Source organism: Bos taurus, chromosome 6, assembly GCF_002263795.3.
Source record: "Bos taurus isolate L1 Dominette 01449 registration number 42190680 breed Hereford chromosome 6, ARS-UCD2.0, whole genome shotgun sequence".
NCBI classification, from domain to species: Eukaryota; Metazoa; Chordata; class Mammalia; order Artiodactyla; family Bovidae; genus Bos; species Bos taurus.
In genome coordinates, this window is record NC_037333.1 from 85,514,767 (window position 1) to 85,658,945 (window position 144,179).

At 36.9% G+C, this 144,179-nt stretch overlaps 4 protein-coding genes, 1 long non-coding RNA gene and 1 other non-coding gene across 7 annotated transcripts; 5 read left to right on the forward strand and 1 right to left on the reverse strand.

The window, feature by feature from the left end:
* The first annotated feature begins 15,290 nt into the window (after nucleotides 1-15,290).
* Nucleotides 15,291-33,772, forward strand: CSN1S2 (casein alpha-S2). Of its 2 annotated transcripts, none has more exons than XM_024993017.2 (18): nucleotides 15,291-15,901; nucleotides 17,124-17,186; nucleotides 18,998-19,024; nucleotides 19,815-19,835; nucleotides 19,924-19,965; nucleotides 20,355-20,381; nucleotides 21,175-21,201; nucleotides 21,642-21,668; nucleotides 22,712-22,735; nucleotides 22,832-22,876; nucleotides 23,137-23,259; nucleotides 23,786-23,812; nucleotides 25,209-25,235; nucleotides 26,931-26,954; nucleotides 27,046-27,090; nucleotides 28,195-28,314; nucleotides 29,071-29,115; nucleotides 33,506-33,772. In XM_024993017.2, exons 2-17 carry the CDS (start codon nucleotides 17,136-17,138, stop codon nucleotides 29,080-29,082), a joined length of 669 nt encoding a protein of 222 aa, XP_024848785.1. In that variant the 5' UTR covers nucleotides 15,291-15,901; nucleotides 17,124-17,135; the 3' UTR covers nucleotides 29,083-29,115; nucleotides 33,506-33,772.
* Nucleotides 17,418-45,811, reverse strand: LOC112447094 (uncharacterized). The gene is made up of 4 exons (XR_003035170.2): nucleotides 45,724-45,811; nucleotides 44,781-44,830; nucleotides 23,525-23,577; nucleotides 17,418-18,461 (listed from the first exon to the last, which is right to left on the reverse strand). It is a non-coding gene; the product is annotated as an uncharacterized lncRNA (long non-coding RNA).
* Nucleotides 34,641-52,420, forward strand: PRR27 (proline rich 27). The gene is made up of 4 exons (XM_010806180.4): nucleotides 34,641-35,072; nucleotides 41,286-41,344; nucleotides 45,224-45,805; nucleotides 52,310-52,420. Exons 2-4 carry the CDS (start codon nucleotides 41,297-41,299, stop codon nucleotides 52,313-52,315), a joined length of 636 nt encoding a protein of 211 aa, XP_010804482.3. The 5' UTR covers nucleotides 34,641-35,072; nucleotides 41,286-41,296; the 3' UTR covers nucleotides 52,316-52,420.
* A 27,287-nt stretch (nucleotides 52,421-79,707) lies between these two features.
* ODAM (odontogenic, ameloblast associated) lies at nucleotides 79,708-88,560 on the forward strand. Its single transcript, NM_001080315.1, has 11 exons — nucleotides 79,708-79,777; nucleotides 79,866-79,907; nucleotides 80,416-80,463; nucleotides 81,002-81,235; nucleotides 81,666-81,710; nucleotides 83,636-83,740; nucleotides 84,582-84,629; nucleotides 85,443-85,514; nucleotides 86,537-86,695; nucleotides 86,936-86,994; nucleotides 88,184-88,560. The coding sequence occupies exons 1-10, from the start codon at nucleotides 79,727-79,729 to the stop codon at nucleotides 86,963-86,965; spliced, it is 834 nt and encodes a 277-aa protein (NP_001073784.1). The 5' UTR covers nucleotides 79,708-79,726; the 3' UTR covers nucleotides 86,966-86,994; nucleotides 88,184-88,560.
* Nucleotides 88,561-109,902: 21,342 nt separating this feature from the next.
* LOC104968904 (uncharacterized) lies at nucleotides 109,903-115,792 on the forward strand. The gene is made up of 5 exons (XR_009494911.1): nucleotides 109,903-110,017; nucleotides 111,347-111,416; nucleotides 111,848-111,880; nucleotides 113,275-113,479; nucleotides 115,481-115,792. It is a non-coding gene; the product is annotated as an uncharacterized protein (transcript).
* A 15,295-nt stretch (nucleotides 115,793-131,087) lies between these two features.
* CSN3 (casein kappa) lies at nucleotides 131,088-144,144 on the forward strand. The gene is given in 5 exon segments (NM_174294.2): nucleotides 131,088-131,148; nucleotides 133,574-133,635; nucleotides 139,555-139,587; nucleotides 141,591-142,107; nucleotides 143,972-144,144. Coding segments are annotated over 3 exon segments (573 nt in total). The 5' UTR covers nucleotides 131,088-131,148; nucleotides 133,574-133,578; the 3' UTR covers nucleotides 142,074-142,107; nucleotides 143,972-144,144.
* Nucleotides 144,145-144,179: the final 35 nt, after the last annotated feature.

A 144,179-nucleotide genomic window follows, 5' to 3' on the forward strand; every position in this document is an offset into this window, starting at 1 on the left:
AACCACAAAAATAAGGTCTTAGAAAAGGAGAGGGAAGAAGATGGATACTCATAGTAGTAACTGGCCACTCATAAAAGCTTTTCTAGAATTCAAAAATATTAAAAAGCATGGTTATATGATTTCCAGTCTCTTTGAAATTAGCAGTAACAACTAAGAATCAAAGGGTGGCTGCTGAATGCAATGAATTCTGTTTGCAAAATTAAGGATTTACTGAACTCCATGCCACTCCAGATATTAAGGGTAGTTGTTGGAATGACAAAGTTGGTTTAAGTCAGGTCACCTCCACTGTGGAAGAAAAATTGATTTGATGAAGTAGCTCCATAGGTGAAAATAATTTGCTGGCAACAATTAAGAACAGATAAAGTCAGACATTATTTTTTAAAATGCATGTTGTTAAAATGTGATATCATTTTGGTTATGATTTCTACTCCTCTTGTGTGAAACCTATAGGATGAAGCTATGTTAAGACATGTTCAGTTCACTTCAGTTCAGTTGCTCAGTCGTGTCCAACTCGTTGTGACCCCATGGACTGCAGCACACCTCCCTGTCCATCACCAACTCCCGGAGTTTGTTCAAACTCATATCACTGAGTTGGTAATGCCATCCAGCCATCTCATCCTCTGTCATCCCCTTCTCCTCCTTCAATCTTTCCCAGCATCAGGGTCTTTTCCAATGAGTCAGTTCTTTGCTTCAGATGGCCAAAGTATTGGAGTTTCAGCTTCACAATCAGTCCTTCTAATGAGTATTTAGAACTGATTTCCTTTAGAATTGACTGGTTGGATCTCCTTGCAGTCCAAGGGACTCTCAAGAGTCTTCTCCAACACCACAGTTCAAAATCATCAATTCTTCAGCACTCAGCTTTCTTTCTAGTCCAACTCTCACATCCATACATGACTACTGGAAAAACCATAACCTTGACCAAATGGACCTTTGTTGGCAAAGTAATGTCTCTGCTCTTCAATATGCTGTCTAGGTTGGTCATAATTTTCCTTCCTAGAAGTAAGACATGTTAGATAGTTTAAAATTGAGCCCCAGTGGCCAATGTGGACTTCCACATTAGTTGTTCTGAAATATCTGTGTAGGACTGGGAGTGTGTTGGGGTGATAAACTAAAGTCATCTCTTTAGATAGGAAGTTTGATGGCCAATGTACCACACTGGAACAGAAAGAACAACCAAAATCAAGACCTCTCCTCAGGAATAACCATTGCTCCTTAAAAAGAGCTAAGTGACTTGAGAGCTCTTCCCAGGAAAACCCAACTTTTGCTGTTGAGAGTTGTTGCAGAGACCCTGCCCTGGAAGCCCTGGGAGAACAGAGGGTGACCTCCCACTCATACTTGTTCCAAACCCATTGCCTGACCAGAGGCCACTGCTCCTGCTGAGATGCCTCTTTCTGGAATCCTCCTTGGTGTGGTTCTTACTTCATTGTCTCTACTTTGACAATTCTGTGTTGCATGCTAATAGTGTGTAATAAGCTAAGTGATTCACAAATTGAATGTTTGCTACTCTTTCATATACCTCCAATATATGATTCTTATCTGTATTACTTTGAGAAACACAAAATATCTGATTTAGGAGAAATTACTTGGTCAGTGGCTTCTAAATTCCACGTGCTCTAATCGTTCCTTATTGTTTGAAAGCAACGGTCTGTGTGCAGTAAATCTTACACAAGTGCATGTATTGAAGATAAAACTTCTCATAAACAGCTAAATAGCAAAAAAACAAAAACAAAAACAAAAACCAACAACAGCAGAAACATGAATCCAGGAAGCTGGCAATTTATTTTAAACAAGTTAAGTTTTAGAATCAGAAGGGTCTGTTCTGCCACAAACAACTTGTACTTGACTTTTCTGGGAACTGTATGCTTTTTATATAGATAAAATTCTGAGGTAATAGAGAAGCAACAGAAAAAGCAACAGTGAAAACCAAGCATTTCAGACTGTGGGTTTAAATATTAATACCTTAAAAATTATTAAATCTTGGTGGGACTATTCATTTTAATTTAAATATTTCTTTCTTTGCTTTTTAAGAGACACTTATAAGCCTTGAGTTCATATTTTCACTTGTCATTTGTTAAATTCTTTAAACTGAGAACTTAAGGAACTATTGTGTTAGATATTTAGATAAAAATGCAAAATCAGACAGTCATGTTGAAACAACTTGATATTTTTACAACTTTTAGTATGATCTGTGATTCATGGGGTCGCAAGGAGTCGGACACGACTGAGCAACTGATCTGATCTGATCTGATGAATTTGCAGTTCCAACAAGCTCTCGGTGATACTCATTCTGACAGTCTCATATACCACACTGAGTGAAAGTGGATTAGAAAATATAATTTGTTTAAATTTTATAGATGATACCATGATATTCAGATTTTAGTACACTTCATTATTCAACTACTATCAAAAAGGTACATTTTTATACAATTTCCTTAGAAACTTAGTAATACCAATTTTTTTCTACTATCCTGTATAATCATATTGTCACACAGCTTCCCTTGAGGAACACAAAACCCTAAAGATTTAAAGAAAGCAAATTCAATTCCAAAAAAAATACATCCAGTTACTATATGAAATATATAGTACTGAGCTCCATGATCATTTGACTTTGAAATAGGAATTTTTTAAGTACAATCTTAAAAGAGTACCAAATTTTCCTGAAAATTTGACTATACATTAAGACTTAAAATATTATAACATTATTTTAATAAAAGTGCAATTTAATAATTTGGATATGTTTATAATCAATGATGATTCCAAGTTACTATGCCATTTATCATCATTTATTAGACAATGGTAACATTTTTATTAGCTGTTATATTTTTGGCATAGACTTATTCCACCTTGGGCATGCATTTTATGAAGTAGGATAGATGGTATTCTACAGAAACATTTTTTACTATTCCATTTATTTTCTAACTTGGATAACTCAAGCATAGTTTTCCCTTTGTCTTATTCACACATGTCTAGGCTAATGCTGGGATTAACTTTTGATAACTCATTTGTTATTTGGTCACTCTACCAAACTATCTTCTATTGTAAAAATCATCCTGTTAAGTTCATTTATAAATCTGTTCATTTGGTTATTTCTTCTAATTATTTTTATGGAATGTTTTCACCCAAATATAACATTAATGTTCTACGGTTATTACTTTAATTATTATCTCACTGCATTTTCCCTATGTATCGCCAATCCTGTTCGTGATGCCAATTGTCTTCCTGTATCACACTGTGCATATTGTTCGCTGAACCCAGGGAAGGCAAGGTGAAAGCTAAGATGCTGGAAGAAAACGGGGAGCCATAGCAACTGCAGACACGTTTATTCTCTCCTGGCTGGCATGGCAGCCACAACACAGCCTCTGTCCTGGCTGATGCAGCAATTGTAGCAGCAGCCATAACAGAACCATAAAGGAGTCATAAGAGAGCCATAACATAACCTCATATAACATAACCATGATGTCACTCCAATGTAGTCCCAATGCAGCAGTAGCTAGGGCTTTCATGGTGAAACTCATACAGACACACACACACAGCAGCCCATGGCCAAGCGTACCTCAAGACATGCATGTGCAGTGCTGTAGGTGATCTCAGCTGTTACATAATCATTATTTACAAAACAGGGACAAAGAGTGAGAAGCCAAGGAGCAAGAGAACCTGACCATGCTATATTGGCTAATTTGCTCTTTCCCTGCTGCTGCTGCTGCTAAGTCACTTCAGTCATGTCCGACTCTGTGCGACCCCATAGACGGCAGCCTACCAGGCTCCCCCATCCCTGGGATTCTCCAGGCAAGAACACTGGAGTGTGTTGCCATTTCCTTCTCTAATGCATGAAAGTCAAAAGTGAAAGTGAAGTTGCTCAGTCGTGTCCGACTCTTAGCGACCCCATGGACTGCAGCCTACCAGGCTCCTCTGCCCATGGAATTTTCCAGGCAACAGTACTGGAGTGGGGTGTCATTGCCTTCTCCTTGCTCTTTCCCTACACCCTATTTATCTTAATTGTGTTCATTATCATCTATATACTATGATGCCCTAAGACACTCGACTATATCCCAGTAGTCATGTACAGATTGGAGAGCTTATACCATAAAGAAGGCTGAGTGCTGAAGAATTGATGCTGTCAAACTGTGGTACTGGAGAAGACTTGAGAGTCCTTTGGACAGCAAGGAGATCAACCAGTCAATTCAACCCTGAATATTCATTGGAAGCACTGATGCTAAAGCTGAAGCTCCAATACTCTGGCCACCTGATTGTGAAGAGCAGACTCGTTGGAAAAGATCCTGATGCTGGGAAAGACTGAGGGCAGGAGGAAAAGGCGGTGACAGAGGATGAGATGGTTGATTGGCATCATCAATTCAATGGACATGAGTTTGAGCAAACTCTGGGAGATAGTGAAGGACAGAGAAGCCTTGCATGCTGCATTCCATGGGATTGCAAAGAATCAGACACAACATAGAGACTGAACAACAATCTCCTGAAAGAAAGTGTTAGTCACTCAGTTGTGTCTGATTCTTTGCAACCCCATGGACTGTAGTCTGCCAGGCTCCTCTGTCCATGGAATTTTCCAGGCAAGAATACTGAAGTGGGTTGCCATTCCCTTCTCCAGGGGATCTTCCCAACCTAGAGATTGGACCCAGATCTCCTGCATTGCAGACAGATTCTTTGCCATCCAAGCCATCACAGAAGCCACATCAATTTCACAGACATCACTATATATTCATTTGTTTCCCAGATAATGTATAAGCACCTTAGTATAGCATTAATATAATTTTCTTTGAATCCTCTGAAGTCAAAACCAAATCTCCAATCTAATTGCACTAAAAGCTTTTTTCAAAATTGTCATCTCATATTACATTAAAGTGAAACTGTAACATAGCATACACCTAAATTCCTTGATGGCTTAAAAAATTTACTTCAAGAATCCTTCAGGGATTCAGCTTTGGGTTTCTCTCATTAGTATAAATTGATAGTTAAAGATCATCTTCTCTTGGAGGAGACTGAAAACAGGAAAGTGCATATTAAAGCTGGCTCTGGATTGTATCCTTATGGCACCATGCTCATGAGATAGCAATATCTCTTTGTTGTGCTATGTTGTAAAGGAAACATCTTGACATTTTCAAGAGCCTGATATTTGGCTTTGGAGAACATTCTATCATTCTTTCTTTATATAAAGATAGAAAAACAAGCTCTGGTCTATTAGTTTTATAAAGCCATCTCCCTGTCATGAAGTTTAAGATTATAGACAAAATAAGAATGCCACTCTTATGAATACAGTCAGCAGTTTTTATTTTGAATGTCACACATATTTCACAACTTTCTATCTTGTTGAGTACAATTTTAATACATCTTGTTGAATATATTAATATAACACTTTAATGTACTATTTCAACCTAAACTATAGGATATGTTAAATTTCAGTGTGGTTTATGTTTCCATTTACATTACACTCAAGTAGGATCATTTACATTTTTATTCAAAATCTCTTGTATTCACTTGAGCCATATTATTGCTTTAAATCCACTCCGTAATATCACCAATATCTATAAAGTTTCTATGTTTCAAAGAATAAGGAAAAAATAAAAGTAAGAAGAAAAGAAGGGGAGGTAGGAGGTGGGAAAAGATGGGAGGAAAGAAAAAGGGAGATACAAAAGGAAGGAAGAAAGAAAAATGCAATCAAACATGTTTGAATAAACCTTTCATGTGACTTAGCAAAGTAATTCTTAAAAGCCAGACTTATTCCAACGGTTATTTAGAAAGAGTCTCCATAGCTATGATACTTAGAAATCAAAATGCCAAAATCACTTGAATTATCTAGCTGTCTCAAACATACTTATTTCTCTATGATCCAAAGAAAAAATACAATCTTAAAAAAGAGGATGTTACTAGCTTATTGTTGGAGTACCTAGAACCTTATTTATTGTCTGAAAGTCTAATATATACTCATTAAAATTAATTGTATTTTAACCTCAAGATAAATTCAGAATTTATGTGTTATTTCTAACATGGTGGTTTTGCAAAATTACTTTGTCTTTAAGGTTGACATGAACTTTCCTATGTTATTTTATTCTCATATCTACCTTTGCCAACTCTTTACATTTTTATTTCCATCATTAAAAACTTTATTTTACATAAATAATGCTCACATTAGTTATTCATTCCTATTTATTCAATCATTTTATCTACTATCTCAATTGCTGAAAAAGGAAAATTTAATTTTCAAAAGATTTTAAATTTATTCTTTGAATTTGATTTTCCAAAGTTCAGTTCAGTTCGGTTCAGTCACCCAGTCGTGTCCAACTCTTTGCAACCCCAAGAACCGCAACACTCCAGGCCTCCCTATCCATCACCATCTCCCAGAGTCCACACAAACCCATGTCCATCAAGTCGGTGATGCCATCCAACCATCTCATCCTCTGTCATCCCCTTCTCCTCCTGCCCTCAATCTTTCCCAGCATCAGGTTCTTTTCAAATGAGTCAGCTCTTTGCATCAGGTGACCAAATATTGGAGTTTCAGCTCAGCATCAGTCCTTCCAATGAACACCCAGGACTGATCTCCTTTAGGATGGACTGGTTGGATCTCCCTGAGGGTCAAGGGACTCTCAAGAGTCTTCCCCAACACCACAGTTCAAAAGCATCAGTTCTTAGGCGTTCTTTCTTTATAGTCCAACTCTCACATCCATATATGACCACTGGAAAAACCATAGTTAGCAAATAGTATATTTTGGCAGAAAAAGATCACTTTCTCTAGATCTCTTTTCTATTCTAATTTTAACACTATACTAAAGTAAAATAAATGTGATTGCATCTTTTCCTATGTCATGACATGGTTTAAAGATCTGAACAGTGCCTGCATCTTGGAAAATTTCATTCAGTTCAGTTCAGTCACTCAGTCGTGTCCGACTCTTTGCGACCCCATGAATTGCAGCACACCAGGCCTCCCTGTCCATCACCAGCTCCCGGAGTTCACTCAGACTCACATCCATCGAGTCAGTGATGCCATCCAGCCATCTCATCCTCTGTCATCCCCTTCTCCTCCTGCCTCCAGTCCCTCCCAGCATCAGGGTCTTTTCCAGTGAGTCAACTCTTCACATGAGGTGCCCAAAGTATTGGAGTTTCAGCCTCAGCATCAGTCCTTCCAATGAACATCCAGGACTGGTCTCCTTTAGGATGCACTGGTTGGATCTCCTTGCAGTCCAAGGGACTTGCAAGAGTCTTCTCCAACACCACAATTCAAAAGCATCAATTCTTCAGTGCTCAGCTTTCTTCATAGTCCAACTCTCACATCAATACATGACCATTGGAAAAACCATAGCCTTGACTAGACGGACCTTGGTTGGCAAAGTAGTGTCTCTGCTTTTCAATATGCTATCTAGCTTGGTCATAACTTTCCTTCCAAGGAGTAAGCGTCTTTTAATTTCATGGCTGCAATCATCATCTGCAGTGATTTTGGAGCCCCCCAAAATAAAGTCTAACACTGTTTCCACTGTTTCCCCATCTATTTCCCATGAAGTGATGAGACCAGATGCAATGATCTTGGTCTTCTGAATGTTGAGCTTAAAGCCAACTTTTTCACTCTCCTCTTTCACTCTCATCAAGAGGCTTTTTAGTTCCTCTTTAATTTCTGCCATAAGGGTGATGTCATCTGCATATCTGAGGTTATTGATATTTCTTCTGGCAATCTTGATTACAGCTTGTGCTTCTTCCAGTCCAGTGTTTCTCATGATGTACTCTGCATAGAAGTTAAATAAGCAGGGTGACAATATACAGCCTTGACATACTCCTTTTTTTGTTTGGAACCAGTCTGTTGTTCCATGTCCAGTTCTATCTGTTGCTTCCTGACCTGATACAGGTTTCTCAAGAGGCAGGTCATGTGGTCTGGTATTCTCATCTCTTTCAGAATTTCCCAAAGTTTATTGTGATCCACACAGTCAAAGGCTTTGGCATAGTCAATAAAGCAGAAATGGGTGTTTTTCTGGAACTCTCTTGCTTTTTCTATGATACAGCAGATGTTGGCAATTTGATCTCTGGTTCCTCGGTCTTTTCTAAAACTAGCTTGAACATCTGGAAGTTCACAGTTCACGTATTGCTGAACCCTGGCTTGGAGAATTTTGAGCATTACTTTACTAGCGTGTGAGATGAGTGTGATTGTGTGGTAGTTTGAGCATTCTTTGGCATTGCCTTTCTTTGGGATTGGAATGAAAACTGACCTTTTCCAGTCCTATGGCCACTGCTGAGTTTTCCAAATTTGCTGGCATATTGAGTGCAGCACTTTTACAGCATCATCTTCCAGGATTTTAAATAGCTGAACTGGAATGCCATCACCTCCACTAGCTCTTCTAAATACTTCACATTCTGAATAACATCCAGTGTTCTTTATGTGAATAAATAAGAGAAACTGACAGATAAAAAGCAAGTAAAACAACATACTGTGCTTCCCTGGTGGCTCAGTGGGTCTCAAAAGAGTCGGACATGATTTAGTGACTAAATAGCAGCAAAAAACAACATAGAAGTCACTATATCACTCTTCATGTCTTTATTAAATTTTTAGCAGAGATGTACTATTTACTTTTCAGGTGCAATATGGTTCTGCAATATTGTATCATTCTTGAGAGAAAAAGTTCAAGAGAAATCTATTGTTTCTTTTACATTTTTCAATTGTTAAATATCAATTTTATAAATTCTTTAATTATTAAATATTCCTCACAATATATTTTAATTTTTATGTGTATAATTCAAATATAGTTCATATTTAACTTGCTGGCTCTGAATTCACTGGCATACAATTGAGCGAGGGGATTATAGCAAATAGAGCCAGATTAAGCTCTTATTTTCTTTTTAATAGAATTTTGGGACAATTTAATTGTTTCCTCCAATTCCATTTCTTATAGCAGACACACAAAACAGCCTGCATTTTTGATTGGTTGTTTAATAGTCTGTCGTTTATTCTTTTAAACATTTCTTCAATCTGTTCCTTAATCAACATCATCAGTGATTTCAACAAATCAGTCCTTATAATTGTACTTTCTTTCACACACCCCCATAAATGGCAATGCTGTCTGCTATTTTACTCCACTTTAAATCTTTCTCTGTAATAATTTTTCAGTAATTAATACAAAATTCAGTGCTTCCACCTCACATGCTGATGAAGAGTCTTCCATGCCACTCTCAGCCCCCAAGAGGAGACATAAAATGTTTTGCCTCCCAGAAAACTCTACCCTCAATTCTTGCCTCTTTTTCTCTTGAACTCAAAGTTTTTGCTCCTCATTTGGCTACCCTCTCATTTTCCTGTCTGTTCAGGCTTCTGACACCTTCCTTTTCCTCACCTCCTTCCTCTGTGACTCCCCTCATTTTGTAGGACATAGCACTACATTTACTCTGATCCTTTCCTAGATGTCCCTGCTTATCTGATTTGGTTGATATGAACATTTTCCATATTCTCATAACATTTTGAATATACTACCACTACAATATTTTGTTTAACTTATCTAGTATGAGTTTATTAGAAAATATGTTCCTGAAATCAGGGAATATAATCTTAATTTTCTGTATATCACTAGTATCACAATTCTTTAGCACATTGTATGATCCATACAAGTTTGACAAGGAATGAATGAATTATTACTTTATTATATCTACTTTATCAGGATTCAAATAAATTTAGGTTTTTATTCACTATCTTTATTTTTGTTCTGGTGGTTGACAAGGTGGTCCTCATATAAGTATATGACAAAATTGAAAAGATAAATTCTTATTAACTACACTGATGGGATCTAATTCTTATTAATTACAATAAAATATCTAATATATTTGTGTTCTAAGCTACTTTTTAGTAACCCCTAATGTTGTCTATTAAATTTTTTCACACAAATATTTTGCTCAAGTTAGATCACAAAATTTTCTGGTGAAAAAATATACTTTCATACACACATACTGAGATGTATTCGGCTCAAAATCAAAATCGAAAAAGATTGCTCAATAAAGAAGTGGGGTAACAGAACGGAGTACTCTTGAATATAAATATCACTGGAATAAAAGTCAATGCTTCCTGACTTGAGTCCAACTGTGTCTTTATGCCCATCACACGACTTCCTTGAATCCTCTTCCTCTTCTGGTAAAATTAGAGAACATTCCACCTTGAGTATACCATGTATCTAGTTACTAGGAAAGTCATACAAGATTAGTGGCTTTACTCCAAATGCTAACATATGCTCTATTCTGAGTTTAAAATTGCAAGTAACTGTCTGACATGCTATGAAAATATTCAATGTGCATCTACCATATGATAAGGTTATACCATTCCTCTGTCTTACCCGAGACAAAAAAAAAAAATTGTCTTCAAAGATCCTTGGACAAATAATATTATAGTATCTTTATTTATAATAGTCCCAAACTAGAAATAGCCAGGGTGTCGTTCAATAGCATTTTTATAATAGATGAATCAGCAATAATTGCAACAACATGGATAAACCTCAAAAACATTATGTCATGAGACAGAAGCTAGATGTCATACAGTATATGCTCTATGATTACATACAAATGAAAACAGAAAAAAAATGAATTATTGATCATTTCAGATTAACTGACATTTTCTGAGAGAGGTGATCAAGTGGGACAGGGCAGGAGGAAACTTCATGGGGTGATAGAAAAGTAACACACTTTGACCCTGGTAAATGATCCACCTGTACAGTTAAAACATGTACATTTCATCACACATAAATAATACTTTATTAAAATACTTTAGTTCATGAATAGAAAAAAGAAAATTATCACTGCAACTGAAGCTTCATTGTTGTTACTCAATTTCGTTCCCATCCATAGCTCCTCAGAGGTAACAGGATTTTTAAATTTGTATGTAGGCCTCCAGGCATTATATTATGCCTGTGCTATACATGCATACAGTTCTTCCAATATATAACAGACATTTAGTTTAAAAGGGATTTTTCTGCATAATAAAGTAATATTTTGACACTAAAAATAGAGATTAATATATTAAATATGATTTGAGTTTCCATAAGAGACATTACTTTGCCAACAAAGGTCTGTCTAGTCAAGGCTATGGTTTTTCCTGTGATCATGTATGGATGTGAGAGTTGGACTGTGAAGAAGGCTGAGCACCAAAGAATTGATGTTTTTTAACTGCGGTGTTGGAGAAGACTCTTGAGAGTCCCTTGGACTGCAAGGAGATCCAACCAGTCCATTCTGAAAGAGATCAGCCCTGGGATTTCTTTGGAAGGACTGATGCTAACGCTGAAACTCCAGTACTTTGGCCACCTCATGTGAAAAGTTGATTCATTGGAAAAGACTCTGATGCTGGGAGGGATTCGGGGCAGGAGGAGAAGGGGACGACAGAGGATGAGATGGCTGGATGGCATCACTGACTCGATGGACGTGAGTCTGAGTGAACTCCAGGAGTTGGTGATGGACAGGGAGGCCTGGCGTGCTGCGATTCATGGGGTCGAAAAGAGTCGGACACGACTGAGCGACTGAACTGAACTGAAGATTTCATTCATAGGTTTCTCAAAGCATATCAAAAATACATTGAATTAAAATTCTTTTTAGAAATAAAGATTAGATACATTTCTCATGTCATTCCTCATAGCTCACATTGCTAGTGTTGTTTTTTTCTGCCAGAGACCACTTTGTTTTAGACAGAAATTACTGAAATTTTCCATGTTATTTCCAATGAGCCAGTATTCACTAATCAACTAGTAACATTTATAAGATAACATATCTTAAATTATCTTTATTTCTTATTAACCTGCATTCAAGTTCTGTTTCCATCCTCAGGGTTGTTGACCTTTTTGATTACTTATGACCTAACTCTCTGTTCCTTCAACTTTGCACAAACTCCCTCTATACATTATCTTCTTTCTGGACTACCTGGTTCTTATATTTAAGGACATTTCTGTCTATAAGTGTCTTAATGAACTACTGATATAATCATTGCAATGTATTGAACATATGAAAACACATATATGCCCACTGAAATAATATAGGACTTTCAGTATTTTAGAATTTCCTTTCTTTCTTTCTGTTTATTTATATCCTACAAAACTCATCTACTCCAGGTCTTTTATTTCTAAGTGTGGTAAGAGCTTCCTTTTCTTTATGTTCTCATTTTAGCTGTACATCAGTTCAGTTCAGTCACTCAGTCGTGTCCAACTCTTTGAGACCCCATGGACTGCAGCATGCCAGGCCTCCCTGTCCATCACCAACTCCCGGAGTTTACCCAAACTCATGTCCATTGAGTCGGTGATGCCATCCAATCATCTCATCCTCTGTCGTCCCCTTCTCCTCCTGCCCTCAATCTTTCCCGGCATCAGGTTCTTTTCAAATGAGTCAGCTCCTCACATCAGGTGGCCAAAGTATTGGAGTTTCAGCTTCAACACCAGTCCTTCCAATGAACACCCAGGACTGAACTCCTTTACGATGGATTGGTTGGATCTCCTTGCAGTCCAAGGGACTCTCAAGAGTCTTCTCCAACACCACAGTTCAAAAGCATCAATTCTTCAGTGCTCAGCTTTCTTTGTAGTCCAACTCTCACATCCATACATGACTAGTGGAAAAACCATAGCCATGACTAGACAGACCTTTGTTGACAAAGTAATGTAATCAGTAGCAATAGAAAATACTGAAATCATGATAGTAAGATCTTTGTTGTCTGTTCTTTAATAATTCTTCAATGATTAAAGAAATCAATCCCACTAGATAATTTTGTATTGTTGTATACTGTTTATATTTCAACCTAAACTTCTACTTGGAACTTCAAATTTAACATTTATAAAACTAAGCTTCTAAAAGTATGCTGCTGCTAAGTCACATCAGTTGTGTCCAACTCTGTGCGACCCCATAGACAGCGGCCCACCAGGCTCCTGTCCCGGGGATTCTCCAGGCAAGAATACTGGAGTGGGTTGCCATTTTCTTCTCCAGTGCATGAAAGTGAAAAGTGAAAATGAAGTTGCTCAGTCGTGTCTGACTCTTTGCAACCCCATGAACTGTAGCCTACCAGGCTCCTCATCGTAACTCCAATATAAAGGAAAATTTTAAAAATAAAAAAAATTAATTAAGAAAAAAAAAACCACTAAGCTCCTAATGGTTTTCCCACAAACCAGATCCTCCCTCAACATCTGCCATACCAGTAAGTAGTAACTACATTATTCTAGATGATCAAGCCAAAAATCTGGAGTAATTATTGACCTTTTCCTTTCTCTCACACCTCACCTTTAATCTATTAAATTCTACATTCTCTAAGTTTCAAAGTATATCTAGAATGCTACCATTTCTCACTATTCCATCTGCTGACATAATCACATGCCTATATTATTACAGTAGGCTCCAAAGTGATCATATTTCTTCTCTTGCCCCTTCAGTCTACTTTTAGTAGATAATCCCAAATTGTCTTCTACTTGACAGCATCTTCCAATCAGTGTAACAGTTTTCTTAAAATCCTTTCAATATTGAAGAACCTTGCATTATGGGTCCCATTTTCCCCTCTGACTTTGTTTCAACTAAATTTACTATTTTTCAGCCATGTTGCTTTATTTAATATTTTTCAAATTTGCCAAGCTGACTCATAAATCAGGGCCTTTGCAGATGTGTTCTTCCTGAACTATCTACAGTAAAATGTTTACTTCCTTCAAGTTTTTGCTCTTTTGCTCATGGAGACATTCCTTGGTCACACTATCTAAGAGTGACCACCTCATCCCTATTAATACTTCCTATACTCTTTCTCCAATTTTCCCCTTACCATGCATGATGATAAAACCAATGATGTGTTATTTGTCATGGAATCATCTCTCTCAGCCAGTTGAAATACAAGCTCCTTGAAAGCAGAGATTTTTCATTTGTTTATGGCTTTCTCCTAGATGCTTAGAAAATTCCTGGCGTGTACTCAAGAATTACTCATGAAATAAAGAAAACAATCTTAACTACATTTCCAACTTCAGTATCTGTTCAACTATTTCATTTGTCACATTTATTAAAAAGTTCAAGTATGTTGAAGATTTGGGAGACCTTTTCACAGATAGTTCAAATCTCAACCAAATATTTAGGAACAGATTGTCATTTACAAGGTAGATAATGTGATAGAAAGGCATTTCCAGAATGATCATGGACATTTCATGGTGCCCTGGAAAGATTGTGGAATATGACATGTCGAGAAATGAGGGCAGAAAAAATTCCTGAAAAGATTTTGAATGACCTTGAATTCTATGTTAAATATCTTGAACATTACCCTGGACAGTATACAAAACCTCAGAAATATTTTGATTCAGGAAAAATGATTGTTACATTGATTTTAGAAAGAAAATATTTTTGAAGAAAGTTAATGGAAAATGCATTTTGGAGAGAACAGATGAGAGGTTACAAGATGTATTAGAAAGCTGTTGATAATTATCTAAGCAATAGAAGATAAACTGGCACGAAAAAATGTAGGTAGCATGTAGTTACCAATTCACTTTATATAAATTATTTCTAATTATTTTAATATTGGTTTTCCTGGTGGCCCAGCTGGTAAAGAATCTGCCTGCAATGCAGGAGACCTGGATTTGATCCCTGGATTGGGAAGAAACCCTGAAGGGAAAGGCTACCCATTCCAGTATTCTAGCCTGGAGAATTCATGGACTGTATAGTCCATGGAGACACAAAGAGTCGGACATGACTGAACGACTTTAACTTAAGACAATATTATAAATTGGATTAAATATAGATAGTATTATTTGACAGATTCTGAAACTAATGAGAAAAGTTAAAAAAGTAAATACTTATAAAATTTACTGCTAGCTAGTAGAAGAGCTGAGTTTCCCAGTGTATTACACAGACTTGCATATGGCTAATCCTATTTTTAGAGTTGGCAAATGATAAGCAGTGAATAGGAAGAATGTATTTTTCACTTATTAATGAAATTTTAATTAACATTTCCAAAATACAATTTTAGATGCTTATTTAAAGTGGTCGTGACTAGAAGAGGTTCTGTGGTACGTCTAGGCAAAAAATAAACAAAAAAAGCCTTATGCTGAGCCTCATAGCTAGTATTAAAATGTGGAAGAGCTGAGCTACACAAACATGAAATATAGATAATCATGACATATTATAAATCCCACATTACCTGATATCATGTTCTAAATCAAACTGAGTAGAAGCATTCTGAGGAATATGGGGTACAAAAATTCGATAGAAAAGCAATTCTAATCGTCATGACTTCTTAGAATTCAAATTCTGTTCAGGTATTTCAAACCACAGAATTACCATATTATGGAGGAACAAGGTATAAATAGTGTTGTGCCAATCCATCAGAGATATTCCATTGCCTGGACTACTTGTCTTCCTTTTAGGAAACGAGGTAATATTTTCATTTATCTTTTTGTTATTCTATGTACCTTGTAATATTGTAAAACCTAATAGCATTGTTCCAAAAAGTATTTTTTAAAGAAACTAATGTCAGTGTACCTTAAGATTCTTTGAGAAATTGTTTGATAGCTAACATAGCTAATGATTTATCTCCTTTTCAGTGCTTCTTAAAAAAATTAACATACAGATGCTAGAAATTGTTATACTGCTCTATCTTATGATGAAATGCCACAATCTTATTTTAAGGAAGAGCTAATCATCATGAGGTTTTTGAAAATCCAGGGTGCTGCACATTAGATGTATGACCTCCTGGATCACTTTCCTCATCTGTTAATCAGACACGTGTACCTAACAAAGTTGTTCCCCAGACTAGAGAAAGAATTTACAACATACCTAGCACAATGTCTGACAATAGCAGATGCTTCATAACTACCACTATTTCTATGGTTCTCATTTATCAACATGATATAAGCATTTCTTTAACTCTTAGTTAATATTTGTCCATGTTCCAGTTTCTTTCATCCATGGAAAATAAAATATCTTAAGTAAAATTGAGGTAAGTGGCTATATATAATGAACTTATTTCAAAAATTTAAATTATAAAATTTAATATATTTATCATCTTATTTTAAAACATTGTCATTATGAAATGCTTATAAAGTGAATGTCATGTGCATTATCCTGTAAGAGGAAACAAGAATATCTGGGATTCTTTAGTAGGAATGATAAATTAATAACAAAAGCAGGCAATGCTAATCTTAAGACAGAGAATAATTCCCATGCATACACATTCTCTAAATTTGCACAGGCAAAGATCACCAGCAAATTTAACAATTTTGAGTCAAATAAAATCTTGCTGTTTAAAAATAATTGATTTCAAATTTGTAGATCTATAGAGTAAAATACTATTATATGTCAAAAAGTCATTAGAATAACTTTATTTCACTTTTCAGTTCTTTGTTTGTGCACTGGAAAAGTTGCATTGATACGTAGTCAGCAAACCTTGGGGACTTATATGTGGTCATAGTATTAGAGATTGAGCTGGAGGGGATCTTAGAAATCAAATCTTCTTAGTTAAAAATCTCATTTGGTGGTTATTCTGTCAGGTTCAGTGATGTTCAGTGACTTGCTCAAGGTTCAGAAGCCTGTCCCAGGCTGAGCTGGGATCAGCAGGCTTCTGAGCTGGGATCAGCAGGCTTCTTGTCCCCACCACAGTGTTCTTTTCACCTGCCAATTCTTCCCCTTATGAGGGAGGCAGGCTCCAGGTTTTGGCTCACCTGAAATCTGATTTTAAAAAGATTTCTGTTGTTTTTTGCATTTCTGATATGATTCTCCATAAGATTTAAGAAGAATTGTAAAAAAAATATATGGCATTTTAGTATAAACATCATTATTTTTCATCACTGTATCTTTATGTCTGGAATAGTACCTGACATAGCAAGTAGTCATTGAATAAGTGGATAAATTAATAAATAATTTAGCTATTTATACATAGGGTCAATTATGCCACTAATTTGGTATGCCCAAATGAGCCTCCACAATTTAGAAATTAAGATTTTACATTTCCTTCTCCAGGTTTTACATTTTGTTGTGTTAATTTCTTCTTGTAAAGAACTCATCGTATTCAAATCCATGTGTTTCTCAATGAATCTACTTTTATCAGTCTTCATTGCCCTTTTCTAATTATCTGAAGATAATTTAATACATAATTAATGAGGAAATGTGTGATTATAAGGAGAGTAAAACTGTTATTAATTAGCTTCTTGTCTATCTCACAGGACAAAGTAAACATGAAGTTCTTCATCTTTACCTGCCTTTTGGCTGTTGCCCTTGCAAAGAATGTAAGTATAATAAGATACAGATGAGAATATATTATGTAAATATAAGAATATTAAATTGTTTATAAGGATAATGTCAGGGGTAGACAGCAGGGAATAGAGAGGGAGTGTATAAACTTTGAAACCTATAATCAAAGACGGCCTTGGCCCTGCCTTATGTAAGTTATGAAGATGGACAAAAATACCACTTCTAAAGTGTTCTCCTCCTAGGATTGGAAAGAGTTTTAGTTCAAAGTTAAAAAACGTACATTTTCTTCCGTAAACATTTGAATTTATTGGGGAAATATTTTCACTCCAAGAATCACTTCTTAAAAGTAAGAAACATGGAACCATAACAAGGACTTCTTTTAAAGTTCAGGAGAGTCACAGAGAAAATGTAGATTCCCAAACCGTCTCAAGCATATGTCAGAATTTCATCATTCTTGACTGCAGAAGCTCAGCAACAAGGATCCTTTGCAAATGATGTGTTGAATAGTGCTAACTTTAGGAGTTGGGCTTCCCAGGTGGCTCAGTGGTAAAGAACCCACCTGCAATGCAGGAGACTCCAGCTCCATCCCTGGGTCAGGAAGATCCCATGGAGAAGGAAATGGCAACCCACTCCAGTATTCTTGCCTGGAGAATTCCTTGAACAGAAGAGCTTGGCAGGCTACAGGCCGTGAGTTGCAAAGAGTCAAACACAACTGAGAGACTAAACAGCAACACTTTGAAAATGACTTGCCAGATAACCTAATGCAAAGTCAACCCTTCATTTCTCAAAGCAACATCTTCTAGTGAGAATGTTACAGAAATATTCATATCATACAATGATAAAGAAGGACTAGATGCTTCACATGAAGCGCTTTGAAGATACAGGCTTGTAATCTGTTAGCTCCCTCAGGAGCAACTGGGCTTCTTCCCTTACCCTGCAGTGTGTGCTGCCAACACCTCTCCCATGCCCAGTTCTCACTCAGTTCAGATTGGGCTTTTCTTGTGGCTCAGTTGCTAAAGAATCCGCCTGCAGTGCTGGAGACCTGGGTTCGATACCAAGGTTGGGAAGATCCCCTTGAGAAGGGAAAGACTAACCACTCCAGTATTCTGACCCGGAGAATTCCATGGACTACACAGTCCAGAGGGTCGCAGAGTCAGATGCTTTCATTCACTTTCACTTTTCAGATGTACGGTATCATCAGGGTGACCAGAGTTCTTTGCTTCCTTTCCATTTCCACACCTCACACATCAATCTTGAAAACTTTGTTAGTCTCTAAAGCCAAGCCAAGAGCTTAGCTACAGTAAGAATTCCTGTTAGATGAATATAAGATAAAATAAGCTTCAGTGGTCAGTTTTACACCAAGTTTCATTGTTTCTTATTTATAATCTCCTAGTCTTAATTACTCTTCTCTGTAAATCAGTAATTGTCCTCAGTCTTTCCCTTAAGAGTAACTAAATCTAGCAATTAACAAAAACTAAATAAAACAAAATATCATGGTATTATAAACATTTTAAGATTCTGTAGCTCATGTGCACATAAATTATATTTTAAACTGTGATAGGGTAAACTAAGAACCCAACACTTCCTAAAAGCAAGAACTACATTAAGCTATAAAAAGGATTTGTTTGACATACAAAATGATTTGCTGGTAATATTATAGGATATAATGTTATAATAATAATGAAAAAATTCAACTAAACATCATACATTTCCAGAAACAAATTCCTAAAAGTCTCTTGCCATCAAAACAAACAGGAATAATGATAAAAACAAAACAAAATAGTGAGATACCTTGGCATTTTAAATCTACCATAAAACTGAGAACTGTATTTGCTTTTGTTTGTAGACGATGGAACATGTCTCCTCCAGTGAGGTAAGATACTTTAGTATCAACAGAAAATCTTTTAGGTTAGTAAAAACAGAATATGACCTAAACTATTGTCTTTAAAATAATTTTTCTCCAGTGAGTCTAGAACTGTAGAATTAGAGAAAATTGGAAGTGCGACCATAACGAAAAGGTATATAGAGAGGAATAAAGACCAAAAATCTTCACATTCAAGTCACCAAGATTAGATTAGTGCATTTTTTTCTGAAGATGTCTCAGTATTAATGAGGTATGTTCACAAGTCATGATGAATATTTTGGGAGTACAGTGACAGGGATCCATTCTATGTTTCTGCAAAAAGGACTAAAGCTCTTCTGGAGCCATATTCCATGCTACTTCCTAAATGACTTCCCAGCTATGGGTACATAATAGGTTCCCACCGTTACCGCCAGTGTCACCTAAGCAGTTTCTTGTTTTCCTGTGATGTGTTTAATCTCTCTTCAAAAGACAGAAAAAAAATGTGATAATAATAATATGAAAAAAACACTGAAAATTGTACAGAGGAAATAGAAAACCTATTTTTTCTTCCCTGTGGATGATACTTAGTAAAGTTTTTGATTCAGATATTCATAACCCAAAGCACAATGCAAAATGAGTTAGGTATATGAAATATAATAGTTATGTAGAGGGTGTGAAACATCAGTTAATTTTGTTCAGTAATTCAGGAAAAGACTAATATGTTATCTACTCCATAGATAATGGTTGTAGATTGATATATTATTAAGCTAATATGAATTCAATTTAGGTAAATGAGTAATGTTGTCTTTCTTTTTCTAAGGAATCTATCATCTCCCAGGAAGTAAGTACCAAATTCTTAAGTCAAATATAATATATTTTAACTTTCTTTATTTAATCAAAGTTATAAAATAAATTTATTTATTTTGTAGACATATAAGCAGGAAAAGAATATGGCCATTAATCCCAGCAAGGTAAAGTTTGATTACTTTAGACTATTAATCTTTCACTGATGAGACAGCTTTTCTATCAAACATCGATCTCTTTCTCATTCAGTCAAAAAGAGAATTATGATTGTGATTGTGAAAATGGTGATGTTTTCATTGTTTTGTTTAAATGCTATATACTAATGAAAGGAATTCTGGGAAAAGATTTGAGAGCCATTTTTGAGCCACAATGTTAAAGCAGAATATCTTTGAAAGAATTTCTTGTTAAAGATTCATCATCTTTACTTTTCTTCCTTAATTCTGTACTCTTTTGTTCACAAAATCATATTTTCTTTGCTATAACTGTATGCTCAAGATGTATGTATTACACTACATTTCAATAAATGTTATATCCTTTTGGCTTTGTTTTCTTTTAGGAGAACCTTTGCTCCACATTCTGCAAGGTATACAGATTTCACATCTGTAGCATAACGTGAAGTAAAATATTATAGTATTTGAACTACACTGAAATTAACCTCTATTTGGAAAATATATTTCAAATCAATCAAACTTGAAAACCAAGATTATCTTTAAACAATGAGACCAAAATTAGTCTTCTCAATTCTATGACTAAATTAAATGAAGAAAATATATCTTTGCATGAATCAACTAACACATTTGATTCCCAGAATCTATGAAGAATGAAGAACTTATCTTTTAGTGTTTTTCAGTATCAAACTTATTTTATTCTTTTTTAAAATTCTTTTTCTGTTGCAATATTTTCTTAAAACTGACTCAATCAATTTATTATAGAAACAATACATATTTGCTTCCTAAAGCATGTCAGTTGGCCTACTGATGTATTTTTCCTAATACACAATAAGAAATGACTATTAAAATGAGAAAGAAAAACCTATCCATGCCCTGCCTAAAGGTATCTTGTATATTCATTCATTCACTTGATAAATCTTTTATTCAACAAGAACTATGTCCCCAACATTATCTCAGTCTGTAGGAATACAATAATAATTATGAGACTCGCTGCGGATACAACAATAAGCACAGTAAACAAAAATAAATACCACTGTCATCAAATAGGAAATTCTTTTATAACTTATACAAAACTCATACAATGAAAGCGAATCCAGTCTAATGCATCTCTTAATGAGAGAGAAATTTTTCCTTTTATATTCAGGAGAAATTAGTATAGCAATGCTGAGGGGAAATACATCTAATTATTTTTCTTCTCTCTTTAAGGAAGTTGTAAGGAACGCAAATGAAGAGGTGAGAAATTTTTATACATGTGAACATTTTTTGTTCATATTACCAATATGTAATATTCTAAAATTAGTAATGGCATATGGGAACATGTTTAAATTTCCTTTTTTAGTAAACTGAAAAATGATTTATAAGTTGCTTCAAAATGACAGTTTTTCCCTGTCCACTTGAGTAATGTCCACCTAAATCACTGTGTATTCTCTTGAGCCACTTACATTTAAATATATGATCATTTTTATCTCTTCCACTTATTTGCTAAAGGTGATTAAAAACAAGCAGCCAAGAAGCCTGGTTGCATTGCTTTTATTTTAATCCTTTTAACTTATCATACTAATGATCATGTTTGTAATAAGAGACATATCCTGAGTAAATATTAACATGCAAAGAATAATGTTTGCATTTCTTCTGGTAACCAGATTTATATTGTATATATTATTTTTTTCAAGGAATATTCTATCGGCTCATCTAGTGAGGTAAGAGACCTTTTCTTTTAACATCAAATAGCAAGTTCATCCAAAATAGATTTTCAGCAGTGTGTAGTAATTTGTTGTTAACATCGCAAATAGGGTGAGCAATGGAGAAATCATTTACCCAAACTTAATGTCATACTGGGGAGACTGGGAAGTGACTATCTACACCCTGGTGTACATAGGTGTTCTTTCACAGAGATATCAAATATCTGACACCAGAGGAAAGAAGTAAAGACATGCTCTGGTATTGATAGAAATAGCCAAGCAATGAGTACAATGAGGAAAGCTGTCTGGGAAAGGGAGAACCATAGCCTTGGCTCAGAGCCTTGAGGCACAGCCTGAAGACTTCCTACTTAACATCTAGGAAGGCTGCTTTAGTGTTTTTCTAGGCCACGGGTCTGTCTGGAATGGAGAGCCAATGGCCTCCTATGGATACCAATGTGTCATCTAGAAAGGATATGCTGGATTCAGTTTGCCACATCTCACTAGGCCGACTTTGTAACCTTGTTTGTCACCTGTCTACACTGCTTAAGCATTTGATATTGAATGAATAATGTAGAGTTGATGAAAACTTTAAAATTAAACATGTTTTCAGTCACATGTTATTTCTTTGAAACTGAGGACTCTGAATTTTCAACTTATTGAATCTCTAATAAACACTGTAACTCCAATATTTTGGCCACCTCATGCGAAGACTTGACTCATTGGGAAAGACCCTGCTGCTGGGAGGGACTGGGGGCTGGAGGAGAAGGGGACGACAGAGGATGAGATGGCTGGATGGCATCACCGATTCGATGGACATGAGTTTGGGTAAACTCCGGGAGTTGGTGATAGACAGGGAGGCCTGGTGTGCTGCGATTCATGGGGTCGCAAAGAGTCGGACCCGACTGAGCTACTAAACTGAACTGAACTGAATAAATACTGTAATTTCTCAGTAGTAGTAGCTTGGATTCTAAATATACTTAATGAATTGCCCTTTCTACTCTAGTACAATGCTAAGACTAAATCATGAAAGTTAAGTTAATCCTCCTTTTCTTCCCCCGAAGGAATCTGCTGAAGTTGCCACAGAGGTAACTAATTTTCATTCAAATAAAATGAAATTCATATCGCCCAGATTTGTTTTCTTTTTGCATATTTTTATAACAAGTGTTTTGTTTTCTTAACAGGAAGTTAAGATTACTGTGGACGATAAGCACTACCAGAAAGCACTGGTAAAGTTCTCATACAAATTATAACTTCAAGTAAACAGTCATCGTACCACTGCTTCTCCTCGAATGTTCACATAACTATTCCATCCCAGTTACAGAAAATTTTATGTTACTAAACAACCCTTGTTAGGTAAATTTGCCATGTTGTATAAATTATCTAATTAAATAAAGTTCTAAGAAACTTGGTTCTTCTATAATCTACTTTTGACACATAGAGAAGATTCAATACTGGAATAAATATTGATAATTTTCTTTCTCTCTAGAATGAAATCAATCAGTTTTATCAGAAGTTCCCCCAGTATCTCCAGTATCTGTATCAAGGTCCAATTGTTTTGAACCCATGGGATCAGGTTAAGAGAAATGCTGTTCCCATTACTCCCACTCTGGTGAGTGCTGCTTTTTTATATGTTGTTTCTTGTTTATTTGTTTTTCTTTTTGTTTTTGGTGAGGGATGAGTTCAGGATAAAGATTTGTAAAATGTCTAAAGATAAAATGTCCCAAAGAGACAAGTTTTAACTTAGAAAGTAGAACAACTGTAAAAATCTTATAGTCCAGAAATTAAATCACAAACAAAAAATAGCTCAAGTAAAGTAACAAATAACAATAGCAACCATAGTGACAAATAAGTAATTTAATTTAAATTGAACATACCTGTCTTAAGAGTTTGCTTCTATATCATTTTGCTTGGCTTCTCAAACAATTCTCTAAGAGGAGACAGTAATCATTAATTTCATGTAACAAAAAGATTGCTTTGTTAAGAAAATATAAAGAAATGAAGTAATTTACCTAGGTTCCAGGTTCTCTCTACCACTTTCTTTCATAAAACAGTCTGTCTTAAGGAATGTTTTCTCATATGAGGAATAAATAATGAAAGTTTTCATGGTCCTTTTTTTTTTTTTTTTTTGGTTATAGAACAGAGAGCAGCTCTCCACCAGTGAGGTAAGGCATTTACCTCCAAAGGCAATAATCTGATAACTAGTAAGATATTATTGACTTATTATACACTGTACTAGACAGTCTTTGATGTAGTTGCTTAAGCAATAAATCTGGATTTACATAAAAATTGAAAAAATCTTTCCGATTGAAAAACTGGAACTTTAGATCCCTAAGAAAAATCTGGGGAAGGCAGAACAAAAATGTACACATTGAAGGATACAAAGATTGGATCTGTGCTAGTATACTTTGTCAAAATGCTATTACTACTTCTCTTTTTATAACTCACCATTAATATTGCTATCACACCATGAGACCTGGTATAGATCTTAAATTTTAGAAACAGAGTGGGAGAAATCCAATGTATTATTCTGAAATAAGAACTCAAATTAATTCAGATCCATATAAATTGCTGTTATCCAAGTGTCTTCCTGCACATCACACATAATTAAACACATTTTCACATCACACAAGAAATTGCCTAGTTTTATTCCTACTTCATAACGAATAAAATATTTGAGAAAAGAGAAATAGAAATTTCATGCTGCTAAGTCACTTCAGTCATGTCCGACTCTGTGCGACCCCACAGACGGCAGCCCACCAGGCTCCCCGGTCCCTGGGATTCTCCAGGCAAGAACACTGGAGTGGGTTGCCATTTCCTTCTCCAATGCATGAAAGTGAAAAGTGAAAGTGAAGTCGCTCAGTCGTGTCCAACTTCTAGCGACCCCATGGACTGTAGCCCACCAGGCTCATCCATCCATGGGATTTTCCAAGCAAGAGTGCTGGAGTGGGGTGCCATTGCCTTTTCCAATGCATGAAAGTGAAAAGCGAAAGTGAAGTCGCTCAGTCGTGTCCGACTCCTAGCGACTCCGTGGACTGTAGCCCACCAGGCCCCTCCGTCCATGGGATTTTCCAGGCAAGAGCACTGGAGTGGGGTGCCATCGCCTTCTCCGAAATTTCATAAGTAAGACTAAAATGTATCATTTCAATTTTTTCTTAAGGTATCTGCCAACTCCTCTCAGGAAGCAAGTCAAAACCACTTACATTAAATACAGTTAAGAAATTACTTTTTATGTTGTTAGTTATAAAATATTATTTATTTGCATAAATATAATCAGGAGACAATGTGGTTATGCATACCAGTCAGATAAAATGTATTTATGTATTTATTGATTCATTGATGAGATATGTCATTCATCATTCACTTAAGAAATATGCATTTAGCCAGCATTATGCCCTTTACATTATGTTAGACTCTTGGGATACAACAGTGATTTACAAAGCAATAAAAATAAATTGAATTATTCTTTATAAAAGAGGAGTATTTCTAAATATAGTCAAAAGGAAATTATGTATAGACAATACAGTGGGAATTAAATGTCTAATTCTTTTATTTTTTAAGGAAAATTCAAAGAAGACCGTTGACATGGTAAGATATTATTTCTATAGAAGCTATTTTAATTAATATTTTCAAAATCTAATATCAATAATTAGGCTTATCTGAAACATTCTGCTTTTAATAAAATAGAGTTATATTTGTAAGTTATTTAAAAATATTATATTTTTCCAGCACTTAACTCTGTTCCTCTCAATTGTCTTGAATTCTTTCAATTAAGGCCTTCCATGTGAACAAGACTTTTCTATATCACAAAAGTTTTATATTATTTCCACTGCTTCTTTTTTTTTTTAATCAAATTTTTACTATTTTTGAACTAGATATTTTACTTCAATTCTTTTTTACCTATTATACTATTATTCTTTTTGTAAAATGAGAAAGAACTAAAACTCCACAAATGTTAAAATTATACTGCTAAAAATTCAATTGTCTTGGTCCCCAAATTTTGACTATTTTTTATTTCTCCCAGAATCTTCTAATAGTTCATCCAGTGAGAAAATATATACATTTAAAATAAACAACCAACTAGTTTATTGCACTTTTCTGCTGTTAATTATTTTAAGCACATTAGGTATTTGCTAATACTTAATTTTTTAACAGAGCCACATCAAAATAGCCAATAAAATAAATAAAAATACATGTAAGAAAAATACACAGATTCAGAGTCATTTTAGAGATCTGAAAGGAAGTACATCCAAAGGGTTGAGTAGCTGTTCTAGCCATGCTTTTGACAATGTTCAGCTGGACCCTGATTCATTAATAACAGGCATTTTTCAAATAAGCCAATGCCGAATAAACATCCTGTCAACTGCCTTCACCATAGTACTACCCTGAATCTCTCTGGTTGTTTAGGGGGTTGAATACTGGATTGGGTTATGAGTTGTGTAAATCACAGTTACAAGAACACTTGCTGTGTTAGAATGAGTCGTGGAAAAACGCAATGGGAAGACATCCCAGGAGAGGATGAAACATGGATTGTGGCCCACAGTCTTATGGCCTGAGGCACAGTCCAACATCAACCTCATTGAGAGCTTTAGGAGCATGCCTTACCTTTTCTTTCAATTTGGGAGTCCATACTCATTAAAAAGGGCTTCCCAGATGGCGCTAGCGCTAAAGAACCAGCCTGCCAATGCAGGAGACAAGAAACACAGATTTGATTACTGGGTTGAGAAGATTGACTGAAGAAGGGTATGGCAACCCATTCCCGTATTCTTGCCTGGAGTATCCCATGGACAGAGGAGTCTGGCAGGCTATAGTCCATAGAGTTGCAAAGAGTCACATAGGACTGAAGTGACTTAGCACGCAGGGAGGCACAGCCATTAAAAAAACAATGGTCTTCCCAGAAAGGATATGCAAGCTCTGCTACATACCTCAAGAGCCTGCTTTGTTTTAGTTTTCCCTCCTCTCCCTCTCTCCTCTACTCCCTTGCTTTGCATCTGCTATACTCGATGAGAATTTGACATTATATGAAAAATATACGTAAATGGAAACTCAAAACATACTTTCAGTCAATTGTCATATGGACACAGAGAATGCTCTGATAATGCATATTCAAACTCATTAAATTCATAATAAATTTCTATAAAATAGCACTTTGTTACTTGATAGCAGTGATTTAGCCTTGAATTGTTAAAAATAATTAGCTCTAGTTTTCTACTGTAATGATGCAGACAAAATTACTGGTGGGCTATTCAAGTAAAGCTGATTTTCATTTTTTTTTTCCATAAGGAATCAACAGAAGTATTCACTAAGGTAAGTAATTTCTCTTCAAACAAAATTAATTACATGCTATCCTATAATATTTGCTTTTGTATTTATTGCAGTTTATTTTTATTATTAACAGAAAACTAAACTGACTGAAGAAGAAAAGAATCGCCTAAATTTTCTGGTAAATTTTTATACAAACATTTGAGCACACTCAGACTCAGCTTGGATACCACTGAACCACAATCCTCTCAACAACAACAAAGCAAAACAAAAAAACTCACATTTTTTTAAACAAATTCTAATTTCTATAAGTCTTCCTTATACTTTATGAAAACTATTGCAAAAACATTCTCCCATTGTAGCAGCTGTACTATTGCCACGTATCCACCCAACCCGTCATTCTAAAAACTCACTGACTTTTCATTTTGTAAAAATAGGAAATTATCCCGAAGACAGGTACCACTGTGTTTAATCTCTATAATAATCTATAGTTGTACCCATATAAATGGTTCAAAATAGAACACAGAGGAGAGGGATATTTAATTACAGAATGCTGCTGCTGCTGCTGCTGCTGCTAAGTCGCTTCAGTCGTGTCCGACTCTGTGGGATCCCATAGACGGCAGCCCACCAGGCTCCCCTGTCCCTGGGATTCTCCAGGCAAGAACACTGGAGTGGGTGGCCATTTCCTTCTCCAATGCATGAAAGTGAAAAGTGAAAGTGAAGTCGCTCAGTCGTGTCCGACTCTAGCGATCCCATCTACTGCAGCCTACCAGGCTCCTCCGTCCATGGGATTTTCTAGGCAGAAGTACTGGAGTGGGGTGCCATTGCCTTCTCTGAATTACAGAATAGGTGACAGGCAATATATTATCATTTACTTCTATAAAATAAATGACACTCAGAGATTAACAATTGGCTCAGTGTTGCAGATTCTACTGAGTTAAATCACACATTCTATATGACTCTAAGGACCAAGGTATTTCCACGAGGTATGGAAAAGAAGCTGCCATCTAAGACACTGTTAAGAAATTATCCCCTTGCCTTCTTACACAAATATTTTTTTTCTTTTTTTCCCACTTAAGCATTTTGGCACTAGAGATTGAAATAACCAAAGAATATTTTTAAACCTACCATTTATTTTATAAAAGTAAACATAATTTTATATGAATAAACTTTACTTTGCTTAAGTCTGTTTGGTATCATTTAGAATTTATCCAAGTAAAACTTTATTTGGTTAGGTCTAGGTGTTCTGACACATGGGATAATGGAATAATTATAATTTTCCTAGAAAAAAATCAGCCAGCGTTACCAGAAATTCGCCTTGCCCCAGTATCTCAAGACTGTTTATCAGCATCAGAAAGCTATGAAGCCATGGATTCAACCTAAGACAAAGGTTATTCCCTATGTGGTGAGTTCTCCCTTTTATTTTTAATTTTAAAACTGAGTTGTCTTTTGTAATAAAAATAAGATAGGGAAATGAAATATGGAAATAAAATTCTAAGTTCTAAAGTAAAAGCTAAAACAAAATTAAATGAATGTTCTAGGCTGGAAATTGAATTATAAATCATATAGGATGAATAGAGCTACAATAAGCAGAGAGAATTAGCATGATACATTGTGCTTGCACTGGATTTAAATTTCATAAGTATTTGCTTATTTCAGTTGATTCTACAGCATTTCCTGAAGGTGGGTCAGCATAGAAAATATTACTTCCATTTCACAAAAGTATCTGAAATTCCAAAAAGTAGCCCGACCAAACTCTAATTAACATTTCTCCTTTGTTTCATTTTTTAAAAAATGTGACTGAGGAAATGTATTTTAACATAAGGAATAAGGGAGAGAGCAGGAAATTGAACCTAGAGAACCAAGAATTTAATATAAAAATATAAGATTGGAATCCAGAAGACCAGACATAAATGAACTTTTGATTTGGGGCAAGTCGCTTCATTTATATGGATTTTTTAATATGATTTACTTCATTGGATATACATATAGCATTTAAAGATATCTTCCCCATGATTAGAGAAAATAAGAATTTAGTATCTGTAGTTTGAATATAATGTGCCAAAATTTTTTCTAAATATTTCCACAGAGTTGTAAATATTCTTTTTGTTTGTTATTATAAGCAGTTAGCTAAAACATGTTATTTCTTTCTTTTTTAAAGAGGTACCTTTAAGATTCTGGAATTAACTGCTTCTACCTGGTTATGGTAAGTAGCTTTAGGCTTATAATTTAAACAATAATTGGGATTTTTGTGTGAAGGATGACTAATATTAAGTAATATACATGCATGTTAAATTGCTTCAGTCATGCCTGACTCTGTGTGATCCTATCGACTATAGCCCACCAGGCTCCTCTTCCATGGTATTCTCCAGGCAAGAATACTAGAGTGGGTTGCCATGCCCTCTTCCAAGGAATCTTCCTGATCCAGGGATCGAACCCATGTCTCTTACATCTCCTGCATTGGCAGGCAGGTTCTTAACAGTAACGCCATATGGGAAGTATATAGCTTCAACTTTAAGTCATACTTGGTTTATGAAATATTTTAAATTTTGCTTATACCTCCTGGATTCACAAATGTAAGTGATCTGTATATTTGCATGCATTTTATAAATATTTTGAAAATAAATTATAGAGAAGGTTCTCTATAGCTGATGATAAATTCAGTCAGAAGCAAGAGTTCTGGGTGGAAATTGTCACAAGCATAATGGTCACAGGGATGTTAACCTGTCACCTTAGAGCTCAGACCCAGAATTTCAGTTTGGTGAAAGATATGCACTACAGTTTTCGTACACGAGTTAGCTTAAAACAAGCATTATTTTCTCTGGAAAAAATCATTATTTTTTTAAACACATAAAACCTACTTCTCCTAGTGATTCTCTTTGACATTTTAAACACTGCCTGAAAACCATGATGAACAGTCATGGAAACAAGTATACATCAATGTTGCTTTTTTGTGTAGTCACTTTTTCCTTGATATTGTCCTTGAAGTATATAAGTCATCTCCAATCTCAGCATTCTGTCTCACTCAGGATTTCTTGTTCTTTGTATGTGTTCTGCAATGGGACAAAGTAGGTTTCAGAAAAACCAGTAGTAACAGTGGTACTAATTTATTGGCCTTGCAATGCTTGTCACAATCCTAAGCCCTTTGCCTATATTAAATTTCATGTTCACAAAAACCTACATCAGATCAGATCAGTCGCTCAGTCGTGTCCAACTCTTTGTGACCCCACGAATCGCAGCACGCCAGGCCTCCCTGTCCATCACCAACTCCCGGAGTTCACCAAGACTCACGTCCATCGAGTTAGTGATGCCATCCAGCCATCTCATCCTCTGGCGTCCCTTTCTCCTTCTGCCCCCAATCCCTCCCAGCATCAGAGTCTTTTCCAATGAGTCAACTCTTCACATGAGGTGGCCAAAGTACTGGAGTTTCAGCTTTAGCATCATTCCTTCCAAAGAAATCCCAGGGCTGATCTCTTTCAGAATGGACTGGTTGGATCTCCTTGCAGTCCAAGGGACTCTCAAGAGTCTTCTCCAACACCACAGTTCAAAAGCATCAAATCTTCGGTGCTCAGCCTTCTTCACAGTCCAACTCTCACATCCATACATGACCACAGGAAAAACCATAGCCTTGACTAGACGAACCTTTGTTGGCAAAGTAATGTCTCTGCTTTTGAATATGCTATCTAGGTTGGTCATAACTTTCCTTCCAAGGAGTAAGTGTCTTTTAATTTCATGGCTGCAGTCACCATCTGCAGTGATTTTGGAACCCAGAAAAATAAAGTCTGACACTATTTCCACTGTTTGCTCATCTATTTCCCATGAAGTGGTGGGACTGGATGCCATGATCTTCGTTTTCTGAATGTTGGGCTTTAAGCCAACTTCTTCACTCTCCACTTTCACTTTCATCAAGAGACTTTTGAGTTCCTCTTCACTTTCTGTCATAAGGGTGGTGTCATCTGCATATCTGAGGTTATTGATATTTCTCCAGGAAATCTTGATTCCAGTTTGTGTCTCTTCCAGTCCAGCGTTTCTCATGATGTACTCTGCATAGAAGTTAAATAAACAGAGTGACAATATACAGCCTTGACGAACTCCTTTTCCTATTTGGAACCAGTCTGTTGTTCCATGTCCAGTTCTAACTGTTGCTTCCTGACCTGCATACAAATTTCTTAAGAGGCAGATCAGGTGGTCTGGTATTCCCATATCTTGAAGAATTTTCCACAGTTTATTGTGATCCACACAGTCAAAGGCTTTGCCATAGTCAAGAAAGCAGAAATAGATGTTTTTCTGGAACTCTCTTGCTTTTTCTATGATCCAGCGGATCTTGGCAATTTGATCTCTGGTTCCTCTGCCTTTTCTAAAACCAGCTTGAACATCAGGACATTCACGGTTCACATATTGCTGAAGCCTGGCTTGGAGAATTTTGAGCATTACTTTACTAGCATGTGAGATGAGTGCAATTGTGCGGTAGTTTGAGCATTCTTTGGCATTGCCTTTCTTTGGGATTGGAATGAAAACTGACCTTTTCCAGTCTTGTGGCCAGTGCTGACTTTTACAAATTTGCTGGCATATTGAGTGTAGCACTTTCACAGCATCATCTTTCAGGATTTGGAATAGCTCAACTGGAATTCCATCACCTCCACTACCTTTGTTTGTAGTGATGCTTTCTAAGGCCCACTTGACTTCACATTCCAGGATGTCTGGCTCTAGGTCAGTGATCACACCATTGTGATTATCTGGGTCGTGAAGATTTTTTTTGTACAGTTCTTCTGTGTATTCTTGCCATCTCTTCTTAATATCTTCTGCTTCTGTTAGGTCCATACCATTTCTGTCCTTTATCGAGCTCATCTTTGCATGAAATGTTCCTTTGGTATCTCTGATTTTCTTACAGATATCTCTAGTCTTTCCCATTCTGTTGTTTTCCTCTATTTCTTTGCATTGATCACTGAAGAAATATTAAATTTCTTGTTCACAAAAACCTACACAGCCAATATTATTAGCCACGTTGAGATAAGGAAACTGCTGCTGCTGCTGCTAAGTTGCTTCCGTCGTGTCCAACTCTGTGTAACCCCAGAGACGGCAGCCCACCAGGCTCCCCCGTCCCTGGGATTTTCCAGGCAAGAACACTGGAGTGGGTTGCCATTTCCTTCTCCAATGCATGAAAGGAAAAGTCAAAGTGAAGTCACTCAGTCATGTCCAACTCTTCGCAACCCCATGGACTGCAGCCCTACCAGGCTCCTCCGTCCATGGGATTTTCCAGGCTAGAGTACTGGAGTGGGTGCCATTGCCTTCTCCTAAGGAAACTGAGCCCCATGGAAATTAAATAACTTGTTCATGATCATCATGTAAAAGTGGAAAAGCCAAGACTCCAACACAGATTTCCAGTTCTAGGATTCAAACACTCCACTATTAATGTCAAGCTACAAACAAAGTCCAACTAGGGGATTTTTTTAGAACACTTTTTTGGCTTTAGGTTATGTTGTCACAAACTTGATTTGCTTTGTCATATCATTTTTTCCCTCCATATGATGAAAAGGATCAGACTACTTCGCAAAATAATTTTCTGTGAAAAAAAAGAATAACCATTATGAGTATGAGCTGAATATTCAGTTGTGTTTAATAAATAGCCTTTTTCACTTTGCTATCATTATTTATATACTTATTCTGCATTTAAAAACAATGATCATGTGTTCCATAATGTGAGAGACATGAAGGAGACAAAAATAAGGTACCAAACTTATCCTCATTAAGCTCTATTCTAGACAAAGTCACAGAAATGCAATACAAGGTACCAGATGCTAAGTTAGAGACATCAGAAATATGTGGTAGTACAAAAAGATCCAGTGATGCACCAAACATAAGTCCTAAAGTAAGTCCTTTCAGATAATTAGAAATAGGCTAAGCAAAGCAATGGCAAAGGAAAAAAAAAAGGTATAAAACTGATAGAAAAATGACAAAAGAAACAGAGAAACCAAAACTGCAAGTCAGTTTTAAAGAATTTAATAATTTTAGCAATTTCTTAACGTATCAGCCCATTGTCATTTTGCATAATGATTTTGTTTTATTAAAATCTAGATTTCAATTAGGTTAAAGGGTTTTAGGTGCAGGAAGCAATAACATTTTATGTTTAATAAGTTATTTAGAAAATAAGAATAATTAAATGTTCCTTCAAAGTTGCTGAAGTGTAAATATTTACCACTTTATAAATAAATATTAATACTACTTTTATTTGTTGGGTTAAAGAAACTGGCTATCAGTTTTCACTCAAACATTAAATTATTTCACAAACAGTTATTAAAATCCTACCATGTGCTAAGTTATCATACTGAACACTAGAAAATATTAATAATAGTTACAAATAATAGCATTTTGGATACATGTATATGCATGGCTGAATCCCTTTGCTGTTCACTTGAAACTACCACAACATTGTTAATCAAATATATCCCAATACAAAATAAATTTTAAAGTTTGAAAAAAATAATAACATTCTGCTAAACTAGTATGGATGAGTATGTGTGGGTTCTGTATATAGACATACATTATTTCTTGAATATAGATCGATAGGTAATGTAGTATTCTGTTTTCCTTTTCAGGTTGGACTGGAAAATCTATCTTCTACAGTTTCATATCTACCACTTTACTTCATACAACCAGCATGTTTGGAGTGGTGCATCAATAAGACAAATCGCAGAGTATTTCCTGAATTATTTATACTCTCCCTGTTAGTTTATATTGAATATACTGGGTTTATATGGTGGTTTCATACAAACTTAGCTGATGATTATTTAAAATCCTTTCCCTACTCTTTCTGAGTTATAGAAATATTTTTCTTTCCCTCTGAAAATAAAATTTCAAGTGCATTCTTTGGTGTGTAATCATCATTTCCATCGTTCATACTGGCCCATGAGGCTGTGGATTATAATATTGTTTATTGTTTAGTTGCTAAGTCATGTTCAACTCTTTGAGACCCCATGACCCACCAGGCTCCTCTGTCCATGGGATTTCCCAGGCAAGAATACCGGAGTGGGTAACCATTTCCTTCTCCAGGGGATCTTTCTGACCCAGGGATTAAACCCTGGTCTCCTGAATTGCAGGTAAATTCTTTTCTGCTGAGCCACCGGGGAAGGCTTCATGGATTATAATATAAAGAGTCTTATAATATAAAAAAGTCCTAGCAGTAACTCTGAACCACCTTGACTACCATCAAAAGAACCATACACTTTCTGAGTAATTCAATTTTATTTCTCATAAATATTACTTATTATATTCTCCAACCACAGCTAGGTTTACAGTATTATTAAATCATCAGTCTACCTCTTTTTTTTTTTTTTTCTTAACTTTGTGCTCATCATCTGCCACAGTATTAACCCCAAACGTTCACCAGCGGCTTCAGTCCTCCTGTCTCTGGTCACCTTGTCACACTAAAGTAGGGAGTCAGGCATTGGAAACATAAACCTTCCAAAGCCCCCTATTAATGGTATTAACAACTGGAGAAATAGCAAAAACAAATGGATTCATGAATGGAACATAAGAAAACTCTAGAAGGGTGACATATCCAAAGAAGACAGACGGATAGGGAACTTAAAGAAAAGTGAATTAAAGAGGAAAGAATAAAGATGAAAGCTATTTTAGCTTAGAAATTTCTGTGAAATATTTGCTTGTGATGGGAAGACATTGGAGGAGTTTTCATAAGCAAGTGACATTATATGATATGTATCTTTGATGAAAAGATTTGAAAATTGGAGATTTCTTTGATTCAGTAGACTACTCCAGTCCTTTAACCTTCTCATTGTACTCCATTCTATCCAAGCCCTCTTAACCTCACTTTTTTTCCTATTCAGGCTGAACACTGAAGGGTTTCTCAGAAGAAGGGTACACATGCCATATATTTTGAAAGAGTGGAAGGGGTAGAAGCTAAGAGAATTTTACTTTGTCTTCATAGAACACTCCATCCCTTAACACTCTGAATATATTCCATTCTATTTCTTATTCTCCTCACTTCCTTTCTTACACAGCCCAGACTTAACCCTTGATTTTTTTTAATATCATTTTGATAACTCATGTAACTCTTCTGTCCCTCTGCACTTAGTGCTACTGGAAAGCATACAACCATGAACTAAATTTCTACTGCTACTTCATGCAAAGCAGCTGAATACTAAAGTAAGTTTGTTTTTTAAACATTTCTAAACATGTTAGTCATGAAAGACTGCTTACCAATCTTTGTTGTCTTGGCATTAGAGTTAGCTGCCTTCTTCAACTCTCTCTAAACTCCTAATTATCTTACTGAAAAAAAAAATTACCTTTCTACTGTATTGACAAATATTGAGTTTATCAATCCTAAACACTATCCACCTCACTAGCATTACACTTCACTAACTTGATCTCAATCTGAACATAACTTTAACTGTCTCCTTCAAATCTCAAGGGCTGTGGTGATCTTTCTCTGGTTCGAAACTAATAGCTCCTCTGGTGCTTTTTAAAATTTCCCTGTACTCTATCCTGTTCAGTGTTGTTCACTGGGCAAAGTAATAAAAATGATTATAACATCTGAAACTTATTGAACAGCTTATGTGCACACTTCCCTGGTGGCTCAGATGGTAAAGCATCTGTCTACAATGTGGGAGACCTGGGTTCAATCCCTGGGTTGGGAAGATCCCCTGGAGAAGGAAATGGCAATCCACTCCAGTACTACCGCCTGGAAAATCCCATGGACGGAGGAGCCTGGTAGGCTACAGTCCATGGGATCGCAAAGAGTCAGACACAACTGAGCGACTTCACTTTCACTTTCACTTTCAATTATCTTTATAACTATTAACAATACTCTTATATTACTAATAACTCTTAATACTATTATACCTTATGGATGAGGAAATTTTAGCAAAAAAAAATATGTTGTCTTCAGGGGCAACATTCTATTTGGATCTATTGATATTTATGTCCTGGTGATTCTTACAATTGTCTTTATTTAGCTATTTCTTACTGGAAATACTCCATTTCTTTCTCCTACACAAATATCAATGCTCTCTAGGCCTCTGGCCACAGCCACTTCTTTTCAATTTCAACATATTTTTTCCTAAATCATATTGTCCACTTTAAACATTTTAATTGCCACATACAATCGGCTGATTAAAATCAGCTCTTAATTATTTAGATAAATTCAGCTCTAAATTACTGTTCCCCAAATTTAAACAGATATACCCAGTTGACTTCTAAAACCCTGTCTATATTTGTTGGCTTTCCAAATTAAAATGTAAGCAATATCAGTGGCAATGTGTAAGCAGACATCAAGTCCTCAGTAATCAAAACATTATCTGACACTTGAATGAATTCCATATATTCCATATACTCCACACCTAATATTTTATTTATTTTGTTGTTTTAGTCGCTAAGTCGTGTCTGACTCTTTCTGACCCCATGGACTGTAGCCTGCCAGACTTCTCTAATCATGGGATTTCCCAGGCAAGAATACTGAAGAGGGTTCCCATTTCCTTCTCCAAGGCATCTTCCAGGATCAGGAACCCAACCTGAGTCCCCTGCATGGGCAGGTGGATTCTTTACCACTGAGTCATTAAGGAAGACTGATGGTAATATTTTATTACCACAGATTAAACTGGAACACAGTATTCATTGTAGCTGCTTTTTTCAATCAACAAATAATCTTCAAGGATTTGTCAAACACTATCTAGATGCAAGTTTATATTATGGGTACAGATAGATACCTAAAGGGTCTCCTATAATTGAAAAAGACTTAAAACATATGAAAGCAGGAAAACACATTACAAAACTTTGGAGGTGGATTGCATACTTATGGTAACAATAGTTAGTGACATATCTTTGTTAAGTATTTCTCTTGTAAATTAAACATCTTGACATTTCCAAGAGCACAGCAGTCAATAACAACGAATAAAGTATCCTATTTCCATTATTACAAAATAGCAAGATATGTTCTGCTCTATCTGTATTCTGGTCACCTAACATTTGTGGATATTAGCTTGTACATAACAGAAGAGTACTCTCATGTTTGTTCATGTCTATTCTTTCCACCTGTCAAACATAATCTGCAGTTTTCCTAACTTGTTGACTCACAAAGTAATGGACTTAATAATACTAATTTTCAGTGTAACAGTCAGAAATAGAGGGTCAATGAAATTTACACGTAGGCTTTCCTGGCGGCTCAGACGGTAAAGAATCCACGTGCAATGTGGGAGACCTGGGTTTCATCCCTGGGTTGGGAAGATCCCCTGAAGGAGAATTCCAACATCTATATAACTGACTCTGGTCTGATGGCTTCTTTTTATCTTCATAATTTTTTCTTGACTTTCAGTGTATCTTGTAACTCTCTTTACTGAATGTCAGACATATGTTATAGCTCAGAATAAGATGAGGAAAATATTTTATGCTTGTATATGAGCACTTTTTGTTCCTTCTTTGAGGATTTTAGTAGTGGGATTTGTATTAATTGACTCCACAGAAAGAATATTATGCACTTGAAGAAAGGATTCTCTTGCTCTGAATAAACACTGCAGCCAATATTATGATTCAAGAGTGTATCAAGCTAAATAACTTCATGTTGCTCCGATCATTACTTGAGCACTGCCAACCAGTATGATATTGTCACGCGAGTGTATGTTCCTTGGTTCTTTGTCTCGTCACAACAAAGATTTGGAGCAACGGACATTAAAGCCCTTGGTGCGTCACAGCTCTCGGGTCTTGGACAAACCATGCTACAGCTCTTAGGCAAATCAGTGTTACAGCTCCATTTTATTTAGAAGATAGCAGGAGAATCCAAGACTCGAAAATAAGAGAGTGGAGGAGTGCATGGAGAGGGAGGGAGAGAGAGAGAGTGAGGGGGGAGGGCAGGGGCACGCACGCGGGAGAGAGGCCATGAGAAAGCGCTTCCTCATTTTATATGTTTTTTTTCTCCACCTGGGCCTGCCCTATGCAAATTGGGCTTAGCCAGGAGTGCTGTTTGTTCTGCCTGAAGTTTTCACTCTGGTCCTCGGACCTTCCTTTGACCTTCCTTGTCTTTTAGCCACCGCCATTTTGGATTCCTTTTCCCTATTCTACCTACCGAACAATATCATATTGCCATTTCTTATTCAGTACTATGTATAACTGGAGATACTGTGGTCAATAATAAATTCACAGGATGGAGGGGCTCTTCTAAGTTTTAATGATTATAATTATTTTGGTAGGTAATTAATATTTGTAACACTCACAATAAACTGTGGAAAATTCTGAAAGAGATGGGAATACCAGACCACCTGACCTGCCTCTTGAGAAACCTGTATGCAGATCAGGAAGCAACAGTTAGAACAGGACGTGGAACAACAGAATGGTTCCAAATTGGGAAAGGAGTACGTCAAGGCTGTATATTGTCACCCTGCTTAATTAACTTATATGCAGAGTACATCATGAGAAACGCTGGGCTGGAGGAAGCACAAGCTGGAATCAAGATTGCTGGGAGAAATAGCAATACCTCAGATATGCAGATAACACCACCCTTCTGGCAGAAAGTGAAGAAGAACTAATTAGCCTCTTGATGAAAGTGAAAGAGGAGAGTGAAAAAGTTGGCTTAAAGCTCAACATTCACAAAACTAAGATCATGGCATCCAGTCCCATCCCTTCATGGCAAATATATGGGGAAAAAGTGGAAACAGTGGCTGGCTTTATTTTGGGGGGCTCCAAAATCACTGCAGATGGTGATTGCAGCCATGAAATTAAAAGACACTTACTCCTTGGAAGGAAAGTTATGACCAACCTAGACAGCATATTAAAAAGCAGAGACATTACTTTGCCAATAAAGGTCCGTCTAGTCAAGGCTATGGTTTTTCCAGTAGTCATTATGGATTGAGAGTTGGACTGTGAAGAAAGCTGAGCACCAAAGAATTGATGCTTTTGAACTGTGGTGTTGGAGAAGACTCTTGAGAGTCCCTTGGACTGCAAGGAGATCCAACCAGTCCATCCTAAAGGAGACCAGTCCTGGGTGTTCATTGGAAGGACTGATGCTGAAGCTGAAACTCCAATACTTTGGCCACCTGATGAGAAGAGCTGACTCATTTGAAAAGACCCTGATGCTGGGAATAATTGAGGGCAGGAAAAGAAGGGGACAACAGAGGATGAGATGGTTGGATGGCATCACCAACTCGATGGACATGGGTTTGGGTGGACTCCAGGAGTTGGTAATGCACAGGGAGGCCTGGCTTGCAGCGGTTCATGGGGTGGCAGAGTCGGACACAACTGAGCGACTGAACTGAACATAAGAAGAGAGACTATACTGTTAATTTTTAAACAATTTGTTTTTCAATTGTATTCTATACTTAAAATGAAATAAAGCATAAGATTCCTTCACTGCAATTACCAACTGATGCAAAAAAAATCAGATAAGTAGTGCATATTTGGTCTTCCCAGGTGGCTGCACTGGTAAACAAAAAAACCCACCTGCCAATGCAGATTTGATCCCTGGGTCCTGGGTTGGGAAGATTCCCTGGAGGAGGGCATGACAACCCACTCCAATATTCTTACCTAGAGAATCCCATGGACAGAGGATCCTGGCTGGCTAAGGTCCATAGCGTCTAACAGACTCAGACGTGACTGCTGTGATTCAGTACACACACACCTAATACATATTTGCAAAGTGCGTTTTGGAATTACATTTAAACTTCGCTATTTTTATGGTTCTGAAATAAGCAAGTAACTTAAAATCAAATCAGAGAATTGATAGGTTTTTATTTTTTTAGTTTTCAGTTCAGTTCAGTCGCTCAGTTGTGTCCAACTCTTTGCGACCCCATGAATTGCAGCATGCCAGGCCTCCCTGTCCATCACCAACTCCCGGAGTTCACCAAAAGCCATGCCCTTCGAGTCAGTGATGCCATCCAGCCATCTCATCCTCTGCCATCCATTTCTCCTCCTGCCTCCAATCTTTCCCAGTATCAGGGTCTTTTCCAATGACTCAACTCTTCGCATGAGGTGGCCAAAGTATTGGAGTCTCAACTTTAGCATCAGTCCTTCCAAAGAACACCCAGGACCGATCTCCTTTAAGATGGACTGGTTGGATCTCCTTGCAGTCCAAGGGACTCTCAAGAGTCTTCTCCAACACCACAGTTCAAAAGCATCAATTCTTCAGTGCTCAGCTTTCTTCACAGTCCAACTCTCACATCATACATGACCACTGGAAAAACCACAACCTTGACTAGACGGACCTTTGTTGGCAAAGTAATGTCTCTGCTTTTGAATATGCCATCTAGGTTGGTCATAATTTTCCTTCCAAGGAGTAAGCGTCTTTTAATTTCATGGCTGCAATCACCATCTGCATATCTGAGGTTATTGATATTTCTCCAGCAATCTTGATTCCAGCTTGTGCTTCTTCCAGCCCCGTGTTTCTCATGATGTACTCTGCATAGAAGTTAAATAAGCAGGGTGACAATATACAGCCTCGACATACTCCTTTTCTATTTGGAACCATTCTGTTGTTCCATGTCCAGTTCTAACTGTTGCTTCCTGACTTGCATATAGGTTTCTCAAGAGGCAGGTCAGGTTGTCTGGTATTCCCATCTCTTTCAGAATTTTCCACAGTTTATTGTGATCCACACAGTCAAAGGCTTTGCCATAGTCAATAAAGCAGAGATAGATGTTTTTCTGGAACTCTCTTGCTTTTTCCATGATCTAGTGGATGTTGGCAATTTTATCTCTGGTTCCTCTGTCTTTTCTAAAACTAGCTTGAACATCTGGAAGTTCACGCTTCACATATTGCTGAAGCCTGGCTTGGAGAATTTTGAGCATTACTTTACTAGTGTGTGAGATGAGTGCAATTGTGCGGTAGTTTGAGCATTCTGTGGCATTGCCTCTCTTTGGGATTGGAATGAAAACTGACCTTTTCCAGTCCTGTGGCCACTGCTGAGTTTTCCAAATGTGCTGGCATATTGAGTGCAGCACTTTCACAGCATCATCTTTCAGGATTTGAAATAGCTCAACTGGAATTCCATCACCTCCACTAACTTTGTTCATAGTGATGCTTTCTAACACCCACCTGACTTCACATTCCAGGATGTCTGGCTCTAGATGAGTGATCACACCATGGTGATTATCTGGGTTGTGACGATATTTTTTATACAATTCTCCTGTATATTCTTGCCACCTCTTCTTAATATCTTCTGCTTCTGTTAGGTCCATACCATTTCTGTCCTTTATCGAGCCCGTCTTTGCATGAAATGTGTTCCCTTGGTATCTCTAATTTTCTTGAAGAGATCTCTAGTCTTTCCCATTCTGTCAGACTAATAAAGCCATAGATACTTTTATTATTCTAAAGAAGAAAAATATGAAATATATTGTATGTTTTCTGAAACAATCAATTTATAACATTAATGTTCGTAGGGTCAACCAACATGAAGTTTCTCCTTTGGGCCTGCCTCATGTATGTTTCTTTTGCAAGGGTAAGTAAATGGACTTTTAAAATTGCAGCAATAGTATAATCATCAAATAAGTGTAGACAGCGATTCTACAATTGTATATTGTAGTTATAGTGTTGATAATGATGCATAGACATGTTAATGAGTATGCAGTTTATTGTGCCAAACTTTTCAAAAGAAATTTTCAGATGCCAAAATAATAAAAGTTGTGTAATCTTAAAATGAATAAACAGTAAGGAAAAGAAGTGAATTCAGAAAGGCAGTGGGTTGGCGGAGAATAAAATTATAGGGAACCAGAATTCCAGGCAGATGATCTTAATAGTTTACATTTTCAAATTATACAAAACTGGATTAGGCTTCCTCTGGAAGTGAAGTCCCATTGCTGGAGGTCTGATGTAGTTGTTGTTTTTCAGTCACTATGTCTGACTCTATGACCCCATGGACTGCAGCATTCCAGGCTTCTCTCACTATCTCCCAGAGTTTGCTCAAACTCATGTCCATTGAGTTGGTGATGGCATCCAACCATCTCATCCTATGTTAGCCCCTTCTCCTCCTGCCTTCAATCTTTTCCAGCATCAGGGTCTTTTTCAATGAGTTGGTTCTTTGCATTAGGCGGCCAAAGCGTTGGAGCTTCAGTTTCAGCATCAGTTCTTCCAGTAAATATTCAGGGTTAATTTCTTTAGGATTAACTGGTTGGATCGACTTGCAGTCCAAGAGACTCTCAAGAGTCTTCTCCAACACCACGATTCAAAAGTATCAGTTCTCCAACTCTCACCCTTCTTTATGGTCCAACTCTCCCATCCATACATGAATACTGGAAAAACCATAGCTTTTACCATACGGACCTTTGTCAGCAAAGTGATGTCTCTGCTTTCTAATATGCTATCTAGGTTGGTCATAGCTTTTCTTCCAAGAAGCAAGCATCTATTAATTTTGTGACTACAGTCACCGTCCAGTGATTTTGTAGCCCAAGAAAATAAAGTATGTCATGGTTTCTATTGTTTCCCTGCCTATCTGCCATGAACAGACGGGACCAGATGCCATGATCTTAGTTTTTTCAATGTTGCGCTTTAAGCCAACTTTTTCTCTCTCCTCTTTTGTATTAATCAAGAGGCTCTTTAGTTCCCCTTTGCTTTCTGCTGTCATAGTGGCATCATATGCACATCTGAAGTTGTTGATATTTCTCCCAGCAATCTTGATTCCAGCTTGTGCTTCATCCATCCTGGCATTTCATATGTTTTCCCTGGTGGCTCAGATGATAAAGCGTCTGTCTACAATGCAGGAGACCCGGATTCAATACCTGGGTCCGGAAGATCCCCTGGAGAAGGAAACCCACTCCAGTACTATTGCCTGGAAAATCCCATGGAGAGAGGAGCCTGGTAGGCTACAGTCCATGGGGTCGCAGAGTCAGACACGACTGAGCAACTCCAATATGCATAAAGGTAAATAAGCAGGGTGACAATATACAGCCTTGATATACTCCTTTTCCAATTTTGAATCAGTCCACTGTTCCATGCTCAGTTCTAACTGTTGCTTCTTGATCTGCCTAAAAGTTTCTCAGGAGACAGGTAAGATGGTCTGGTATTGCCCTCTCTTTAGGAATTTTCCACAGTTTGCTCTGCTCCACACAGTCAAAAGCTTTAGCATAGTCAATGAAGCAAAAGCAGACATTATTTTGGAATTGCCTTACTTTTTCTATGATCCAGAAGATGTTGGCAATTTGATCTCCAGTTCTTGTACTTTTTCTAAATCCAGCTTATACATCTAAAAGTTCTTAGTTCACATACTGCTGAAGCTTAGCTTGAAGGATTTTGAGCATTATCTTGCTAGGATGTGAAATAAGCACAATTGTATAGTAGTTTGAACATTCTCTGGCATTGCCTTTCTTTGGTATTGGAATGAAAACACCTTTTCCAATCCTGTGGCCACTGCTGAGCCTTTCAAATTTGCTGGCATATTGAGTGCAGCACTTTCACAGCATCATCTTTTAGGACTTGAACTATCTCAGCTGGAATTCCATCACCTCCTCTACCTTTGTTCTTACTAATTCTTCCTAAGGCCCCCTTGACTTCACACTTCGGCACGTCTGGCTTTAGGTAAGTGATCACACCATCATGGTTATCAAGGTCATGAAGACCTTTTTTGTATAGTTTTCTGTGTATTCTTGCCACCTCTTCTTAATCTCTTCAGCTTCTCTTAAGTCCTTGCTGCTTCTGTCCTTTATTGTGCCCATATTTGCATGAAATTTTCCCTTGATATCTCCAACTTTCTTGAAGAGATCTCTAGTCTTTCCCATTCTGCTGTTTTCCTGTATTTATTTGAATTTTTCACTTAAAAAGTCTTTATTATCTCTCCTTTCTTATCTCTCTGGAGCTCCATAATGAATAACCATAGTGAATTAACTTTTTCCTTTGTTTTAGAAATGCTTCCACTTTATTGATGAGGTAAAACTTTTTTTTTTTCATCTATGTATAAATGTATTTCGGAGGAAAGGGAAACCCACTCCAGTATTCTTGCCTAGAGAAATCCATGGACAAAGGAGCCTGGCGGGCTACAGTCCATGGAATTGCAAAGAGTTGTACATGACTGAGTGACTAACACGCACAGAAATGTATTTGTTTCTACCTTGAAGTATATTTTACATTTTAAAACTCTCTGATTTTTTGTATGCAATTTTGTGACTAATATTGCTGTTAAAATATCAATCCTATTAAACTCATATTTGATAGAAAAATGTTTATTAAGTATAAATATATTTGTGCTCGACATATTTACTGTAAGAATTTTATTTCTTTTCAATGAACAAAAGCATTAAGCAAGTATATCCCCTTTATAGTGGATATAAGTTTTGCTATGCCCAGGTTTCCTTCTCACGCTTTGACAAGATTTTATAACAATATTGTACTGAGTTTACTTCAACAAAATAAGTGATGAATCTGAGAAGATTTTGCCTATATGAAAGCATAGCAGAAGAAAGCATGATCTAGGAATTAGTAGCAGGAGGAGTATGTCCCAAATTGTTAGGTGACTTCTGTGCAGCAAATACTCAAAGTATCCCTATGTAGCACACCAAGACATTCATCAGTTTACTGCCATTAGAATTTTTGTTTAGTTCTTTGTCATTTTTGCCTTAATTCTGATGACAGGAGAGTGTTAAGAAAATAACAATAATATCTACCCACAAGTACGCAGTAGATCAACACAACAATCTATCAAGGAAAAGCCAAGACATATGATCCAGATGTGTACAGTTTTAACCAAATACCATTAGACATATGGCGAAGGAACAGAAAATAATTTTAAAAATGAAAACAATATGGGATACTACTTTTAATTTCTTACAAGAATTAAGATTTTAATCATAAGAATTAGAACTCCCTGATCACAATATGAATCATTGTTATGTGTCAGTCTCTGTGAACACTCTGAATGTCTATTGCTTGTGTATCATGCATCTTACCTTCATGATCCAGGAGCAAGTATTTTAACTCAGTAATTCAGGAATGGACCCTAAAATTGGAAAGAATATTATACACAATATTAAATTTTAATGAAGAAGCTTCCTACCTGGGAGATAGCAACCCTGGCACAAGCAAAAAAACCTTGTCTGTTCTATCCACGTGGACACATGGCACATGGACAGCACAAAGTAGCCACTCATTTGATTCTTTTAAAAAGTTTTTGAAAATCCATCAAGAAAGACAAAGTATCCCAAACCATTGAGGAACAATCTACATTCATTGAGAAGTTATATTGCAAAGTCTTTAGTCCCTGGGGATTTTGTGATAAGCCCAAAAGATTATATAATATAATCTTTACTTATTAAATGTCATCACAGTCATAAGTAATATAGAGATAGGATGGAGGTAATCATCTTTAATTGACTACTTTGCTCTCCTTTAGGATTACAGTGACAACATAGGCAGTCCTTACCCAGTTAACCCATCTGCAAGTATTTCTTACCCAGTTATCCCATCTGCAAGTATTCCTTATCCATTTAACCCATCTGCAAGTATTTCTTACCCAGTTACCCCATCTGCAAGTATTCCTTGTCCAGTTAACCCATCTGCAAGTATTCCTTGTCCCATGCCAGACAGAGATTTCACTCCTCCTGTCTATCTTACAAAGACTAACCTCCCCAATGACCCTGCAGTACCCTCAAATCCCCTGGTTTTCACTGCTCTTGGAGCTCCCCTCTACAGTATTGCTGGTCTTCCCATATCTCCTTTTTCCGGTCAAATTCCTCCTACTGGGGTTTTCCGCCTTGTTCCTGTCTCAAGTAGACCTATAGGACCTTTATACTCACCTAATGAAGCTGCACCTTCTGCAAATACATATATAGTTGAGATTCTTGTCCCACCTACTACACCCCCACATACTGTCCCAGATGTCCAACCACTTACTATCACAGAGCCTGATGAAGCCGAGCCTGCAGCAGATGCCCTCGCTGCCCCAGAACCTCAGTCCTCTATTTCTTTTGACCGGGTAAGTGGCCTCAGTCTTAGTCCTGTGATGCATGAGATTTATAGTAGCAGGAAAGAAACAGCCTCTCTATAAACAAACATATATCCACTGAGATATTTTGAACAGCTTTTTTGAGATAGGATATAAAAAAAAACTACCAATACTAAAAACGTATACTTCGATAAGTTTGGGCATGTATATACACACCCATGGTTTGTTGGCATTGCTGACTCAATGGACATGAGCTTGAACAAACTCAGAGAGATAGTAAAGGACAGGGAAAGACTAGCTTGCTACAGTTCGAGTGGTTGCAAAGAGTCCGATTCGACTTAGTGAGTGAAGAACAGCAATGAAAAAAAACACCAAGATAAGACTATATTCACAATAGCCGGAAGTATCCTACTGTTTTTTTTGTTGTTGTTGTTGTTTGTTTGTTTTAAATATTCCCACGCTCCCCTTTTTCTTGTTCTTGATGTATTTTCTGTTGGTACAGATTGGTTTGCAATTTCCGGGATGCTGTATAAGCAGAATCATACTGTATATACTCTTTTGTGCCTGGATTCTGTCACTAAGCATAATTATTCTGAGATTTATCCATGTAGTTATGCATATCAATAGTTCAGTCTCTTTTTTTGCAAAGTTATGTTACATTATATGGATATATCATAATTTTTACCCATTCATTTGTTGATGAACATTTTAACTTCCAAGCTGAATACCATTTATACCATTTATTTATATCCAGTTACATATTGCATACAATACTGGCTTAAATTGCTTAGTTCAATATTCAATAAAACTGATTAGATGGACAGCCTTGCCTTGCTTCTGATATTGAGGGAAAGAATTTATTCTAGGATATCATTAGGTTGGTGTGATTTCCGCCTTTATTTTTTTAAGTTTTTTTTTTTTAATTTTATTTTATTTTTAAACTTTACATAATTGTATTAGTTTTGCCAAATATCGAAATGAATCCGCCACAGGTATACATGTGATTTTCACCTTTAGTAAACAGGAATGGAGAAACATTTTGATCTAAGGATAATTTTTCCCATTGCAGAGATCAAATCATTCTGAGTGCTCAGCCATATGACCTGTGAAAACTAAGCTTTTTTACTCTGGCTGTGTGATCAAGGGCTTCCCAGGTGGTTCCAGTGGTAAAGAACCTGCCTGCCAATGCAGGAGACATAAGAGATGCAGGTTCCACCCCTGAGTCAGGAAGATCCCCTGGAGGAGGGCATGGCAACCCACTCCAGTATTCTTGCCTGGAGAATCTCATGGACAGGGAGTCTGACAGGCTACAATCCATAGGGTTGCAAAGAGTCAGACACAACTGAAGTGACTTAGCACGCATGTGTGATAAAAATGTTTTTTCCTGCCAGATACTGTGCCATTTTGAGCACTAGATACTTTTTCATCTTTTCAGATGGCTCTTGACCTGACCTGAGGTAGTATCATCATATCTCAGGATAACCTATTTATTTATTTATATTGACTTATAGTTGATTTACAATATTATATTAGTTTTAGGTACACATCATTGTGATTTGATATTTTTAAAGATTATATTCCATGTAAAGTTATTACAAAACATTGATTATATTGCCCTGTGTGGTACAGTATATTCTTGTTGCTTATCTATTTTATACATAGTAGTTGGTATCTCCTAATCCCATACCCCTATCTTCTCCCTCCCACCTTCCTTCTCCCCACCAATAACCACTAGTTTGTGCTCCATAATTGTCTTTTTTTGTTTTGTTATATACAGTATTTTGTTTTAATTTTTAGATTCCACATAAGTTGATAACACAGAGACTTTGTCTTTCTCTGTCTGACTTATTTCACTAAGCATAATACTCGTAGGTCCATTCACATTGTTGCAAATGGCAAAAGTTCATTCTTTGTTATAGCTGACTAGTATTTGTATATGTTTGTATATATATGGAGGGAATGGCAATCCACTCCAGTATTTTTGCCTGGAGAATCCCATAGACAGGAAAGCCAATAGGCTACAGTCTGTGGGGTCGCAAAGAGTCAGACATGACCGAGCTACCAATATATATGGGGTTTCTCTGGTGGCTCAGATGGTGAAGAATGTGCCTGCAATGTAGGAGATCCATGTTAACTCCCTGGAATGGGAGGATCCCCTAGAGAAGGGAATGGTTATCCATGCCAGTATTCTTACCTGGAGAATTCCATGGACAGAGGAGCCTGGTGGGCTACAGTCCATGGCTGACTAATATTCCATTGTGTATATACATACAGGTAATCACACCTTCCTTATTTATTCATCTATTGATGGACATGTACCTTGCTTCCATATCTTGGCTATTGTAAATAACGCTGTTATAAGCATGCTATGCTATGCTAAGTCACTTCAGTCTTGTCCGACTCTGTGCGACCCCATAAACGGCAGCCCACCAGGCTCCCCAGTCCCTGGGATTCTCCAGGCAAGAACACTGGAGTGGGTTGCCATTTCCTTCTCCAGTGCATGAAAGTGAAAAGTGAAAGTGAAGTCGCTCAGTCATGTCCAACTCCTAGCGACCCCATGGATTGCAACCTACCAGGCTCCTCCGTCCATAGGATTTTTCCAGGCAAGAGTACTGGAGTGGGGTGCCATTGCCTTCTCCATTATAAGCATAGGATAACCTTTTTAGATCTTTGTATCTATGTCTTTGTCTTCCTCTTTCCTTCAGATTCTCTACTCTGTGAATTTTAGCTATCTTGGTCTTCCTAGACTCCCGGCTCCATCTCCCTTCACTAAGGCCTCAAAACAATGCAAGCAGTAAGCTAAGACAATCATAAGGTTCATTTCCTCTGCTTCTTGTCTCTTAGGGATTGCTGTTCTTCATAACTGATATTCAGATCTTGAGAAATAGTTGCTTCTCATATTTTGGTATTTTTTAAGTTCATTTCAGACAAGATGGTATACTCAGTTTCTGTTACTTATTTTGACCAAAACTATAAGGCAATGGCACCCCACTCCAGTACTCTTGCCTGGAAAATCCCATGGATGGAGGAACCTGGTGGGCTGCCATCTCTGGGGTCGCACAGAGTCGGACACGACTGAAGCGACTTAGCAGCAGCAGCATAGTCCTCTAAATTTTCTTAAAAACTATGATTTAAAAAAAAAAAAATAGAAGCCCTTTGTCCCTAAGTTTTAGAGCTGTGGCTATTTTAAAAAAGGAAAAGAAGAATTTCAAAGTACATGGAAGATACTCTGAAACCTGGGCACAGGCTACAGACAAATGAGAGCTTAAATTCAACAGTGAATAATTTCTAAAGTGTATTGCCACCAATTGGATAATGGCACCCCACTCCAGTACTCTTGCTTAGAAAATCCCATGGATGGAGGAGCCTGTTAGGCTGCAATCCATGGGGTCGCTAAGAGTCAGACACGACTGAGCAACTTCACTTTCACTTTTCACTTTCATGCATTGGAGAAGGAAATGGCAACCCACTCCAGTGTTCTTGCCTGGAGAATCCCAGGGACGGGGGAGCCTGGTGGGCTGCCATCTATGGGGTCGCACAGAGTCGGACACGACTGAAGTGACTTAGCATAGCATAGCATTAGCATAGTAGTTGTTTCCTAGAAGGAGGTAAAGCTTTGCTTCTTGTACCCTTATTCCTGATAGAGATCAGGATCAAGTTAAATGCTTGCATGGAACTGCTCCGCAGAAGTTTGAAGAGCCATCCTTATGCTCCAATGCTCTACATATTAACATGTTCCTTTAGTATGTTTCTTTAACACAAAGCACTCTCCTTCCATCAGTCTATATACACACTTACAGTTCATGACTCACGTGGAGATAAAGAGCTATTTTAGAAAGTATGGGTAAAAAGAAATAAGACTTCAGAAAAGTGGGCCTTGAAAACACTGCTAAATGTCTTAGACTGTTTCCTATATCCAAAGGAATTTATTTACCTTTATTACATAATTTGACCAGTTCTTTGTTTCCAAAAGCTAAGTCTGATAGCAGTATCAGTTCAGTTCAGTTCAGTTCAATCATTCAGTCATGTCTGACTCTTTTCGATACCATGAACCATAGCACCCAGCCTCCCTGTCCATCACCAACTCTCGGAGTTTACTCAAACTCATGTCCATTGAGTAGGTGATGCCATTCAACCATCTCATCCTCTGTCGTCCCCTTCTCCTCCCACCTTCAGTCTTTCCCAGCATTAGGGTCTTTTCAAATGAGTCAGCTCTTCGCATCAGGAGGCCAAAGTATTGGAGTATCAGCTTCAACATCAGTCCTTTCAATGAACACTCAGGACTCGTCTCCTTTAGGATGGACTGGTTGGATCTCCTTGCAGTCCAAAGGACTCTCAAGTGTCTGCTCCAACACCACAGTTTAAAAGCATCAATTCTTCAGCAACTCAGCTTTTTTATGGTCTTACTCTCACATCCATACATGACTATTGGAAAAATCATAACTTTGATTAGATGGACCTTTGTCAGCAAAGTAATGTCTCTGCCTTTTAATATGCTGTCTAGGTTTGTCATAAATTTTCTTCCAAGGAGCAAGCATCTTTTAACTTCATGGCTGAAATCAACATCTGCAGTGATTTTGGAGCCCAAGAAAATAAAGTCTGTCACTGTGTTCATTGTTTCCCCATCTATTTGCCATCAAGTAATGGGACTGGATGTCATGATCTTAGTTTTTTGAATTTTGAGTTTTAAGCCAGCTTTTTCACTCTCCTTTTTCACTTTCATCACAAGGCTCCTTAGTTCTTCTTCACTTTCTGCCATACTGGTGGTGTCATCTGCATATCTGAGGTTATTGATATTTCTCCTGGAAATCTTGATTCTAGTTTGTGCTTCATCCAGCCCAGCATTTTGCATGATGTACTCTGCATATAAGTTAAATAAGCAGAGTGACAATATACAGCCTTGACATACTCCTTTCCCAATTTGGAACCAGTCTGCTGTTCCATGTCCAGTTCTAACTGTTGCTTCTTGACCTGCATAAATATTTCTCAGGAGGCAGGTAAGGTGGTCTGGTATACCCATCTCTTTCAGAATTTCCACAGTTTGTGGTGATCCACACAGTCAAAGGCTTTGGCATATTCAATAAAGCAGAAATAGATGTTTTTCTGGAACTCTCTTGCTTTTTCGATGATCCAGCACATGTTTTCAATTTGACATCTGATTCCTCTGCCTTTTCTAAATCCAGCTTGAACATCTGAAACTTCCCAGTTCATGTACTGTTGAAGCCTAACTTGGAGAAGTTTCAGTATTACTTTGCTAGAGTATCAGATGAGTGCAATTACATGGTAATTTGAACATTCTTTGGCATTGCCTTTCTTTAGGATTGGAATGAAAACTGACGTTTTCCAGTCCTGTGGCCACTGCTGAGTTTTCCAAATTTGCTGGCATATTGAGTGCAGCACTTTCACAGCATCATCTTTTAGAACTTGAAATAGCTCAGCTGGAATTCCATCACCTCCACTAGTTTTGTTTGTAGTGATGCTTCCTAAGGCCCACTTGACTTCACACTCCACATTGTCCGGCTCTTGGTGAGTGATCACACCATCATGGTTATCTGGGTCATTATAGTCTTTTTTGTATAGTTCTGAGTATTCTTGCCACTGCTTCTTAATATTTTCTGCTTCTGTTATGTCCATACCATTTCTATCCTTTATTGTGACCTCATTCTTTTATCCTTTCATAAATCTTTTCCAATTTGACTGTTATAAATATTCACTAGACAGGAAAATGGCAAGGCTTTATTTGACTGTTAACCACATCAGGATTTCTGCTAAGATGACATCAGTGCTTACAGTAGAATTGAAGACCTAATGTGATAGCTTTTACTATTGTTGGTGATGCCTCTTAACAGTAGCTATTACAAAACAAATTTAAGGCTTAAATGTTGAGTTAAACCTTTTCTACTGTCATATTCTTTGAGGTTTTTATTTTACTATTATATAAGATAAAAGAGTATTTATTAGTGAATCAGTTCAAGGTATTCCAAAATTTTTTTTATTTTATTTATTTTTTAAGTATAAATTTATTTATTTTAATTGGAGGTTAATTACTTTACAATATTGTATTGGTTTAATACAAATTTAATACTTTCATATTTTCAATAAACATTTATATTTCTTTCCTTACTATATTAATGACAATTCATAACAGGTAAAAGAAGAGTACTACTTTTCTACAAAAGTTTTTTAAGACAGAGAAGGAATTCTACTTCAAGTCATTCAGTATCAGGAGATTGGTGATCTGATCCCAAGACTCCCACACAAAATACTCTATGTAATATATGCATGCATGCAAATAAATCATAACATTGAATTAACATTGCATTTTAAAATTGTTATGAGAATGCATAATAGCTATAAGAAGATAGAGGAAAACAAACTTGAATCTCTTAAATGTGACTTCTAATAGTAGCATGGATTTATAGATAACCATTCAATATAGTCCCTTAATGTTAAAATCATAATGCAACAAGAGGAATTTTCTATAGCCATTTGATACTTTTTATACAAAACTAATATGTTATCTTTCTTTTTCAGGAATAATTGGAACAAGAATCACTGAAAGCTAAAAAAATTTATTTTCTTTTCAAAGACTACCATTCTGTTACATTAAAAATATATTTCAATAAAAAACATTTAAATAATCAGTCTCACCATACAGGTTTGTTTGTGATTTTTTTCATTGGATTTAATTTATACAGAAATGATATTTATGGTTTATTTTTTTTTCCAATTCACAATTTTAAAAGGTTACTTCTTAACTATGTAAATAATAATTGTCAGAGATTTAAACATCTGATGGCAATATGTGCTTTTCTTTTGAATAAACCCTATATAAAAAATACAACACAAAAATAATTTTTTTATTTTTTGTTTCCAATTTGTTTCTTCTGAAAGTAAACAGAAAGTATTTTGTTAAGGAAATTAAAATGGAGGAAGTCTTGTTCAGCCTTCAGAAGTAGGAGAGCTGACTTGCTTCTGACCTGTCTGGACACTGTCTGGATTCCATGCCTATCTGTAAGCACAGCAAATCAAGTGGTACTTTAGATAAGAAAGGGAATAGGTCTTAAAATTTGAGTCCCTGAGGGTCTGGCCAATCCCCCAGAGGTCTAATGAAATCCTTTGACTTACAGAGTGAAACACAGTATTTTAAAAAGATTAAAGTAAAACCAGAGCTGCATTTTTGTGCACAATCTGGTAAAGACAACACTTTGTGGCCTGGGGTAATAAGTGGGAGCTCTTGAAATTGCAATCCGAAGTCTCACCCATGGGATGGATGCACTGCCTGGGACCCTTTCCTGTCGGGAGCGGTGTTAGGCATTACTGACAAAATGGAGGCATGGTCCCCAGCCCCCTCTCCTCATTCCGCAGGCACGGATCCCGGGATGAAGGAGTTAGGCCTTGTAATTCTGACTTGTCTTTTCCTCTCCTCAGCTGAGTTGACTGAAAAGGAATATTAAGGTGCTTATTGGTCTTGAGAAGAGCATGAGAAGGCACAAAGCCTTCTGCAGCATTGCTCAGAAAATAATTCATAAAGTTGATCACTGACATTTGTTCAAGGACTTTTACAAAAGAGTGTTCCAGGATGAGCACATAGGCCATAGCTTGAGGCCATGGGAGGGATTGATATCTGAAGCCTATTTGTGAGGAAAATGTTTATGGCAAAGGAGTTTACTGAATTTAGGGCTTAGAAATAATTAAAATAGTTAGAAGTTAAAGATTTAAGGAATGTTGTACAGTTAGCATATTTTACTATAGCTTATAGAAGTTAGGAATTTTTAGAGACGCTATAGCTAGAAGCTTTTTTAAGAGATAGTGAGCTCAGGATGTTAGGGGCAAACAGGATTTAGGAAGATAAGTAGTAAACTGAGGAATGTAGCATGAGTTACAATGTAATCACAAGTTAACTATAGGACACATTAAAGGAGGTAGATAATAGATGATAAGGCTGATTCTGAGAGAATCACTGAAGCAGGAACTGTTTGAAGAGCAACAATGATTTATGGAGATAATAAATCTGGGAGAGGGGGAACTGAAAATGTCAAAGCTCTGGCCTAATGTTTTTGTAAAAGTATAAAAGAGAACCTTAAACTTGAAATAAACAGGCAGTCCATAGAAAACTGAGAGGCTGTCTCATTGGCCGACACCGTCAGCTCTTCAGGTTGAATCCCTGGTTGCTGGAGTTGGACTCCGGCACTTTCCCAACTGGGGCTCCAGATTGCTGTGAACAAGGGACTTCTCAGTGCTATTTAACTCTGTATGTCATTCAGCTCCATTTGGTGATGTATGTGCTGTTACTTTTCTCTATTGCATCTGTTTCTTTACTTGTAATGACTGTGTATTTAAATTAAGTCCAATAATCCTCTATTAAATATTAAAATTGCTTATTATGTGTGATGAGTGGTTTCTTTAGTTAACAAATCCTTTGAACTTAAAAGTAAAACTTTCAGCAAAACATAAAGAGGAGACAAGCATCATTCCATGGCTATCTCCCCATTTCCCTTCCCCTAAAATGTTTCACCTACTTTTTACACATTTATCTAACATCAATTTACATAGTACTTTGCAGTTCTAGGCACTGTTATAAGCTCCCAACAATATAAGTTTATTAAGCCCTTATAAAAACCCTGCAAGTATATATAATTATTATTTCCATTTAAATGTTAGGCAACTGAATAACAGAGAAGATAAATGATTTGCCAAGATTACACAGTTGAAATGTATCAGAGGCAGAATGAGAAAGCATACCAAGGAAACATAGAGTTAGAACTTTACTGGAAATTAGAAAATAATACAAACTAACATGAAATTAAGCATAAGTGTGCCAATTTCTTTTGGTTATTGCAACAAATTACAAAGTTGGTGGCTTAAATAAATAATTCATTCCCTCACATTTCAGGAGGTCCAAAATTAAGTTGACTGGGCTGAAATTAATATGTCACAGGGTCAATGGTCCCTTGATACGCTTTTGGGGAGCTGTGACCCTCCCAGTTTCTTTCTATAGCTATTAGCATCTAGTAACTTGTGGCTGCATCATTCTAATCTTCAGGGAATAAAGCATCAAGCCTCTGTCTGATTATTTTTTACAGTATTTTCTCCCATGTATGTTTTCAAATCTTACCTTTAAAAGGTATATGTGATTGCATTTGGGGCTTCCCAGGTGCTCAGTGGCAAAGAATCTGCCTGCCAATGCAGGAGACACAGGAAACCCAAGTTCAGTCCCTGGGTCAGGAAGTCCCCCTGGAGGAGGAAATGTCAACTCACTCCAGTATTCTTGCCTGGAAAAGTCAATGGACAGAGGCGCTTCGCAGGCAACAGTCCATGGGATCACAAAGAGTCGGACACAACTAAAGATTGCATTCAGGGCCCACCCAGGTAATACAGTATAATCTCTCCATTTTTGAACTCTAAACTTAATCACATCTCTCAAAGATTTTTTTTTTTCTTTTTTGCCAATAAGTTAACATTCAAAGGTTCCAAATATTAGAACAAAGAAACCTCTTGGGGAGGCCCCAGAGGCAATAGACAGAATTCAGATTGGAGTTAGATATCAAGTTGATGAGAGAATAACTCCTTGTTAAATCACCCTACTCAGACATGGGAAGGAAGGTATTTGAGCAATGAATAAAACCTTTGGCAAACTCATAACTCTGTATGTTTAAATATATATATCCTTATAAGTCAGATTCTAGTGAAGTCGGTTTGAATCTGAAAATCAAGAGAAAGAAAATGAAAAAGGCTGAGATCCTACAAACAGAATTGGCCCTACATGAAGCACAAAGAAAGGAACTTAAGGAGTAGATTAAGGGGTACAAATTTTTATGTATAAAATAAGCTACAAGGTTATATCTTGCAACACAGGGAATACAGTTAATATAATATTTTTTTAAAGTGTAAATCACAATACACCTGTAACTTCTATAATATTTATCTCCTTTATACTTCAATTAAAGAAACATAGCAAAACATACTAAAAACAAGACTTTCATTTTTTAAAAAAATGAGGAATAGGTTAACATATTTAAAAACTCACCTGGGACTACTTACAAAGAGAGGAAGGAAAACTGAAGACAGAGGACCCTGGAGCCATGTCCCTTGGCTTGTGGAGGGGTGATGGCAGGAAGTATGGACTGGCTACTAGTGTGATGACACAGGTTACCAGTAGCCTGGAAAATTCAAAAGCTAAGAAAAAGTTTTGAAGTTTTGATTTGTTGGGGCCAAATAAAACACAAACTTTGACATCAGTAGAATTTTGACTTCAGGAAATAGTTAAGGATGATTCACAGAGTACTAGTTAACAGAAACACTGCATCCTAAGTCAGGGTCCTGGCTGTAACAACTGTTAGCTTCAGGACATTAGCCACTTAACCACTTTAGGACAAACTCTCAGCTGTTGAAAAAATAGCTGCATAATAATCTCAATCCTTTAAAAATATTGTTGTCTCTAAAATCACAATATCTAAAAGAATTGATATAGTTAAGTTATTGTAGCCCAGATGCCAGACCTCTAAATCATCCAGTAACAAAGCCTGAACACAGGGGTTCAGTTCAGTTCAGTCACTGGGTCGTGTCCGGCTCTTTGCAACCCCATGAATTGCAGCACGCCAGGCCTCCCTGTCCATTACTAACTCCTGGAGTCCACCGAAACCTATGTCCATCGAGTCGATCATGCCATCCAACCATCTCATCCTCTGTCATCCCCTTCTCCTCCTGCCCTCAATCTTTCCCAGCATCATGGTCTTTTCAAATGAGTCAGCTCTTTGCATCAGATAGCCAAAGTATTGGAGTTTCAGCTTCAACATTAGTCCTTCCAATGAACACCCAGGACTGATCTCCTTTAGGATGGACTGGTTGGCTCTCCTTGCAGTCCAAGCAACTCTCAAGAGTCTTCTCCAACACCACAGTTCAAAAGCATCGATTCTTCAGCGCTCATCTGTCTTTATAGTCCAACTCTCACATCCATACATGACTACTGGAAAAACCATAGTTTTGACTAGACGGACCTTTGTTGACAAAGTAATGTCTCTGCTTTTTAAAAACCAGCTTGAACATCTGGAAGTTCATGGTTCGCTTACTGCTGAAGCCTGGCTTGGAGAATTTTGAGCATTACTTTACTAGCGTATGAGACGAGTGCAATTGTGCAGTAGTTTGAGCATTCTTTGGCATTGCCTTTCTTTGGGATTGAAATGAAAACTGACCTTTTCCAGTCCTGTGGCCACTGCTGAGTTTTCCAAATTTGCTGGCATATTGAGTGTAGCTCTTTCACAGCATCATCTTTTAGGACTTGAAATTTTGAATTTTTAGGATGGTTTCAATAGAGCTAGGGAAAAAACTGCAGTGAAATTGAGTAAGTTTTTCTGCAAGGAAATGAGTCATGCCTGATAGTAAAGAAGCAGTGTTATGATTAGTTGGTTGTAATTGTGGCTAAAATCATCAAATAATTATGGAAAAGAGTAGATTCACTCAAACAAATACAAAGGAAAATCAGGACAATGCACATGATAAGGGGATTCAAGTAGGATCTGCATATCCTTTCATTTCCATCCAATAGTGTTATTAAATGTTCATAGATGCAAATGAATTTTCACATTAAAAGATATGAAATGTATTTTGTATTGTCTAATTTCAATCCCTGCCACCTCATTATAAGCTCTATTGTATTACAAATTCTTCCTGAAGAAAGGAAATAAAGCCTACAATGATGGCTCTAGAAAAATATCAAAAGTAAGCTTCATACTTTAAGTAGGGTGATATATATGGAGAAGAGGTACATGCCACCACTTTAATTTTGTGCAATATAATTTCTAATATTTACAATAATCCGTGATCCTATGTGGTCCTATTTAACACAAACCAAAAGATTTAAGTCCTTTACCCTACATAAAAAAATCAATTTCCCAGACATTCAATTATCTCAGTTGTTTCTCTAAGATGCCCTGCCAATCCTCCATACACCTAAATTACACATCAAGACACAGTAATATAAATAGTTGGCATTTATTTGCCTAATTTAGAATGAAATGATGCTTATCTCAGGATAGGTGCTTTTTAGCAATCTGAAGGGTTAAGAGCTCAACATTCAGAAAACTAAGATCATGGCATCCGGTCCCATCACTTCATGGCAAATAGATGGGGACACATTGAAAATAGTGGCTGACTATTTTTTGGGGCTCCAAAATTACTGCAGATGGTGATTGCAGCCATGAAATTAAAAGACGCTTACTCCTTGGAAGGAAAGTTATAACCAATCTAGATAGCATATTAAAAAGCAGAGACATTACTTTGTCAACAAAGGTCCATCTAGTCAAGACTATGGTTTTTCCAGTAGTCATGTATGGATGTGAGAGTTGGACTATAAAGAAAGATGAGCCCTGAAGAATTGATGCTTTTGAACTGTGATGTTGGAGAAGACTCATGAGAGTCCCTTGGACTGCAAGGAGATCCAACCAGTGCATCCTAAAGGAGATCAGTCCTGGGTGTTTATTGGAAGGACTGATGTTGAAGCTGAAAACGCTAATACTTTGGCCACCTGATGCGAAGAAATGACTCATTGGAAAAGACAGTGATGCTGGGAAAGATTAAGGGCAGGAGGAGAAGTAGATGACAGAGGATGAGATGGTTGGATGGCATCACTGACTCAATGGACATGAGTTTGAGTAAACTCCAGAAGTTTGTGATGGACAGGGAGGCCTGGAGTGCTGCGGTTCATGGAGTCGTAAAGAGTTGGTCACAACTGAGTGACTGAACTGAACCAAACTGTAGGGTTAAGAAAATGACAACACACAAAGGACAATTTTTAATGATGCCATCTTCCAAAATAATTATAAAATAGTCAAATGTCTTTATTGTCTGTAGGCTCATAAACCTATTCCCTTCTAACCTAACATATGTTCACTCTCATCCTATTCTATTCCTATCTAAACCTGGTCTTTCAAAGACACCTTAGCAATATGAGTGACGTTTCCCAACCACTTCTCTCTGAAGGCAACCTGCACTTCCATCTCTAACCTTCTGAAAATCTAAATCCTTAGCACGTACTCATTTCGGTAAATGTTTAAGCATTCTTTGTCAAAGAGCAGCATTTAAAAGAGCTCAAAACTTTGGCTGCATTTGAACAGCGTTCACAAGTTCTAATAAAAATGAAATCACACTCTTGGAGAAAATTCTGGCATCAGGGAGCAGCTGATAAGGAGAACTCATAGGTGAAAAAAAAATTCTGGCTCTTGAAATTGCCCAAGCGCATAAACAAGTGACAAAAAGACAACTTATAGCTATGCCTTTTCATATGTACACAGGTGCCTGGCCCCTGGCCTGCACTTTTAAGCTTTAGTGAACCAAATGTCAGCTCTGTTCACAGGACACTTTGAATAAGCCACTGTTTATCTAAGGTGAACTCTTGACTCCCTCCTGACTCTTCCCCATGCCTTTGTTTCCCTTGGTTTTGCAGTCATTGACAAACAGCATGACTCTGTTCCTGTTTGTGAATGTCATTATTGGTTCTGTAGTCGCATTTATTTTCCTTGTACTAAACTTTAATCTCCCTGGTATATCCCTTGCGAAAATCATCCTTTGTTGCCACAAATGACTTTAGTCCATGCCCTTCTTAGTAGAATTTTTATGGAAGTTAGATATACTTCATAATGCTATCACAGGGATGGAGGCATCTAAAATTCCTCTAGCATTTAACATTCTAAAGTGTGTCCCATTTTAAAAATATATATATATGTCTAGATTTTAACAGATTCTCACTGCAAGGGATACCACTAGATTGCCTTATTTTTCAAATGGTCTTTTATATTGGTGTGACTTAATAAACAGTAAAGGTCAGGCAGATGGTCCCTCTCCCTCACATATTCAATTTCACCAGATACAGAGCTCTTCTGGCAGAAGTAGTCTGAATATTTTTCTGATATTTACACCGCCATACTTACCTACAGAAAAATACCAGGTATACATCTACATTTATGATTACCAGTGAGCTCCATAACCACAAACCCACCCAGCAAGATTTGGCCTTTCTCCTCAGCTTCTGTAGCCTTTCATATTCATCAACATATCAGACTGGTTAAAATTAAATTTAAATTATCTACAGTTATTTGGAGTGCATTTCATACTGTATGGATCTTATATGTCTGGGAAAGTTAGAGCGTAGTGTGATTAATTACTTTATGTTAGGAAAAAGTGGGTTTCCCAGGTGGTTAGTAGTGAAGAATCTGCCTACCAATGCAGGAGATGTAAGGGAAGCACGTTGGATCCCTGGGTCAGGAAGATCACCTGGAAGAGGGAACAGGCAACCCATTCTTGTATTCTTGTCTGGAGAATTCCATGGACAGAGGAGCCTGCCAGGCTATAGACCATAGAATCACACAGAGTCAAACACGACTGAAGAGACTTAGCAGGCACACACACACATTTGGAAAAAAAGAATTACACTAACAGTTCAGTCAAACAGTCGTGTCCAGCTCTTTGCAACCCTATGAATTACAGCACTCCAGGCCTCCCTGTCCATTACTAACTCCCGGAGTCTACCCAAACCCATGTCCACTGAGTCAGTGATGCCATCCAACCATCTCATCCTCTGTCGTCCTCTTCTCCTCCTGCCCTCAATCTTTCCCAGCATCACGATCTTTTCCAATGAGTCAGTTCTTCACATCAGGTGGCCAAAATATTGTAGTTTCAGCTTCAAAATCAGTCCTACCAATGAACATCCAGGACTGATCTCCTTTAGGATGCACTGGTTGGATCTCCTTGAAGTCCAAGGGACTCTCAAGAGTCTTCTCCAACACCACAGTTCAAAAGCATCAACTCTTTGATGTTCAGCTTTCTTTATATTCCAACTCTCACATCCATACATGACCACAGGAAAAACCATAGCCTTGACTACATGGACCTTTGTTGACAAAGTAATGGCTCTGCTTTTTAATATGCTGTCTAGATTGGTCATAACTTTCCTTCCAAGGAGTAAGCATCTTTTAATTTCATGGCTGCAGTCACCATCTGCAGTGATTTTGGAGCCCCAAAAAATAAAGTCTGACACTGTTTCCACTGTTTTCCCATCTATTTCCCACGAAGTGATGGGACCAGATGCCATGATCTTCATTTTCTGAATGTTGAGCTTTAAGCCAACTTTTTCACTCTCCTCTTTCACTTTCATCAAGAGGCTCTTTAGTTCCTCTTCACTTTCTGCCCTAAGGGTACTGTCATCTGAATATCTAAGGTTACTGATATTTCTCCCAGCAATTTTGATTCCAGCTTGTGCTTCTTCCAGCCCAGTCTTTCTCATGATATACTCTGCATAGAAGTTAAATAAGCAGGGTGACAATATACAGCCTCGATGTACTCCTTTTCCTATTTGGAACCAGTCTGTTGTTCCATGTCCAGTTCTTACTGTTGCTTCCTGACCTGCATACAGGTTTCTCAAGAGGCAGGTCAGGTGGTCTGGTATTCCCATCTCTTTCAGAATTTTCTACAGTTCATTGTGATCCAAACAGTAAAAGGCTTTGATACAGTCAATAAAGCAGAAATAGATGGTTTTCTGGAACTCTCTTGCTTTTTCCATGATCCAGTGGATGTTGGCAATTTTGTCTCTGCTTCCTCTGCCTTTTCTAAATCCAGCTGGAACATCTAGAAGTTCATGGTTCCCGTATTGCTGAAGCCTGGCTTGGAGAATTTTGAGCATTACTTTACTAGCATGTGAGATGAGTGCAATTGTGTAGTAGTTTGAGCATTCTTTGGCATTGCCTTTCTTTGGGATTGGAATGAAAACTGACCTTTTCCAGTCCTGTGGCCACTGCTGAGTTGTCCAAATTTGCTGGCATATTGAGTGCAGCACTTTCACAGCATCACCTTTCAGGATTTGAAATAGCTCAGCTGTAATTCCATCACCTCCACTAGCTTTGTTTGTAGTTACGCTTCCTAAGGCCCACTTGACTTCACATTCCAAGATGTCTGGCTCTAGATGAGTGATCACCACATCGTGATTATCTGGGTTGTGAAAATCTTTTTTGCACAGTTCTTCTGTGTATTCTTATCACCTCTTCTTAATATCTTCCTCTTCTTTTAGGTCTCTACCATTTCCGTCCTTTATTGAACCCATCTTTGCATGAAATGTTCCCTTGGTATCTCTCATCTTCTTGAAGAGATCTCTAGTTTTCCCATTCTGCTGTTTTCCTCTATTTCTTTGCACTGATCCCTGAGGAAGGCTTTCTTATCTCTTCCTGCTATTCTTTGGAACTCTGCATTCGAATGGGTATATCTTTCCTTTTCTCCTTTGCTTTTCTCTTCTCTTATTTCACAGCTATTTGTAAGGCCATTTCGCTTTTTTGCATTTCTTTTTCTTAGGGATGGTCTTGATTCCTGTCTCCTGTACATGTCATGAACCTCTGTCCATGATTCATCATGCCCTCTGTCAGATCTAGTTCCTTAAATTTATTTCTCACTTCCACTGTATAATCATAAGGGATTTGATTTAGGTCATACCTGAATGGTCTAATGGTTTTCCCCACTTTCTTCAATTTAAGTCTGAATTTGGCAATAAGGAGTTCATGGTCTGAGCCACAGTTAGCTCCCAGTCTTGTTTTTGCTGACTGTGTAGAGCTTCTCCATCTTTGGCTGCAAAAATATAATCAATCTGATTTCGGTGTTAACCATCTGCTGATGTCCATGTGTAGAGTCGTCCTCTGTGTTGTTGGAAGAGGGTGTTTGTTATGACCAGTGCATTCTCTTGGCAAAACTCTATTAGTCTTTGCCCTGATTCATTCCATATTCCAAGGCCAAATTTGCCTGTTACTCCAGGTGTTTCTTGACTTCCTACTTTTGCATTCCAGTCCCCTATAATGAAAAGGACATCTTTTTTGGGTGTTAGTTCTAAAAGGTCTTGTAGGTCTTCATAGACCCGTTCAACTTCAGTTTATTCAGCGTTACTGGTTGGGGCATAGACTTGGATTACTGTGATATTGAATGGTTTGCCTTGGAAATGAACAGAGATCATTCTGTCGTTTTTGAGATTGCATCCAAGTACTGCATTTCGGACTCTTTTGTGGCCATGATGGCTACTCCATTTCTTCTAAGGGATTCCTGCCCACAGTGGTAGATATAATGGTCATCTGAATTAAATTTACCCATTCCAGTCCATCTTCGTTCATTGATTCCTAAAATGTTGATGTTCACTCTTGCCATCTTCTGTTTGACCACTTCCAATTTGCCTTGATTCATGGAACAGCAATATGCTAGCAGTATGGGCACTTACCGACCTGGGGAGTTCCTCTTTCAGTGTACTATCTTTTTGCCTTTTCATGCTGTTCATGGGGTTCTCAAGGCAAGAATACTGAAGTGGTTTGCCATTCCCTTCTCCAGTGGACCACATTCTGTCAGACCTCTCCACCATGACCCTCCCTTCTTGGGTGGCCCCACACAGCATGGCTTAGTTTCATTGAGTTAGACAAGGCTGTGGTCCATGTGATTAGACTGACTAGTTTTCTGTGATTATGGTTTGTGTGTATGCCCTCTGATGCCTCTTGGAACACCTACCGTCTTACTTGGATTTCTCTTACCTTGGACATGGGGTATCTCTTCAAAGCTGCTCCAGCAAAGCACAGCCGCTGCTCCTTACCTTGGATGAGGGGTATGTCCTCACAGCCATCCCTCCTGACCTTGAACATGGAGTAGCTCCTCTCGGCCCTCCGGCCCCAAAGCAGCCACTGCTCCTTGGATGTGGGGTAGCTCCTCCCGACTGCCGCCCCTGACCTCAGGTGTGGGGTAGCTCCTGTCAGCCGCTCCTGCACCGTCGCAGCCTGGCACTCTTGGCCACCGCCCCCGACCTTGGACGTGGGATCATTGTTAGTACTCAATAAATGATATCTGGATGAAGAAATAAAGTCATCTGCATTTTAATAGGGGATACCAAGATTTAGTATAAAGAACATATCATAATTAAGCTATCATTAATTAATCAGGGAAGGTTTGAAAAAATATAGGAGAGCAGACGATAGGCATATTGGCAGTAACTTTTTATCTTTTATTTTTAAAACTAACATTTTTCTAAATAATCATTTTTTTATGCAACCTGGTGGCTTCAGATTGGAGTGGAAGGTCACATATATATGAATAGTTTGTGAAGCTTTTATCAAATGATTGTTATCTCTTAGAGACTTCTTCCTAGAAAATCAGATGATTCAAGTTTTCCTTAAAATAATTTGTTGAGAATTATTACTATGATGAGCAATGAATTTTCCCATGTAGTAGCATTCACTCTCTGTAGATATGCTGTTAATGTGTCCCATTTTACAGACAAGGGTACAAGTTCAAAGAAGCTAGTTAATGCCCAAAATTATATGGCTGGTAATTGCCTGAAATGGGATTCAAACAAGACCTTTTGATGATGAAATCATGTTATTAATCATGCCATTTGTGCAATAAATGAGATGAAATGAATAAATTTATCATACTCATTCATGCATTTATGATGTTCTAATAAATCACCCTATGCTTTGCCTTATCAGAGAGTCTTCCTTTTACAATGTTTTAGCCAAATAGCATTGTTATAAACTTCAGTTTTTATCACTGTATAAGTCATAGTTTCAGTTCAGTTCAGTTCAGTTCAGTCGCTCAGTCGTGTCCGACTCTTTGCCACCCCATGAATCACAGCACGCCAGGCCTCCCTGTCCATCACAAACTCCCAGAGTTCACCCAGACTCACATCCATCGAGTCAGTGATGCTATCCAGCCATCTCATCCTCTGTCGTCCCCTTCTCCTTCTGCCCCCAATCCTTCCCAGCATCAGAGTCTTTTCCAATGAGTCAACTCTTCGCATGAGGTGGCCAAAGTACTGGAGTTTCAGCTTTAGCATCATTCCTTCCAAAGAAATCCCATGGCTGATCTCCCTCAGAATGAACTGATTGGAACTCCTTGCAGTCCAAGGGACTCTCAAGAGTCTTCTCCAACACCACAGTTCAAAAGTATCAATTCTTCGGCGCTCAGCCTTCTTCGCAGTCCAACTCTCACATCCATACACGACCACAGGAAAAACCATAGCCTTGACTAGACGGACCTTTGTTGGCAAAGTAATGTCTCTGCTTTTGGATATGCTATCTAGGTTGGTCATAACTTTCCTTCCAAGGAGTAAGCATCTTTTAATTTCATGGCTGCAGTCACCATCTGCAGTGATTTTGGAGCCCCAAAAAATAAGGTCTGACACTGTTTCCACTGTTTCCCCATCTATTTCCCATGAAGTGATGGGACCAGATGCCATGATCTTCATTTTCTGAATGTTGAGCTTTAAGCCAACTTTTTCACTCTCCACTTTCACTTTCATCAAGAGGCTTTTGAGTCCCTCTTCACTTTATGCCATAAGGGTGGTGTCATCTGCATATCTGAGGTTCTTGATATTTCTCCAGCAATCTTGATTCCAGCTTGTGCTTCTTCCAATTCAGCGTTTCTCATGATGTACTCTGCATATAAGTTAAATAAACAGGGTGATAATATACAGCCTTGACGTGCTCCTTTTCCTATTTGGAACCAGGCTGTTGTTCCATGTCCAGTTCTTACTGTTCCTTCCTGACCTGCATACAAATTTCTCAAGAGGCAGGTCAGGCGGTCTGGTATTCCCATCTCTTTCAGAATTTTCCACAGTTTATTGTGATCCACACAGTCAAAGGCTTTGGCATAGTCAGTAAAGCAGAAATAATTTTTTTTCTGGAACTCTCTTGCTTTTTCCATGATCCAGTGGATGTTGGCAATTTTGTCTCTGCTTCCTCTGCCTTTTCTAAAACCAGCTTGAACATCAGGACATTCACGGTTCACATATTGCTGAAGCCTGGCTTGGAGAATTTTGAGCATTACTTTACTAGTGTGTGAGATGAGTGCAATTGTGCGGTAGTTTGAGCATTCTGTGGCATTGCCTCTCTTTGGGATTGGAATGAAAACTGACCTTTTCCAGTCCTGTGGCCACTGCTGAGTTGTCCAAATGTGCTGGCATATTGAGTGTAGCACTTTCACAGCATCATCTTTCAGGATTTGAAATAGCTCAACTGGAATTCCATCACCTCCACTAGCTTTGTTTGTAGTGATGCTTCCTAAGGCCCACTTGACTTCACATTCCAGGATGTCTGGCTCTAGATGAGTGATCACACCATCTTGATTATCTGGGTCGTGAAGATCTTTTTTGTACAGTTCTCCTGTGTATTCTTGCCATCTCTTCTTAATATCTTCTGCTTCTGTTAGGTCCATACCATTTCTGTCCTTTATCGAGCCCATCTTTGCATGAAATGTTCACTTGGTATCTCTAATTTTCTTGAAGAGATCTCTAGCCTTTCCCATTCTGTTGTTTTCCTCTATTTCTTTGCATTGATCACTGAGGAAGGCTTTCTTATCTCTTCCTGCTATTCTTTGGAACTCTGCATTTAGATGTTTATATCTTTCCTTTTCTCCTTTGCTTTTCACTTCTCTTCTTTTTGCAGCTATTTGTAAGGCCTCCCCAGACAGCCATTTTGCTTTTTTGCATTTCTTTTCCATGGGGATGGTCTTGATCCCTGTCTCCTGTACAATGTCATGAACCTCATTCCATAGTTCATCAGGCACTCTATCTATCAGATCTAGGCCCTTAAATCTATTTCTCACTTCCACTGTGTAATCATAAGGGGTTTGATTTAGGTCATCCCTGAATGGTCTAGTGGTTTTCCCTACTTTCTTCAATTTAAGTCTGAATTTGGCAATAAGGAGTTCATGATCTGAGCCACAGTCAGTTCCTGGTCTTGTTTTTGCTGACTGTATAGAGCTTCTCCATCTTTTGTTGCAAAGAATATAATCAATCTGATATCGGTGTTAACCATCTGCTGATGTCCATGTGTCGAGTCTTCTCTGGTGTTGTTGGAAGAGGGTGTTTGTTACGACCAGTGCATTTTCTTGGCGAAACTCTATTAGTCTTTGCCCTGCTTCATTCTGTATTCCAAGGCCAAATTTGCCTGTTACTCCAGGTGTTTCTTGACTTCCAGGAGCTACCCCAAGTCTGAGGTCAGGGGCAGCGATGAGAGGAGTTACCCCACGTCCAAGGTCAGGGGCAGTGGCTGGGAGGACCAACCCCACGTCCAAGGAGCTGTGGCTGCGCAGGCACAGGAGGGCCTAGAGGAGCTATCCCACGTTGAAGGTCAGGAATAGCAGGGGTGAGGAGATACCCCTCATCCAAGGTAAGGAGCAGCAGCTGCGCTTTGCTGGAGCAGCTGTGAAGAGATACCCCATGCCCAAGGTAAGAGAAACCTAAGTAAGACGGTAGGTGTTGCAAGAGGGCATCAGAGGGAAGACACACTGAAACCATACTCACAGAAAACTAGTCAATCTAATCACACTAGGACCACAGCCTTGTCTAACTCAGTGAAACTAAGCCAAGCCCATGGGGCAACCCAAGATGGGCGGGTCATGGTGGAGAGATCTGACAGAATGTGGTCCACTGGAGAAGGGAATGGCAAACCACTTCAGTATTCTTGCCTTGAGAACCCCATGAACAGTATGAAAAGGCAAAATGATAGGATACTGAAAGAGGAACTCCCCAGGTCAGTAGGTGCCCAATATGCTACTGGCGATCAGTGGACAAATAACTCCAGAAAGAATGAAGGGATGGAGCCAGAGCAAAAAGAATACCCAGCTGTGGATGTGACTGGTGATAGAAGCAAGGTCCGATGCTGTAAAGAGCAATATTGCATAGGAACCTGGAATGTTAGGTCCATGAATCAAGGCAAATTGGAAGTGGTCAAACAGAAGATGGCAAGAGTGAATGTCGACATTCTAGGAATCGGTGAACTAAAATGGACTGGAATGGGTGAATTTAACTCAGATGACCATTATATCTACTACTGTGGACAGGAATCCCTCAAAAGAGATGGAGTAGCCATCATGGTCAACAAAAGAGTCCGAAATGCAGTACTTGGATGCAATCTCAAAAACGACAGAATGATCTCTGTTCGTTTCCAAGGCAAACCATTCAATATCACAGTAATCCAAGTCTATGCCCCAACCAGTAACACTGAAGAAGCTGAAGTTGAGCGGTTCTATGAAGACCTACAAGAGCTTTTAGAACTAACACCCAAAAAAAAAAAAAGTAATAGTTTAGGACTCACAAATTTTGTTGTAATTGTACTTCATAAACAGCTGTGGGTTTTGCCAAATTCTAGGGCCTATATTGGACTTGGCACTGCTCGGTGGTTACACATCTGGAAATCTTGTGACCATCCTACCTATCTCACCCGTCACATGTTGCTGAGGAAACTATGTCCTTCAATTCTGTGGTGCTTCTGACATTTAAAGGAAAAAGGCAATGCGCATGTTTTCTAAGAAATTCTCCTAGCAAGAATTTCTTAATATCACAATTAGCTCCAGGCCAGATTTCCAGATTTCCAGTCATTCATTTCTGGGCTCAAATTGTATCCATCTGTGCCAAAAGTATTTTTATCTGAAAGTACATCTAATCTTTAAATCTAAATCAGTTCTCTGAAGCACCTATGAAATATACAGAACTAGGAATTTTTTCTACCATCCAACATAAAGAAATTCTATATTTCCTGACAATTTTTTTTCAAAATTCTACTTAGAATAGAGATATCACATGTTTATTCTAGCTTTCAGTGATTTCCTAGATCTAGACTTTGTGTGAAGGCCCTGAACAAATGTAAGTTGCTTGTTTCAATAAGCCTGCTTCACTTCACTAGGCAAATACTTAACATGACTGCTCAGTGAATATTAACTCCCAGAGAAACCAGGATGAGTAATTACTGAAGAAGGAGTGTCCAGGTAATTAGTCTTTCTGTCCTTGCAAGCAGAAGCTATGCTGCCTCAAAATTATTTTCCACAAGTCGTTTCATTCACACTGGTTTTTAGGAGAGTCATTTCAACCCAGACTAACACTTATTCAAAGTCCAGGCTTAGACAGGTAACCCATCCTCAGACATTTTGCACATTATTACATAATGTTTATTCATGGACTGCTTTAGTCTTCTTATAGAGATTAGTTGACACTTTTATAAATGTTTCTTGGTAACACCTTTTCACCCTTTCATACCTTCAGGTTTAAAATTTATTTTGTAGCATTTTTAAAGTTTATTTATTTTTAATTGGAAGATAATTGCTTTACAATATTGTGTTGGTTTCTGCCATATATCAACATGAATCAGCCATAGGTATACATATGGCCCCTCCCTCTTGAGCCTACCCCTCACCTCCCACTCCATGCCAACCATTTTTAATGAAAATGTCTTAAAGACACTATTTTTTCATCTTTGCCTAGTAAGTGACAGTCTAAGAAACTGATATTTTTCACCATAATGTAAAATAGGCATCACCACAGAAAGTGAAGTCGCTCAGTTGTGTCTGACTCTTTGTGACCCATGGACTGTAGCTACCAGGCTCCTCTGCCCATGGGATTTTCCAGGCAAGAGTACTGGAATGGGTTGCCATTTCCTTCTCCAGGGGATCTTCCCAACCCTGGAATTGAACCCGGGTCTCCTGCATTGCAAGCAGACTCGTTACCATCTGAGCCACCAGGGAAGTCTCCACAGCAGAAAGGAACATATTAATAAATAATCAATGAAGGTTGTGTGTGTGTGTGTGTGTGTGTGCTCAGTCATGTCCAACTCTTTGTGATCCCATCAATGAAGGTTAAATTTCTTCAACTCCTACTCATGCATGGATACAAAAGAAGAAAAATGCATTTGTGGAAATGTAGATTCATAACCATCAGACCCACGACAAAACACTATTCAATTCACTAAGTGAGATTTTTTTAAATGTGTAGGTATATGAAACTGTAAACATTAAGATTCTGGAATAAGTCTTTAATAAACTATGTGCTTTAGTGTAGTACAGTTGTTAAGAAGAGTATTTGGGAGCTATATAGATCTCAGTTCAGATTTGGCCCTGGAACTCATCAATCACATACCCTTGGGAAGATTTCAGAATCTCAATGATCAATATTTTATCCAACTTTAAAATGAGACTATCAATATCTACAGCTCAAGACTGTAGGATGATTAATACAATTGAGTTGATGTATGTAAATAATGTATATGCATACGCACTATGTATCAGACCAGATCAGATCAGATCAGTCGCTCAGTCATGTCCGACTCTTTGCGACCCCGTGAATCACAGCACGCCAGGCCTCCCTGTCCGTCACCGACTCCCGGAGTTCACTGAGACTCACGTCCATCGAGTCAAACACCGCACAATTTACCTGTTAGTAATATTTTTGTTCTAATTAACATCATCATTCAGAAATAGGGGCTGACTGTGATGCTTTACAGAAGTTTGCAAATAAATGTTTGCCTGCATGATATACTTTTATATATGGAAAAAGAGGAGATATAAGAGGAAGCATATGCTCTGGGAGATTATAACACATACATTCAGAAATTTGATGAGGTATCCAACACAGTCATGAGTTTAATTCCAGAAAGAAGATTGAGTTCTTTGTAAATAATATTACTAAAACATCCAGTTAAGCCGATATTTATGAAAACACAATATTAGTGTTTGCACAGAGTTTCTATGTTTCTGAAAGCAGTTCCGATGAGGAACGTTGTCCATGGCACTGGTTTATTTGTTCTTGGCTTATGCTGCCTTAAATAATCGTTTTTGTAGGTGGAAGATATTCTTGGAAAAGGAATAGAGAAAATCAAACTTCCTTTACTGAAATGTGACCAGAACAATAAGCACTGTTATTATGTGACCTTCCCGTTTTGTAATCTCAGCTGAGGGCACTTAAGCTGTATATTGGAGCAATATTCTCGAATACATTTCCTCATGTCAAAATGAGTTTCTTCAGTCTATTGAAGAAGCAGAAATAAATTGTCTGAAAATTAGTATCTTGGGCTTAGAAAATTCCCAAGGGATCTAAGACAAGCCTCTGAAAATCCAGAAATTGAGACATTAATTACCACAATATATTTCAAGGATTATATTATTCAACACACCTGGGGAATTTTCAACAAATAATGGGAAGGAAATTTTAATCAAAAACATCATGAAATTTATTTCACGTATCTCAAAATTATATGGGGAAAAAACTGTCCAATGTCTTCATCTTGGGCAAATATATAAGGATGGTTTAGAAATAAATACTCACTTTATTAAAAGACTTGAGTTCAAATTTGATTTTATCATTAATGAACTATGCCCTCTTGGGCAAATTACTTAGAATCTGAGCCTCAGTTTTATTGCAAATATAGTGATGATAATGATACTTTGTAGATTCTTATAAGGATCAATTGGAAAAAAAAATGTATTCTGAAAACACAGCTAAGAACCTGAAACATGGCACCAAACAAATGTCAGTTTCACATATCTGTAAATACTTACAACCTTAGCATAAATTGACAGTTATGTGAGATACATCATGAAAAATACTACTGACCAGGGCAACAAAACCGTATTTGGGAAATTCAAGCATTATCTATTATGTGAAAGCATTATTTTGGTAAAGCAAAGTAATTATTTTGTGTGCCTCTTGAGATTCAGTCTTAAGGAATTTTAAAACCTAGGTATTGAACAACTGGTAATTTGAAATGGGTCTGGTGGGAGGATTTACACTATGGAAATTGAGAAATACTCACAATTAGGTTTTTTTTTCCTTTTTTGTTTTTTGTCATAGATCTGGTTAACTGACTTTTAACACACCACTGACTAAAAGAAAGGCTAGAATTTGAGAGAAAGAGGAATTGGTAGAACCAAGTGAATGTTTCTTAACAAAATGTTGAAATCAATATCTTAAAACTTTTTCAAAAATATTTTTAATAATAGACTAACTGATTGATAATCCATATCCTTAGTTTGGTTCAGGGACCTCCCTGTAAGCACGTGCCCTGTGAATCTTCTGTTTCTAACATCACACTGGCTCTTTGCAGTTCACTTTTTAGTTTCCTGCACCAAGTGCCATTCCATTTACCAAGCTGGTTTTGTAATAAAATATATTTCTTCATATTATTCTTTCATTCACCCAACAAAAAAATCTGGGTCAATTTCACGCCATGCCCTGGAGATGCTCAAGATGCCTATTGTCCAATGATGAATCTAACTATCATTGGGTGCTTTTTACATGAACAGAACATGGATTATCTCAACAATTCTAGGAGGTTATCCCTATTTTGCAGAAAGGTTAAACTGAGCCTCAGAGAAGTTAAAACTTCACCATAATTCAAAGGCTTATAGCTGACAGAGCCAGGCAAAAGGACTCAAGTCCGTGTTCTTAATCTCAGTCTTTATAAAGCCTCTCTTTGAGATGCAGACAAGTTAAAAATTGGTTATGAATGAATGCAATAGACTAGGAAGTTTTGTAGGAGTTTTTGGAAACTGAATTTCTGTAGCCCTGGATTTTCCTGGTTCTAACTTGGTACTTCACAAAAGTATGCGTGCTAAGCTTTCTGGCATATACTCCACAAAACTGCCAGGTGATTCTTAGCCTAGTGAGATCTCTGTTCCCTCTCTCCCTCTGAAACTTGGTCAGAAATGTGTTGCAGTCATGTAGTGGGAGGCAAGTTTTATCAACCATTCTATGACAAGAATAACCAGCCATAATTTTCCAACATGGACTTTATATGCAGCGTGTTAGGGTTTTCTTGTTTAGTCATTTCATGACCCATTATATCAGATAATATTGGTTCTTATTCAGTATACATCTAATTGCTAAAATATGTAATAGTAGCAAGTCTAACGAGAAGTTTAGTTTTGGGGTATTAAACTATGGCCAAGGCATAGAATGAGCATTCACAGTTCAACACACGATAAATGAGACTAGTGAGTTACAGTCTATTTCTCAGAAATAATCTTCTCTGCAATGATTCAGAGCTGGCTAACTGATGAGAAATGATTAACATTTGGTGCACCGTGATCAAATCTTTATAACAGGTCATCCAGAGCTAATATTCTCATGACCAAAGCCTTAGTGACTATCTCCAGTCAAGATCTCCAGGAAGCAGACTGAGGTGGAGATTAACATACAGGAAATGTATTAAAGACCCTTGGAGTTAAAAGAAGCAGGAACAGACAAAGGGAGATCAAGCTGCTGTGCAGTCAACAAAGGCTTCAATCAATCCCATGGGATTCTGGAGTTAGGATGATGAGAGGCTTGGCCTCCAGTGGATTAGTTAGATGCTGTTTGTTAGCAAGGGGATGGAAAATACTCTGGAAGGAGGGAGGTGAGGCAAATTCTGAAGAGGTTGTTGTCTGGCAGCGCTGCCTGCAGCTGAAGTGAAAAGTCCCCCATTCCTGAGTGGGGCTCTGGTTGGGGCACAGGAGCTTCACTACAGAGACTAACACAGAATTCTGAAAAGGAAGAGTTCAAACTACAGATGATTTTTCTCCTATCACTAACTCCAGAAGACAGAATGATGTGAATATGGGTGACCAACTGATCAATGCCAGAAATTTGGACAGAAGTATCCCCAAGGTGAAGCAGGATGACAAGTTAAAAGCTAGTAGTACTTTGATTCATATTCATCTCCATAATCTAAGCTTGTAACACTGACTGACCTCCAGCACAGAATTCTCATTCATAGTATTGTTTTCTGTAAACTTCATACTGATTTTTTTCCTATTTATGATCCTGTTCTCCGCCAATCTAACTCCCATTTCTGTCCTTGACTGCATAATCAGATTTGATACTCAGTCTTATTTTCCAAGCAACAAATATAAGCTGCTCTTTCACTGTTGAAATAGCAAGCAGAAAAAAAGCAGACATTTCTAAGACTGCTAAGTCATGGGTTAAGACATTACAAATGAAGAAACACATAATTACAAATGACCACTTCTTTCTACCAAATTCTTCACATGTGTAAGTTTGCCAGAAATGAAGTAACAGATTCTATTATAATGAGTTATATAACTAAGCTAGATATGTACTTTTTGTTTGGAATGTAAAAAACAGTGCATTAACAATTTTGTTATATCATAATACTCCTGTGACAGAATGAATTTTTAAAAAGAAGAGTAAACAATACATTAAAAAATATAATGTCCTATCTTCAAACATTTCAGTGAATTTTAATATTTGTTAGTGCTGCTAGGAAGCACTTAGTCTCCTTGTGTTAAACTGTGTCTTTTAGATTTCAGAGTCAGAACAGTCATCATGCAATTATTCAAAAAATATTCAAAAGCCTAATATGCGCCAGGCACCATTCGAGGCACTGAGGATAAGGAAGTAAACAAAATAAGATTCTGCTCTAATGAAATTATAGTCTGGCAATAGAAACTAAAAAGTAAAAATAAATGTTTATGATTAACACTGAAAAGAATAAATAACCAAATAATCGAATGTACCAGTTATGAGACAGTGGTGCATGCTTTGCAGACAATTTAAATAGAGAGATATAATAGAGGTGACTGATCTAGATTGGGTAACTCTGGGAACATCCATTTGTGGGGTGATTCCTAAACTGAAGGAAGGAAGCTGATACCTTTTGTGGGGTTATTCCTAAACTGAATGACAAGAGGGCGTCAGCCCCTCAGTAATCAAAGGGCATCCTGGGCTTAGAGAACAAATACAAAGGCCTCAAGGCAGGAATAAATTTAGCATGTTAAATATTCAGAAAGAAAGCTGGTGTGGTTGGAGCCTGGTCAGTAAGGAACCAAGTGAGAAGCAATGAAGAGAGAATAAAACAAGGGTCAGATTATTGAGGGCTTTATAAACCTGGTTATTTGGACAAAGAAAGAGAAATAGAGTAAGAGATAAAGAAAGGAAAAGAATAAATAGATGGAAGAAGGCAAGGAGGAAAGAGGAGAAGGGAAGAAAAGGTAGCTAATATTTTGAGCAATAAAATATCACTGCTATCAGAATGCATAAAATTTTTGTTGAGATCAACTTTTAATGTAACAAAATGGAAAATAAGACAAGCCACAGAATTCTGTGGGAGAACTATGGCAGACTGGCCCGGGCTGCTAGGTTCCCTTGATGGAACACTCATAGAAGAGGGATGACCACAGCATGGACTTGACTAAATGTCTGAAAAGGAGAAAGCAAGAAATCAACCAAAGAAACTAATTTTAAAACAAGTTACTAGGGCAAAGGGGCCCAGACCGGAGGAAGTTAAGACTCCACTGGGGCGTGGTTGTTTGTGATCCTTGGATCTGTCACTTAGGGTCAGGACTTGGGTCTTGCCCCAGTAAAAAAAAAAAAAAAAAAAAACAAGTTACTAGAACTGTAAGATTTTGGACTTCCCTGGTGATCCAGTGGTAAAGAATATGCCTGTCAATGCAGGGAACACAGGTTGGATCCCTGGTCCAAGAAGAGTCCACATGCCCCAGGGCAACTCAGTTTGTGCGCCGCTACTGCTGAAGCCCGTGTGCCTTGAGCCTGTGCTCCACAGCAAAGAGAGGCCACCGCATGAGAAGCCCACACACCACCATAAAGAGTAGCCCCTGCTCTCTGCGACTAGAGAAAGCCCACGTGCAGCAACGAAGACCCAGTGTGGCCAAAAACAAAATAAATAAAATTTTCCTTTTTAAAAATGACTAGAGCTATAAGATTTTGATTAAAATGGACATATTTGTTTCTGGGAGGTTACAGAACAGAAACCAGGTTCGGGCCAAACTCTCATGATGGAGAGTTCAAACAGAACAAATAGATACAGGTTTCTGTATTCAGAAAGAGAGCAGAGGACACGACTAAATACTATAGAGGTTCAGTAGAAAAAGAAAGCAGTTCAAGTCAGGAGCCAAAAGAAGTGATTTTCAGAGAAAGTAGATGCTGATTATGCCCAGACCAGCATGGGCTGCATTGCAGGGCTGTGCTTCCACTGCACGATCTGCAAGCCCCAATGCAGGGAATCCCAGGCAGTAGCCATTCTGTAGCCCGAGCTTCACTGTGGGCTGGCTTCTCAATTACTCTGAAACTCATGGGTCCTTTTGTGAGAGGAAGAAGTGTGGGTTATTTTTCTTACCATCTATTCCTGAACAAAACTGCTCCCAGAAATTATAGTTGTAATTCACATGCACATATCTACCAATCTTAAATATAATAAAATTAGACTCATATAATCAAGCCAGGGCCACAGTGGACATGTAATCCTCACTATCCAGTAGTGTATTACTGACCAGAAGGAGGTATTTAGTAAAGTCTCATATCATATAAAAGTAAACATGAGATGATAGAAGAGGTTCGATTAAGAGCTTGCTTATTCTCTGTATTTACTACACAATTCAATTATCTTGAAATAATTGTTAGCATCACAAAACCTACTGCCTTCATTGAGATGAAACTTATTGTTCAAGTCTGGCAGTATATGAAAATTTTCACTTTTATCACTTATTATTTTTATCTGCTAATTATCTTTGGAATCGTGCTCTGTCTCTCTCTTCTCTGTTAGACAGCTTGATGCTTTAGAAAGGCTGCTTGGTTAAGAATCAAAAGACCTGAAAAGTAGCCACAACTGTGGTACGTTTTTGACAGTGGAAGAGAGAGTAATTTATGTGAAGGCAGAAATAATTTCTGTTCTATTAATACTAATTTCTCAGTGTCTGGCAAGGACACAAACTATAGCAGGTGCACAATGAGTATCTGTCATATGAAAAATGAAAGGAAGAAGTCACTGAACCTTCTGTAGCTCAGCTTTCTCAATGAAACGTGGCAGTGATATATCTGTCCTGCCTACCTTGATGCCTAAATAGAAGTTCCTGGGAAAATATAATTCATAAGCAAGAAATTTATTTTTATTATAAGCAGTGCTAAAATTCAAATTTAATTCTCCTGATCCATAGAATCTACTTCATAATGGTTCCCATAAGCTTCTTAACTGATTTTCAGAATAGCTCAACAACAAAAGCAGAGATAGTATTTCAGAATGGCTAACTTAAAAGCCATTGTTGTTTCTGATTCATCATTTATGTTACAGGAAGAAAAGATACGGACAATTTCAATGGTACATAATCCAACAGTCAAATGTACTTGGCGATGATATGTGTTTTTGTACTTTTATTTGAATAAAGGGATGTCTGGTGTTCTGGTAATTGAACTAAAACAAAATAATGAAGTCACAGTGACACTACCTGGTCCAGGATTTCCTCATCTTCAGCTTCCTCTGCTTAATGTCCCTGCACCTGGGTGAGAGAAACAGACACAGACACTATTCATACTACAATGTTTTCAGAATTAAACTAGAGCCCCTGGCTACCTTCCTTCCTACTCAGAGGCAACTTTCCTCTGGTGACTTACGAAATGAAAGCTATCACACAGGAGGGCACAGCCTTACCTTTCTCCCAATTCAACTTGCTGCGTAACTGGAGAGTTTCAACTGCTTTTCTTTAAAATATTCAAGTAATGGAAAAATAAAGCAAAAATAAAACAGTAGCAGAAATCTCCTCCCAACTAATTTCAGATTTAAGAAATGCAGTTAGGCAAAACTGTTCATCATCAGGGTAATAGTGTTCACATTGACTCTATTTTGGCTCTGTAATACAGGTGACACTAGCGGTAAGGAACCCTCTGCCAATGCAGGAGGCAAAAGAGATGAGGGTTCTATCCCTGAGTCAGGAAGATCCCCTGGAGGAGGAAATGGCGACCCATTCCAGTATTCTTGCCTGGAAAACTCCATGGTCAGAGGAGCCTGGAGGGCTACAGTCTACAGGGCCACAAAGAGTTGGACACGACTGATCACACATGCACATACAACATAGGTCCTAACTTTCTCCATGTTTAGCTCTGACAACTTGCTGGCTCAGTTGTGGGGTTAGCTGCCTAAGACCCTGTTCAATGGATGCAATAGTGAATCTCAGGAGATTGAGAGCTTATGGTTTACTAAATTCAATTTGACAATATTCAGAATAAACTAAGGTCAAATCATTGTAAATATATCATCAGGCAATTTAGAGCCATCAACCTAATTCACCCATTCAGCCAGTCTACTGGTCCAGGTAACAATTGGCTAAGTTATAGAACCACTTGGCTCTAGTAAGATCTGCATCAACATCTGGGGTGGTCCAGCTATTTAGCTAACCTAAAAAGATAACTCTTCTAAATCTTAGGAAGGTTCCTGTCTAATTGATATAAATACAATCCTTGTAGAAGCTTCTCTCCTTTAGTGAAGAGGGGTCTTGTTGTCTTTATTTATTTTTGTCCCTATAGTTTTTTTTGGCTAGATAGCAAATGGAATGATCATTTTAGTGTTAATGAGTCATTCAAGTTCTAAGGGTCTCTTTCTACTAAGAAAGCCAAATTCATTGAAAAGCAATAAATTTGTTTTCTACATGGTAAGGCTTCCATTAGTTTTCAAGGTTAAATTAGTTAAAGAACTCTTGCACAATGGAAATTCACTGTTAATATATTATCACATTTGTGATCCTAACTATTCATTAGAGCAGGGTCAATATTAACAACAAAGGAAAATAAGACAAACACGAAATTTGCTTTATGAAGAAAATATAAATAACAATGAGTGCAGAAAGTAATAGTTGTATTTTGAATATTAAAATCATATTTAGCAACAAGAAATGTTTTAAAACACAAAATATTCACTTTCCACCATTTCTAAAATGTAGGCAATTATGCCTCATATTTATTAAATTATGTAATCCCAAGCAGCATATATCCAAAAAACATATGTCATAGATTCACAGAGGTTTAGCAATCTTTTTAAGGATTTTATTATTAGCTAGAAGGAGATACACTGGTGTTTTCAAGATTGAACCTAAATAGCTCATTTTTACCCAGTCCAGAATTTAATAATCAAAGAATCTTTACCTCTCCTAAACAGATTTTGAATTTTTTTTCTTTTAGATCTAGTCCTTTGTTTAAAAATTTTGTATTTTACCCTTGAAATAGAACTAATCACTCAATAATCCTTGAATAAAATCTTTTAAAGTTACTCTATTAAGGTGTCCATTTTAAGGATGGTAAAAGAAGGAGCAGAGAAAAATTATTATTCTGGGAAAATTAGTCATAACCAAAGCAAAAGCCAGGAATGATCACAGGGAAAATTTTCTAAGGATAATTTAATGACATTACTAAAACTGTGGGAATCCATATAACACCTAGATGATTAGGAAGGGGGTTATTAGCTAAGCCATTGTCTGAAACCCACTGAATCACCCGTCCTTTTGAACAATGATTGGTCCCCCTTTTCTAATGACGGGACTTTAAAATTTAGGAGAAGCTCCAAGCAGCAGACTTGAAGGATTAAAAAGGACACAAGCCTTCAATGAGTCTAGATTTCTCTTCATAAGTAAAGGAGTGAGGTAAGACATCAAATCTTTGCTTTCATAATTTTATAAACACAAATCAGTCAGTTCTGCAGGACAAACTACCAAGATGACTCTAAATGCTTGTGCAGGACAATCATTTGAACTATAGCAAGAGTTTTTGCATCTGGAGGACAAGAGGTAATATATTTCCACAGATTATACTATAAATCAACATTACAGCTTAGTTTTATAACCTCTTTCTTTGAATTAGAAAATTTTGACTCAGTTGCTTTATTTTAATATATTTTAATGTTATTAAAATTTTACCTAGAAACTTCCTGGTACTGAACTGCTATTGTCAGATCTTTACTGTAGTACTCTTACCACATTAAATAGACAATAAAATTGTTTTCATAATTAAGACCGAGTTCATTGACCTCCGCCATGGACCTAAACAACCATTCCCTACGATGTAGAACAGTACAAGAAATGAGTCCTTCTTGCTCATAAATTCCAACTAGATCATATGCTACTAAATGAGTCATTTAGGGAAAGCTAAAAGGACAAGCAAACAATTTTGGTTTTTTAAAAAAACTGCTCTGAGAAAAAGGATGAATTCTGTTACAGATACTTATAAATGTACTTTTTAATTTTAAATCCTAAGACATAGGTAAATACTGTGGAATTCACCCAACTACACTTCTGATTGAACAATACTGGCTAATTATGTTATCATGATTTTTACATAGACAGTCTTTTTACAGCTAAGTTTCACAATGTATTTTCTAGATATTTCATCTGAAAATGAGAACTCTAATTCTTCTCGGCATACTGGGAGCCACAATGTCAGCCCCCGTGAGTGATTTCATGATAAAATTGAGATCATTGTGTGAAACCCATAACAAATCCCTCTTTCACTGTTTCTATTTTTTTGTTTGTTTAGCTTATTCCACAGCACCTTATGTCTGCAAGCAACAGCAATGAGGTTAGTTTAAATATTTAAAACAATATCCCCAGTTACAGCAGGACGATAAAAGCCTTCTTGTTGATTTATCCTGCAGTTCTACCCACTAACTGTAGCCAAATGCATTCCCAATGTTTATGTTTGTTTTGCATATGAGGTTGTTTCTAGAATACTACTTTGCCTCCCTTATTTGATTGCAAATTCTTTAAAGGCAGAAGCAGATTCTTGTATACCTTTTTGCTCTAATAACACTTAACAGGGTGGATATAGGTGTTTAAGAGCATAAAATGACTGACTATACCACTGGAATGGGGTACAGCTGTGCAATCTCGCACACAGCAGAGGAGAGGTAATTAAATCCTAACCTCTAATCACCATGATTTAGTTCAAGCTTAGTGAGAAAACATCTCACCTCTAACAGGAACTGAGTTGTACAGTATTTGACTGTACAGAATTTGTAGTAAATTTTATTCTAAATAGTTTTAACATGTGTAGTAATCTCGTTTTCATATTATCTTTCCTTTCCTAGTTGCTTCTGAATCTTAATAATGCTCAGCTTCGACCACTACAGCTTCAGGTATCCCTACCCCAATAATTATTTCAAGAATATTTCCTACCGCTCTTTTCTTGTGGCACTTAGTAGGAGAACAAAATGTTTTCTGATTCTATTTCTGAAATCTTAACTTTTAAAGTTACTAATTTTTCACATATGTTTTAATTTCCATTTATTCGAAGGCCGAAGTAAAAGCTGTAATCAAATGAACATTTTCAGGCACAAATGCTCTCAACTATGAGATAGTTAAATTAATCATTTTATGAAAAGTCATACACAGCTAATAGGAAAATATATCTATGTATTGAAACCAGTCTGGCAACTGCCGACTCTGTACCATTTATCCACCTCATTCATATTTGTCATCACAATCATTGGGAATTTACCACTGTTCATGCTATTTGCCTGATTCATAATGTGCCAAGATGCTGTCCTTTTTTATAATGCAGCAATAGAATATGGAAACTGTTTTACATTTGCTTCTTTCTCACTCGGGACTGACTTTTAATTCTTTTCTAAATGAAAGAGAAATGCTTCCTTTCTGTCTCTTGTGTCTTCCCAGGGCCCATTTAATTCATGGTTTCCTCCTTTCCCTGGAATTCTACAACAGCAGCAGCAGAACCAAGTTCCAGGACTCTCCCCATTCTCTTTATCAACTCGCGAGTGGTTTGCTGGACTGGTCCCAAATCAGATATTCGTCCCAGGACAGGTCAGTTTTGCCCAAGGAACCCAGGCAGGACAGCTGGACCCCTCACAGCCTCAGACGCCACAGCAGACCCAACGGGGCCCTAAGAATGTAAGTCCAGCCTCGTCTAACTAAAGGAAATATAATGCACATGGTTTGTGAAAATGAATATGAATCAGTTTTGAAATAAGACAAGCGTTTCCTGAGCAAGAATTGCTTCTCTAATGTGTTTCTACCATCACTGGAAGTACTTCCTTGTACTTCTGATTTTTGACATGAAAAATGCCATATAAATCAGCTCTTCCAGGATCACAGTCATGAATTGAAAGTGTGAAAACATATCTTGGACAGGATAATTAGGGAAATTTCATCTTCAATAAAAGGATGATTTGTATTAGTGCTGGTACATATAGTAGATGATCTTTTTTCATCCTAGAAGTCTGCTAATATACATTTTACATTTATACGCTTAGGTCTAAAGAAATCAGCGCTGGAATTTTAAAAAGTCAAGCGTAACTTTTTCATAATTCCTTTTTGGCAGGTTATGCCCTCTGTGTTCTTCAAAATGCCTCAAGAGCAAGCACAGGTAAGTGAAAGGAAGGCCACCACTCCTGTACAGAGATGGCTGCATACTCTCTACATTGAACATTTTCTTCTATATTTGTAGCTCTGACTCCTATGGCAGGGCTATAAAGTTCATGCAATGCTATTACTGTCTGGGTACTACCCCTGCTGGGCTCTGCAGCAGTTTGTTAATGTTAGGCTCACTAAACAGCTTTAAAAGAAAGGCAAGCTGGGAGTCTCCAGGACCCCCGAGTTACCAGGACGTGGCTGTGTTGGGAGTTATGGAACTCACTAAGCCTTAGGTTGTGTTCTCTTTCCACAAAAAATGCTAGCATTTGATAACAACTCTGGAGAAATACCATAGATTGACTTTGGCCAACCCTAAATTTTGGTTCAGAGAAAGATGCATTAATCTGATGAAATATCATATGATGTAGAGAGAGGTTTTTTTGAGTTATGCTCTAAACATTTCCAGGTTCTTGGATATTTTCAGTTTAACTCCATATTACAGTCAAATTGTGATTTCCATTAAATAGCAGAATCTTTAAAGAAAAGAAAGCAAATTAGTAAAACATTAACATAGAAAACCCTCTCAGTGTTAATATAATAGCCTGCATTCAAAGAAATATGAATATGGATAGATTATATTATTCACCAGAAGAATGTTGACAATTTTGTAAAAAGTTAGACACCTGGCTTTAGTGCAATAATTATGTGATTTTGTCCACTCCTATTATAAAACAAACATTACCTCTAGACATTATCTCATTCTGTTCCATACCAGTTAGAGAATTAGATACCTGACAAGTAGAATTACTTCATTTTAGGATCAAAAAACTAAGTCTTTATGAGATTAAGTTCCCAATTCTAATGAAAATAAATAGCTGAGTCAGAATCTAATTCTTCACCCTTCCTTTAACCACTAAATCAGTGACTCACTGTTATGGCTTTGCATTAGAATCTCTGGTGATAACATTGAAAATTACAGACACCTGGACCCTGCCCACACCTCATGAATCAAAACCCCATGAGGAGATCTTAAATATGACTATCTGTTAAAATGTTCAACTGGTGTTTTTGACTCTTAGTCAGAGTTAAAAGCCACTGGCTGGATGGCATCACTGACTCAATGGATGTGAGTCTCAGTGAACTCCGGGAGTTGGTGATGGACAGGGAGGCCTGGCGTGCTGCGATTCATGGGGTCGCAAAGAGTCGGACACGACTGAGCGACTGATCTGATCTGATCTGATACAAAATATATACCTCTTCTCAAACCATTGTTACTGTTTTTCTTAACTCGTTTCCATTAAGCGCTCTTATTAAATAACAGGAGACAAAACTCTATAGGTGTACAATGATCACAATTTTCTATAAACACATATACAGACACACAGACTTAAGTGGAAACCAATACATGATGATGTGAGTGGTAAAACTGCAGGTGCTCCTATTTTTTTCCTCGTCTATTTCTAGATTTTCCAAATATCTTATAATGCACCTGGGTTGTTTCAATAAAATGACAATTACTAAAGGCAATGCATTTCTGAACAATTCATTCATCACGGTAGAGTGTCTAATACCACATCCTGCAGAATGAAGAGTCAAAAAATATATATGGAAAATGCTGCATAGGCTATCTTCTTAGATATTTGCAAAGTAATTTATATATAAAGCTTATATATAAAGTTCCAGGTACCCTTTTAAGAAGTCTGTTATTAGTTGAATTCACCACTTCCTAATGTGTTTGACCAAGCAACCTTAAAACAAAGCCCAGTGTCCTGTGCAATACACGTTTTTTCTAAAGTTTGGGAAGGACTGCTTTATGTGTTCTTTTGTTCACAAAATCGCTAAAGACAAATCAGCTTTAAAACAATATTGATAATAGAATTTTTTTAAAGCCTGCACTGATCTGAAGGAAGCTCTTCTGTACTTTTCTATTTACAATAGATGCTTCAGTACTACCCAGTTTACATGTTCCTACCCTGGGAACAGCCTCAACAAACAGTCGCACAGTCACCGCCGCAAACAAGAGAGCAGCTATTTGAGAAGCAGGTACTACAAGCGTTTGATTTTAATTTAACTAGTTCCATCTAAGGATAAAGAAGAAAAGGTAAATTTTAAAAGAGAATATCTGATTTATACCTAGTGCAAAAACTCAATGGCTTGAACTGATGGTCATCAAAGGATATACTGCTTTCTTTTAACATAACACTAATTTGGAAATATACTCCAAGATTGAATTTTGAAAGAATTGTTGCTGTTGTTTAGTGGCTAAGTCGTGTCCAACTCTTTTGCAACCCCATTGACTGTAACATGCCAGGCTCCTCTGTCCATGGGATTTCCCAAGCAAGAATACTGGAGTGGGTTGCCATTTCCTTCTCCAAGGGATCTTCCCAACCCAGAGATTGAACCCACGGTTTCCTGCATTAGCAGGCAGATTCTTTATCACTGAGTCAGGTGGAAAGCAATGAGATACAATTAAGTAATGTAATACTGAGTTTTGTGGACCTTCAGTAAAATAGTAAACTTTTAATATAAATTTAGATGGCTCATACATAACTAGATTACTTTTAGTTAGAGTGCAAATTAGATTTTTAATTTATCATCACTTAAAACTTATCAAATCAATTACAGAAAACTGAAAATTATGCTTCAAATGACTCGTAGTAGTACTTCCAATTAAGTCATACTAATTTAAAGAGAGAGTTTTAACCTAGAAATCATATGCTGTTAAAAGGATGGTTGGTAATTTAACAATTATTTTTACCACCTAGAACATATAAATTTTCAAAAAAAGTATTAGTACAATATAATATACATATATTTTAATAATTTATCACTGCATTTGACAAAAACCATAAGTGATCTAACACATTTTTTTAAATTCTAACAGATGCCATTCTATACTGAATTTGGATATATTCCACAACAAGTAGAACCTGTAAGTAAATGTATTTTTCATTAAAAAAAAGAAAAACTAACTTTTGAAACTACTTGCTAAGTAAACTATTAAATCTACCAGTGACCTTTAGTCAGAAACCCACCAGGAACACACCACTAGTTGGACAAAATTGGATTTATCCACTCACTGCAGCAGGGGAGGACACACACCATGAGGAACTGTGGAGGGTCTTAACAGAAGGGTTGGAATGACTTCTCACAGGGTCTGGTCTTGTGTCAGGTGATTTGGGGGAGAGTTCAAGTAGTCACATTACTTTTGATTGGGCGTTCTCAAGAACTGGGCTTCCCTGGTGGCTCAGATGGTAAAGAATCTCAAGTCTGGGGGTAGTTCTATGACTGGGTAACTTAATGGAGTGAGACAAAGACCATGATCGGTAAAAAAACAGAAATTCTTCAGATTATCCAGGACCTAAGGATGCCTGATATTTTCATGCCTTGCACAGGGACCTTGCTGTGGGCAAGATTACCAAGTGCTGTTTTTTTGATTTCACTTCGTCATGTTCAGAAGTGATCTTGCCTGATATTGGTATTCTGTAGGATTGTTAGGGTACAACAGGAAAGACCAGCGTCCAGCAGAGAATGTCAGGCCAGCTCCTGCAAACACTGCAGCAGAGCTATCGTGTTAGGCCAGTTTCTCAGTGTCAGGAGTTGCTTTTCTCTTTCTCAAAACCAAACTATGATTTTTGTTTTTAAGAAACTAATTGAAGTTGAGAAGGGTATAACTGCCTTAGGTGCAAGATAAATGTTTTAAGGATTATTAATTTATACCATTTCAAACTTTGCAACTTTTAAGGTTATGCCAGTAGAACAGCAGCAACCAGTCTTTGATCCCTTCCTAGGCACAGCTCCTGAAATTGCTGCGATGGTAAGTTTCCTTACCACACTTTGATAGTTCCTGGAAATCAGCAACTGACAGCCTACAGCTCCTTCCACTATTGTGCATTTTAATGATATTGTCATTATTATTCCATCAACAATCATTACTCCTTCACCCTGTAATCTTTTGCCACACAAGATTCAATTCACTCAGTTCATCAAATATTTACTGTGGAGCTAATACATGCCAGATACTCTCCAGCAGTTCAGTTCAGTTCAGTCGCTCAGTCGTGTCCGACTCTTTGAGACCCCATGAATTGCCGCACATCAGGCCTCCCCGTCCATCACCAACTCCCGGAGTTCACTCAGACTCACATCCATGGAGTCAGTGATGCCATCCAGCCATCTCATCCTCTGGCGTCCCCTTCTCCTCCTGCCCCCAATCCCTCCCAGCATCAGAGTCTTTTCCAATGAGTCAACTCTTCGCATGAGGTGGCCAAAGTACTGGATTTTCAGCTTTAGCATCATTCCTTCCAAAGAAATCCCAGGGCTGATCTCCTTCAGAATGGACTGGTTGAATCTCCTTGCAGTTCAAGGGACTCTCAAGAGTCTTCTCCAACACTACAGTTCAAAAGCATCAATTCTTCGGCGCTCAGCTTTCTTCACAGTCCAATTCTCACATCCATACATGACCACAGGAAAAACCATAGCCTTGACTAGACAGACCTTTGTTGGCAAAGTAATGTCTCTGCTTTTGAATATGCTATTCAGGTTGGTCATAACTTTCCTTCCAAGGAGTAAGCATCTTTTAATTTCATGGTTGCAGTCACCATCTGCAGTGATTTTGGAGCCCAGGTACACTCATTTAAAGTCAGGTATTAAAAGACATCCGTGTTTATTGGCATATATGCATACTCTTTCTAAAGGATAGATTTTAGTCCAGAAAACTAATAAAGTATTTATCTCTCAAATAAAATCCTTGCTTTACATCTTAATCCTACTGCTTTATATTCTTCCCAATTTTGACCTTGTGTTTGAACTTGTAATCACTTTTCTTTCTCACCCTTATAGCCAGCAGAAGTGTCACCATATTTACAAAAAGAAATGATAAATTTTCAGCACACCAATGCAGGAATTTTCATTCCTTCAACTTCACAAAAACCCAGCACAACAATTTTTTTTACTTCTGCTGTGGACCCAATTATTACCAGAGAGCTAACGGAAAAGAAGGTAAAGTAATCAAAGATTCTTTTTATGAAAGAAATGGGTCTCTAAATAGAAAGTATAAAAATAAAGTTCATGCTTGATTTATAGGACTTAGTTATGTAAATCATGACAAAGTTAAGATATAGTAGAATATATGGTCTTAACCTTGAATAAGAAGACCAATAATTTCTTTCAGATAATCAATCAGAATCTAATTTAATTTTTATTTAATAAAAGCTTCTTATGCATATTTTTTCTCACTAGGCCAAGACTGATAGCCTGAAGGAACCATAAGATGTTGTCCTAATCATTCAGTGTTTAGGGTAGGTATTTGCCAAGAGGTATGCCTTACGTTCCATGACATATCCTAAATTAAAAGAAAAAAATTGTAAGAATAACTAAAGGTATATACCAAAATGAAAAAAAAAAACAAAAAAACGTTAATGCTTATATATTCCTACAAAGCTAACAATAATTATGAGCAATTTTACTAGCAAATTTTTTAGTCAAAATAAATTTTTGAGGATCGTGTCTGTCTACGCCATAAACTTTTCATAAACTCTGAGAACACAAATAGCAAATATACTAGGTCCATGTTACAGACATTCTACATACAGTAAAAGCAAAGTGCTATGCTGTGCTGAGTTGCTCAGCCATGCCCAACACTTTGCAACCCCATGGACTGTAGGCCACCAGGCTCCTCTGTCCATGGGGATTCTCCAGGCAAGAATACTGGAGCAGGTTGCCATGCCCTCCTCCAGGAGATCTTCCCAACCCAGGGATCATATCTGGGTCTCCTACACTGCAAACAAAATCTTTACCATCTGAGCAACCAGTGAAGCTCATATACAAAGTCAGTTCCCCCAAATCACCACTTCACTTTGCAAGCTAAAAGTAATGCTAATACATCTGTGTTAGTTTGGAGTGAAATAAACTCTCAAAGTAATTTTTTTTAAAATGCATAATCACATGGAAATTTAAAATTCCATGAGTTTTATATTAACTATTACTTTAATTGATTACCTGTCCTAATGAGTTTCACTGGCTATGAGGCTAGTGGGTGTTTGATAGAAGGGCAGGTTGGGATGGGTCTAACACGTAAAAAATACACACTAAAAAGCAAATAATTTGGTCTGAATTGGAAAAGTAAAAGGCAAAGAATTTTAAAATCTGTCCCCTGCTTCCTCTGAGTCTTTTCTGATTTCTCTTTCTATGAAAATGAATACTTAGCATTCCTTAGATTCAAAAAAAGTCGATAAAAATACAACCAGAAGTGAATAGTGTGAGCACCTCTTTAGAAGTCTCTTCTATAAGGTGGCATTGTGTGCAATACAAGATAATTCAAGCTTTTTAATCAGAAATACTAAAGGGATTTCAGTATAGTGTGACCTTCTGAACCAATGCAAGAAAATGTAAAGTTTTATTTCTTTTTAAGCAATTTAGAAAATATCTCGGGAATTTTACAGAAAGCAGTCTAATGATGTTAAAATGCTCTTTTATTTTATTTTTCAGAAAAAAAGATGTGGCAGCACCCTGAGTATTATTTTATTTCCTCAATATTAATATTGATTCTTTGAAAACTATGAAATATTTTTGGCTCTTCTGAATTTCTTTTTACTTATAAATAGCATTATACTCTTTAAAGGTCATAAAAGTAATACAATCATTTAATAACCTTAGATTTACAAAATTACATTTCTTTCTAAATATCTTATCATTACATAATCTGTAAAGTAACAACACTAAGAATAGAATATCACTGGATTAATTGTATAAGCGCATTAATAAAGGAAAGCTCTGGAAAAATGGTGGCATCGATGAGAATAAAGATATCCTGTCATTGGATTTACAAGTGTGGTGACTGACACTGATGAACAAAAGTATGTTCTTAGCTTTGACATACCATCTCGTTATTCCTCCCAGGTCCATTCAACTAGATTCCTTCTGATGCAATCCCTATTAGAATCAAAATTATTTGGTAGCAGATCCCATTCAGTGCACATTTCCAATATGACACAGATACATGGAGAGATGGCTGCCATCACCAAAAGGATAGGTCCCCAGGAAGATGTATACTGGTTTGGTGAAGCAACATCTTATACAAAATAAGGCATAGATTTTGGATTTCTTCAGATGTGGCTTTCAATCTGACTTTGAACCTTCAGTAAGGCACTTAACCTGAATCTTAATTTTCTCAAGTATAAAACAGAGGTAACAATATCTACCTTTTCAAAATTTCTAAAAGGACTACATGAAATAACACATGTAAGATACCTGACTCATATGGCCATCCCTTGAACAACATAAGTTTAAACTGAAATGAAGTGAGAGTCGCTCAGTCATGTTCAACTCTGCAATCGCATGGACTAGAGCCCACCAGGCGCCTCTGTCCATGTGATTTCCCAGGCAAGAATATTGGGGTGTGTTGCTATGCCTTTCTCTAGGGAATCTTCCTGACTCAGGGATCAAATGTGGGTCTTCTGCACTGCAGACAAATTCTTTACCATCTGAGCCACGAGTGAAGCCCCTTAAACTGAGGGGGTACAGTTATATGCAGATTTTTTAATAAATACCTACAACCATACTATATGATCCAAGGTTGGTTGAATCTTTGCATGTGAAACCACAGATATGGTGTTGTTTAGTCGTTAGGTCTTGTCCAACTCTTTGCAATCCCATGGACTGTAACCCACCAGTCTCCTCTGTCCACGGAATTTTCCAGGCAAGAATACTGAAGTGAGTTGCCATTTCCTCTCGCAGATCTTCCCAACCCAGGGATAAAACCCACATCTCCTGAGTCTCCTGTACTGCTGGTAGATTCTTTACCACTGAGCCACCTGAGAAGCACCTGGCAATATTAGAAAAGTAAAAGTGAAATTTAGTCACTCAATCCTGTCTGACTCTTTGAGACCCCATGGACTATAGCCTGCCAGGCTCCTCTGTCCACAGAATTATCCAGGCAAGAATACTGGAGTAGGTTGCCATGCCTTCCTCCAAGGGATCTTCCCAACCCAAGGATCAAACCTGGGTCACATGCATTGCAGGCATATTCTTTACCATCTGAGCCACCAGGGAAGCCAATATTAGGGATTACAATAATAAATGCTTTGAAAATTACACAAGTTATACAAACATAATATTAACACACAAAATCATTAAATAAGTTCTACATAAATAAAATAATATAATCATAAACATTGCAATTTCCTTCAAGAATAAATTTTTGATAAAACAATATTAAACTAAGCATGCAAAATTTCTTATTCCACACAATATTAAAAGGATCTTATTAGTTTGGATGGTTTTAAAAATCCAATTTAGTGACTCAGCTTAAAAAATAAATTTCCAAATTTCTGACTGGAGATCCAATTTGTTTCAGGTGGATGTCTTGGCAAAGTATTGCTGAGCAACAACTATGTTTGAAAACAAGAATACTATAGTCAGTACCAATGAAATATCCTACATATGTCAAATTGCATTACAGAAGAGCTTTAAGCTGTCATTTTTGTTAACAGGTTAAGAATACAAGAGTGTACAGTTAATGGAAATATTACTTGGATACATGCAAAGAACTACATTTTATATGTCTATTTAACCCTGTCTTAACCCTAATCTCCCCATCCCAGGCCAATGAAAGAAAGGCAAAGCAGAAAGAGCAATTCAATTTTGAACAGATTTGACCAGGAAAACTTTATGTTCAGTTCAGTTCAGTTCAGTCACTCAGTCGTGTCTGACTCTTTGTGACCCCATGAATTGCAGCACGCCAGGCCTCCCTGTCCATCACCAACTCCCAGAGTTCACTCAGACTCATGTCCATCAAGTCAGTGATGCCATTCAGCCATCTCATCCTCTGTTGTCCCCTTCTCGTCCTGCCCCCAATCCCTCCCAGCATCAGAGTCTTTTCCAATGAGTCAACTCTTCGCATGAGGTGGCCAAAGTACTGGAGTTTTAGCTTTAGCATCATTCCTTCCAAAGAAATCCCAGGGCTGATCTCCTTCAGAATGGACTGGTTGGATCTCCTTAAAGTCCAAGGAACTCTCAAGAGTCTTCTCCAACACCACAGTTCAAAAGCACCAATTCTTCGGCGCTCAGCCTTCTTCACAGTCCAGCTCTCACATCCATACATGACCACAGGAAAAACCATAGCCTTGACTAAACAGACCTTTGTTGGCAAAGTAATGTCTCTGCTTTTGAATATGTTAACTTTATGTAGAATATTCTAAATCAGAGTTGCTTATATTTGGTAATTCGCACTTTAGCCTCAAGACTTTAGCTACCAACCTTCTTCACTGGGTGATTTCTACCTAAGTGTATTATAACAGCATTAGTTCAAGACTAACATATAGAACTTACGTGTGGTCTTGCTTTAAATACTACACACACAACCAATCTATCATCATTGTTTAGTCATACTTATAAATATACAGTTTGGTGAGTTTGATTCACATATACACATACACATAAATATACATATAAATGTATGTACCTTGCAACCATCACCCCTATCAAGATGCAGAACATTTCCACCACCCCACCTTCCTTTCTTTTCTGGTCAATTTGGTTTCCCCATTCTCATGTTTTTCAATCTACTATTTTATAAAACAAAATATCTATCACTGTGTATTAACTGTGCCTGTTCTGGGACTTTATACATATTAAACACCACAATTTTACACTGTGTATTTTTTTTGTGGCAGTTTCTTTAACTCAATATAATGCTTTTGTGATCCATTCACATTACTGTTTAAATTATAATGTTACAATAAATGAATATATGACTGTTTATTTTCCTATTGAAGAACATCTGCATTGTTTCTAATTACTGACCATTAAGAATAAAGCTGCTATGAACATTCTCTACAAGTCCTATTGCTAACATACATTTTCATTTCTCTTGAGTAAAAACAACAAAAACCACCAAACCATAGGTTAAGTTTATTATAAGCAAGTGCTAAGTACTTTCTGGGCTTCCCAGGTGGCTAGTGGTAAAGAACTTACTTGACAAGCAGGAGACAAAATGTCAGTTCGATCCCTGGGCCCGTAAGATATCCTGGAGGAGGGCATGGCAACACACTCCAGTATTCTTCCCTAGAGAATCCCATGGACAGAGGAGCCTGGTGGGCTACAGCCTTTGAGTCACAAAGAGTCAGACATTATGGAAGCAATTTAGCACACATGCATGCAAGTACTTTCCAATGTAGTTATATTTTATACTCTGATCAACAACGAACGTGTCATAAGTCCAGTTCCTCCACCTTCTGGCCAACATTTAGAATTTTTCTTTTAAATCATTTTCAGGAGTTCCTCTTCTACCAAAGTGAAAGTGAAAGTCGCTCAGTTGTGTCCAAGCCACCCCTTGGCCTATAGAGTCTGTGGAATTCTCCAGGCCAGAATACTGGCGTGGGTAGCCTTTCCCTTCTCCAAGGGATCTTCCCAACCCAGAGATGGAACCCAGGTCTCCCATATTGCAAGCAGATTCTTTACCAACTGAGCTTCAACATTAACTGTCACCAAGTTTGCCCTCTACCCCCTCTTCTCTCTCTCGGAAATTACTGCATGAACATTTTTATTGTTGTGACTTTAATAAACATATATAAATTATTACTGGCTCCTAAACTTATACCTCAATCTAATATATTAAATAGTTAAGTCTGAGAGTGTGAGTATTAGTCGCTCAGTTGTGTCTGACTCTTTGTGACCCCATGGACCGCACCCCACCAGATTCCTCTGTCCATGGAATTCTCCTGACAAGAATGCTGGAGTGGGTTGCCATTCCCTTCTTGAGGGATCTTCCCAATCCAGGGATCGAACCTTGGTCTCCTGCATTGCAGGCAGATGCTTTACCATCTGAATCACAAGGAAAGCCAGTTAAGTCTGTATCTACTCTATTACATAATTTGCGGCTTTCATTTGCATTTTCCTAATGACTAATGATGTTTTTCTATCCTTACCAGCAATTTGCATATCTTTATTTTTGAAAGTTACATTTATTTTTATTTATTTTCTTACAATTGAGTTGTAAGAGCTTTTTATGTATTCTGGATAATATACTTGGTCCATCCAAAATTTTACTACAAATACTTTTTCCAGTCTGTAGCTTGTTTTTTCATTTTTTAGTGTGCTTTTTGAGGATCAATTTTTTTAAATTTTGGTGCAGTTAATTTGTCAATTTTTTGAAGATTAGTATCTCTTGTCCTAGTAAAGAAATCTTCACCTACTCCAAAGTAATGAATATATTCTCCTTTGTTTTCTTACAGACTTTTTAGTGGTTTCGATTTTACATTTAAACCTGTAGCCATTGGTTTTTTGTGTAGAGGTTTGTGTGTGTGTGTGTGTAGAGTGTGAAGATAAATGTCAAGGATAATTCTTTCCATGTTGTTGCTGTTTAGTCGTTAAGTCATGTTGGACTCTTTTGTGACCCATGGACTATAGTGGGCCAGGCTCCTTTGTCCTTGGGATTTTCCAGGCAAGAATAAGGGAGCAAGTTGCCATTTCCTTCTTCAGGGGATCTTCCTGACCCATGGATGAAACCTGTGTTTCCTGCATTGGCAGGCAGATTATCACTCGGCCATCAGGGAAGACCAATTTTTTTCATTGTTGTTCAGTCTCCCAGTCGTGTCTGACTCTTTGCGACCACATGGACTACAGATTCCAGACCTCCCTTCCCCTCATTGTCTTCCGAAGTTTGCCCAAGTTCATGTTCACTGCATGGTGTTAGCATCCAGCCGTCTCATCCTTTGACGCCCTTTTCTCCTTCTGCCCTCAATCTTTCCCAGCATCAGGGACTTTTCTAGTTAAGTTGGCTGTTCACATCAAGTGACCCAAATACTGGAGCTTTAGATTCAGCATCAGTCCTTCCAATGAGAATTCAGGGCTGATTTCCCTTAAGATTGACTGGTTTGATCTTTTCTGTCCAAGAGACTTTCAGGAGTCTTCTCCAGCACCACAGTTCAGAGGCATAAATTCTTTGGTGTCCTGCCTTTTTCACAGTCCAGCTCTCACAAACATACATGACTACTGGGCCCTCAGGGAAGCCCATTTTTTTCCATAAAGACACCTAATTATTGCTCCAGAACCATTTCTGTAAAAGTTTATCCTTTCCTCACTGAACTGTCTTCATATCTTTATTGAAAATCTATTGAATTTTTGTGTCTGCATCTATTTTTGAACTACTTTATTCCATTTAATTGCTTTTCTGTCTTTGCATCAATATTACACAGTCTTTATTACTATAAATTAATGTCTTTCACATTTGCATATAAGTTTCAGAGTCACTTTGTCAGTTTCTACCCTACTGAGTTTTAACAGGATAGTTTTAAATCTCTAGATCCATCAGGAAAGGCTTGGCATCTCAATCATATTGAGTATTCAAATTCATGAACATGACGTATACTTATTCAGGTCATTTTATATGTATCTTTGAAATGTTTTGTGGTTCTCAGTGTAGAGGTCTTACAATGTTTGTTAATTATTTTTCTAAATATTTTATGTGTTTAATTTTATTTTCTATGTTTAGCATATATAAATGCAGTTGATTTTTGAACACTGAGCTTATACCCTGTGTATACACTGAGCTTTGTAGGTTCCATATTATTTTTCATCTTAAAAGAGAGGGGTTTTCTTGAAATAAAAACAATTCTCTTGTTTCCATTACTCCATACATTTTTAATTCTTTTTCTTACCTTGCTACACTGACAAGTATATATGATGCAATGTTGATTAGAAGGAATAAAAGTGGATATACTTGCATTGTTCCTGATATTAGGAGAAGAGTATTCATTATTTCACAATTAAGTACGATGTCAGCTGTTCATTTTCCATAAATTACCTTTACAGATTGCAAAACTTCCCTTTTACACCTAGTTTGTTGAGAATTTTTATTATGAATGAGTGTTGACTTTTGTTAAATGATTTAATAAAATAAAATATGGATATTCTCTTTGATTTGGTTAATGTAGTAAATTACATTGTTTCACTTTTCAATGTTCAATCCAACTTTCACTCCTGGGGGAAAAACATGCTAATTTGTTATAATGTGGTGTGTTTTTAAACTATTATATTATATTCATTAATTATTCCATGAATGATTTTTGCATCTGTGTTTGTGAACACTATTAGACAGTAACTTGCTTTTCTTATAATGTCCCCGGCAGTTTTTATATTGGACTTTTGCTGGTTTCATAAAATGCATTGGGAAATGTCTGCTCTTCTCTATTTTAAGAGTTTTTGTGTATTTTGGTATTATTTTGTCTTTAAATGTTTGATAGACCTCACCGGTGAAGCTATTAGAGACTAGAGCACTCTTTGGGGAGTATTTTTCATTACAGTTCAGTTACTATATTAAATGTAGGATTGTGTCAATGTTCAGTTTCTTATGTGGTTTGCAAAGTTTGTCTTTCAGAAAACTTGTCCATTTTCCTAAGTTGTTCAAATTAATAGGCATGAAAATGTTTATCATGCAATCTTATATTCCTTTGAATGTCTATCAAATCTGTACTTAAGGTCTCTCTGTAACCTCTACTTTCCTCCCCTTTTTTCTTTATTAATCTGGTTGGAGTTCATCAATTCTATATTAAAACTTAAAAAAAAAACCAAGTTTTGGCTTCACTGAATGTTTTGTTTGTTAATTTTTTTTATTTATTTAATTGATTTACATCTTTTCTTATTTTCTTTATTCTATTTGCTTCTTAAGGCAAATATTTGTAACAGGGGTCAGCTAACATTTTTTTTTTAAAGGGCCAGATAGTATTTTTGGCTTTGTGGTCCATATAGTCTGTTGCAACTACCAAACTTACAGTTTGTAGAATGAAAGCAAACATAGATGATATGTCAAAGAATGGGTATGGATGTTTTCCAATAAAACTTTATTTATTAATAACAAACATGGGCCATCTTTGACCCTCAGTCTGCAATTTGCCAACCCTTGGCTTAGATCATTGATTCAAGAATTACTTCTATTTTTATATAAGCATTTTAAAGCAAATAAAAATTTTCTAATAGTTCTTTTCTTTAACTCATGGATTAGTGAGAAATATGATAATAAATAAACATTTGGGAATTTTCAACATGTTATTGCTATTGATTTTTAATTAAACTCATTGAAATCATATTCTATATCATAAGAGAGCATATTCTAGTGCCATTTTACTCCTTTGAAAGTTACTGATACTAAACTATGGCTCAGATTTTTGATCGGTCTTGGTTATATTTCCTGTACATTTAAAAAACAAGTTGCTGGTCTCCATGTTCTACAAATATCCATTAGATTAACTTGATGTGTCATTCAAATTTTCCCATTGTTGATTCATTTATTCTCCTCTACTTCTGTCAATTTTTGCTTCACATATTATGAAGCTCTGATTTTAGGTACACTTTTGGAATTCATATGGTTTTGAGAAACTGATCTTTTAATCATTGACATGACCCTACTTTATCTCCAATAATATGCCTTGTTTTGAACCTTAGTTTGTCAAATATTAGGGGATTCCTTAGTGGCTCAGAGGCTAAACAATCTGCCTCAATGCAGGAGACTTGGGTTCAATCCCTGGAGAAGGGAATGGCAACCCACTCTGGTGTCCTTGCCTAGAGAATTCCATAGACAGAGGAGCCTGGTGGACCCACAAAGAGTCGAGCATGACTGAGCAACTAATAACCTGTCTAATATAAATGGAGATGTGTAAGCTTCTTCTGATTAGTATTTATGTGATACATCTTTCCTATCATTTTCTATGAGTTTGTCTTTACATTTAAAGTGTTTTATAAGCAGCATATAGTTGGTTCTTGATATTTTAATCTAATCTCAACATTTGTCTCTTAATTGAAATATTTAGTCTGTTTAAATTTGGTATAATTATTGATTGAGTTTAAGTCTACCCACATGTTTTTTGTTCTCTATTTGTCATCTGTGTTTTTTGTTTCCCACTTTCTATTTTTAATTAAACCTATATAACTATTCTTCCTTTCTATCTTCTTTATATGCTACTTAGCTAATAGATATGTATCATTTAGTGTTTCTGTGAATATTATACTATATAACCTTAGCTTATCATTGTCTACAAAGACTTAATATCCTACATCTTTACACATAAAAAATTATTTTATGATAATACAAATACCATTTATACCCCCACTGTCTTTTGAGCTAATGTTTTTGTACAAATTTTTTCTATACATATCTACTAATTTTTTAAGACTTTAAAGAAAAAATATGCTTATACATACTGACGTACTTACCAAATTCAGTGCTTTTCCTTATTCCCCGTAAGTATGGATTTTTATTTGATATAATTTCACTTCAACCTCAAAAACACTTTTTAAAGTTTGCTTAGCTTGTATCTTAGGATTGTTAATTTCTTCCACTTTTATTGCTTCTAAAATGCTTTTATTTTGCCCACATTTTTTATAGAATTTTATAGAATTATAGAATTCTTAACTTACAGATCTATTTGCTTTTACACTTTGAAGATGTTGTTACATTATCTGGCCTCCATTGGTTCAGATGAAAAATCAACCATAGGTCATATTTTGTTTTGCTTTTGCTGTTTATCCAAATTTTTTTTTAATTTAAACTATAGGCCCAGTCAGATATTCTGATAAGACATTTACTTTTCCTCAAAAGAAAGGAAATGCTTCCTTGGCACTGTTAATAATTGTATACATATCCATCTTTTTTTAAGGGTTAAAAATCACACTAAGTAACTGACATATAAAATTAAACCTTTATAACACAAAAAGACTTTATTTTCTTGGGTTCAAAAATCACTGCAGATGGTGACTGCAGCCATGAAATTAAAAGATGCTTACTCCTTGGTAGGAAAGTTATAACCAACCTAGATAGCATATTCAAAAGCAGAGACATTACTTTGCCAACAAAGGTCCATCTAGTCAAGGCTATGGTTTTCCAATGGTCATATGGATGTGAGAGTTGGACCATAAAGAAAGCTGAGCACCAAAGAATTGATGCTTTTTTTTTTTTAATTTTTTAACGTGACAATAATGTAGTGGTTTTGCCATATATCAAAATGAATCCGCCATAGGTATACATGTGGAACTGATGCTTTTTAACTGTGGTGTTGTAGAAGACTCTTGAGAATTCCTTGGACTGTAAGGAGATCAAATCAATCAATCCTAAAGGAAATCAGCCTTGAATATTTGTTGGAAGGATTAATGCTGAAGCTGAAACTTCAATATTTTGGCCACCTACTGTGAAGAACTTACTCATTAGAAAAGATCCTGATGCTGGGAAAAAATGAAAGCAGGAGGAGAAGGAGATGATAGAGTATGAGATTGTTGTATGGGATCACAGACTCAAAGGACATGAGTTTGAGCAAGCTCCAGGAGTTGTTGATGCACAGGGAGGCCTGGCGTGCTGCAGTCCATGGGGTTGCAGAGAGTTAGACACAACTGTGCAACTGAACTGAACTGAACACAGAAAGAAACCACTTCCAGATTTGGTATATAACCACCAGTCATACTGATGTTTTCCCATATGAAATGCATGCTTTTTCTTGATCTACTTTTGAGACTTCCTCTGTATCTTTGGTATTAGCTAATTGACTATAATAGACAATTTGGAAAACTCAGCAGTGGTTACAGGACTGGAAGACATCAGTTTTCATTCCAATCCCAAAGAAGGACAGTGCCATAAAATATTCAAACTACTGTGCAATTACACTCATTTCACATGCTAGCAAGGCAATGCTCAAAATCCTTCAAGTTAAGTTTCAACAGCACATGAATCAAGAACTTCCAGATGTACAATCTGGATTTAGAAAAGGCTGAGGAACCAGAGGTCAAACTGTCAACATCTGTTGGATCATAGAGAAAGCAAGGGAATTCCAGAAAAACATCTACCTCTGCTTCATTGACTATACTAAACTCTTTGACTGTGTGAGTCACAACAAATTTGGAAAGTTCTTAAAGACATGGGAATACCACACCACCTGATCTGCCTCCTGAGAAACCTATATGCAGGTCAAAAAACAACAGTTAGAAATAGACGTGAAACAACAGACTGGTTCAAAATTGGGAAAGAAGTACTTCAAGGCTGTATATTGTCACCCTGCTTATTTAACGTATATGCAGAGTACATCATACAAAATGCCAAGCTGGATGAATGACAAGCTGTTACAAAGATTGCCAGGAGAAATATCAACACTTTCAGATATAATCGAAGAGAAACTAAAGAGCCTCTTGATGAATATGAAAGAGGAGAGTGAAAAAGCTGGCTTAAAACTCAGCATTCAAAAGACTAAGATCATGGCATCTGGTCCCATCACTTCATGGCAGATAGATGAGGAAAAATGAAAACCGTGGCAGATTTTTATTTTGGGGGGCTCCAAAATCACTGCAGACAGTGACTGCAGCCCTAAAATTAAAAGATACTTGTTCCTTGGAAGAAAAGCTATGACAAACCTAGAGAGCATATTAAAAAGTAGAGACATCACTTTGCTGACAAAGGTCCATATAGTCAAAGCCAGTTTTTCCAGGAGTCATGTACGGATGTGAGATTTGGATCATAAAGAAGGCTGAGTGTCGAAGAATTGATACTTTCAAATTGTGGTGCTGGAGAAGACTCTTGAGAGTCCCTTGGACAGCAAGGAGTTCAAACCAGTCAATCTCTAAAGGAAATCAACCCTAAATATTCATCATAAGGACTGATACTGAAGCTCCAATACTTTGGCCACATAATTCCTCCTGAGCCAACTCACTGGAAAAGACCTTGATGCTGGGAAAGATTGAAGGCAGGAGGAGAAGGAAGCTACTGAGAATGAGATGGTTGGATGGCATCACTGAATCAAGGGACATGAGTTTGAGCAAACTCTGGGAGACAGTGAAGAAGAGAGAAGTCTGGTGTGCTGGCATCCATGGGTCACAAAGAGTCAGACAAGACTCAGTGACTGAACAACAAATAATAGACAAAGTGTGTCTGTCTATTATTATTATAATTAATTATCTTCATATTAATACAACTTGTGCTTTGAACTTCCTGCATTTAGAATTGGCTTTTGACTAAATTTGGGGGGAAATTTTTCCGATATTTTTGACTATATTTCTATTCCATTTTCTCTATTTTCTCATTCTAGAATTCATGTTAGATTGTGTGATATTATCCCTCAGTTTATTGAAACTTTTTAAATTTTTTTTCCTGAGAAATTCAATTTTGAAAATTTCTATTGACCTTCTTTGGATTCACTGTTCTTTTCTTCAGCTATATCCAATCTGCTTCTACTATCATTCTCTTCCAATGAAATTTTAATTTCAGGATTTTAAAATTTTAAGTTCTGGGATTTCCATCTGAGTTTCAACAATTTTCTTATCTTTCCAAGTAATTTCTAACATTTTACTCAGTATATTGATTATATTTCTATAAGTCCTTCAGCTTGTTTAAATCTACTTATTTTAAAATTCTTATCTGTTCATTTCAATAGATGTGGGTCTGTTTCTATTGACTGATTTCACTTTTGAGTATAGGCAACTTTCCCTTGTATGCTGGCTGGTTTTGTGTGTCAACTTGCAGCAGAGTATCTAGATTTAAACATTTTTTTCTGAGTGTATCTGTGAAAGATTTTCTGAATGAGATTAGCATTTGACTTGGTAGACTCAGGAGAGTAGATCGCCCTGTCCAAAGTATGTGGGCTGTATCAAATCCACTGACAGTTGAATAGAACTAAAAGCAGAGAAAGGATACTTTGTGGCTAAAATTTCTCTTGTTCAAATTAAAATGCATTATTTTTGAATATATAGTTATTATTTAAGGTGTATACATCTAAAAGACTATCTTATATATTGTAGTCTTTTGGCCAAAAAAGTTGGCATGTAACCCCTTTTGATATAAAAATAAATTTTAAAATAACAGATTATATAACTTTAAAAAATCTCTACAGTCTCCTTATGATTCACTCTTCATATCACTCCTATTGTGGTTAGGATCTGACTAATTCTGTATTCCAGTTACATAGTTTTCTACATTTATGATCTTAGATATTTAACTTCTAAACCACCTTTTCCTCATCTGTAAAATATAAATAATTGCATAACTTACCCCATAGGGCTATGGTGAATATATACAATATATTTCATGCAAAGCATTGTCAGCTTCCAGGACATGTTCTTTTTGACAATGTTTATAATGAATAATGCAGAGCTAACAGAACGTTTCCTAATTATGTGGGTCCTTAAGGATTTTGTATAATTAAAATCTTTACCAAAGTCAGAAAACAAGTTTTTTGTAAGAAACATTTTGATAATTCAACAATAAAAATAAAGGGGAAAAACTTGAAACTCTGAACCATGAACATGGAAAAGATCAGATATGTATTTGAAGAAGACTCACAGTTTAAGACTTGACTGTAACACACTGCCCTATAGAAAACATCATTTTTTAAAATTTAAATTGTTAAAGCTATGAGACAAACAGGAAAAAATATTGTCTTTGTTATTTTAATGCTGAATAAAAGGTTATAAAAGATTAAGAGACTTATCCAAGTTAAGTGGAGGAGCGTAATTCAGATCCTGGATGCAGGACTCTGCAAGCCAGTCTTAATCCTCTACATGTGTATCACCATCAGCATAACCTGTCTACTCAGTAGGAACCACAGGAAGTGCTACACTGATGTGTAACACAGACCAGGTAGTGATACTATAAACTATGTCTTATCAAAATATTCAGGTTCTATTTAAACAGCTTAGGAAAAAATGTATAGACTTCCCAGATGGCTCAGTGGTAAAGAATTCGCCTGCCAATGCAGAAGATGCAGGTTTGCTCCTTGGGTTGGGAAGATCACTTAGAGAAGGAAATGGCAACCCACGCCAGTATTCTTGCCTGGAAATTTTTATGGGCAGAGGAGCCTGGCAGGCCACAGTCCATGAGGTCCCAAAGATTTGGACAGGACTGAGCAACTAAGCATGCACACATGCAAACAGTTTAGAAAAATAGGTAATAGTGCATAGAAGGAAGTCACTGCTTTTTTTTTAAGGTTTTGTATTTAACCACTACTTGCTTGATTTTGAGAAAAGGAATTATTTATTTTATAGAGGGAAAGGGAAATTTGGGGATAGGCCCATAAGCTGTTTGTATATGTCATGTACAGCACGCTGTTTGCAACATATATCAAATATGGTAATTTTCATGATTTGATCCATATAAAAATAAATTATTAATAGAACTTGGTATAAAATTAAAATTATCTTGATAAAATTATATCTCATGAATATAGTGCAAAGTTAATAAATACAGATTTACAGCAATTGGCCTCTGGGCTTCAAGCAGTGGCATAAACGATAAAGAGCACAAGGAAATAGCTAAAGCAATTTCTGAAAAAGCTAACTTGTTCACTCAATAAGTATTTATTAAACATCCACTGGATGCTGCTGTAAGCCAGGCCCATTTCAAGGAACAGCATGGTAGACATGTGGACATCTGGCCATGACTGTGGCACTTGCCGGTACTGATTCTGGGCATAAGAACTCTAGGACCACTGTGTTTTTTAACAGCTGGGAGTCAGGTGTGCCATGATGACTGGGGGATTGACAACCACTCAGATTCTACAACATTGACACATAGGGTGCTAATTCTTTTGCAGAAATCCACAGTCACTACAGTCACTTCTAGCTGGGTGTGTAGCATTCATAGAGGTTTGAAGAGAATTCAGATTTGTCTGTATCCATTCTCTTAGATGGAAGACATCCAAGACTTTTTAAAATAATATTCCTTCTTAGCATTGACATGTATGCAAGTTTATTAACTTCATTAGGTCATTTCTCATGGTTTTCAAAGCACACAAAAAAAGGTGATAATGCCTAAAGAAAGCGTTATGTGTATATACTACTGATACTATGTATAAAACAGATAACTAGTGAGAACATACTGTATAACACAGGGAACTCTACTTAATGCACGATGGTGACCAAAATGGGAAGGAAGTCCAAAAGGGAGGGGACATATGTATATGTAAAGCTGATTCATTTTACTGTATAGTCGAAACTTAACACAACATTGTAAAGCAACTACACTCCAATAAAAATTAATTTTTAAAAAAGGCATATGTACTAAATTTCTACAAAATATTTCTAACATATATCAACTTTGTATATAAGATGTGGAATATAAGATGTAGAACAAAATATTTCTGCTCTCTTATTGAAGTAGTAGTGAGTTAATCCTCTAAGACTTCCCATAGTGTGGCTTACAATGTGCATTTCCTTACCACTAGTTCTAATCCTTTGAAGAGAATAAACCTATGGGATTTACTTTTTTATTAATTACTAACTAAACCTGTTCTGGTAGGAATTTTCATCTCTATTTAACACCCAGTCTGAAAGTATTATAACTGAAAGGGTACAGAGAGGTCATCTAGGAAGTTCCATTGGCTGCACAAAAGTCCCTTCTGCTATACCTCAGCCTGTGATCACTCAATGTTTCCTTGAATATCTGTAGAGATAGGTGTCTTTTAACTTTAAAATTTTTTCTTATAGATTATTTTTAATATCTTGATATATTAATGTTTTGTTTCTGCCCTCTGAGTTCCCATGATAAAACTAAACTTTCATATGATAAGACTGTTCAGCTTCTGAAGCCCACTCCATGGGCAAACTTTCTGGTCAGCCTCCTTTGTGTTACCCGACAAAGGTCCATCTAGTCAAAGCTATGGTTTTCCAGTAGTCATGTATGGATGTGAGAGTTGGACCATAAGGAAAGCTGAGCGCTGAAGAATTGATGCTTTTCAACTGTGGTGTTGGAGAAGACCCTGGAGGTCCCTTGAACTGCAAGATCAAACCAGTCAATCCTAAAGGAAATCAGTCCTGAATGTTCATTGGAAGGACTGACACTAAAGCTGAAGCTCTAATACTTTGGCCACCTGATGCAAAGAACTGACTCGTTAGCAAAGACCCTGATGCTAGGAAAGGTTGAAGGCAGGAGGATAAGGGGATGACAGAGGATGAGATGATTGGATGGGATCACAGACTCGATGGACATGAGTTTGAGCAAGCTCCAGTAGTTGGTGATGGACAGGGTAATCTGGTGTGCTGCAGCCCATGGGATCACAAAGAGTCGGACATGACTGAGCGACTGAACTGAACTGCATTACCCTTGCCCTTTGAAAGACAGCCATGTGCTGCAGACTTTGCAGAGAGTATTCTTGTATTTTTGTTCTGTAAAGCAAGAGTGTTTTCTGTGTATTAAATTCTAGACATTTGAATTAAGATTATCACAAGAAAAGAATAGCAGTCTTTATTCCCTGAATTCAGGCAGAATTATAGCTTATTTGTCCTTGGAGGGATATTGTATGGTGAGTAAAATTAGATCACCAATGAAAAAGAATACTTGCTTCCTGATACTGCTCAATTTCAAAATTTCCTATTTATTTTCAGATTTAACTAACATATTAAGCCCTTGCAATGCTTAATTTCTCAGTTCTCTCTGACTCTTTGCAGCCCTTTGGACTGTAGCCTGCCAAACTCCTCTGTCCTCTGGATTTTTCAGGCAAGAACACCAGAAATCAAAGTCGTTCAGTCGTGTCCTACTTTTTGCCACCCCGTGGACTATACAGTCTACGAGATTCTCTAGGCCAGAATACCAGAGTGGGTAGCCTTTCCCTTTTCCAGGGGGTCTTCCCAATTCAGGGATCGAACCCAGGGCTCCCACATTGCAGGCAGATTCTTTACCAACTGAGCCACAAAGGAAGCTCAAGAATAGTGGAGTCGGTAGCCTATCCCTTTTCTAGCAGATCAGTTGCCATTTCCTACTCCAGGGGAGTCGTCCCAACCCAGGGATTGAATCTGTGTCTCCTACATTGCAGGCAGATTCTTTATCCACTGAGTCATCAGGGAACTAACTGCCAGGCTCCTCTCTCCATGAAATTCTCCAAGCAAGAATACTGGAGTGGATTGTCATTTCTTCCTCCAAAGGATCTTCCAGACCCAGGGTTCAAACCTGCTTGCATCTCTTGCATTGGCAGGTGGATTCTTTATGGTCTGAGCCACCAGGGAAGCCCATTAAGCATTTATCTGATTTTAATTACTATGTAAGGTGCTTCCATACGTTATTTAGTCACTAAGTTGTGTCTGACTCTTTGCAACCCCGTGGACTGTAACCCACCAGGCTTCTCTGTCTATGGGATTTCCCAGGCATGAATACTGGGGTGGGTTGTTATTTCCCCCTCTAGGGGATCTTCCCAACCCAGGGATTGAACCCACGTATCCTGCACTGGCAGGAAGATTCTTTACTGCTGAGCCACCAGGGAAGCCCAAAGTGCTTGTATATACCTTTATATTAGCCAAGAAACTCAATCCTCTGAGAAACCCTGAGGATGTATGGCAGGAAAAGATCAGATTTACTCAAAACTTCAGCTCTGACACTGATAAAACATCATTTATGAAATCAGACTGATGCTGAATGTTTTTATACATTTCATTTCACTTAATTCCCAATTCCAGAGATAATTATCTTTACTTTAAAAATAAGAAAACTGAGACTCAGAGTATGACTTTCCCACTCATAGCCAACAAAGAAAATCTAAAAATATAAACACCAGTCTCAAATCTAGAGCTCTTCCTACTTCATGTAGCTTGCTAGTAGTGATGGCTGATAACTTCATTTTTTCTGCTACCTTGTAGTAGCTAGAATTTCAATAGTAGAATAATCACAGCTTTCTACAACTTGCTGGTTTGATTAGGGCAACTTGTGGCCCTACACAAATGGAAATCAAAAGTTAGGACACCAAAATTTACTAATTAGAAAGGCAAATATTTCATTATCTTGCTTATATGTGAAATTTAAAAACAAATGAAAACAGGGTTATAAGGAGTTGGAGCCTAGAGGAAATGGGTGATGGTAGTCAAAGTATAGAAACTTCCAGTCATAAGATGAATAAGTTCTAGGGATCTGACCTATACCATGGTGACTATACTTAACAATACTGTATAGTATATTTGAAAGTTGATGCGAGAGTTATATCTTAAGTGTTCCCACAACACATTCACACACTTAAACACACAAAGCTAACCATGTAAGGTAATGGATGTGTTAACTAAACATATTATGGTAATCATTTCATAACCTATACAGCTATCAAACTATTACATTGTATACCTTAAATTTACCCAATGTAATATGTCAACTATGTCTCAACAAACCTGGAAAAATATTATATATTTAAGAATATTTATTAGTGAAATTATTAGTTTTTAAAACCCTGTTTCAGTATGTATGTGTATACTCAGCTATGACAGTATGAATTTTATCCTATAATTGCATTTTATTTTTTTTTAATTAATTTTATTTTATTTTTAAACCTTACATAATTGTATTAGTTTTGCCAAATATCAAAATGAATCCACCACAGGTATACATGTGTTCCCCATCCTGAACCCTCCTCCCTCCTCCCTCCCCATACCGTCCCTCTGGGTCGTCCCAGTGCACCAGCCCCAAGCATCCAGCATCGTGCATTGAACCTGGACTGGCATCTCATTTCATACATGACATTTCACATGTTTCAATGCCATTCTCCCAAATCTTCCCACCCTCTCCCTCTCCCACAGAGTCCATAAGTCTGTTCTATACATCAGTGTCTCTTTTGCTGTCTCGTATACAGGGTTATCGTTACCATCTTTCTAAATTCCATATATATGCGTTAGTATACTGTATTGGTGTTTTTCCTTCTGGCTTACTTCACTCTGTATAATAGGCTCCAGTTTCATCCACCTCATTAGAACTGATTCAAACGTATTCTTTTTAATGGCTGAGTAATACTCCATTGTGTATATGTACCACTGCTTTCTTATCCATTCATCTGCTGATGGACATCTAGGTTGCTTCCATGTCCTGGCTATTATAAACAGTGCTGCGATGAACATTGGGGTACATGTGTCTCTTTCCCTTCTGGTTTCCTCAGTGTGTATGCCCAGCAGTGGGATTGCTGGATCATAAGGCAGTTCTATTTCCAGTTTTTTAAGGAATCTCCACACTGTTCTCCATAGTGGCTGTACTAGTTTGCATTCCCACCAACCGTGTAAGAGGGTTCCCTTTTCTCCACACCCTCTCCAGCATTTATTATTTGTAGACTTTTGGATCGCAGCCATTCTGACTGGTGTGAAATGGTACCTCATAGTGGTTTTGATTTGCATTTCTCTGATAATGAGTGATGTTGAGCATCTTTTCATGTGTTTGTTAGCCATCTGTATGTCTTCTTTGGAGAAATGTCTATTTAGATCTTTGGCCCATTTTTTGATTGGGTCATTTATTTTTCTGGAGTTGAGCTGTAGGAGTTGCTTGTATATTTTTGAGATTAGTTGTTTGTCGGTTGCTTCATTTGCTATTATTTTCTCCCATTCTGAAGGCTGTCTTTTCACCTTGCTAATAGTTTCCTTTGATGTGCAGAAGCTTTTAAGTTTAATTAGGTCCCATTTGTTTATTTTTGCTTTTATTTCCAATATTCTGGGAGGTGGGTCATAGAGGATCCTGCTGTGATGTATGTCAGAGAGTGTTTTGCCTATGTTCTCCTCTAGGAGTTTTATAGTTTCTGGTCTTATGTTGAGATCTTTAATCCATTTTGAGTTTATTTTTGTATATGGTGTTAGAAAGTGTTCTAGTTTCATTCTTTTACAAGTGGTTGACCAGATTTCCCAGCACCACTTGTTAAAGAGATTGTCTTTAATCCATTGTATATTCTTGCCTCCTTTGTCAAAGATAAGGTGTCCATATGTGCGTGGATTTATCTCTGGGCTTTCTATTTTGTTCCATTGATCTATATTTCTGTCTTTGTGCCAGTACCATACTGTCTTGATAACTGTGGCTTTGTAGTAGAGCCTGAAGTCAGGTAGGTTGATTCCTCCTGTTCCATTTTTCTTTCTCAAGAACGCTTTGGCTATTCGAGGTTTTTTGTATTTCCATACAAATTGTGAAATTATTTGTTCTAGCTCTGTGAAGAATACTGTTGGTAGCTTGATAGGGATTGCATTGAATCTATAAATTGCTTTGGGTAGTATACTCATTTTCACTTGCATTCCTATACACTAATAATGAGAAAACAGAAAGAGAAATTAAGGAAACAATTCATTCCATTCACCATTGCAACGAAAAGAATAAAATACTTAGGAATATATCTACCTAAAGAAACTAAAGACCTATATATAGAAAACTATAAAACACTGGTGAAAGAAATCAAAGAGGACACTAATAGATGGAGAAATATACCATGTTCATGGATTGGAAGAATCAATATAATTGCATTTTAAAAGGTTTAAAAGACACTTCGGAAAAATATGATGAAGATGGGTTGGAGAGAGGAGAATAATGGAGACAGAGAATCAAATTAAGAGGCTATAGATACAATCCAAAAGAAAATGAAGGACTGAAACAAGGAAATGGCCATGAGAATGGAAAAGACTGAGTCTGTGAATACACAGCAAGGAAACGCTTAATCACTGTTAGACGCCAGAGAAGAGGGACAAGGCAAAGACAGAGTGAGTCTTGGAGTTCTGGCATGGATGGAAGATTGACAAACATCAGCTGAGGAAGCAGGTGAACGTGAGGAGAGGTTGGGAAGTAAAAGCAATAAGTTCAGTTTGAATTATACTCATCAAACATCTGAATGGAATATGCAGCTAGACTTCAAGATAAAGACATAGGTTAGGGAGTCAGAAGTCAACTATATTATGCAGAGCACATGTAGATTAAATACATAAAAGGTCACGTACAATGCGCTGAAGAAAAAGAATCCACAAAGACTGAAGGTTGCTATCAAAAAAACTGAAAAAGAACAAGAGAAAGTGGTTTTAGGAAACCCAGGGAAAAAAAAACAGTTTTCTGAGTGGAATAGTCATCATAATTAAATACCCCCAAATGTCTATAACATAAGGACAGAAAAGCAGTCATTGTCATCACAATTAAGAGGCAACTGGCACCTTTTGTCAGAACAATTTTAGGTAAGTATAAGAAATTAAAACACGAACGATAAGGAAGTGAATATGTTATACACGTGTGCATACAAATACACACGTACATTTGCATGTGCGCACACACACAACCTGCTATCTTAGTCCTGAGGAAATCAACTCTAATCCCATCTTGGTTAAAATGAAAACTGATATTCAAAAACATACTAGTTATAATAAAGTAGGTTTCTAAATGAAGCAGTTTTCTCAATCAGAGTGATAAGATTGAATATTCAATTATAAGCAACCAAAGTTTAATGTTTCCCTGCTTTTGCACTGATTTTGCCAACCTGCAACAGTGACATTAGGCAAGAGTCTGGGGTTTGGAATCAAATTGTGGGTATTAAATACCATCTCTGCCAGAGTACTAATTATGATACCTTACCTCTCAACCTCTTTTTCTATAAAATGGGGACTATGCTGATAATACTAATACTTTGCTTTTGGAGTTGGTTGTTTTGAGGATTAAATGATGTAATACATACAAAGTGCTTGGGATTGTACCTAAGCAAAAGTCCTCAGGAAATGTTAGCTGTTAACTATTTTTCTGAGTTTTTTTGAGAACTAATTTCTAGGAAAAAAAAAAGAAAAGAGGGACATTGATGCATTGCTACAATTTTGTTCATATAAAACTCTGATGAAATAAAATTTGAATGCACGTATGCAATATTTTTGAGGGCTCTTTAAATATGATAAAAAGCCCAAATTTTATGCATAGAAATTTAAAGTGATTCTTGAATTTTTTTGAGGGCTCATCTAACCACATTTGATGGTTAGACATCTTCTCTTGTGTTAAGTGCATCTTTAATTGAAAAGCAAATTGTCATGTTCCATAAGGTAACTAAGATACTTGATGTTTCCAAATGTGGTCCACTGATCTTTCAAACTCTAGGGCTGCTCACTGAAATCAAAGAACTAAAGGTAGAATCATGCAAAAGATATCAACCCCATGCTTAACGTTTTTAAGATTATTTACTTTCTTAAAATGACAATACAACCAAAAAAACTTCCCAATTGATTATAATCAATACCAATAGGATTCTGAGAAAATAATTTTTTTAATTGTAGAAATTAGAGGAAAAAAATTTAAAGAGCAGAGGGCCACTTTATGTGAAGTGATAAGCTTTGAATACACAACTTGCACAAGTTGAAAAGAAAACACAAATAGTTGCCTTTGGTAGTCACTCAGCCAAAGTTTCAATGAAACTGTAAATGTGAGTTATTCCACAATTTCAACACATCGTGATAGTTGATGATTCAACTAATAACTGATCCCAGGGAGAGGCTCTCAAACCACAGGTTTCATCCCATTCACTTCAGAGTGTATAAAATAGCTGGGATATTCCAGAGCCAGTCACCTCCATTTCTTATAACACCATCCCAGAGAAGGAACGGACTGGGAAGTTTGAGGTAAGAGAGATCTTAAGTATCATGGATTTTAATATATCAAGATATATTATATACCTTTATATATGTTATCTAGAGAGATAGACATATCCAGTAAACTGTCAAAATTAAAATTATTGAGACTGTCATGTAATGGTTGCTTAAATCTGTAATCTTTAAGTGATTAGACAATCATCTAGTGTATACCTATTTATAAGACTCTTTCTTAAAATCATCACCCAGCTATCGTAAGTACATATTTTAGAATGGCCATAAAGAAATCTTTATGGGGGCTGGAGTGCTGGTGGCACACTGTTACTGCTACAAGAGCCTAAGGCTCATCGATTTATGAGCTTAAGTCAGTAAATGAAAGGAACATGCACTACCACATACTCTCTAGAGTATGAACATGTGACTATTTGTGGCCTCCTGTTTTTCTTTAAAATTTTCTGTATTTACATTCCATTCTATAAAATATCATGTTGACTTTAAAATATCATGTTGACTTTAATGTAAAAATTACTTGGATTTTCCTATAAATCCTTAAATGAAATTGATGCTCCAGGAAGATGCATCTAATTTATTCAGAGACATTGGATGTGTTCCCCAGCATACAGCTATATACTGCTATGGGTACTACAGTTTGAGAAGTAGAAAAATAAGAGGTGATAGTTGGTAATTACGCTGAGTCCTGTCTATAAGACAAGATCTGAAAGAGTCTATGATGTGCTTCACCTGTTTGCTTCAGGTGGTTTTAAATCATCCTTGAATTAATATTTGTAATACCCCTTTGAGATAGGTTCACTTGAATTCTACTGTCTCCAAAAATCTTTCCTTGATTTCTCTGTTTTCTTCTATATTTGATATTGTTAGTCATGTCCAACTCTTTTGCGACACCATGGACTATGACCTGCCAGGCTTTTCTGTCCATATAACTCTCCAGGCAAGAATACTGGAGTGGGTAGCTATTCCTTTCTCCAGGGGATCTTCCAGACCCAAGAGCTGAACCCAAGTTTCTTGCATTGCAAGAAAATTCTTTACCATCTGAGCCACCAGGGAAGCCCTAAATTGCTTATCCCCACACTAAGTCTCTGTATAGCCCAAGGCTGTATTTCCTTCCAGCAGCTACTCTTATTAGCATGTACAGAGAAGTATTACTCTTAAATAATATGTGAATATTTGTTTTTTAAAAACTTGATGTAACATCAAAATTGCAAAACACCTTAGATTCTACCTAAAAAAAATAATGGTCTCCAAATAGGTTGATGCTGTAAGAGCTATTAGTAACATAATATGTGCTACAACTAGATCTACTGAATTTGTGTTGACATTTGGTCTTTCTATTACTTCTAGATTACATCTGAATAAAATGAAAGTTCTCCTTCTGCTCACAGCCATCTTGGCAATAACCATTGGTTTCCCGGTGAGTAGTTCCGTATTTCAGAGTATTTATGGGTTGTTGTTGGTTTTTTGGTTGTTCTTGCTGTGGTTATTGTTCTAATTCATGAATCCTAGGAAATGTTTCTACTTTAAGCATGTCTAATATCTGGTTTTTTTACATTATATTCTATGCAGTTTTATAAATCATATACTGTTTCATGTATAGTTTAATTCTACATAGTCTTGATGAAGTGGTGAATTTTTTTGAGGTGTTTAGAATAAATAATAACATTTTTCAGAAAAATAATTCTTAGAATATTTTCTGGAAGCTCAAATCCTAAATTAAACAAATGGCTACTATGAAACAATACTGAGTAGTGGATAGTTAAACTATTTCCTTCATACATATGTATGTTTCTCAGTTTGTGTGTTTTATTATCATGAGTTGAATTAACTTCACTGTTTAATCTTTAGGTCTCTCAAGACACGGAAGAAGAAGCACGAAGTGTAAGTTACATTTTGTTGTTTAACATGTGTGATTTTCATGTGAAATATCCATAACTGTGTTAAAGATGTTCCTTTATTCAAACTTCTCAAACTCCAGAGAAATCCTTACAGAGTTTGGGTATTAGACTCAACAGAGATTCAGCCTCCAGGGATATGACCTTTGCTTGTTACAAAGAGAATTATCTCAGCATCTCACATAACAGTGGGTCCAAACTGAAACTTGAATCACTCAATGATGAATTGTATTATAACACATCTTTTACTAAAACTAGCCCAATAAGTGTTGATACTCGCTCATCCCTCTATTCCACTTTAACTCTACAAAACCCAGTCCAGAAGAGATAATAAAAATGATAATATAAAAATTTGAGAATTAGGGAATTTGGGCCTTCTTTGATGGCCCCACCAGTGGAAAATTCACTAACAGCTTATATTGGTCTAAACAGTTAATTAAAAAATGTTTAAGAAAAAGAAAATAAAATTTTAAACAGGAAGCTCTTGTTTAGGAATTTGTTTATACTCAGATTAATCTTATTATTTCCTGTATGGATGTTGGAGTTGGACTATAAAGAAAGCTAAGTGCTGAAAAATTGATGCTTTTGAACTGTGGTGTTGGAGAAGACTCTTGAGAATCCCTTGGACTGCAAGGAGATTCAACCAGTCCATCCTAAAGGAGATCAGTCCTGAGTGTTCATTGGAAGGACTGATGTTGACGCTGAGACTCCAATACTTTGGCCACCTGATGCGAAGAGCTGACTCATTTGAAAAGACCCTGATGCTGGCAAAGATTGAGGGCAGGAGGATAAGGGGATGACAGAGGATGAGATGGTTGATGGCATCACCAACCCAATGGACATGAGTTTGGGTAAACTCCAGGAGTTGGTGATGGACAAGGAGGCCTGGTGTGCTGCAGTTCATGGGGTCGCAAAGAGTTGGACATGACTGAGCAACTGAACTGAACTGAATCTTATTATCTTAAAGCAAGCATGATTGAGGCCAAAACTATAGAGAATTAAGGATACAGAAGTTGATAAGAATATGGATGGACAGTAGAGAGGAAAAGAAGGAAGAAAGAAATGAAATAGAGGAGATTGTATCTTTGGGTAAGGACCCTATATAAAGGCAAAGAGAAAAAAATTGATATCTCCTCCTCACTACCCTCCCCTTGATCTTGCACTTACAGAAGCAATTACCAGGAAAATCATCAGGCTATGAGTAGAAAGGTACAAGAACATGGTTATCTCTAAGTGATTTCCTACATTTTTCTAAAATGATGCAAATTAATCAAATCCCTGTTCATAGTAAACACAGAAAAGGTAAATATCTCAGAGATTCTAAAGCCTCTACTTAAAAATGAAGATCTGTATGTTCATTCAATTTCTTTCTCTCAACAGGTCAGTGGGAGTGATGAACTATCTTCACAGTTCTTTTTTCCTCCTTACCAATATCCACGCAGCCATTATTCACGATTCCTCTGTCCATGGTGGGCCTATTTTTATCCTCCCATTCCAGTACCTGCATCTGTCTCTGCAACTACTCCTCTTAATGAGAAGTAAATAAGAAAGAGAAGTCCCAGTGCAATTTAAGATGAAATAAGTGGTAAGTATGCAGAATACAAAACATGTGGGATTTTGAGGGGGTTTTTGTTGTTGTTTTCTAGCTGTGTGACAAGGAGGATCCTATTTCCTTGACCAGGGATCAAACCCACATTCCCTACATTGGCAGCTCCAAGTCTTAATTACTGGATAGCCAGGGAAGCCCCCAGTATGTGTCTTTTTTTGTTTTTGTTTCTTTTTGGAAGATAATTGCTTTACAATACTGTGCTGGTTTCTGCCATATATTAACATGAATCAGCCACAGGCATACACATGACCCCTCCTTCTTGAACCTCCCTCCCGTCTCCCACCCCATCCACCCTTCCAGGTGGTCACACAGCACGGGACTGAGCTCTTTGTGTCACACAGCAAATTCCCACTGGCTATCTATTTTACATATGGTAATATGAATGGATTCAGAAATTGTGGTACACATATACAATGGAATATTACTCGGCTTTAAAAAAGAATGCATTTGAGTAAGTCCTAATGAGGTAGATGAACCTAGAGTTCATCCTACAACCTAAAGCCTGTTGTACAGAGTGAAGAAAGTCAGAAAGAGAAAGACAAATATTGTATATTAACACATGTGAATGGAATCTAGAAAGATGGTACAGATGAACCTATGTGCAAGGCAGCAATGGAGATGCAGACATAAAGAACAGATTTGTGGACACAGTGTGGGGAAGAGAGAGTGGGATGAATTGAAACAGCATGGAAACATACACATTACCCAACATGTGTTTTCTTTACTTTGCTGTCTGTAGACTGAAATGCATTATTTCATGGGGAAAAAAAAATGTTGCAATGTTTTCACTTAGCCCCATTAAGTTACAATTTGTCTCTGTGTGTTTGTTAGTCCCTCAGTCATTCTGACTCTTTGCAACCCCACGGACCCTGCCAGGCATCTCTATCCATGTAATTCTCTAGGCAAGAATACTGGGGTAGGTTGCCAGTTCCTTCTCCAGGGGATCTTCCCAAGCCAGGATTCAAACCAGAGTCTCGCACAATGCAGGCAGATTCTTTACCATCTGAGCCACCAGGAAGCCCAGGTTATAACTTATTTCAATCTCCTTCTCTGGTAGAAAGTGTCAGTGTCTCTACTCAGAGGTTGGGTTTCCTTGGTGGCTCAGTGGTAAAGAATTTACCTGCCAAACAGGAGACGCGGTTTTGATTCCTGGGTCAGAAAGATCTCCTGGAGAAGGAAATGGCAACCCACTCCAGTATTCATGCCTGGGAAATCCCATGGACACAGGAGCCTTGCAGGCTACAGTCCATGGGGTAGCCAAAAAGACACACACAACTTAGTGACTAAACACAACTCACAGGTACATATGTGTGCTCTTGTATGATCCAACCTACACGGCAGTTTGAATCCCTCACTTGCTGTGATGCAATAGAAATAATCTTTCTTATGAAAATATTTTTGAAAAATATTTTTAACATTTTCTACTATCATCAACAATGGTGCATTTAAGGGCTGAATCAGAGCACCCAAAGAAGGTAAAGTTTTAATCAAAGTAAAGATCATAATTGATGAACTTGTGGATCTAGGGTCTAAAGTAGACTTCAGCCTATTCCTTAGAAAATCATCCATTGTTCTAATTAGTATCAAAACTCATTTAACTTTTATTTATCACAATGAAATAACATTCTAAAGACTGAATGCTCCACCTGAAATAAAGGTCCCTTTTATCTCATCATCTCAAAAACAAATTGATAGTTTGTTAATTACCAATGAATTGAGGCAATGTAAATGGTACTAAAGATTACATTAGGACCCAGCTGGTGGGGGGCGAGGGGGTAGATCTTTTATCTAATTCCAACCACTAAAAGTCTCTGCTTTCTTTCTTTCATCTACTCTGTCTTGAGCAGAAAGTTTCCCAGCCCTTGAACTAGATATACTTTTGAGCCAATATTTGTAATTAAAAAGCAAAAAGTCTTACACATTCACAAGCACATGACTCACTGAGTTTAATAACTTTATATCTGTGATTTATTTCAGGTCACTGCAAAATTGAACATGAGCCACTTCCTTGAAGAATCAATATTCCTGTTAATCAAAGAAAAATAAATGTGATTGAAGAAGCATATAAGATCATGGTTTCCCATTTTCTAAATCTGCATTGCCAGTAGGAATGCAAAATAAGTTTTAACAGATTAATTTAATATACACTTCCTGATGATAACTATTCCAAGGAAAGTACTGGAGTGGAGGTAACCAGAATTCTCTAGCCCTGGAATTACCTTGACTGAAAGCCTACTCAGTAGCTTATGTTATTGTAGCGTAAGGGAATTAGAGAAGACAAGGTTCCGAAAAGGAAGGAGACCAGCACTTTACAGGAACAGATCACCTTTAATGAGGCAAGAAGAGAAGCAGTCAGATTAGAGAGCTGCTGCACTAAGTCAAGAAGAGAGTAGGTATATATATGCAGAGATACATCGTTTTGAAGGGGTCTGTTTTTCCTCATGATTATTTTTGATTAGTTAGCTTTCTACAACTGGGGTAAGGAATTCCTGAGACCGCCAGAGACTGGGATTAGCTGGGAGCTGAACGTAATCAGTCTTAACGTCCATTCCTTTCTTGGGGGAGAAGGTTCTTTATTCTGTTTAGAATGGTGGGGAGAAGAACCTGGAGGGGAGTTTTAACTCCAGGCTATTGTGTAGCTTTCCTTCAGTTATATAGTTCTACTGCTTGTATTAATGAGACTAGAAGACGATTTAATTTACTTCAAAAACACATTTGATTAATTGAGTCTGAATTACTCAATTACTCATTTTAGTCTGAAATTTATATGCTGTAGCATATTAATCTTGATATGTTGGTAAAGGATATCAAAAACAACCAAATACTCTCTCTAATTTAAAAAAAAAAAAAAGAAAAGGGTAATGGGTGGGTAATCCTAAAAATAGCATTTACATCAAGCGTATAGGTTAGAGTTCTTTTTCAAATCATTCTATCACCAAATCTCCACATAATCTCATTTCAGTAATCACATTTTATGTGGGGGGAAATTGAATATTATGAAAGTCCAATGTCCTTCACAATCATAGCATGTGGCAGAAAAGAAGTAAAAACCAGCATCCAAATCTTGTGCTTTTGTTTTAGCAGCATATTTAGTCAAATAAATTTTGTGTCCAGAACTCCACAATGACAGTGCCAAAGACTAGTTAAGTCCATTTGTTTTCTCTTTATTTCAGGAAGAAATATCAAATTCATGTTAATAAGGGTAACTGCCCCCAGGCTGTCCTATGCTAATAACTCCAGTGCCAAACTGCCACTGGAGTTAGCTTTAAAAACATATAATGACCTTTATTCTGTCTTGCTCAAATGCCTTGTAAGGCTTCTTATTGCCTACAATAAGACTGCAAGGGAATCAGCCAACAGGGGAAATTCAGAGAGACCTCTGCAAGTAGAAACACAAGGATCAGGAAGAAGCACTACTGAATTAATGTCAGTGGTTTTAAATTTTGAAGAGCAAAGAACCGGAGTTACAGAATGGCTTCTTAACACTGACATTACTTAGAATATTAGCCAGGGAGAAGTCTGGCTTCAAATTATAGTATTTTTTAAATGTATAATATTATCCATACAACTGATTATCTGTCATTTATGCATAGTGAAGTGAAAATGAAAGTGTTAGGGTCTCAGTCGTGTCTGACTCCTTGCAACCCCACGGACTGCAGCCCACCAGGTTTCCCTGTCCATGGAATTCTCCAGGCAAGGATATTGGAGTGGGTAGCCATTCCCTTCTGCAGGGGAGCTTTCTGACCCAGGAATTGAACCCCAGTCTCCCTCAATGCAGGCAGATTCTTTACTGTCTGAGTCACCAGGGAAGCCCTCCATGCATTTACGTACATATATATGTGTGTACAACACAACATAATTAGGTAAGCAAACCCCACTCCAACCACAGAATAGAATACAATGAAGGCCATTGCAAAGATCTGTGTGTTTTTCCTCACTGTAAATTTTGCTTATAATTCTTACTTCTTTTCTGCATATGTACTTTTACCATATGCAAGAATTATTAAAAATGACTCATGCTAGTTTTGCTATTTGGAGTTTATAAAAATGTGATCATACACTTTGTAGTCTTCTGAAATTGTGTCTACATTTACCATGCATATAAGGCATTCAAAGTACTGTATTGTTAATTTTGCTGTTTTGAGCTTTATAGAAATGGTATCATACTCAAAAAAAAAAAAAAGAAAGAAAGAAGTCTGTTTCCCCCACATGGCATTCAAGGCCTCTACATACTAACCTCCAGCTTCTTTTCAAATCCCTGCAGCCACCCACCTCTAGCCTCCCTTGCATTCTCCACTGGCACACTAGGCCATCATCATTCCCACCACTGGATGTCACACACAACTGTGCCTTTGCTTATTATGCTCTCTCCTCATGCAATATCCATTCCTCTGTTTCACTGTTTAAATCCAATTTATCTCTCAAGGTCCAAATCCAATATTATGACCTGCCTGAAAATTTTTCTCCTATTTCTCCAAACAGAATGCATCACTTACATTTGACTCTCTTCCACTGCTTTTTCCCCACTTTTTTATGAATTTCTTATAATTTACACTCTAGTAAAATAAATAATTTCTATTTCTGTTTCCTTCTTGAAGAGATTGCAAGTTCCTGTGAGATGGAGGTAGCTGTGCCCTCCTCAGGGTAAAGTGATTGGAGATTCATTCCTTGTGGACTGAAACTCCAAGCTGGGAATAGCAGGACAATTAAGACAGGCTGGGCCCAGCTCAGACCACATATTTCTCATTCTCAAAGTCAGGAGACCTCCCTGGCCACACATGTGCAGAAAGGCTCCTTGGAGGTCAAATGGGGAGTGATGCCAAGAAATGTTCTACCAGTAAGCCTTTTCAGTAGAATCCATCTTGGCTAAGAGATGCATGTGCACACATGTGACGATCCTGAGATATACCAAATATAGACTGTGAACCAAGTAAATCAAAATGATTGACCAAAGGAAACTCAGAAGTGCTGCATAAAAGTAATTCAAACTGTAATGAGGGCACGACTCAGCAACTCTCTCACTCTCTGAGTCCACCCACGTGTCCAACCCCTGGTACTGTCCTTTTTTTCCTCTTAATAAATACTTTTTACTTGCTTCACTACTTTGCGTCTTTATGAAAATTCTTTTCTGCAAAGCTAAAGTGCCAGGGCCCTTGTAACTGACCTTGTCACTGTCTAGTGGCTAAGATTTGGCGCTTTCACTGTTGTGACCTGGCCTCGGTCTCTGGCTAGGAACCCAAGCCCTACTTCAAGCCATTGCCAGCCAAGGCCACCCAAGATCCCCTGGAGTATCATAAGAATATAACGATTCCCCAAGATAATGAAAGCAGCACACACACACACATGCACACACACATACACGCACACACACACAATGTCTTAAAGCATTTAATATTTCACCAACTATGGGAAAACCAAGCTCAGAGACTTTCAGTTTATCAAGTATAACTTATCTTGCATATAAAGGTAAGTGCATATAGCAAAGGGTTGTGACCTTTATTGAGGATCAGTTTGTCCTAATCATCAGTTCCCGTAAATTCAATGATGAACATTCTAGAAACAAAACCCCTGAAAGGAAAAAAGGTAGCATGTGGCAATGAAAAGAAGCTTCCCTGCAGTATATGACAGAAGTCATCCAGCAAGAATCTACCTACACAATAAGCCTTTCATTGTGTCACAATGGGAGCCTTTGTCCCATAGATAATTTATCAGGAAATTAGAATTCTCACTGAGTAAAGATTACATCTCTTCACCCCAAGTTTAAGTCATCACTGGACCCTTAGCATCAGTGCGGGAAATTCTGCCATGACCATAAGCTGGCTGTAGATCAAGGCCAGCCTAATGAGCCTCTTGGCATGGCTTGAGCAGGGAAACTGCTGTCTCTGTCAACCATTTTCAGGGATCAGAATTTCCTCAAACATTAAACATTCCTTCTTTGGTACTAAAATTAGTGATCCCAATTAAAACTATATGAGTGACAGCCAGAGGACCACACTGTCCCCAATATAATTTGAAAAATTAATTTTATAGGAATTGTTTCCCAACCTTACAGCTGACAAATTGAATGCCATTGAATGACTGAGGAAAGGCAGTCATGAGAAAGCAAGATGGAGAGGCATAAAGAAGATAGGGATCCCGAGCCCTGAAGAGTAGCCGAAGAAAAACTTTGGCTGCTCTGAAGGTTAGGAGGACAGCTTTGCAAATAATTTATGATCTTCCCTCCTCTTTTTTAGTCTTTGATATATTTCTTAACTCTTGGAATAGGATTTTTAATTTATCCAGCTTAATTACATCACTGTAAACTTCTGAGGAAAAAAGAAAACATCGTATGTTTTATCTACTACATTTGTGAGGCAAATATATTCTATTAAAGTGAATCAATTATTCTCCCAGTGTATTTGGACAACATCATTTTTGGTCCTGACATTTTTTATTATTGTGGTTGGTGGTGTAGTTTCCCAATAAACCTGTCAATCAAACCTTCATCTTCTTTTGTAATCCAAGGTTGGTTAAAAAAGATAGGACCCACTAAAGCACTGTTTACCAAAGCATGTTTCTTGAAACATTAATATCACTAGTGGCACCTCAAATAAATATTTATCCTCAAAATATCTCTCATAAATTTACAGTCTATATACACATGGTAACATTCTTAAAAATGCCTGTTTAAAAAATAATTTTGCTTCACTACATTTTCCAAACTATATTGACCATAGACCAATCCCCTAAACTCATCTAAAACAGTTGGAAAAATCAGTGTGTCCCTGAACACATTATGCCATCTTAAAATGTAGTCAGCTACAGAGACACTGGGGGCCATATTCATGTAGAGTTTATGTACTAATTATTGAAAAAAGCTGTCATGGAAAACTAAACAAAGAGTTATATTCAACTCCAGTATTCTGCTACTTCCTTGCAGGAAAGGACTCATATGTCCCCCATATAATCTTCCAAATTTTATCCATTCACTAAAAAACTAAGTATTATTTATGTGTCAATTGTTCTGCTAAATGCTAGGGATTTGAACAAAATTATTAATTTTTCAGCTTTAAGGATCTTAGTCTAGCAAGAGGAAATTAAAACATGTATACAATTTCAAGAAATATAATGAATGTTCCAATAAGGTATTCATAGAGAGGGTTTTTTTGGGGGTTTTTTTTGGGGGGGGTGGTCATTTTGTTTTTAAGCAAAGAAAAAATTAGTTCTGCCTGCACAAATTTGGTGAGGTCCTACCAGTGACTTTGAGCTGAACCTGAAAGGATAAATAGGTATTGACAGATAAACATAAATTAGATGTTCAATAGATGCTTATCAGATGGATAAATTCAATCCTCAAATTGGTATTTTTAATAACATTTAGCTTCAACCAGCAAAGTAAAAAAGAGGGAAAAAATGGAAATAAAATCATTTAGAAGCTATTTCTAATGAATATACAAATGATTTATAAAGTTCTCTTAGTCTTAGAAATACCCTGTGACCTGAGAAACCAAGGGAAAAGAAATAAATATGTTAGCAATGTTCTTGTTGTTCAGTGTACAACATTTCTGTTATAAAAATATAAAGAACAAATTTCACCTGATGAGTTATTTTCTTATATAAATAGTTAAGATATCCAAGAGATAGTATTTTCCCAAATATGTATGTCAATTTATTGGCACCCAGGCAGAGTTGAAACTTCCAGTCAAAGTTGGGTCAAATCAAGGTAGCTGAAGGCAATCAGCCACAAAACAAGGGGAAAAGTGAAGCACTGACAACTGAAGTGCCCTCCATCCCAGAGCCTAAGAAAGCCTCCAAGTTCCCTTAACAGTTCAAGACTTTGGTCCTGGAATGAAGAAGGGAAAAAAAAAAAAAAAAGAATTTAGGGCCACACTGAAATCCAGCTGCCCTCACTTCAAACAAGAGCTCAGCTAGAGCCCAGCTTCCCCAGCAGTTGGGGGAAGTCTGTTCTAAGGCTCTCACAGAAAAACGAATCTCATAAAAATGCATCACTCAACCACATATACTAGCTCTTCAGTGAAATAAATTAGAATTCCAGATAATATGCTTGTCCACTTTAGAAGTTCTTCATGACCAGGTTCTGTCTTCATCAAGAAGAAAGTAGTGGTTTTCAAACTTTCATCTGTACCAAAATTATTTAGGTGCTTATTAACTGTGTAGATTTCCAGGAACGTGTCTCCACTTAAAAATTCTGACTCAGTGGTGTGGAGTGAGGCCAGAATTTACAACTTAAACAGCCCACATTTTTAATCATTCCTGCAACATTTGAGTGTCTCATATGCACCAGAAAAAGGTATATGCACTGGGGAAATTATTTTCTAGTGGAAGAAGACAGAGAATAGTAAATGACATGTAAATTTTTTAAATCATTTCTTGTGATAAGTTATGAAGAAAATAAAAAGTTAAATGATAGATAGGTGATGAAGAAAAGGAAATGACTATCCAGAAAAAGTGCCAAGGAAAGTGTCTCTGAGAAAAAGACATTCAAACTGAAACCTGAATAATATAAGGGAGACACTAACAAGAAAAATTAGGGTAAGAATGTTTCAGAGACTACAAACGAAAGTGAGAAGTTCCTGATTTTCCCAGAAATCCCAGAATTTGGCCCTTTCTAGGAACAGAAAGGTTGTTGAAACTGGCACATATTGAAAGATATTGGTAGAAGATAAGGTAAGAGGACTAAAGAAAGAGTATTGGCTCTGATGAAAGACTTGGAACTTATTCTAAGTGCTACAGGAACTCATTGAAAGCTTTTAAACAGGAGAATAATCACATTAGATATATGTTCAAAAGTCACATTTTTATAGCTGTATGAAGAATGATTATAAGATGAGAAGAGTGAAAGTAGTGAGATCAGACAGGAAATTGTTAGGATAGTCAAGTGTGTGATGCCAGTAGCTGGGTCTCATTAGTCAGTTCAGTCACTCAGTCACGTCCAACTCTTTGCAACCCCATGAATCGCAGGACGCCAGGCCTCCCTGTCCATCACCAACTCCCAGAGTTCACTCAGACTCACGTCCATCAAGTCAGTGATGCCATCCAGCCATCTCATCCTCTGGCGTCCCCTTCTCCTCTTGCCCCCAATCCCTCCCAGCATCAGAGTCTTTTCCAATGAATCAACTCTTCGCATGAGGTGGCCAAAGTCCTGGAGTTTCAGCTTTAGCATCATTCCTTCCAAAGAAATCCCATGGCTGATCTCCTTCAGAATGGACTGGTTAGATCTCCTTGCAGTCCAAGGGACTCTCAAGAGTCTTCTCCAAAACCATAGTTCAAAAGCATCAATTCTTCGGCGCTCAGCTTTCCTCACAGTCCAACTCTCACATCCATACATGACCACAGGAAAAACCATAGCCTTGACTAGACGGACCTTTGTTGGCAAAGTAATGTGTCTGTTTTTCAATATGCTGTCTAGGTTAGTCATAACTTTCCTTCCAAGGAGTAAGCGTCTCTTAATTTCATGGCTGCAGTCACCATCTGCAGTGATTTTGGAGCCCCCCAAAATAAAGTCTGACACTGTTTCCACTGTTTCCCCATCTGTTTCCCATGAAGTGATGGGACCAGATGCCATGATCTTCGTTTTCTGAATGTTGAACTTTAAGCCAACTTTTTCACTCTCCACTCTCACTTTCATCAAGAGGCTTTTGAGTTCCTCTTCACTTTCTGCCCTAAGGGTGGCGTCATCTCCATATCTGAGGTGATTGATATTTCTCCCAGCAAACTTGATTCCAGTTTGTGCTTCTTCCAGCCCAGCGTTTCTCATGATGTACTCTGCATAGAAGTTAAATAAGCAGGGTGACAATATACAGCCTTGACGTACTCCTGTTCCTATTTGGAACCAGTCTGTTGTTCCATGTCCAGTTGTAACTGTTGCTTCCTGACCTGCATATAGGTTTCTCTGGTATTCCCATCTCTTTCAGAATTTTCCACAGTTTATTGTGATCCACACAGTCAAAGGCTTTGGCATAGTCAATAAAGCAGAAATAGATGTTTTTCTGGAACTCTCTTGCTTTTTCCATGATCCAGCAGATATTGGCAATTTGATCTCTGGTTCCTCTGCCTTTTCTAAAACCAGCTTGAACATCAGGAAGTTCACGGTTCACATATTGCTGAAGCCTGGCTTGGAGAATTTTGAGCATTACTTTACTAGCGTGTGAGATGAGTGCAGTTGTGCGGTAGTTTGAGCATTCTTTGGCATTGTCTTTCTTTGGGATTGGAATGAAAACTGACCTTTTCCGGTCCTGTGGCCAGTGCTGACTTTTACAAATTTGCTGGCATATTATGAGTGCAGCACTTTCACAGCATCATCTTTCAGGATTTGAAATAGCTCAACTGGAATTTCATCACCTCCACTAGCTTTGTTCGTAGTGATGATTTCTAAGGCCCACTTAACTTCACATTCCAGGATGTCTGGCTCTAGGTGAGTGATCACACCATCGTGATTATATTGGTCATGAAGATCTTTTTTGTACAGTTCTTCTGTGTATTCCTGCCACCTTTTCTTAATATCTACTGCTTCTGTTAGGTCCATACCATTTCTGTCCTTTATCGAGCCCATCTTTGCATGAAATGTTCCCTTGGTATCTCTAATTTTCTTGAAGAGATCTCTAGTCTTCCCCCATTCTGTTGTTTTCCTCTATTTCTTTGCATTAATCACTGAGGAAGGCTTTCTTATCTCTTCTCGCTATTCTTTGGAACTCTGCATTCAGCTGCTTGTATCTTTCCTTTTCTTCTTTGCTTTTCACTTCCCTTTTTTTCACAGCTATTTTTAAGGCCTTCTCAGATAGCCATTTTGCTTTTTTGCGTTTCTTTTCTATGGGGATGGTGTTGATCCCTGTCTCCTGTACAATGTCACAAACCTCCTTCTGTAGTTTATCAGGCACTCTATCTATCAGATCTAGTCCCTTAAATCTATTTCTCACTTCCACTGTATAATCATAAGGGATTTTATTTAGGTCATATCTAAATGGTTTAGTGGTTTTCCCTACTTTCTTCAACTTAAGTCTGAATTTGGTAATAAGTAGTTCATGATCTGAGCCACAGTCATTAGGTAAGACTAGAAAGTGGTGGCAAATTCAGGGCTTATAATTCTTCTAATGGACTGTTGGAAAGGAGGAGGATGGGACAAAAGATAACCCATAGGATTTTCTCTTGAACCACTGGGAGTATCATAGGACCATTTATTAAAATGGAAAAGACCCCAGTGGAAGACATGGTTGAGACAGGGACAGGTTTGCAGATCAAATATTAGGTTTTGTTCATGGTAAATTTGGGGCATCTAATTCAAATACAAATGGAGATATTACAAAAGCTATTGGATACTTATATCTGTAGTTCAGTGAAGTTAACAGCATGGAGATGATATATATATATAAAATAGGGTAGGTCAACTAGAATGATACTAAGATAGAGACTGGAGGGAAGGTAGAGGAGGGATGAACTCAGGAAGAATCTTTAAAAGTTTTTTCAACTTTAGAGTTTAAAGAAAATAAAAGGAACTTAGAGAGAAAGTAAGGGCAACCAGCGATTTGAGAGGAAAAAACAAACAAAAAATAAGTCATTAAAGTCAGAAAGGCCATCACCATTTCCAAGGGCTGCTAAGACTAAGCAGAGATTCTAAACGTTAGCAATGGATTTGGCCACATGTAGGTCACAATTGACCTGGCTATCTGTTTTGAAAGTCCTGAAAGGAGTAAAAGGCCTGTTGGAGTAAATGTAAGACAGAATTACTGAGAGCCCTAAAACCATAATGGATGATTAACACTTCACAGAAATGAAAAGTGAAAAGTTTTGTGCTTACCCCTTATATTTTGTAATCTGTGTCCTTAAAAGAAACCCAGAAATACTGAAATCAGAAAAGTTACTAAAGCATGAAGTTATGTGTGCACTAGTACTGAAGCCATAATGACATCCCATTTAAGACTCCATATAACATCAAACGTCTCTTCACAGCCTTCTTCCAGCTGAAAACAAGTTCTCTTTTAAGTAGAGATCATGACTATCTATTGTATTCCCCAAAGTGCCTTATTTTTTAATGGTCTACAGGAGAGCAAGATCATGATATTCCATTTTGCTAGTGTTAAAACTATAGACAGAGGCTCATAATTTGTACAGGAGACAGAGACCAAAATCATCCCAAAGAAAAAGAAATGCAGGAAGGCAGAGTGGTTGTCTGAAGAGGCCTTACAAATAGTGGAGGAAAGAAGAGACACGAAAAGCAAGGGAGAAAGGGAAAGATATACCCAACTGTATGCAGAGTTCCAGAGAATAGCAAGGAAGATAAGAAGGCCTTCTTCAATGAACAATGCAAAGAAGTAGAGGAAAACAATAGAATGGGAAAGACTAGAGCTCTCTTCAAGAAAATTGGAGAGATTGGGAAACATTTCCTGAAAGGATGGGCATGATAAAGGATAGAAATGATAAGACCAAGCAGAAACTGAAGAGATTAAGAATAGGTGGGAACTATAGGAGATCAGTCTTGGGTGTTCATTGGAAGGACTGATGCTGAGGATGAAACTCCAATACTTTGGCCACCTCATGTGAAGAGTTGACTCATTGGAAAAGACCCTGTTGCTGGAAGGGATTGGGGGCAGGAGGAGAAGGGGACGACAGAGGATGAGATGGCTGGATGGCATCACTGACGTGATCCACATGAGTTTGAGTGAACTCCGGGAGTTGGTGATGGACAGGGAGGCCTGGCGTGCTGTGATTCATGGGGTCGCAAAGAGTTGACACGACTGAGCAACTGAACTGAACTGAACTGATTCAAAAAAGGTCTTAATAACTTGGATAACTACAATGGTGTGGTCACTCACCAGCAGCCAAACATCCTGGAGTGTGAAGTCAAGTGGGCCTTAGGAAGCATTAACTACAAACAAAGTTAATGGAGCTGATGGAATTCCAGTTGGCTATTTAAACATCTAAAAGATGATGCTGTTAAAGTGCTATACTCAATATGTCAGCAAATTTGGAAAATTCATCAGTGGCTACAGGACTGGAAAATGTCACTTTTTATTCCAATTCCAAAGAAGGGCAATGCCAAAGAATGTTCACACTACCAGATAATTGCTCTCATGTCTCATGCTAGTAAGGTTATGCTCAAAATTCTGCAAGCTAGACTTTAGCAGTACATGAACTGAGAACTTCCAGATGTACAAGCTGGGTTTAGAAAAGGCAGAGGAACCAGAGATCAAATTGTCAACATCTGTTGGATCATAGACAAAAGAACAAAATTCCAGAAAAACATCTACTGCTTTCCAGAAAAACATCTATATGAAAGCCCTTGACTATGTGGATCACAAAAAAAAACTGAAAAATTCTTAAAGAGACGGGAAAGAAACCTTTATGCAGGTCAAGAAGGAACAGTTAGAACCAGACATGGAACAACAGACTAAAAAGTTGGGAAAGGAGTACATCAAGGCTGTATATTATCACCTTGTTTAACTTCTACCCAGAGTACATCATGTGAAATATCAGGCTGGATGAATCATAGGCCAGCATCAAGATTGCTCAGAAAAATAGCCATAACCTCAGATATGCAAATGATACCACTCTAATAGCAGAAAGTGAAGAGGAACTAAAGAGCCTCTTGATGAGGGTGAAAGAGGAGAATGGAAAAAGCCAGCTTAAAACAAAACATCCAAAAAACTTCAGTTCATAGCATCCAATCTCATCACTCCATGGAAAATAGAAGGTGCTTCTCTGGTAGCTCAGTCAGTAAAGATTCTGCCTGTAGTGCACACCGGGTCTAATCCCTGGGTTGGGAAAATTTCTTCAGTTCAGTTCAGTTCAGTTGCTCAGTCGTGTCAACTCTTTGCGACCCCATGAATCGCAGCACACCAGGCCTCCCTGTCCATCACCAACTCCCAGAGTTCACTCAGACTCACATCCATCGAGTCAGTGATGCCATCCAACCATCTCATCCTCTGTCATCCCCTTCTCCTCCTGCCCCCAATCCCTCCCAGCATCAGAGTCTTTTCCAATGAGTCAACTCTTCGCCTCTCCAGTATTCTTGCCTAGAAAAACCTATGGACAGAGGAGTCTGGCAGGCTACAGTCCATGTGGTCCCAATAGTTGGACTTCACTTAGTTACTGCTACCATCACAAAGTGGAAGCAGTGACAGATTTTATTTGCTTGGGCTCCAAAATCACTGCAGATGGTGACTGCAACCATGAAATTTAAAGAAACTTACTCTTTGGAAGGAAAGCTATGACAAGCCTAGACAGCATATTAAAAAGCAGAGACATCACTTTGCAGTCAAAGGTCCATATAATCAAAGCTATGGTTTTTCCAGTAGTCATATATGGATGTGAGAGTTGGACCCTAAAGAAGGCTGAGCACCAAAAACTTGATGCTTTCAAACTGTGGTGCTGGAGAAGACTCTTAAGAATCCCTTGGATTGCAAGGAGATCAAACCAGTTAATCTCAAAGGAAATAAACCCTGAAAACTCATTGGAAGGACTAATGCTGAAGCTGAAGCTCTAATACTTTGTCTGCCTGGTGCAGAGAGTCAACTCATTGGAAAAGACCCTGATGTTGGGAAAGATTGAGTGCAGGAGGAGAAGCGGGATACAGAAGATGGGTTCGATAGCATCACCAACTCAATGGACATGAATTTGAGCAAACTCCAGGAGACAGTGAAGGAGAGGGAAGCCTGGCGTACTGCAGTCTATCGGTGGCAGAGTTGGACACGACTTAGTGACTGAACACAATGCAGTGTTAAAATAATATTAGGAGCATTTTATGCTATTTTCCTATGATTTTCACATGTCACAGCAATGGTTTCTGAAGCATAAATGATTCTGCACTAAAATGTTACTTTTCTGATGTCTTAAGAATGAATCATATAGAAAGTTATGTTAGTAATTTATATTGTGACTATCACAAACATTGTTGTACTTCAAGCATATTGTAGACTATTGAGATTAGCTTCATACTAATGAAGTTGCTGAAAAATAAAATAGTACATTAAAAAAAAATAACAAAACCATATGCAAGTGAATACCACCAAAAGAAGAGAAAATAGAGATAAACTACACAATCGAAATAATAAATACTAACAAGGGGAAATTGTTGTGAGTAAAAACTGCATATGAGTCAATAGTAATCATACCACTTATCACAAAATGTTTATTTCATAGTGCTGGAAATACAGCATTATTATAAAATACAAGGGCTCCACTGTGTAAGAGTTACATAAATGGATACTGCTTATCAGGATCTAAACAAAAGGAAGTTGTAGCTGACTGAGAAGCCCTGCTGGTCCTCCTCCCATATTCTAGCAGTGTTTTAGGAGTCTACCATGGCCTCTCTGAAGAATACATGACTAGATCAAAGCTGGTGATCTAGTAGTTTTGAGACTGTTCAGCACCATCCCAACATCCCGGCAGATTTCATTTCATAGGAGATCTGATTCTTCTTTAGTTTTTCTTTGGAAAACACCAGGGTATCTGAAGAGCTCCAGTATAGATTATACCCAGTTTGTCTACAACAATCATTCAAAACTCTTTCAATCCCTTAGTTCAGTATATTTGATATGGGGAATGTTCAGTGTCACTAGTATTCAAGTAAGTGTTAGACTATCAGCTCCACCAGAGCAACAATTTTTGCCTGCTTTGGTTACTAACTTATCCTTAATACCTGGAGCATGCATGCATGTGTGCTCAGTCATGTCTAACTTTTTGCAACCCCATGGACAGTAGCCCACCAGTCTCCTCTGTCCGTGGACTTCCCAGGAAAGAATATGGAATGGGTTGCCATTTAATTCTCCAGGGAAGCTTCCCAATCCAGGGATCAAACCCACATCTCCTGTGTCTCCTGCATTGGCAGCAGATTTTTTACCACTGAGTCACCAGAGAAGCCTAATGCCTGGAACAGAACCTGAAATACTATAAGTGCTAAAAGAATAATATCCAGTTTGCAAAGTTCCCCAAGGCTCAGATTATTGTTTGAAGTGGATGGGAGACCCCCACCTCCTGCCCCACTGTAGAAGTGTTTGTCTTTTAGTAGGGGGAAGAATTCTTATCCTTCCCAGGTGAAATATATTATCTTGAGAAAACAATCTCATTGAAGATATTTTGAGTCTATGGCATTTGTGAATTAAATAAAGACTCAACTATAAATCTATACAATTTTATGGCTCTAAATCAGTGATTGAGAAATTATTATGTGGAATAGAAAACTTTCATAATTTAGGGACTGACCAGACCTTAATCTTGCAACTATCAATTGACCCAAATGACCAAAGGAAAATGATGTGACAAAACAGTTTAAACAGAATGGCTGGTCTTACTGTAGCAGCTCGTGTTAGCAGTTTGGAAATTCTGCCATCTTTCTCTTTTGACAGCAGAAGTCAAACCATTCTGAGAAATAGAAATTTTCAATTTACTCTGTACAAGCTGAATAAACATTTTAGGGTCATGACCATCACTCTGAACATTCTAAGATATGAAATACTTCTAAGAAAAAGAGGAATACAACACAATGCTGTTATTAATTCTTGTTTGTATCCTGGCAGTCCTACATCAATTCCTGTAAATACCACAATTGGGTGAGGACTTCATAGAAAAAATGAAATCACAGTTAACATTTTTTTGTGGAGAAATGTAAGCAAAAGCAGATATTCTTTCCTTAATTATGTAGGAAAATTATTTGGTTAGCAGTATTTTACTAAAATACCCCCCATTTTGGTGGCTTTAAGATATATATTTTGTAAGTCAGAATAAGCCGTCTTTGAAACAGAACAATTATTCTGAATTTAGTTATTTAATTTTGTACATCCAGAATGATTCACCTATATTATTGAAATTTACAAATCTAAGTGAAAGCAATAAATGCTGAAGAAGATGTGAAGAAAGGGGAATCCTCCTACACTGTTGGTGGCAATGTAAACTGGCAGAGCCACTGTGGAGAACATTATGGAGATTCCTTCAGAAATTAAAAAAAAAAAATCTATGTGCAACTTGATTCATAAGAAACTAATCAATCAACAAACAGGTGTTTATATGATGAATTTACTGAAGAACAAAATGAAAATGGATCCCTACTTTATATTGATTAATATTTCATATTTTGATTTAACATAAATTATTCTTGGGCATATAAAAGATGGTCAGTTTTCTAATTGTTAAATACTGATGGCTGTAATTCTAGAAAGAGGATGATCAACCACAGCCCATAATATATGTAGAATTACTTCATACTCAGGTTCTTGAAATAATAAGAAACATTTGAAATGTAAAAGTGCTATGGCTAGATACTTTTCATTTAATAATAGCTTTAAATTCAAATAGGTGGAATTAGTTGATTAAAATGCAATTAATATTCTTAAAAATCCTCTATATCTTTTCATAAACATAAAAGTTCAGTCTTACAAAAGTGTGAATAATCTGTTTTCAAATCTTATGAATGACAACTCTATTTCCTCCTCTGCATTCCATTAACCGAGACTGATGTAAAGATGGCCCTGCTATCGTCAGATCTTTCCTTTCTGTCATCTTCCTATTGGTGCAATGTAAAAGGAAGATAAATCTCATGACGCAAGACACTAACACCCTTTAATTAGTCTCTGGTTATTTACCTTGGGTGTTCCTTACAGTGGAAAGGCCAACTGAACCTACTGCCAAGCAAGAGCTGACGGTCACAAGGAAAGGTAATCACATTAAAACATTCAAAGAGAATAATTCTTATTCACAGCAGACTGTAATTATTACACCACCAAAGTTATTTTAGAAGAACATTTTCTTCCTTTTGGCTTTTATTGTTAAGCTTGAATATCCTTTGTCATGATTATGATATTAGTTTCTAATCTAAATCTTAGATTCTGTATAATGTTATGATAAAATTTATTTTTAACTTCACTTTGGGTTAAAGTCAAGATTTGATACTTGCTAAAGTACTGAAGACAATGTAGATTCTTAAAAAAAAAAAAAAGTATGTTCAAGACAGTGAATCTATTCCTACAGACAAATGTGGAGGGCTAACTTTTTAGGAAGATGAAAGTACAGCATAATCCAGATTGATCCCTTAATTAATTTCAAAATTTTATTTCTGTCTAAAGGTTATAATTTCATTTGTCATAGTATACAACTTTAAAAAATAACAGGACTTATACATCCTTCATGAAAGCTGAATAGTTCTGTTTCACAAATTTTTCTGGATTGCCAAGTTATGAAGGCAAATTCAAGTACTTACTGTTTTAAGTAACTGATAAGAATGGTCTTATTTCTCTGGTTTCTGTTTATGCTAAAAAGAGAATAACTACTACCATTTTACAAGATGTTTTTGTATGAGTGTTTGTGATATCATTTTGCATGAATTATAAAAAATTCCATGATTCACCATAGAAATATTGTTCAGACTACAATCTTAAAAGTTAGCCAATGCTTATTGTACAATATTTTTTCTATATTCACTGTACTGTATTGTAATCATCAAGCTTAATAAGAGACTAGATATTAATTATTCCAACCACAAAAAAGAAATGATAATTATGTGACATGACAGAGTTGTTAATTATCAATACAATTGCAATCAAATTATGATGCACAAATACATTAAATAAACATGTTAGACACATTAAATTAACACAATGTTATATATTAAATCTATTTCAACTAAGAAAAATTTCACTGGCAAGTGAAGAATTCATAAGGAGCTCCATTCTATTCAATGAAATTTGAGGAAACAATCAGTGCTGTAGGTTGCTCAAATTTGAACTCACATTAAGTTCTTTTCCATTCAGTGATATTCCATCAGAGGTTCTGAAGTCAGTTTAGTAGACAGCCTTTCTAGTCATTCTTACCTGGAAATCAAAATTGAGTTGAGTCTGGTGTGCGCTCTTTATCAAGCCTGAACTTCTAACTCTGTGACCCTAGTCTATAAAACTCAGTTTGCAGGTTTCAAGTCTATACAAGCATGATAACAATGGCTATAACAAGATGTAGTATTTAATTTATAAATGCAAGATTTATTAATATTTTAAAAATCTAAAATGTTATATGATCTTTCTAAAAAGACAATTTAGCTTTTCAAATCAAATAAATAGGTATTACTACCCTATACTTGAGTCTTTAGAAAGATAAGGTTAATTTATTTCTTCAAATATTTCATCCAGAAAACTGTAATTGTCATATCTTACATTTTTTCATTAAATTGATCAAGCTAATTATATAACTTATGATTACTGGAGAAGCAGATTATGAAAAATGCAGTTTCAGGATACTCCCCCCAATCTCTTTAAGTATTCCTACTAGATCAATCACAGAATTAGAGAATTTCAGACATTTCAGTTCAAACTTTTATTTATAGGCAAAAAGAATACTAGGGCCAGATAAAGGGAAATACTTATTCAAAGTAGAGAATAGAGCCCAAGATGGAGATCAGTTCTCCAAAGGAATGTGTAGTCACCTCAGTTTCTTACCTGAAGCCACTCGACTAGCGTTAGGAAAGCTATCTAATTCTTTAGCCTGGCATTTAATGCCTCATCTTTCTTTGCCCTAAACTTTCTATCCAACTTTGTCTTTCCCTTCCCTCCATTCAAATGCCCATGGATATTCCTAAGGAGTTCTCTTTTCCTTGAAGTTCCTCGCTATTAATCTCTGCATGGGCAAGTCCCACCTATATGCTATGTCCTACAGAAATAATTTATTGATTTCTTAACTGAACACTTCTATCTGTAGAACAGCACTTTTGTGACACTTTCTACTCTTTTATCTAACAGTGATTTGTGTACATTGCAACTCTTCCTAAAATTTATGTTACTTGACCAATTCACCTTAATAAGCTCAACGCTGACACACAGAGCTTTGTTCCTACTACGTTATTGGTACATATGAAACGAATACAGGATTAACCTTGTAATGACTCATTCAGTAACATAACCAAAAATTAAATTCATATATTTCCTACCATTTGGTTTTTCTAAAGCTTTTAATAAAATAGATTTTTCACATTGGCTATATCTCCCCCTCATTCTGGCTTTTCCCACCCTTAAATCAAATAAAACATTGCTCCAAGTCACTCCTAAATTATCAGCAACAGATCCTGTTAATCTAATGTTTTTAATTTAATTTTAGGTGCAATGATGAAGAGTTTTTTCCTAGTTGTGACTATCCTGGCATTAACCCTGCCATTTTTGGTGAGTTAATTTCATCTAATCAGTTTGTATCAAATTTTTTAAATTTATTGAAGGGCTTTAATTGTGTAAATTTCTAAATACAGTTATATTTTATAGAACAAAATAGCTACATAAGTAATTTATTTTTACATTTATTTTTCTTATTAAAGTCATATTCTTCTGGATATTCTTCTGGTCTCTAGGAATAAAGAAATCACACTTTATCATCTAGAGAAAACCTTTAAAATTCTTATATGATAGAGAAAATACATTTGGGGGGAAAAATCCTGAAAATATTTTTAAATTATAATATGCACTTAAAATAATTCACAAAAAATAAATATATAAACCATAGAGGAAGATCAGAAATGTTTTTAGTTAAATTCCTATTTCATGCAAACTCCAATTTGTTTCGAAACTAAATCCTTAAAATATTAGGAACTTGTTTAAGCTTTTTTACCAATTTCAAATAACTTGACATGTACTTTTAATATTTAAGTGTATTGTAACTTTTGTTATAATATTTCCATTGTGTCAACTCCCTCTCAGGGATTATATCCATAAACACCTCTTTGATTTTTAGGCAAACATCTGAAACCATCAGATGTTCATTTTCCTGTTCTTACTGTTGGCAAATAAGTGCCTGGGATCCCCAAATGAACATGAAAATAAAACAGACCAATAGCCAAAACAATGAGGAAAACTAGTCAAAAAAATTAAAAGGAAAAAACCCCAAACCTTTTTCATATTACATGTAATTATAGTACATTACAGAGTGTAATGCCTGAAAATCATAGTTATTTATGGATACAATCCCTGAGAGGGAGTTGACAAAATATGAAGATTATAACAAGAGTTACAATATATTTGAATGTTAAACATACATATCAAGTTATTTGAAATTGGTAAAAAGAAAAAAGAAAAACTTAAACAACATCCTAATATTTTAAGAATTTAGTCTCTAAATAGACTGGAGTTTGTGTGAGATAGGAATTTAATTAAAAACATTATACATTACCATGTGTAAAATTAGATAGCCAGTGGAAATTTGCTGTATGATGCAGGGAGCTCAAACCTAGGACTCTGTGACAACCTAGAGGGGTAGGATGGGGTGGGAGGTGGAAGGGAGGTTCAAGGGGGAGGGGACATAACATACCAATGGCTGATTCATATTAATGTATGGCAGAAACCAACACAATATTGTAAAGCAATTATCCTCCAACTAAAAATAAATACATTTAAAATTTAAATATCTGATGCTGTATGACCTCCTCTTGTTTTGATGGGCAGGGTCATGCTCAATAAATCTTTAATCCAATTTTCTGTTAATGGGCAGGGCTGTGTTCCCTCCCTGTTTTTTGACCTGAGGCCAAATTATGGTGGAGGTAATGAAGATAATGGCTGGCGACCTTCTTCAAAAGGTCCCATGCAAACACCACTGCACTCAGTGCCCCCAGCCTGCAGCAGGCCACCTCTGACCGATGCCTCTGCCAGAGACTCCTGGACACTCATGGGCAAGTCTGGTTCAGTCTCTTGTGGGGTCATTGCTTCTTTCTCTTGGGTCCTGGTGCACACAAGCTTTTGTTTGTGCCCTCCAAGAGTCTGTTTCCTCAGTCCTGTGTAAGTTCTAGAGGCTCTATGGTGGGGTTAATGGTGACCTCTTCTAAGAGGGCTTATGCCATACCCAGGTCTACTGCACCCAGAGCTCCTGCCCAGCAGCAATCAACTGCTGACCTGTACCTCCACAGGAGACATTCAAACAAAGTTCTGGCTCAGTCTCTGTGGAGTCTCTGGGTCCTGGTGCATACCAGGCTTATTTGAGCCCTCCAAGCATCTCTGGCGGGTATGGGGTTTGATTCTAAATGCTATTTCACCCTTCTACCATCTTGCTGGGGCTTCTCCTTTGCCCTTGGACATGAGGTATCTTTCCTCGGTGGGATCCAACATTCTTCTGTTGATGGTTGTTCAGCAGTGAGTGAAATTTTGGAGTTCTTGCAGAAGATGAGCACAAGTCCTTATACTCTGTAACAAACTACTTCTACTCTACAACAAACTGGAAAATTCATAAAGAGATGGGAATACCAGACCACCTGACCTGCCTCCTGAAAAATCTGTATGCAGGTCAAGAAGCAACAGTTAGAAATGGACATGGAACAACAGACTGGTTCCAAATCAGGAAAGGAGTACATCAAGGCTATATATTGTCACCGTGATTATTAACTTATACACACAGTACATCATGAGAAATGCTGGGCTGGATGAAGCACAAGTTGGAATCAAGATTGCCAGGAGAAATATCAATAACCTCAGATATGCAGATGACACCACCCTTATGGCAGAAAACGAAGAAGAACTAAAGAGCCTCTTGATGAAAGTGAAAGAAGAGAGTGAAAAAATTGGCTTAAAGCTCAACATTCAGAAAACGAAGATCATGGCATCCGGTCCCATCACTTCATGGCAAATAGATGAGGAAACAATGGAAACAGTGACAGACTTTATTTTCTGGGGCTCCAAAATCACTGCATATGGTGACTGCAGCCATGAAATTAAAAGACGCTTGCTCCTCGGAAGAAAAGCTTTGACCAACCTAGATAGCATATTAAAAAGCAGAGACATTACTTTGCCAACCAAGGTCTGTCTGGTCAAAGCTATGGCTTTTCCAGTAATCATGTATGGATGTGAAAGTTGGACTATAAAGAAAGCTGAGCACTGAAGAATTGATGCTTTTGAACTGTGGTGTTGGAGAAGACTCTTGATAATCCCTTGGACTGCAAGGAGATCCAACCAGTCTGTCCTAAAGGAAATCAGTCCTGAATATTCATTGGAAGGACAGATTCTGAAGCTGAAACTCCAATACTTTGGTCATCTGATGAGAAGAACTGACTCATTGGAAAAGACCCTGATACTGGGAAAGATTGAAGGCAGGAGGAGAAGGGAACAACAGAGGATGAAATGGTTGGATGGCATTACCGACTCTGGACATGAGTTTAAATAAGCTCCAGGAGTTGGTGATGAACAGGGAAGCCTGGCGTGCTGCAGTCCATGGGATTGCAAAGATCTGACATGACTGAGCGACTGAACTGAATTGATGACCTCCTCTTAAACTGTAAAATTTGGAACAGCACTAGTCCTTGTTTCATAATTCATTTATTATTAAATTTAGTTTTGCTTTCAAGTTAATATCTCTTAAATAATTCTATTTGGTAAATTTTTAGAATCTTTTTAAAAATCTGAATTACTATGACCTTCATATTTCTTCCTTTCTTCTTTGAAATTTGATTTTATTGTGGTCACCTGCATATTTAGAACTTGGGCTTTCTCTTGAGGGATAGAGGTTAAAGTTTAAATCAGAAAGTGATTCACAACTGCTTGACCTCTGAAAACATCTTCTTGAACTATTTAAGCCAGTGCTATCCCCAAACTCTCCTTCCTGTCTTCACAAAGCTACAAGCCCCATGGATATAAACAAATAATTCAAAAGAAGAATGAAAATTTATATAATTTTTACCATCCAATCTTATACAATCTTACTTACCCAATCAAAATCATACAACTTAATACAGCAATCGGAGAAGGCAATGGCACCCCACTCCAGTACTCTTGCCTGAAAGATCCCATGGACTGAGGAGCCTGGTAGACTGCAGTCCATGGGGTCACTAGGAGTCAGACACGACTGTGTAACTTTCAAGTAGACATCCTGAGCGACTTCACTTTCACTTTTCACTTTCATGCATTGGAGAAGGAAATGGCAAGCCACTCCAGTGTTCTTGCCTGGAGAATCCCAGGGACGGGGAAGCCTGGTGGGCTGCCGTCTCTGGGGTCACACAGAGTCAGACACGACTGAAGTGACTTAGCAGCAGCAGCAGCAATACAGCAATGTTGTAGCATCTTTTATGTGCTAAATGTATTCCTTCTCTCCAAAATATAAATAACTAAGATAACACTTATTACTAGCAATTACAAGATGAACTGCACAATCTTATAGTCTACTGATGACATTATAAATTGGTATATCTTTACTGTACAGAAGTTTAATAATTTCTGTATTTTCCCCCCAAAATCATATTTTTGATGGACTGTTTTAAGAAATCACTGAAAACTATTTAAAAGGCCATTGACATCTGGGCTTCCCTGGTGTCTCAGAAAGTAAAGAATCTGCCTGCATGCAGGAGACCTAGTTTTCATCCTTGGATTGGGAAGATTTCCCCGGAGAAGGGAATGGCTACCCACTCAAGTATCTTACCTGGAGAATTCATGGACAGGGGAGCCTCGTGGGCTACAGTTCATAGGTCATTTTAAAAGTCCATTGATATCTATCCAGATGTTATCCATGCCTGTATTTATAATAAAAACATTTTTTGATAAACCTTTAAAAGTTAACAGTAAAGAACAAACATTTCATGACATAACCATTGATTGTTTTTCAACTTTGAATATGCAAGTATGAAAACTGAGGTGATGGAAAAAATGATATGAGATCATATGCCTTTAAAAAATTTAAGATACAAGATACTAAAATGAACATATACCAGGAATACATAATGCAGGTAGACTGATATTATATCAAATCTATATCTAAATTTTCAGGATTTTTTAGTGTAGGCAAACTTTCAATATTAATATAACTTTTTAAATTTTAAACTAATGACTTAATAAATTTAGAGGTAAATAAGTCCCTGTCTTAACACACCCTGTATTTTATTATTTTTTTTAAATCTCTGATATCCTATACCAACAACTTCCTAAAGGTTTATAGGATCTTTTATATCCCAGGGATATGTGTGAAAAGTCTTAAACTAAAACTGTCATCTTAAAACTATTTACCATTATGAACTCACCTTTTGTAAGTTTTAAAGCTTCATATAGATATGCCTGGAAACTACTTTCTCACTCCTGATTTCCTATGCATGTTACAATCCAGAACTAAGAAAAGTACTATAAATACATGATAATTTTTTAAATGCTATTATTTATATAACATTTATATACCAGTGTTATGCTAGAGGCAATTTTTTAATCAAGCACTGGATGGATGGATTTTTAATCAACCAGATGGATGATACGGGGAGGGAGGAGGGAGAGGGATTCAGGATGGGGAACATGTGTACACCTGTAGCGGATTCATGTTGATGTATGGCAAAACCAATACAATATTGTAAAGTAATTAGCCTCCAATTAAAATTAAAAAATTTATATTAAAAAAAAGAAAACCTCATAAATCATCTTAGGAGAGCAGAAACAAAAAAAATATGCTAAATTCTCCTCTTATTTTTAGCAATATATATTCAATACAAATTGAATATAGGTTGTTCATGTTCTTCATTTAAGCAATATCATATATAGTTGTTGGTACAGAGATCAAATGATCATATTCTTTTCAATCTTAAATTTTTCTCCCTAAATAGTGATTTTTAAGAACAACTTAACCATGGGGCTCATTATTGCTATTTAAGTTAGCATGTATCTGTCATTTCTTGAGGGTTTCACAGACTATCTGCTAAGTCACTTCAGTCGTGTCCAACTCTGTGCGACCCCATAGACGGCAGCCCACCAGGCTCTCCCATCTCTGGGATTCTCCAGGCAAGAACACTGGAGTGGGTTGCCATTTCCTTCTCCAATGCATGAAAGTGAAAAGTGAAAGTGAAGTCACTCAGTCATGTTCGACACTTAGTGATCCCATGGACTGCAGCCCACCAGGCTCCTCCATCCATGGGATTTTCCAGGCAAGAGTACTGGAGTGGGGTGCCATTGCCTTCTCTGTCACAGACTATAGATAACCTAGAAAAGTGCTTTATAATATTTTACAATACTAAAATAAAAGCAAGAAAAACATGTTTTATCTTTTTTATAAAAGATATTTTTAAATCACAAAAACTAGACTCTATCATGCTTTTTTTCTTCTAACTTCTTGTTTCTGATTCTTTCTCTGAATCTCAACAGGGTGCCCAGGAGCAAAACCAAGAACAACCAATAGTAAGTTTGTTTCCAGTAGAGATATGAATCCAAAGAATAAAATTCTGCAAAGTTTAATGATATTAAAATGCCTTCTATCAAAAGACTAAGTAAATATTTAAACTACATAAAATAGTTGAATAATCTTTGTAAAAATAATCATTTCAGCAACCATTCATATGAATCCACATCAATGTTTATCTAAAATCTTGGTATCACTTTACAGGCCAAGTCGTGTTGATTTTCATGAGTATTTAGCAACATGAGAAAACCTTCTCAGAATTTAATACTGGGAAAACAATGAAAACAAAAGCAAAGCTTAATATTTTTTCTGTCTACTTTTTAAGAAATGGGGAATGATCCCTCTCTGAAACATCTTCAGATGCTTCTCATACAATTGTATTCATTCCCCCAGTTTGTTTGAATGAATACCTTTAAATATGTCTCCTTTCATGAGAAAGCCTTGCTTTGAGGTATAATTTCATTAATTTGTTTCTATTCATAAGGAAAGATCTAATGATTTTGTATTTTATAACTGTACCTAATTAATATTAATTAATAGAACTAATCAATTATTATAATTAGTTAATTATAATATAATATTATATATATCACATGATGTGATGTGATGTGGAATATATATATTTATCATATAATATGATATTATGTGATATATATCACATTATATCACAATATATCACATGACGTGATGTGGAATATATATTATATTATTATATAGTTTTATATAATATATATTAATAATTGATTAGTTCTATTACTTTGGCCACCTGATGTGAAGAGCTGACTCATTTGAAAAGACCCTGATGCTAGGAAAGATTGAGGGCAGGAGGAGAAGGGGACGACAGAGGATGAGATGGTTGGATGGCATCATGGACTCAATGGACATGGGTTTGGGTGGACTCCAGGAATTGGTGATGGACAGGGTGGCCTAGTGTGCTGCAGTTCATGGGGTCAGAAAGAGTTGGACACAACTGAGCGACTGAACTGAACTGAACTGAATATATAATATATAAATATTATAATATTATATATAATATATATTATAACATTTTATAAATTATATAAAAATATATAAACCAAAGAATCCATATCACATCACATCATTACATATAATATATAATATAATGTATAATTTATAATATTAGATGATTATATAATATACAATATTAATATATCAGTATATAATATAATTGTATATAGTTAACTGCACCTAATTAATGTATTTTATGACTGCACCTAATTGATAGAACTGTGGCAAATAAAGATGGAAAATTTCCTAACTGATTTTTAATGGATAAAACTAAGCAGAAAAAAAACCCCAACATATAAACCCAGGAATCCACATCACATTATTTTTACTATTTTGCTTGAATTAGTTTAGATAAAATGCACCCTTAACCTAATCCCTAGATAAATAAAATAAAAAACAATTACAAACATGTGGTGAGAATAAACATATATATATATATATACACACACACACATATACACACTCATATATATGGAAAGAGATATACAGTTTTTTTCTTTGTGTGTAGTATGCTTGTGTATTGTATGTCAAAGCTCTCTATGAAACTGGTCTAGCTGTGGTGCTTATAAAGTGCAACATTTACTGAGCACTTTTTATATATGCCAAGCTCTGGGCAAAGTGGTTTACATTATGAGCTATCTCATCTAATTTTTTTTGAAACTAATGTTATTTTTAATATTTGCTGAAAATCAAGAAGTGGAAGGAAGATGTACAAATCCATATTTTATAAAATAATATGGTTTCTGGGTTCACTATTCCCAATGTTGTACTTTCTTAACATCAAATACTGTAACAATTTGTTTCAAAAAATTCTGATTTAAGATATCTCTTCACTCTGCTTCTGCTGCTGCTAAGTCGCTTCAGTCCTGGCTGACTCTTGCGACCCCATAGATGGCAGCCCACTAGGCTCCCCAGTCCCTGGGATTCTCCAGGCAAGAAATAATACCATTCTGCATAATTTATTTTTTTACAGCGCTGTGAGAAAGATGAAAGATTCTTCAGTGACAAAATAGCCAAATATATCCCAATTCAGTATGTGCTGAGTAGGTATCCTAGTTATGGACTCAATTACTACCAACAGAAACCAGTTGCACTAATTAATAATCAATTTCTGCCATACCCATATTATGCAAAGCCAGCTGCAGTTAGGTCACCTGCCCAAATTCTTCAATGGCAAGTTTTGTCAAATACTGTGCCTGCCAAGTCCTGCCAAGCCCAGCCAACTACCATGGCACGTCACCCACACCCACATTTATCATTTATGGCCATTCCACCAAAGAAAAATCAGGATAAAACAGAAATCCCTACCATCAATACCATTGCTAGTGGTGAGCCTACAAGTACACCTACCATCGAAGCAGTAGAGAGCACTGTAGCTACTCTAGAAGCTTCTCCAGAAGTTATTGAGAGCCCACCTGAGATCAACACAGTCCAAGTTACTTCAACTGCGGTCTAAATACTCTAAGGAGACATCAAAGAAGACAACGCAGGTAAATAAGCAAAATGAATAACAGCCAAGATTCATGGACTTATTAATAAAATCGTAACATCTAAACTAGCGTAGATGGATAAATTAAATCTGTTACAGAGAAGGCGAAATGGGCTAATTATAACTTACATTTGCTGGTTCTTTATCATGTATATACTAGATTCTTTCCCAACAAGAAAGTTTTAAAATATTTTACAAAATGAGTAAAAATTGCAGATTTTATTATTAAACCTTTTTCAACAATTGGTATACTCCTTGAATCTATTAGTTTTATTTTACTCCTGTTCACACACAAAAACAGTAAAATACAGTGTCAACTCATGATTTTTCTTATCTCAAAAATATGTTTTCTTAGAAAAAAATCATATAGGATATGAGTTTAAATATATTTTAATTGTATACCAGTGTTGTTGCACTCTACTTTTGGTAAGAATAGAATGAAAGGAAACAATGTTTCACTCATAGCATTTTATCTCAGGCATCACTTCTGAAAGGATGTATAAGGTTAGGCACCCAAATTTCTCCTATTGTAAGGTAATCCCACAGAAAAATTCTAATTTTTAACTTGAAAAGCACCTACTTATTAAGAGGAAACTTTCAGAACTTTAAATATAATGTAAAATATGTCTATTTATTATTTGAATCAATGGATAATGGCAGAGTCCAAAATAATTTAAAACACATGAAGAGGTTAAACAGAAAGATCAATAAGATAGAAAATAACTAAAGATTGTGAAATAATTTAGGAAGAAAGTGACAACATTTTGAGAGTCTAGGCAACAAATACTTTCATCACACTGTCTACATGATTTTTGGTCTAAAATGAACTCAGCATGATATAATGGTAATAGCAATAGATCAGAGAAGCCTGGTTCTTCTGTTGTGTGACTTTAAGCAATTCATTACTCTCTCTAAAGAGTCATCACTCTCATTTTCTCATAATTTTGGTTGCTATGAGATTCAAGTGAGAAAGCATATTGTGAATGAGATGTAAAAAGCAATCAATCTGTGAAATATAATGCTCTAGAAAAGAAGTATAATTAGTAAATATTAAAATTTACTTTCAACTAAAATATCAAGTCCTTACTAAATTATCAAAACTACATAACAATCTCAGTTTAATCCTGTAGCAGCCATATGGAATGGATTATATTACCATCTTAAATCCACAAATGAAAGCTATGGATGCAGATTGCTACAGCTGAAAGTTCAAAACTGGAAACCAAATCAAACTTGCTTGATTTCAGATAGTAAGGCTTAATTAGTACGTCTGCTATTTCCATATGGGCTATTTGTTAAAAAAAATAAAAATAAAAACAGAAAACATACTCTAATTTTCCAAGATCAGCATATGTGTAAATTTTATTACTGAGATTGTGTTTAATAGGACATCTGGTAAGAAAGAGAAGATAATAAGCTGATAAATCTTTGACTCATTAAAATTTCAAAAAGAAAATGAAAAAATTAATGGACACAAAATGAAAACAAGTAATTGAGTATGCAACTATCTATTTTATTGATATGAAATACATTATATTTACATGATTGTTTTTAATAAAATAATCATTATCTCAATAGTCAACATTTGTTCAAAACTCAAGAACCTAGATTCCTAAGTTAAAACCACACAGTATAAGATCACTTATAAAAAAAGAATGTATAGGACTGTGTCTTTCTGTGAATATTAGATGAAGACAATTGTATCAGTTCACTATGTGGTGAATTTAAATATTTAAATTTATATATTTAGTTAGATAAACTACTTGGATACAGACATGAAGCAAATCACGGAAGCTAAATAAAATACATATCATGAGAACTGTTAGCACATTGTGAACTAAATCTCTAAACTGTCATTTTTATAGGTTTAGCTGAAACTGAATGACTACTTCAAACTTTCCTTTGGCCAGTTGTCTGCCTTCAGTGAACAGAGAATATGATTTTCACAGATCCGGCTCCTTTCTCGTCTCCTCTTACATTTTACTTTTATGCCAGATTTAGTTTTTTGATTCCTGCATAATAAAGCCAATCAAATGCAATGGATCTCTTTTCTTTTTTAATTTATTTATTTTA

What these genes read in the sequence shown, in the direction of transcription:
- ODAM (NM_001080315.1), top strand. Translation starts at nt 79,727, where the DNA reads ATGAGAACTCTAATTCTTCTCGGCATACTGGGAGCCACAATGTCAGCC. An exon ending in CTGCAAGCAACAGCAATGAG is followed by an intron (nt 79,908 to 80,415) that starts GTTAGTTTAAAT and finishes TTCCTTTCCTAG; the next exon opens with TTGCTTCTGAATCTTAATAA. An exon ending in GAGAGCTAACGGAAAAGAAG is followed by an intron (nt 86,696 to 86,935) that starts GTAAAGTAATCA and finishes TTTTCTCACTAG; the next exon opens with GCCAAGACTGATAGCCTGAA.
- CSN1S2 (XM_024993017.2), top strand. Translation starts at nt 17,136, where the DNA reads ATGAAGTTCTTCATCTTTACCTGCCTTTTGGCTGTTGCCCTTGCAAAG. An exon ending in AGCACTACCAGAAAGCACTG is followed by an intron (nt 22,877 to 23,136) that starts GTAAAGTTCTCA and finishes CTTTCTCTCTAG; the next exon opens with AATGAAATCAATCAGTTTTA. An exon ending in CAAAGAAGACCGTTGACATG is followed by an intron (nt 25,236 to 26,930) that starts GTAAGATATTAT and finishes TTTTTCCATAAG; the next exon opens with GAATCAACAGAAGTATTCAC.
- PRR27 (XM_010806180.4), top strand. Translation starts at nt 41,297, where the DNA reads ATGAAGTTTCTCCTTTGGGCCTGCCTCATGTATGTTTCTTTTGCAAGG. An exon ending in TGTATGTTTCTTTTGCAAGG is followed by an intron (nt 41,345 to 45,223) that starts GTAAGTAAATGG and finishes GCTCTCCTTTAG; the next exon opens with GATTACAGTGACAACATAGG.